A 123,686-nucleotide genomic window follows, 5' to 3' on the forward strand; every position below is an offset into this window, starting at 1 on the left:
GAAATGTGTATGTATTGGTATTGTTTCCAAAAAACACACTGCCCCATTCTTCAGCTACTCATCAAGCAGTAGGTATCTTCTTTAGAATTGAATGGTGGTTTTTTCCATTAAAAGAGGAATTCAGCTGACAATATTCATGACATTAATACTTTGACAGCCAAAATTAGCATGTTGATGGCTGCCATATTTCTCCTCATGGGGTAAGAAAGGCACTTCTAGATCTCTTACAATAGGGAAATATATTCCATCTGAAAAAACATAGTGTTATCATGGGAACTTGCCCCCCAGATGATACCCTAATGGGCCCCTTGTCTGAAGAACTAAAATTGACATATCCTTATTTATGTACTGCCATAAGGATATGTTAGCTCAAGGCTTCAGGTTTCACTGACCTAGGTCACTGGCCAGACCATATGTTCACTGACCTGATCTAGGTCACCGGGCAGATCATATTTTAAAAGGAAGCATCTGGGACTAAGACTGATGTGTCTTCACTTCTGGTGCCTGATTCTCAAGACGACCACCTACCTCTAGCCCTCTATATAAACCAGACCTCTGCAATGCTCGGGGTCTTCTGCTTCTTGTGGAGGCCCAAGCTATAGCTTGAATAAAGTACCTCTTGTGTATTGCATTACCATGTGTCTCCTCCTTGGAATCTGAACCAGAACCAGACAGAACACATCCATATGGGACTTCTTTACATAATGCCAACAGTGAAAGAAGAGGACCAAAAAATATAGACAAACATAAGCAGAAAGCACCTCTCTTTGTAACTGTAGTTAAAAACCACATAGAGAGTGGGTGTCCCCAAAGGATTCTAGTTAAATTTAATACTATTATCCAGGGTGACAGAATGAAAAGGTGAGAACTTTGTTCTATTCTCTCCCTCTACAGTGTAAAAGTACTCATTGTCACCTATGGAGTCTTTTTGTTCTAGTTTTGAAGATGTCTTTAATATGAATTTTGTGAATTCTCCTTGCCTTGGTCCTTTGACACCATATTGAATAACAATTCTAGTTCCTGGGCTGCCATTTGCAGAATAGTGCCATTGAGACATCAGAGTTTAGAAATGGCAAAAAGACTCTGTCCCAGAGATCATAGGGTTCAGTAATCTCTCTTTTTGTTAAAATCTTACCTTCTATCTTAGAATCAAGGTAGAAGAGTGGTAAGGGCTAGGCAATGGGGGTTAAGTGACTTACCCAGGGTCACACAGCAAGGAAGTGTTTAAGGCCACATTTGAATCTAAGATCTCTTGTCTCTAGGCTTGATTCTCAAACCACTGAGTCACCTTGCTGCCCCCTGGCAATATCTTTTTGAACTTAGCTTTGGAGAGTTGTGGCATACACTCTCCTGAACTCCATTCCTGCATCATCTACTGCCTGCTGAACATCTCCTTCTGGATGTCCCAAAGGCATCTCAAAGACATAATGGTAAAAGCTAAATTCATTTGCTCTTCCACTTTGTTCTGGGACAAGTCTGATTTGGCTGATTTGGCGGTTCAGGTTTGGGATTGGATGAAATAAGATACTTGAAAGAATATGTCATTTAACAAAAGGAAGTTTATTTAACAAAGCTTGGGAAAGACTCAGAAAAAAATATAGCATTGGTTTAGGTGAAAGAAACGCTATTCTCTCTCTCTCTCTCTCTCTCTCTCTCTCTCTCTCTCTCTCTCTCTCTCTCTCTCTCTCTCTCTCTCTCTCTCTTCCTCTCTCCCCCTCTCTCTCTCTCCCTCTCCCCCTCTTTCTCTCTCCCTTTCTCTCTCTCTCTCCCTCCCCCCTCCCCCCCTCTCTCCCTCCACACACACACACACACACACACACACACACACAAACACACATACCTAGTCAGGTGATTTCTATGGAAACAAAAAATCCATCAAGCCTGAGAACTCCCAGCTTCTTTTGCAGTGGACTTATCTACCCATGTCAATGGTTCCAACCATAAACCAATTAAATCTTGAGGAGAGTTTCATTGCTCTTCAGGAAAAAAAAAACTAGTCTATCCTAGTTTTAGTAAATGTTTCTCCTATCACACCCCTATATTCCCTTCTAAAACTTCCTCCAAATTTCCTTATTCCTATTGATGGTATTTCTATACTTCCTGCTTCTCAGGGTGGGAGTCCAATAGCCACTCTTTTCACTCTCCCTCCAACTTCATACCTAAACAATTGCTGGGTCTTGTCCATTCTACTTATCTGTCCCCTCTCTTCACTCACATAGTTACCATGTGTGGTAGGATCAATTGCAACCAGGTTTCTCTGCCCTCTACCCTTCTCCCACCCCCCCACCCCCACATACAAAAACTGGTCACCATGTAGATTGGGCTAATTCTTTCCCTACAATGGAAAGAAGTTTTCCCAAGCCTTGATTGACCCAAGCAAATAAGGGTCAAGCTATGCCACTGCTGGGTCAGCTTCCTGGTGGCCTCAGGCCATGTCAACATAAGGGCATAAAAGGCCCACCCATTTGGAGTAGAGACCCTACAGAGTTGGTCACCATCCCTAGGCTGTGCAAAGCCTCATCCCTTGCTCTTCTTGTCTTTCCATAGAAAGACGAGTAGTAACCAACCTGAGTGCTCTATCCTTGTTAATCCTTTCTATGCTATGGCAAAGTAAATCTCTTTTGTTAACTGTTGAATAGCTCTTGAGAATCGTGTTTCATTCCAATATTGGACCTAAATCTATAATAAACCTTTTTTCGAGTGCCTACTATGTGCTGCGGATACAAAGAAATACAAGACAAACCAGGCTGCCTATTCCCTATAAAACCAGATAGCCAATTAGAGGAAAAAAAGTAGATGTTCATGGAAAAGGGGGTAGGTAGTATAATCTACCAAGTGATCATTTCACGCTTCATTTTTTTAAATTGATAGTTTTAGTTTTTTTGTTTTAATAAATTTCCACATGAGTTTTCTGAAGTTATATGATCCAAATTGTCTCCCTCCTTTCTCCCCCCCTCCTTCCTGGAGCTGACAAGCAATTCATTCCAGGTTATACATGTATTATCATGCAAAACATGCTTCCATATTATTCATTTTTGTAAGTGGATAATCTTGTAAAACCAAAATCCTAAAACATAAACCCAAATAAATAAGTGATAAATTCTATGATTCCATCTGTCATGCTTCATTCTACTATAGCAGTAAATTGCCAAGATAACAAATGTGGGAATATTCTGTTATCCCTGAGTCACTCAGCAATCTGGTGGCCTTTTTGCATTACTGAGATTTTTTGAAATGTTATGAGATGAACGTGGGCCCAAAAAGTCACCATTTAACAGGTCTATTTCTTTAAGGAGAGTCTACATGAATATAACATCAAACTGTGATAGTTATGGGTGATTGGATTATCCACTCAGAGACCACTTTTTACATGAAAACGTTCCTGATTTTCCACCTCCCTCCCAAATTTCTTTGTACTTAACTCTTGCGAATTCATTTTCTTTATAATCATTGAGTATACCTATGTAAATGAATACACACATACATACGTGGCTAAGGTTCTCTCAGAAAGTTCATTCTACAGTGGGATCCAGGATTTTGCATTTTTCACTTTCCTCCAAAACCATATGCCAAGTTTTGCCTACGTTTTGATCTGTGCGAGGAGACTCGGCAGGGACAAAATCACAGATTGAAATCTTTTTTACAATGTTGTGTTTCAGAGAGTGAGAAAAATGGAACTAACACATATTTCTCACTCTTGACCAGAGCAAAATGGAACATGGGGAAAAAAATGAATAAAGAGAAAAAAACCATCTGGAGTATTTATGGCAAAGAATGCTGTCTACCTCCAGAAAAAGAATTTTGGGGTCAGAATGCGGATCAAAGCATATGATTTTCCGCTTTGGTTCATTTATGTTTTTATTTGGGGGGTTTCGTTTTATAGGAACATTCTCTTATAACAATGAACAACATGGAAGTATGTTTTGCATAATAATGTGTGTATAACCTTGATCCAATTGCTTACCATCTCTGAAAGACGAAGGAAGAAAGGGAGAGAGACAATTTGCATCTCATCATAGCTCTTAGCACAATGCCTAGCACTTAGGAGATGCGTAATCAACATACATACATATGTATGTATGTATATGTACACATATAAAGGTAGAAAATACGTTTGATAAAATAACATCTATTTATGTTAAAAATAGTAAGAGAATACGAGTTGAAAGATTTTTTCCCTTAACTTGGTAAAAAGTATTTATTTCAATCTAAGAGCTTTCATTACATGTAATGGAGAAATTTTATATATAACATGTGAAGCACTTAATTTCAGGTTTTAACTGTATTCATGTATTTCAGAGGATATTAACGCAATTTCTGATATCAAATGTGTTGGAATACATGTAAAGCAGAGTTGAAACAGTCCCAACATATTTAAAAATAGAAATATTTTAATCCAAACTATTGGAACTAGACCCAAAAGTAATTGTCACAGGATTTCCACAAAGAGTAGATATAATAATATTTAATAGATGTCAATATTTCTGTTTCCCAAGTTGGAAAATAAGGCATGTAATATATACAAGTAGCTGTCTACATCTATACGTAGGGCTGGCTTGAGTTTAGTGTGGTTAGGCAGACATCTGAACTGGGATCTGATTCACTTTATCTTTAATGGGAGACCATGCCTGTGTAGGAGCAAGAAGAGAGCCATGGTTGAGTGCTCACTATGCCACTCTCTTATCACCAAGAAAGGTATTGAGCTAGAATTCTGTCTCGTACACCTCAAATACTTGTATTCCAGGTGCATAATGCTTTTTGAATAAACAAATAAAAATAATAATTATTCCCTCAACAGCCTTCCATTTGTATCACCTTCAGCAAAGATTTGTTCAACATAGACTTGATTTAGTCTGACTGCTTTTCACATGTTTGTTCATTTTATTGCAACTTCTATTTCTATCAGGGAATATTATGTCATGAACTGAGGGTAGTAGTTCCACGATCCTTACTGGAAAAAATGGGTTTGGGCTTGGGTGTTGTTTTTTTCCAACTTTTTCTCTTTTTGCAATCCTCTTTCTATTTTATCCTGGCATGTCCATGGAGTAAATATGCTCATTTGGATATCAAACCAAGCTTCCTTTAGGTTGACTTTATTATCCACTTCTACTCTTTGCTTCATGAAACAATAATGCTTTTAAATATCCATCATCCTTCTCCATAAAATTTTACAAGCGAGTTTATGTTCTAACTTGGTGCTCCTTTTGGTAGCCATATCTCTCCACTTGCAAGTAAGTCAAATATTTGCTTACCAAGGTACTTTCTAGGCTTTTTTTTTTTTGGGTCTCCTTGTAGCAATTAATTTACAGCTTTAACTCTGAACAAATTATTATAGTTGATGTCAATGTACTTTGTGTTATTAATCTCTCATTTTATTTTCATGAACTTGTTTAAATAATTCAAGGTTAAATCTTAATTATATGTCAAGTATTTTCTACTTATTATTATTTCTTCTTGCATATCATAAAAATTTTGACTTTAGCTCCAGTGAGTTGCTGTTCTAACATAGAGAGCTGACTCAGGAATGTCTGATAAAAATGTAGTAAATTTTATTCCTTGTGATTTTTTGGTGATCACCATATCTAATGATTGCCCTTTTTTTTCTCCTTTTAAGCATTATTTTATTTGGTCATTTTCAAACATTATTCATTGAGGAAAAAAAAGATCATTTTCTTTTCCTCCCCTCCTCCCACCACCCCTCCCATAGCTGATGTGCGATTCCACTGGGTATCACATGTGTTCTTGATTCAAACCCATTTCCATGTTGTTGGTATTTGCATTAGAGTGTTCATTTAGAGTCTCTCCTCAATCATATCCTATATGTCAAGCAGTTGCTTTTCCTGGGTGTTTTTACTCCCACAATTTGTCCTCTGCTTGTGAATAGTGTTTTTTCTCCTAGATCCCTGCAGATTGTTCAGGATCACCGCATTGCCACTAATGGAGAAGTCCATTACATTCGATTGTACCACAGTCTATCGGTCTCTGTACAATGTTCTCCTGGCTCTGCTCCTCTCGCTCTGCATCACTTCCTGGAGGTTGTGCCCATTTTTTAAAAAAAGAAAGTGTTCACATAACAGGAAACTGATACACAATGCAAGTGCTATTCCCTGCCTGAGAGGCTGGGGAGCATTCTTCTAGGAAAATCACGATGGTATGTATTTGGAGAAACTTTGGAGCCTGGATAAACATTTTATAACTGATTCTAGGCTGCTCACCTCATGTTGAATAGCAGCTTCTTTGAAGGACTGCAATTATAGAGTCAGAACTGGAGACAACTCCAGAAAACTGCAGCCAGGGCTGATCTTTGTTCTTCCCTTCTTGGACATCTGCTCTCTTCATTCCTTCACTGGCAGAATCTGGTGAGAGACAACGTTATAAGGGGACTTTGGAACCTCTCTGTCTGATGCTACCGTGTGGAATCCTGAATAAAGGATTCCGTTATTTGTGTGCCTCATTATTTTTTCATCTTTTTAAGTGAAGATTAATCTGAAGGCTCCAATCTTGCAAGTTTTATAAGACCAAGAAAAAGAACCAACCTCCTGAGTGTCTGGAACTCCACAAGTTTCGTGGCACCAATGTTATGTAGAGACTGAGCTAAGTATGAGCTTACTCTCTTCAGAATCCAAGGGGAGTGAGTATATGGTAAATTATGTGGCTGTGAGTCAAGATGAAAGATTACCCAATTGTCAACGCAGAGGATTAGGGGGGATCAGCAATATAAGACCACCAGGAAAGTGTTGGTATTAGAGAAATGGACCTGTAAGGCTTCAGGTATGTAGTAACCCTCACACCAGATGAGCTAAATCAGGTTGAAGTTAACAGAAAGGCCTCAGATCCATCAGTGTGTTAGGGAGATGTCTACCCCAAGCACAGGAAGATTTCCCCAGGTGGAATGGGTGGATGAAAACAATTTGTTCCAATGGCCATGAAGTGGAGCACTTAGAGCTTGATCAGACATTGAAGATGCCAAAGTCACTCACTGAATCTTGGGCCAGAACCCGTCTTCCTGACTTTTGTATTGCCACTTGACCTCCATGACTCTGGAAGAGAGAGTGGGGCTGACTACTTCATACAACTCAGCTTCACTTAAATCCAATTCATTCATAAATCAAGACATCACTCTGTGTACTTAGGACAAAGAATTCTGTCCACCTCCAGGAAAGAACTGTTGGAATTGGAATGCAGAAAAAGCATACAATTTTTCACTTCAGTTTATTTGAGTTTTTATTGAGGAGTTTTAGCTTTATATGAGTATCCTCTTGCAAAAATGACCAATATGGAAATATGTTTTGCATGATAATGTATGTATCATCCACATCAAATTGCTTACCAACTCCAGGAAGGGAGAAGGAAACAAGGAAAGGAGACGATTTGGATCATATAACTTTAGAAACCTTATGTGGAAAACTGTTATTACATGTAACTGGTAAAATAAAATATTTTTACCAAAAAAATATAGAAAAAATCAATTAGAAAACACATCACCTTCTTTTATTATTGATCCTCTTCAAAAACAAAGTGTACATTATATACAAAAGAGTATTTTTAAATTGAAGGATAGAATGGCCCTTCTGTCTCCTTAGATAAACAATTCCACTTGTAGTCTTTGAAAACATTTGCCCTTGTTTGGAAGTAAATGATTAACACTTCAATATTAGTTCTATGATGAGAAAGAACCAGTACTACGTGATTTAATAGTGGCTCCAGTCAAAATGATTGTCAAGATTGAGAATCACCCAAAAATCAATGGAGAGGTTTAGGGTAGATGTAAGTAAGTATAACACATTACAAATGAGAAATTATGTTGTGCAAAGGATGCCATAAAAAAAAAAAAACATATAAACAAAAAAAATGAGTCTTTCACTTAGCAAGAGCAAAGGATAACTAATGGACAGCTTGCTTTCTCAACTAGTTTCTTTGTGCCACAAATATAAATGGGAGAACATGAACAAAAATCATATAACAGATGGGCAGGCGGGCATAGGTCATGATTTACAATACTGGTAGGAATCCCTGGACCAGTGATGGTGAACCTTTTAGAGATGGAGTGCCAGGCCCAGCCCCCCCACCATACCAAGTGCCATGTCTACCCCTCCTCTCAGAGACCAAGTGCCATGCTCCTCCCCTCCCACCAAATGTTAAGTATTGTTATTTTTAAATTTCCTTCATCTTGCTTGGTCTAGCACCCAGGAATGTGCACACCCACACTACACGGGCATGTGCAAGATAAGGACAAATCAGAAATAACTAACTGCCCCCCTGGGCTGTCCTAAGCCAAGCTTGAGTCACCATTGGCACGTGTGAGGAGCAGGAAGTGAGGTAGAGAACAGCCTCTGGAGTTGGCTCACTTCCTGTTGTAAAAATTTTAGTTTCTCTGCTAAAAGTATTATATTTTTATGAGGTTTATTAAAGATTAAGAAATAAAGAAAATACAAATATAGAAAGCACGTGGCTAGGAGGGCCAAAAGGCCCATTCAATTACACTCACTACATCTTGGGAGACACGTGTCCTTGGAAGCAGAAGCAGGAAGAGAGAGACCCTGAAGTCGGAATCCATTTAAAAACCCCTCTCTCCTCATGGCCCAGGTGATGACCTCACCTGGGATTATGGGGAACTCTGGGAGCTACCACGGACTCCTGGGAATTGAAGTCCGGGGTTCAAATCTCCATTTTTACACTGTGGACAGGGGCTAGACTCAGTTTGATTCTGGAGCTCGGGCTGGGTGGAGGCCCACAGACAGCTTTCCTTCAAATTGGTCACGTGAGTGAAAGGATTGACTCCCTTCCTTGCCTTGGCCCTCCAAGGCCTAAAACTCCCTCTGGCTCTGCCAGGAGGTTGAGTTAGCCTCTTCCTTCTCTCCCTCTTCCCTTCTCTTCCTCTTTCTCTCCCTCTAATAATTTCTTACTCCCTTTGTAATTAAATTACCACAAAACTCCATTCTGACTTGAGTGTTTCATTTAGGAATTTCATAAGTGAATTTCTTGGCGACCTTAAATTAATATATATCGGTCTTTAAAAGTGATTTTCATATCACAGTATGCCCCATCCCCCCTCCTTACCCACACAGGGAAGGGAGAAAGTGTTCCCATTGAGCTTCTGGAGGGAGGGATGGGTGAAGTGAGGAATGCCCTCAGCAAGTGTAGAGGGGGGAGGGGAATGGTCCCAGAACTCCCCTCCCCTCCAGCTCTGCTGCCTGTGAGCTGCCCACTTTACCTGCTGTGTGCTCCCATTGGGTTGCTGGACAGAGGGGCAAGTGAAGTGAAAAAAATGTCATCTAGCATGGTGGAGAGAGGGAGGGAAGCAGCTCCTCCCAAGTCCCTCTGCCTTTCTAGTAATGAACTCTGGGGGTGGGGAGGGAGGGCAAGTTAGTACCCACAGAGAGCTGGTACCCATGCCATAGGCTTCACCATCCCTGCTGTAGACCTAAGAGATCACAGGTCCTTTGAACTATTTGAGTGTGTGGATGCTCTACATGTATTCTTTCACTTGGAATAACTTCTTACATTCTTCTTTACTTGCCACTAGTCTTTTTAAGCCGTTAGAATTCTGCTCAAGATTTATAATTTTGAGAAAGGAACTTCCCAGGCTTAAATGGACAAAAATAGTTCAACAATCTAAAAGTTCATCCCATGCCAATGCAAAGCTAGTCTTTGATCTGTCCTGTGACCCGACCCCTACATACCACACCTTTCCATTCCTCTTACCTAGTACAAACTGAGGTCCCAGCTTTCTGAATGAATTGTGGAAGTTCAGAATTGAAAGGTGACATCAGCTTGTAGACTCTTACTGAATTAGGAACACATTCTTCTGCTATTGTGGGTGATGTGAGAATGCGTTTTCAATATTCTGGTGAGCTAATGCTACCATTATTTTACATGCCCTTCTCATTGAAGCTCCTTTCCTCCCTTCCCAGGAAACAGCCCAAATACTTTCCAGCTTAGTGGGTGCCATTGGGGCTGACTTACACATTGGAATTAGACTCACTTCCTCTTTACAAAATCTTTCCCAGGCTGGATTTTTACTTTTAAACAATAGGAAATGACAGGCTCTATTTTCCTTTTCTTTAAAGGATTTGATGCATGGGCTTTAAGCATAGAAAGTATGGCGAACTAATAAGTATTAGCAATAGGAAGTGACATTTTTCCTCCTTTTGTTCTGCGGCGTCCCAGCAGGCAGCACTTACAATCTCAGAGCAGGAAAGCTGAATTTTCACCTAAAGAAAACAATTTCCAAGTGAATTCTTTGTTGGACCAATCTGAATGCAGTGTGATTAGGTCCCAAATACTTCTGAGGCAAACACTAGAAGCCTATTTCAGAGTTTGCTCATAACTGTGATTTATGAATTTGACTTTGGTAAAATGATCACATTTTAAAATGTTCCCAAAGACGCAGACGTAAACATTTCTTTCGAATGATGTCAATTTCAGTTTCTTTAGCTGAGCTGAATTTAATGAAGATATTTCAAAGGCCAAACGAAAAAGAAACCAGCAAGTTGCTTAGTCCTCCTTTGTGCTGAGTAGGAGACGCACAGGATGGGCAGGCGTGGAAATGACAAAATCATCATTATATCACTGAAAGGAACATCCACATAGATGATCTCAGCAATCTGGTGAAGCAGTAGAGTGCTGTAGTCATTCAAAGGCATTAGGAACTTTAAAAATATCCCCCTTTCCCTTAAAGGAAAGTTGTGGTGTTTCTTTGTCAGCTTTCTTGGATTCTTGGGTCCTACATGTGGGTTCTTTTTTAAAAATTTTATTTAATTAGATGATTTAGAATAATTTTCCATGGCTATAAGAATCATGTTCCTTCCCTCCCCTCCCCCCACCGCTCCCATATCTGGCACGAAATTCCACTGGGTTTAACATGTGCCATCAATCAAGACCCATTTCCTCATTATTAATATTTGCACTTGGGTGATCTTTTAGAGTCTCTCCTCAGTCATATCCCCTCAACCCCTGTAGCCAAGCAATTGCTTTTCCTCGGTGTTTTTACTCCCACAGTTTGTCCTCTGCTTGTGAATAGTGTTTTTTTTTTTCTCATAGATCCCTCCAAATAGTTCAGGATCACTGCTTTGCCACTAATGGAGAAGTCCATTACATTCGATTGTACCACAGTGTATCAGTCTCTGTGTACAATGTTCTCCTGGTTCTGCTCCTCTCACTCTGCATCACTTCCTGGAGGTTGTTCCAGTTCACATGGAATTCCTCCAGTTCATTATTCCTTTGAGTATAATAGTATTCCATCACCAACATATACCACAATTTGTTCAGCCATTCCCCAATGGAAGGGCATCCCCTCATTTTCCAATTTTTGGCCACCACAAAGAACGCAGCTATGAATATTCTTGTACAAGTCTTTTTCATTATTATCTCTTTGGGGTACAAACCCAGCAGTGCTATGGCTGGATCTATATGTGGATTCTTATTGCCTTGCCTCCCAGCTAAAATCTTGTCTTCTGTGAGAAGCTGTTCTCTGTCCTCCTTAATTCTAGTGCCTTTCCTCTTATTAACTCCAATGTATCTTTTTTTTTTAAACTTTTATCTTCCATCTTTGAATGGACACTGTGTATCAGTTCCAAAGCAGAATAGCAGTAAGGGTTAGATGATTGGAGTTAAGTGACTTGTTCAGGGTCAAGTAGCTAAGAAGTGTCTGAGGTCATATTTGAGCCCACAACCGCCTGTCTCCAGGCTTGATGTTCTATCCACTGGGCCACCTCGCTGCCCTTTCCAATATATCATACATGTCTATGTGTGTGTGATATAGTTGTCTTCACAATGTCTGTTCCCTTAGCTTGTGAGCTCTTGGAAGATCTTTTGCCTCTCTCTGTAGCCCCAGTGCTTAGCACAGTGCCTCGCACATAGTGAGCATTTAATAAATGTTTATTGGTCAATCTATGCCATGCACTGGATGGATCTCTGGGCTACATAGAGTTCATGTGTGGAAGGATGCCTAGGATGCCAGTTGCTCAACAAAGGGCTAAGTCTTGGCAAATGGTGGGACTTTGAGTTTAAAATTCAGTGGTTGATGTTTAGAATTTCTGACTACAGAGAAGGTGCTTCTTCTTTATATTTGTAATGTGTTGTCATTCAAGCGTCTTGGCTATGGGAGTGAGGAACGTCCAATGTCTGATGCTTTTTCATGGGGCTCTCTGAAAACTGAATCATTTCTCCTTCATGCAAGGACTCCCTGAGGTAAATGATCTGTCCAGGGTCTCCTGCCATCATGGGTAAAAAGTGAAAATTGGCCCCTAGTGTTTGGGATGGTAAGGCTAGCTTTCCCTTCTGGGTCTCTTGCCTTGACTCTTACTGAAGGCACTACATTTATTAGGCTCTTAGGTATCTGTCAGAAAAGAATGATTGAAAGGATGCTCCTTAATACTGTGATGGCCACAGAGGGGGAGTTATTTCTGTAGTTGTTCCGTAGACACACTGTGGTTCCTGGGTATCCATGACATAGACAATGCTTATTTTTCTACATGAACTTTGCTCTCATGAAAACAACATATCCAAGAAGTAAAGCCCATGGACGTTTTTGTAAGTCTGATAATGCTACCGTGGATTGACGCCTACATTCATAATTGAAGGAAATACCAATTTTCAGTTAAGGGCTAGTAAAAATAGAGATGCAATGTTTTTTGTCTCCTGCCCCCCCCCCAAGATCATTTACCCTATGAAAACTCTCCTTGGACCCTGGCCCACAATCCCTACATTGGTTTGTTGTTTTTGTTTTTTAGACTTTTTTAATTTAATTAATTAATTTAGAATCTCTTTCCATGGTTACATGATTCATGTTCTTTTCCTCCTCTCCTCCCACCCCCCTCCCATAGCCAACGAGCAACTCCACTGGGTTTTACAGGTGTCATTGATGATCCCTGCATTGTACAAAAAAAAGTGAGAGCTGCTGTACTGCATTAGTCTGATGGATGGATGCCTACTCAATTATAGTTGCAAAATACTGAGTTCTAGAGCAAGAATGGCCAACATACAACATACATGTACATCACTTTTCTCACAAACTTTTGGGTATGTGGAAGATACGATGATGCCCCACCACGGCTGGTTTTTTTCTCTGAGACTTTGACAATTCTTCACTCTGAACTTATAGGTCTCCTGTTGTGATGGGATTGTGCCCCAGTGATCAATGACAAGAAAGGACCATGAAGAAGTTTAAAACTATGCGGCTCCCCTAGCCACTCCTTTGGGTGTTTTCTCTCCCTGACTTTGTGTTGTGCCAGCTCCATCTCATTCAAATATGTCTCATTTTTTTCCTTCTGGGCTTTCTGCCCACCTAAACACATCCATGACAGGATGTTTTAACTCCTTTCCTGGTCAACAAAACCAGAACGTTGTCTCTGCTGCCAAATGAAATTCAAGTATCACAAACTGTGAAGCACTGCAATTCCTAAAGCAATGCTGCCTGAGTTCTCACAATAGAGCCTCAAGAAGCTTCAGGTGCATCATCCAGATGCCTCCACAGGGGTTACTACAGGGGCCCTGAAGGATTCCGATGCTAAGAACTCATTGTGGGCTATAAGAAAATCTTCCATGACTTGTAGTGTTCCAGTAAGTAGGATTTTCTTTGGTGGGTAAGATTAAAACCATTTGGTAAGTACAGTAGCTAGGGGCAATCCTCCAGCCTCCATCTTCTCTCCAGAACCAGGAATCCCACCACTTCAATAAGACGCTACTGAGGGTAGCAGTAGAACTGGTAGGATGGAGGGATGATTAGTGTTGGTGAAGACCAGAGTCTGCCTTGGGACAGTGACAGGTGGGATCAATGTTGCTTGCAGTGGAGAGCAAACTGTGATTTAGAAAGACCTCTTTAATAAAGAGATAATCTGTGGAACTATTTCTGGTTGTGGTAAATAATACTACTTTGGCAGCGACTATAGAGATGCTAGGGGAACCTGAGGATGCCTATTTGTAATGGAGATAGATGAGAGATAATGAGAGATAGAGAGATGCTGCCAGAGGGGTTACTCTGGGGTTGCCTATTGATCACTAGTGATGGTTAATAGAGCAAGATTTTTCCTAATCTCCTCCTCCCTCAATACCACCCTTCACCTCCCAATTTCCACCCATACCCTTCTGCCTCCCTTTCCCCTCCCCTGGTCTTAGTCAGTCACCTTCTAAGTAACCCAGGGGAACTATGAGATTTCCGAGAAATATTCTTTACTCTTCTTTTCTCAAGTAAGGGGGTTTATTGGGAACAACAGGATGGGGATTGAGGTGAGAGGGATAGGGGTGTCCCTAATCTATAAGGAGAATTAGGAGGATTATGGAAAACATCAGTCCTTTCACAACTGTGACCCTGAGACAGTCAGAGAGATGGAGGACAACTGTTAAATCTTCTTTCTTCTTCCAATTACACAAAGTCACCAACAAAAGTTAATTTCTTCTCAGATTGATTTCAGAAGTCCTCCCACCCCCCAAAGGTCCTTCAACCTAGGACAGAAGCTAATAGGGATCAGGTGAATTACTTGTCTTTCTCTTGCTGGAATAACTTATTTTCTATGCTACCCCAAGAATAGTCTTCATTCACCTAAGGTTTTGCGTAGTATGTTACCCTATGGAGCTCCAACAAATCTTGGCTTCACTGTTACAGCATGAATGGTATTTGTCATGTGTTTGAAGTTAGAGAATAGAAGTGAAATTGTGTATCTATCTCTCCTCCTCCAGTTCTCAATATGTTCCTTAATATTCTCCTTCCCATTCAAAATCTGTATCTGTACAAGCCATGTAACTCAACTTCTCTATAAAATCATCTTCATTATCAACCCCTAAGCTTGCATAAATTTCTTCCAATGGTATGCAGCTTGTTCTATGCCCAAAGAATAACTCCTCATCGCTGTCTCGGTAAGATTTTGTTTGCACTGGTGTCAGGTACTCAATCTTCTCACTTGTCTCCCGCACATCCCCTTCTTTGTCTACCCCTTCATAAAGCTTATAAAATTGGTAAGGCATTCGTTCTACAGCATCTTCATCCATTATTATCACGCCTTCTGGTATTCCTTCTGATTCCGTATCAGAATCTGAATCACTGAATCCAATCACTATGTTCTTGGGTTTTTGCTCAACGCCACGTAAACTTTTGTCAGATGTTGGTAACTCTGGCTTTGCAGATAGATCTAAGCCCATGTCACCAGCTTCTGTGTTTCTCAAATCAGTTTCAGTTTGTTTTTCACTACTAAGCTTTTTGATGGTACGGGGTTAGCATCTTCTTGCAGATCTATACTGTTAATAATCATAGATCCTACTCTACCACTAGTCTGAGGCTTAGGTTTATCTTTTTCCCCCTGGACTGCATAGAGGTAGGAATCTTTCCCTCTATCTCATTATTTTCTTCTGGGAATAATTTCGGTACATCTACATATCCCCCTGCATCACCAATAGGATGTGTGCCTCCATTCTGTATGGCTTTGTCTTTGCTACCCTCTGCCAGGTGCACATGTAACTCAGCTCATTCTTTCTGATTTGATTCATTCCCTCCGAAGTTTTCATTCGTGCCTCTTCCACACGTCCAAAGTGTTAGGTCTATTCTTCCATTTCTCCCCTTTCTCTTTTTTGTGAATATTGCAAAGGAGTATCTTGAAAACAGATGAAAGGGTTTTCAAATGGAAATATTAACTGAAAATAGGAGCCCTGGGACTTCACACAGGGTTTATTTAGCAGGCACTGACTCCTATCTCTACTGTGGTGGCACTCTTCCCATGGAAGCTAAGATTGCAGCTGTAGTCAGTCACCTAACATTTATTAAGAATCTACCATATGGGAGCAATTAGGTGACTCAGTGGAAAGAGAGCTAGGCCTTGGAGATGGTAGGTCTTGGGTTCAAATTTGGCTTCAGACACTTTCTAGCTGTGTGATCCTGGGCACGTCACTTAACCCCCCATTGTCTAGCCCTTACTACTCTTCTTCTTTGGATATACTAAGGCAGAAGGAAGGATTCTTTTTTTTTTAAGACCCTATTATTGAGTCTATGGAAGCAGAAGGTAGAGACAACCTCCCAATGTCACCTCCCTGCCTAGGAGAGAGAGAGCCAGGGCACATACACTATATATTTAAAGGTCTCTAGTGAAAAGGAACCCACTACAACCTAAGGCAGCTCAGTCCACTTTTGAGTAGCTCTAATTATAAGGAACATTGCCCTTATGCCAAGATGAAATCTTTTCTCTATAACTTCTAATTGTTGAGATATTTTCTCATTCAGTTCCTGCCTGGCCTGGAATCAGGAAGACTCATCCTCCTGAGTTCAAATCTGGCCAAAGACACTTATTAGTTATGTGACCCGGGACAAGTCTCTGAACCCTGTTTGCCTCAGTTTCCTCATCTGTAAAGTGAGCTGCAAAAAAGAAATGGCAAACCATTCCATAATCTTTACCAAGAAAACTCCAAATGGAGTCATGAAGAGTCAGACATAACTGAAATGACTCAACAATAACTATATGACAGGTATGGTGCTAAGGATTTTTTTATTTTTGCTTTTCCCAGTGGTAAAAGCAAGTAGAGAGTAACTGGGCTTGCTATAGATTTGGGGCTTTTTACTAATTCAAAGTAATTCAAAGCGGGGGTGGTAGTAGTTTTTAGAAATACACAGTTGTGAATATAGTATAACTTCTATCCACACCTCAATGAATAAGGGCAAACAGCATGTGTTCCCACTTAGCCTTTTGTCTCTACCAAATTAATATCTGATTATTTTATCGTTAAAGAATGGCAGGCAGCATCAGGACATACTGATAGAAAAAGCAACACGGTACAGGGTGTAATAAGGAAATTACTTGAATGGTAAATGATAACTAAAGATCAGGTTAATCTTCCTTCTTCCCTCCCTTCCTCTCTTCTTCCCTCCCTTCACCCTTTTTCCCTCCCCTTCCTGTTGATTCTCCTTCTGGTTTCTTTAAACCAACTCAGGGTAAGTTTATGGTGTCTCAAATAAAATACTCTTTCTCTTCTCTAAATTAAATAAGGGATTTATTGGGGAGGAAAGGAAGTATAAGAAATGGAGGGAAAGAGGGTTTGGGGTTTCCCTAATACTAAAATGACTCTTAGGTTGAAGGATGGTGGAACATAGTTCAATTTGGGAAAACGGGCCGATGGGTCTGGAAGTTCAGTCACTGAATCACAACAGAGCAAGTCAGAGAGAGCTGAACGTGTCCTTCTTTCTTCTGTCTTCAAAGCCAAGAGACCCTTCTCCTTTCTGTCTTCAAGGCTAAAGCCAAGAGACTTCAGACTTCCTTTGGTCTCCCGGGCAAAGAGAGCCCGTTTCAGTTTGTTCTGATCCTTTCTCAACCATCTTTTCTGGACATCATTCCAAAGAGAATGTTCTCCTTTTGAGTGGCAGCTCGGCAGTCTCGGCTATTGCATCTCTGTTGCAGGCTTTTCCATTTTTTTATTTCCCCACCATCACAAGGGGCAGATAAAGTGCTGGGCCTGAAGTCAAGAAGACTCTTTCCTGAATCCAAAACTGACTGCAGACACTTACTAGCTGCATGACCCTAAGCAAGTTACTTAACCCTGTTTGCCTCAGTTTCCTCATCTGTAAAATGAGCTGAAGAAGGAAATAGCAAACCACCCCAGAATCTTTGTCAAGTAAACTGCAAATTGAATTCATGACGAGTTGGACCCAATTGAAAAAACTGATGGAAGGAGCAACAGGAAAAGTGCTGGATTGAGTGTTTCAGGATTTTGGTTCAAAACCTGGCTCTTTCCTACTTTGGGGAATCCCTTCCCTTCTCTGGATTTCAGTTTCCTTATCTGTAGAAAGAAGAGGGGAAAGTAGGCTGGATGATTTCTTTTTCTTTTTATTTAAACTCTTACCTTCTATGTTTGAATCAACACTGTATATTGGTTCCAAGGCAGAACAACAGTAAGGCTAGGCAACAAGGGAAGTGACTTGCCCAGGGTCACATAGCTAGAAAGTGTCTGAGGACAGATTTGAACCCAGGATCTCCCATCTTCAAACCTAGTCCTCTATTCAGAGAGTCACCTACCTGCCCCCAACTGGATAATTTCTAAAAGCAGTTCTAGTTCTAAATCTAGGCTTTTATGGTCCTCCAATATCAGATTGGCAGTTGGAAGAGCCTGAGAAGAGGCTGCTTTGTCTCAACAAAGAGCTGGTGGAGCCTTTTCAACTCCTTGAGACTGAGAAGAATTTGCTCTTTCTCGCACTGCTGTGGAAGTTCCAAATATTTCCTTCTAACTGTAGGAGGAACAGAGCCTCCCTCAGGCTCACTAGCTCAAGAATTCTCCTTTCTTTCATTTCCCCCCTGTAATTTGAATCTTCTGCTGCTTGTTCCAGCTGGTCTACTAGTTGGGGCACAGCACAAAGAACTTTAGAAGGAGAGGAACCCACACACCACATGGGTCTAATCCCCTCCTTTTGTACTTGAGCAAACTGACTTAGGGAGGTTCTGAGATGTGTCACAGAACGTTAACGGGGACCAGATAGAATCACAGAAATGGAAAGGACCTGAAATTTACCTACTAAACCCCCAAACTGAAATTTATTCACCCAACCATTATTTGTCAGACTCCGACTATTTGCCAAGGGATTGTTTGGTCATAGATAGTTAATGAAAAAAATTTAAATAGTCCCAATTTTGTATAGAGTGCAGCGGATCTAGAGTCAGAAAGATCTGATTTCACACCTAGCCTCAGATATGATTAACTTTGTGACCCTAGCAAGTCAATTAATTTGTGTCTGCCTCGGTTTCTTCATCTGTAAAATGGGGGTGCCATTTAATAGGTAGGACCACTAACCTTCCAGGGTTGTTCTGATAAAATGAAATATTCCCAAAGTGTTTTGAAAACACTATATAAATGTTGGGGGATAGCAAGGTGGCTCAGGGGATTGAGATCCAGACCTAGAGTTGGGAGATTCTGAGTTCAAATCTTGACACTTAACTCCCATGCCTAGCCCTTCCTTCCTTCCTGCCTTTGAACCAATACACAGTATTGATCCTAACACAGAAGGTAAGGGTTTTTAAAATAATAATCTACTATAAAAATGTTATGCGCTACATTAATGTTATTGTCACTATTTAAATAGCTTTTCTTAAATATTACCTCCTCTACACATGCAGTCATCCTACTATTTCAATCGGGGACTAATACCCAGGTCTCCTGACTTCCAGGGCAGAGTTCTTTCATCTTGCCTAATATGCTCTGACTCATCTCTGGGCCATTGCTTACTCTGACCTTCTGTAATTGAATTACACGTTATTAAATATCATTGCTGCTAGGATTATAGAAAGGACAATGACTTGGCGCTCTGTTAAAAGCAGTACACGAGTTTCAAAACAGAATTAGATGAAAGAGAATGATAAAATCTAATGTTGGCAACGCTTTATCTAAGGTCCTATTTACTCTTGAGGTTCTTCGTTGTCTTTTTAAGGTGTAAGGCTATTTGGAGAGATTCAGTGTGTAAGAAAACACAATTAACGAATATTTCCCCCCTTATCTTTTATTCTGGAATGTGTTTCATGGCACCAGATAATTGGAATCATTCATTTTTGTTATCTTTTTTCCATTTCAATGATATTAGATGATGCAAATCTAATTAGATTTTGCAAATTTTAGATGTTGCAAATTTTCCTTCACAGAAGGTACAGAGGATTCTGAAATCACACCCTTCTCCAACTGGCCATCCTCCCCACCCCATTGCCAAAGGGCGTCCTCCTCGTCCACATTTGGTTTTCAATAATATTGATCCAGATTTCTTGGAGAAGAGGTATCCAAACCACTGTTCATCCAAATTTCCTGAATGATCTGATCTCTACGCTCTATCCTTTCGGCCATCTCAGCAGCTTCCGTGGAGCTGTAGACTGGGTAAGAAGTCCGGAAAAATTCCGTCATTTCATCCGGAAAGTCTGAGTCTGAAGAATCTTCCTCTTCTCCATCCTCACTGTCATTCTCTGTTTTCTCCGCTTCCGGCACTAAGCGTTTCTTGCCCTGGCTTAGTTTCTGGAAGTCTTTGGTGCATGATACTCTGATCACCACAGCAAACAGGGTGACGATTAAGCCAATACAAACACTGGACACAAACAGCAGAGCAGCCCTTTCTGAGTGAGCTGAGGAAATAAACAAACAAACAAAAACAAAACGGGTGAAGATCTTGGTCATTCAGGAAAAAAAATGATGGTGAAGAAACAAGTCTTTAAATCACAAAAATGCATAGCTGTTTGTTTACGTAATCCTAATTTAAATTTCTGACTCTAGAAGTGAGAAAACAGGAGTCCACTCGCTAACTAGTGGAAGTCCTAGCATGTTTATCCAGGTTTCCCAAGTTTTACCACTAGCTCTTACTGTCTAGAGAATGTTATTACAGGAAAATAGGGACGAACCCAAATTATAAGAATTTTGTTGAACATTCAAAGAATGGAGCGGATTTATTGGGCTGTAAGAAATTGGCTATGTAATAGGAAATGACAAAAGGGACAGATTCAAGGACTCCTCGGAGGGCTTCTATAGGCTGATGAAGAGGAAATACTTAGGAGAATGACCAGAAAATACAGTGAAGGAAAATGACTGAAAAACTGAAGGAATATCTCTTCATTTCCAGTACTTGGCCACTGCTCAACCCATTGCACAATTCTATAAATCACTCACTTGAGTCTTAACTCAAAGAGAAAATGGACAATGCTGGGGATGACTACCCAATTCACACCTGAAACAAGTGCTTCTGGAGTCAGCAAGGCCAATATTCTTAAAACACTTTATTCTTATCTTCCTGAATAATTGTCACGATTTCTTCTACTTACCAGTATAGATTGTTTTAGTCCTGGGGTTGTAAGGAGGCATTTTCTATTATGTAAGAATACAGTTATTGGTTCGTGATGTCAAATGAATGAACTGAAATTCATCAGCAACATTATCTCGTTTTCTATCGCTTAGGAGGCTATACAGGAACAACAACAACTCTACAGGAGCAGTAAGTGTAGGAGCCTCCCAGAAGAAGAGGGGATTGTGTAGAATTTTGCCCTGGTAGGTCCTGGGAACCCAAATGTACAGGCAGTGGATGCAAACTAGCATTCAGATCTCTACAGTATAATAAAAGTCAACTCAATTACCTCTATGAGTGGAATCAATTATCTGTACATTTATCTCTACTTATATTTGGCTTTGCAATATGTTATTGTGCCTCTATTTGAGGAACCAGGACACATGACCAACAAGATGAAGGACTGTTTTTTCCAATCCTTATGATCTCATGATCCATTCCAGAATAAGAATTACCAAACAAGCCAACAACAACAACAACAAATACCAAGAATCCTAATGAGGCAACAACCCAAGGAATTAGCAGTAGATATATGATTAAGCTTTAAATAGGAATATGCTAGTGAATGTTTAACAACTAGCTTGGAGGTGGGAGGGGGAGAGATGCACCCAGAACAGGCTTTTGAAGTTTAATATGCATTATTAGCATTTTCTCCAGCACTTTCTTAAGTCTAGACAATCAATAAACAGAACAAATCAAGTCCAGATTTGTAGTGTTTGCTGATTTTCAAGTATAGATACTCATACTGAAATTTTGACAGGAGCAGCTTGGTGGCTTAATAGATAGAGAGCCAAGCCTAGAGATGGGTGGGGGGTTCGGGGGTTGCTTGGTTCAAATCTGGCCTCGAGACACTTCCTACCTGAGTCACCCTGGACAAGTCACTTAAACCCCATTGCCTATCCTCTATTGCTCTTCTGTCTTGGAACTGATACTTGGCATAGATTCTAGGACAGAAGGTAGGGTTTTTTTTTTAAACAATATTTAACAATCAGCTCTTGGAAGCCAGTACAAACCAGCTCCATTACATCCCCGCTATGGAGTTTAAGACAACAACAACATAAGAGAGGGACCATTAAGAGATTTTTTAAAGGGTTTAATTTACATTTTTTCTAAGTTATACATGTATTATCATATAAAACACATTATTGTTCTTTTTTGTAAGTGAATAATCATATCAAAACAAAATCCCAAAACAAAACCCCAAATAAACAAGTGAAAAATCGTATGCTTTCAAAAAGATTTCTTTCTAAAAGAACTGGCAAAAATAGAACTTAAATAGAAGTAATGAAGGGGAAGGTACAAGCCTGAAATGCTATGAACCCTTAACACCCAGCCTGCAGAATTGGTGGCTTTTGTGGGATTCAATTAAAGAATGGGAGGATGTATAAAAGAATGAATAGGAGGAAGAAGACAGAGGAGACTGGATATGCTAATCAAGGCAATGGTAGACAAATGAGGGGAATTTCTATAGTCTCTCAAGAAGAGAAGCCAAGGAAGAATAGCCATGAAGGCAAAAGGAGGATTATAATATAAATCTCAGTTCAAAAGTAGGAAAGGGTCCCTCTGAAGAATGGAGGGGAGAAAAATATTCTACACTGGAAGATGATGACCTTACAAAGGGTAATCGACAGAGACTTGGTGCTGAGAAAGACCATTCCACGGATGAGAGTTGGGGTCTCCATAGACAGTATCCTCTGACACAAGACGAGGGAAGAGAAAATGCCTGAGGGGGGAATCCTGGCAGAGTCTAGACCAAGGGAGGGGAAATGATCATGAACTGCACAGAGATACAGGAAAATCCCTACCATGGAGCAATACTCCTATCACTTTCAAACTCTTCCAGGAATTGCTATTTCTTTAAGAAAGAGGCACAACAACATGGAAGTGGGGTTAGGTAGGATCTACAAAACAATAACAGAAATGACTTAAAAGTGGGAACTTCATTCCATCAATCACACAGAAGCTAACGAAGAAATAAGAAGCATGAAGACCTGAGTCAAAGAGTAAAAAGCTAGAATAAATACAAAGAAAAGAGAATTAATAAAAAGAATGTGGGAAACAAATATTTTTTAAGTAAGAGATGCAGAAAAGCTTTTTAAAAAATTAACAAAACAAGTCGAAGGGGACGAGAAAGGGGGATTTTTTACCTGACTGCTTAACTGAAGTAGATTGAGGAGGGAAAATTAATTTATAAAGTATTCTCTTCCCAGAAGAGAAGGAATAATAACCCTCTCCCCAAACCCTTTCACTTAAGAACGTATATTTGACAATGGATATGTCTAATATCTGAGGAATTAACTTCATACAAAATAGCAGATTTACACTAGAAATAATGATGGAAGAAAAGTGATCTACTATCTTCACCTGAAGCCCAGCAAGCCCCACAATGGTAGGGACAGAAAGCAGGCTCCCTTTCACTGTTTCAAGCAGAAGATGAGTCATCACTGTCCCCCCTCCAAAGGATCAGGGTTAGTACTTGTAGTTAAGTTTCCAAAAGCATCCCTCAGCCTGTGTGCAGAGTAAATAGAAAAGGCCAATTGTCTAAAATAGAAAGCAAGTAATTAAGTTGAATAGGTGTTGTCAGAATATGAATATTAGGTTTTCTGAAGATTATTGTTGTTGTTCAGTCATGTCTGACTCTTTGTGACCCCATTTGGAGTTTTCTTGGCAAACATAGTGGAATGGTTTGCCATTTCCTTCTGCAGCTCTTTTACAGATGAGGAAACTGAGGCAAACAGGGTTAAGGGACTTGTCCAGGGTCACACAGCCTTTGAGCATCTAAGGTAGCTTTGAACTCAGAAAGATGAATCTTCCTGACTTTAGGCCAGACACTCTTTCCACTGGGTCATCTACATGCGTTTGGTGATAAACTGCCATAAATTTAATCTGCCCATAGATAAAACCAAGAGGTTTTTCCTTATTGCTTTTCAATTCATTTTAATCTTCTTCCTTAACCTTATTTCTACTGGCAAGATTCAGGGATTTCTATATAACTGACCTAAAATGACAACCAGGAATAAAAATGTGTTTGCTGCCCAAAAGTCAACTCAAACTCTCTCAAGAACTGTGTTCTTTACTCACTAGGAAAACAATTTGAACATTGATTTAATTAGCCAAAGACCAGAGAAGTCCAGGGAACAATACGATCTCTTTTTGTTTCTTAAGGTTTTTTTCAATTACTGATTGTTTTCTGACATTTCACTATTCAGACTCTCTCCCTCCCTCCTTTCCCTTCCTCCTCCGAGAGGCAGCAAAGGTTATAGCAGTGCTTTCATGCAATACAGATTTCCATATTCCTATGCTATGAGAGAAGACACATACCACATATTCAATAAAAAACACATTAAGGAAATAAAGCGAGAGATGGCACGCTTTGATCTACAATCAGACTCCAACAGTTCCTTCTTTGGCTGTGGATGCCATTTTTTATCATTCGTTCCTTGGGATTATCATGGAACGTTGTTTTGCTGATAATACTTCAGTCCTTCACAGTTGATCACTGTACATTATTTCTTTTACTGAACCATGTTATTCTAATCCTGCTCATTTCACTTAGCATCATTTCATATGTCTCTCCAGGTTTTTCTGAATTCATCTTGTTCATCATTTCTTACGGCACAATGGTATTCTGTTACAACCATGATATCACAACGTGTTTGGTCATTTCAAAATTGATGGACACCCCCTCAGTTTCCGATTCTTTGCCGTTACAAAAAGAGCTTCCAAAAATTTTTTTGTATGACTAGATCCTTTTCCAGTAGTGGTATTGCTGGGTCAAAGGGTGTGCATAGTTTTATGGCCCTCTGGCCATGGTTCCATGTTGCTTTCCAAAATGGCTGTATCAATTCACAGGTCCACCAACAGTGTATTAATGTCCCAGTTTTCCTACATCCCCTCAAATATTTATCATTTTCCTTTTTGGCTATACTAGTCAATCTGATAGGCATAAGTGGTACCTGAGAGTTGTTTTAATTTGCATTTCTCTAATCAATAGTGATTTGGAGCACTTTTTCATATGACTATGGATAGTTTTAACTTCATCTGAGAATTGCCTTTGACCATTTGGAGAATGCTTTATATTCCTTACAAAATTTTGAACTCAGTGCTCTATATATTTGAGAAATGAAGCATTTCTAGAGACTATTGTTAAGAAAATTGCCCCCCCAATTTGTTGTTTCCCTTCTAATCTTGCTTATATTGTTTTTTATGCAAAATCTTTTTAATTTAATGTAATCAAAATTATCCATTTCATTTTTTATGTTCTCTGTGTATTGTTTGGTCATAAATTCTTCCCTCCTCTATAAGTCTGACAGGCAAATATTTCCATGCTCTCCTTTGTTCATGGTGTCACCTTTTATTTCTAGATCAAATATCCATTTTGACTTTATCTTGGCATATCATGTGAGATGTTAGCCTATGCCTTGTTTCTGTCATACAATTTTCCCAGTAACTTTTGTCAAATAGTGAGTTGATCCTCCAATACCTTGGATCTTTTGGTTTCCCAAACACTAGGTTATTATGGCCTTTAACTACAGCACTACCTATCCATTGAGCCACCGCTCTATTTCTTAGCCAGTGCCACATTGTTTTGATGATTATCACTTTATAGTATGGTTTGAGAACTGGTACAGACAGCTAAGCTTCCTTCCTTCATGTTTTGTCATTAATTCCTGTGATATTCTTGACTTTTCGTTCTTTCCGATGAATTTTATTTTTTTTTTCTAATTCTAGCAAATACTTTTTTGGATAGTTAACGTGGTATGGCACTGAATAGGTAAATTAATTTAGGTAGGATTGCCATTTTTATTATATTGGCTTAGCCCATCCACATGCAATTAATATTTTTCCAATTGTCTAGGTCTGACTGTGTGAAAAGTGTTTTGTAATCATGTTCATATAGTTGCTGGTTTTGTTTGGATAAAAAGAACAGTCTTGATTAAAGGTTATCAGATGCAATAGAAGCTTCACATATGGGGCTGGTGGCTCTATTTCCCAGGTTGCTTCACAGGTCTTTGGGCTGGGTCGGGCAACGGCTGTCTTAACCCATCCCATTCCCTTGGTTTATCTTCAGCCCAAGTCTTCAATGTTCATCCTCATTTTTTTCATTTTTTTCCATCTTCTTCCTCCACCATATGAAAGTCAGCTGCATAATTCTCAGTATTCTTCCTAAGAACTAGCCCTGAATTCGACACATTCTTCCAAATTTATGAACTCAGAATATCCAGGCTGTCCAATATGGACACATTTGGTTTCTGGCAGCAATACCTGTAACATCCCTTCTGAGTTATTTTTCCAATGTGTACTCACTTGCAGGTGAGGTCCCCAAAGGGCGGCTGCTATCTTAGATTCTAAAAGTAACCCTGTGGGTGGCTACTCCGACTACTGTACGGAATCAGGGTCCTGCCCATGAACAGTTATCCAACAGAATTAATGAGCTTTTATCAAGAGCAATTACTCAAACAGCGTAATGAGAGCAGCATCACAAACATCTCTCTCCTAAACCTGGGGCACAGCATTTAGGCACACGTGGGGAATAGGCACAGATGTCTGGCTCAGGAAATGACAAAACAGTGATTAGTGACATTCTCTTCACTTGGTAAATGCTTTTGAAAATGAAGCCCATTAATTAAGAGGCAGAAATTCAAATGCCTCACCCTCCCATAGAAAGAACAAGTAACTTTTCAGGGTCACTAAAAATGTAGTGGCCTGACCATTCTAGAGCTTATGCACCCTGATCCTCACTTCTGTACTCAACATAAATGACCTTTTCATGTTGAATTAATCGAGCTTAAACCTTACACAACGCATTAAAATCTCTCTCTCTCTCTCTCTCTCTCTCTCTCTCTCTCTCTCTCTCTCTCCATATATATACATATAGGTTTAATTAGAGCTTGAAAAATAAGTGTGCCTTGCTTATTACCAAGTCTGACTTTTTGCTTTACAAGATTTACAACTTTGGGATTAGTTTTATTTTATAACTGTGGATAGAACACCTGGTGGCCACGTGACTCCATAACAAGATGTAAAGAAAAGGAGGGTTTTTTGTATTTGTATTATCTGCTTGTAAAGTTTCAATGATGCCTTTCCTCCAAGAACAGAGCTATAGCGAGGAATTCTTCAAGTACCAGCACCCACAAACAGTACCCAGGGAGCACTGCACAAGGCAAGCCCTCAGTTGAAGAGCACAGGGCATAGAGCAATGGAATGACTTGCCCCATTCCACTATCTGGTATCTTATTTTAACTAATCATTCTTACAAATTAGGTCTTAATTGCTATTCTTTTTCCTGAAGAACTAAATCTTGACCATTTTCATTTTGTTCTTGTTTTGCCTTTAAGCTTTCTGTAATTAACATCAAAATTTCCAGTAAACTAAAAAAAACAAAACATCCTTGGCCAAAACCTAATGACCTTATCCTTGTCATGGCTCTAACAACGAGTAACTTTGAAATTTTAGAATTAATAACGATAATAAGTGTTTCTACATAAAGATGGTAAGTGTTTCTGTATATTGTAACCTTGAAAATTTATCAGGAAGAGGGAGAATAGCAAGAATTGGAACTATTGAGGGAAGAAACGGAGGGAGAGGATATATAGGAAAAAATAATTATCCTGAATTTCTAATAACAAAATATACCAATATACAAACCCAAATAAGTCTTAGAAGTCCAAGAAGAGTTGCAACATTTTCCCATAACTGATCCATTTCATTAAAACTTTTCTTTTTCCCCTAAAAGCCTTGTTCCTCACTTCTTCTTGTTCGAGCACTTCAGTTTTATCCAATTCTTTGTGACCCCAATTTGGTGTTTTCTTGGCAAAGATGCTGAACTGGTTTGCCATTTCTTCTCTAGCATATTTTACAAATGAGGAAACTGTGGCAAACAGAGTTAAGTAACTTGCCTGGATTTGCACAGCTAGTAAGTGTCTGAGACCAGATTTGAATTCAGGAAAATGAATCTTTCTGATTCAAGGCCAGGAACCCTATCCACAATGCTATCTAGCTGCCTTGCTGATCACAATCACAGCTCTGTTTGCCTTAAATAGCAATGTCGAAATCTAGCCAATACATTAATGAGAAATAATAGCATCCAAAAATTGAGTTCAGGGCATCATTAGCTCTCAAATTAACTATATTTTATACACACATACAACTGCCAAATTGGTGGGAACACTTTATATATTTAAAAATCTTGCCTTAAAGGCAACACGTATATTAAATGAATGAATCAGAGATCAGACTAACCCATTTATAAAGATGGCACAAATTTGCCATGTTTCATTTTTTTAAAGTAAAAATTACCTCTCTACTCATGTCAGAAGGGCAAAGGATTGCCAGACACAGTCACTGAATTACGTGTTTTTTGCTTAATTGTTGCTCTTTGTTACAAGAGAGTATTCAGATGGAGAAGAGGAGAGTTTTCTTCCCAGAAATAACTATGATGTAAAAGCAAAAAATATTAATAAAATGAAATACATTTTTAAAAATTAAGAAAGAGAACCAGGCATTATGGAAACTTCTTGGTGTAAATTCTAAAATATTGTCATTTAAAAAGTGTGCAGGGAGGGTGCTGCCATATAATGTTCATTTACTGAAGAAAGTCTGCAGCTATACTCCTCTAAACTGTGAATGTAATTCAGAAAAGGCAAGTCTGAGTGATTCTTGAAGGGAGGCAAAGGAAAGGAAAACCATGGCAGCTACAAGAAATAATGTTGGTGGATCACAGTGAAACGATCCTGGCGTGGCATGATTCTGTCCCTGGACTGAAGAAATAAGGCACGGCGTCTTTGGTTCCCAAATTAACTTTTCAGTTTTACTGTTTTTCCAGTCATGGTGAGGAGGCTGAATAGTTCTAATATCCATCCCCAATGTTGATGCTACTCAGGGTACCACAGTCTTCAAGCTCCTGTTGCTGTTTCAAAGGATGGAGACAATCTTTTGACAGCTGTCCCCAACCCTGGTTATTTCATAATAATATTCTTCTTCTTACTTTCTGTTTTAGAAGGGCTAAGCAAATGGGGTTAAATTAGTTGCCCAGGGTCACACAGCTAGGAAGTATCTGAGGCTAGATTTGAATCCAGGTCCTCCTGGCTCCAGGTCTGGTGCTCTATCCACTGTGTCACCTAGTTGCTCTCATTAGAGTATTCTTCTACAAGTCCTCTGTTAATTTTCTGACTTGCATCTGAATGGTTTTGTGGTTTAGGGTTGTGGGAGGAAGAGTAAAAGTTAAAGGAAACAACTTGTTTTTCTTTAATTATTTAGACTCCAATATAGTCATTTTAAACAGTGTACTTGTAAGCAAAACTTAAATAAACCCATCAGCACATGTAGAAAACCTCATTTCATTGACCTACCTCTAATGTAAGCAAATGTGGCCAAAGAGTTGCTGACAATAACTCCATCTTTCGCCAGAGCTTTTGATTCGCTTGGATCAAAGTTTATATCTGTTTTATGAAGATGTAAGATGAGTTAATCACAATTGATTCACGTGACATTTACCCATAAGTAATGCTGCTAAATCATGATTATCATTATGTAATTCTGAAGCACAAAAACGAAAACAAAGCCTCTAACTGAGCTACGAAACAACAGTATAATCTGTCAGGGTGCCAGCAGACCCTGTGATACGTTAGATGCGAAATTTTCTAGATAAACATGTCAGAAATAGACACAGGGCCTCACTGTTAAATGGAAGTGATGCTTTACATTCTATTCTAGGCAGAAATTATTAACAGAAAAGCATGCATCACATTTGCAACATCTATTGTCATAGGGCTTGACTCATGGGCATTTAATTAACCCACTATCTCTCTGTCTATCGAGATCTATCTACGCCTGTCTTTTTTTGTCTGTATCTATCTACTCTTTATGTCTGTCTGTTTCTCTATCTATATCTACTTATCTACATATGTCTGTCTGTCTGTCTGTCTATAGATCTATCTACGTTGGGAGGGCTGCATAGTTTTCTTTCCCATCCTAAAACAATTAAATTTCCCCAAATGGTCATCCTTAGAGGTTGAGGCAGGAGCAGACCAAAAATAGTCACACAAGCTCTGTCGTTCATGTCTCCTGATCACTGCTAAAGTCCAGCCCTAAAGTTCCTGAAGAATAGTTGTGTTATGTTAGCTTTCTGGCAATAACTAAACAATTTTAAGAAAACTTTAAAACTATTTCTTTCATGACTTTTAAACAGACATTTAATAGGTCTCCTAGGATTATAAATGGCAGAGAAGGTGCTAACCAACACTGGTAGAGGCAGTTCCCTCACTGGGAATTCCCTGGACTAATGAAGTCATTGATCCAGTCCTTATCCATATTGAATGAGGCAGCCGAGATAGACAAGGGAGACAAAAAGGGGGAAATAGGTGGTGTTCCATGTTCTTGTGGAAGAAATAGTCTGGACCACAGGGGCCAGGATCCCTGTCTAAAGTTTTCAGGGAGGGAGAGGGGGGCATATAAGAAGGCTGGTAAGAGTCCTGGGAAGAAGATACTCTTTTCTGATCCCCCTGACGACCTCTCATTTTTCCACGGAGAAGTCAAAGAGCCCACCACTCTCCTCTTCCCTCTGTCCCAGTGGAGAGAGAGATGGTATGCCTTTTCAGGGTTTCCACCCAACTAGGACACTTGAGATGTTGCCCCTGATTTGCACCGTATTAAGGCTGGTGTTAAACACAGGTTAGTTTCATTAGTATTAGGAGATATTCAGAAATGGAAAGATCAGGATCTAATCAGTCAAATGATCCTGTAAACAATGGAAGTTCTGGGAGGACCTAACTGCTTCTGCTGGAACGGTGAGGAGCCGCACTCAGAGAAAAATGAATAGTGCTGGCATCTAGCTGGGATTCACAAGCTGATATTATAGCCTGTATTGGCCAGGGAGCAAAGCAGGGAGAGTTCAAGTGAGCTTCGTCTCTGTGCACACCTACGTCCATTATCTCTGTAATGTGACAGCCTCAAGTTACCAAAAGCTCCATTTTATTATTTTTTTGGATGTTTCATTTAGGAATCTTAGTGATGGAAATTCCAGCCTAGATGAGACATGGAAGCCCGAATCTTTCTTCAACCATGGAAAAAGAAAAGGGAACTAGATGAGATTTCATTAGAAGATGGCTACTACACTGCATAAAGCCATCCGCCATCTTGACTATCTCAAGTAGATTCCTATGGATTGGAGCTAGTTTACCACAAAGCTTATCAGAATTCCACTTGGAGAGCTAATCTCAGGTCTCAGCATCCTGAGTGCACACTGAGCCTATTTTTCATCCTGTTTGTATGTTTCTGTGTACAAAAGAGCTTTTGTGACTAATGCCAACCCTCTCCAACATCCAATCTCATTATCAACAATACTAACCATTACTAGTAAGTAAAACATGCCTTTTCCAAAATGTTCCCTTTCATTCTAACAGGTGTGTGTCTAATTGTGGTCTCACGAGCTGTCTACCTTTCTTTATTTAAAGAGATGTCAGTTAAGGAAAGCCATAAATATTACCAGAGTCACCATCTTTCTGCTTCAAAGAAGGGTTTAGATTAGAGACCATTGGATCAACCGCTGTAAGTATGTTTTTGGGAACTAAAAATAAAAAAAGAGAAATTTTTGAACTGTCAATTGAGAATACTTATAACCTGAGATTTTCTTTGAATTGCAATGTAGACTGGAAATTACTTTTCAAAATAGTATTTGAGTCACTGTATCTACTGGGCACCTGGATTCCATGTGGATATTTGATTATTCGTGGTGCCTGGCACATAGTTGGCACTCAGTAATGTTTACTGAATTCAATTGAAATTGGCTAGTCTGGAAAATCAGATCAAATTATAGTTTGATCTTAAATGCAGAGAGGCAGTCTCAAGACAGCAAATAGCCTTGCAGTTGGGATAGACCTAATCTTACCTCTCGGTGTTCTAAGCAACTCTTCATGACTCAAGTTACAGAGGAAAGGCTGATCTACATTGGGGGAGGAAATGTCCACACCAAGACTTCCCCACACTGATGAAATCACAAAGAGAGAGAGAGAAAGGAAAAGAAAAAGAAGAAAACGTCTCACAGATAACTTCTCGGAATGTAGGCTTCCTAACGCACAGAGACAGTTCGCTAGTTTAGGAGTATTATTGCTAAAATCATCACTAGTCCACAATGCCAAGATTTTGCTCTTCCTTCCCACACCTCTTCTGGTCCAATCTGATCTTTATCACATAATTATTCACATAATACTTCTGCTTTCAAATAAACGTGAAGGTTTTCTGGAAATTACATGACAGAGTTTCTCGGGGTATCACTGTCTTTTTCATGCAGCCAAAATCTATAAAAATAATCAAGAGACAGAGGCTGGAGACAATAAGAATATACCTGATCTCTAGCCTTCCACATGAAAGCTAAAAGGTGAAGGTGATTAAAGAACATGTCCAAGCCAAAACTGATACGTAAAAAGTTTTTCAGCTATTCTGTAAGAGAAAAGACCCCCAAATATCAGGCTGAGGTTCAACTTTTAGCATCTTCTATAGGCCCACTATTGAGTCCATTTTACAGCTCTCTTTAAAAAGTTTTAATGCAGCTAGGGAAATAGCTCTAGCTAAGCCTCTTGGTGAGGGTGAAAGAGGAGAGCATAAAAGCTGGCTTGAAACGTAACATCAAAAAAACTCCTAAGATCTTGCCAACTGGTCCCACCATTTCCTAGCAAATAGAAGAGGAAGTGTCAGATTTTATATTCTTGGGTTTAAAGATCAATGCAGAAGAAGATTACAGCCATGAAATTAAGAGACATTTGCCTCTTGGAAGGGAAGCTATGGCAAATCTGATTAGTATGAGATGTCATCTTACTCACAAAAGTCTTGATGGTCAAATCTATGCTTTTTCCCACAGGAATATAATTCCGGTAGTGAATGTTGGACAGTAAAGAAAGCTGAGTGTTTCATAATTGAGGTTTTGGAATTGTGGTTCAAGAGAAGATTTTTCAGAGTTCCTTGGAAAGCCGGGAGATCAAATCAAGTGATACTTAAAGAAAATCAGACTATTCCCTGGAAGATTAAATCCTCAAGCTGAAACTTAAATCCTTTGGCCACATAATGAGAAGACAGAACTCTTTGGAAAGTGTCTGATGTTAGGAAAGACTGAAGGCAAAAGAAGAAGGGCCAATGGCGAAGGATAGGATGAATAGATAGTGTCATGGAAGCAACAAGCATGCCCTTGGAAAGACGTCAAGAGATAGTGGAGGATAGAAGAAGCTGGAATGCTATGGCCCATGGGGTAATGGGAAGTAAACAAAACTTGAACAACTAAATAATGAAAGTGGTCCAGAAATCTTCAGTGGGGTTCATGGAGCCCAGGCTTCAAGTGTGACAGATTATACTTTGACTCTAAGTGTTTTGATTTTTCTTTGTTGAAAACCCATGTTTGTTTTTTCACCTTCCCCTTAATGGTATGGAGGAGCAGTGAGGAAGAAGCATTTATTAAAAGCCTACTGTGCTAACGACTTTACTAATATTATAGCATTTGTTCCTTTCATCAACCCTAAGAAGTAGATGCTTTTATTATTTTCATTTTGCAGTTAAGAAAACTGAGGTAGGCAGATTTTCTTTTAAGTCACTTGCCCAATCTCTGTGAATTTGGAATCTCTGGGGCTGGATTTAAAGTTAGACCTTCTTGACTGGAGAACCAGGGCTCTATCCTCCGCCACGAGCTGCCTTAGGAGTGGAGGAAGGGAAATTCAACTAAAACTCTCTGGAAATAAAGGCCCCTTTGAACCCCAGTGTTTTCATACACAAACTGCTCTTAGTATTGTTCCTTAGTAAACATCTCTCCTAGGAGAGTCCAACCAGCTGAGGCTGCCTTTCTTGCATCAAAGAAGTGGCCCTTAGCTCAAATGACAAAACTATCATGGATCACTGCACAGGAGAAAATTGTTGTGATGCTACCCGACGCTCTCTAAATTAAACAGCTACAGGCTCACCTCAGTTCTACAGAAATAATGGGGGCTTCCTCATTTTTTGGCACAGGCTCAAATTTTCTTCCTGCCAAGAAGTGACATGTACTCACACGTATTACATATATATATACATGTACATATGTATGTTATGTAGATTCTATGTGTGGATATATGCACATATGTCCAAAGGTACTTTCCCCCTTTGAGGCATCTTTTAAGATCCACTTTTTGAAATATATACATGAAGTGGATTTTAAAAGGTGCCTCAAAGGGAGGGGGGCGTCCCTTAATTCTCAATGGATACTCGCAAACTTGAAAAGATGAGAAAGAAGAAATCAGATTTTTCAGAGATGAAGCCCAAAGTGGTGGAAATACTAAGACAACCTTTTGAAGGGAGAACGTACACAAAGAATATAGTCTATGTAAATATGAAACTGGTAATGCATTAAAAAATGATTCTACTCATTCCCTAAGTGCAAGGAGCCAAGTTTTGGGGCAAACAACTTAGAGTCATTCAAAAAGAGATGCCAACATTATTTTAAAGAGATTTGACAGTAATTCAAAAGAAAAGGGTTTTTTTCCTACTGTAACAAAATAGCAAACTCATTAGGGGAACTCGGGAGATATTCTGACTTTGTCAGCTTTGCTTAGATGACTTTTATTTTTACTTTTTTTTAAACCCTTACCTTCCGTTTTGGAATTAATACTGTGTATTGTTGGTCTCAAGGTAGAAGAATGGTAAGGACTAGGCAAATGGGGATTAAGTGACTTGCCCAGGGTCACACAGCTAAGAAGTGTCTGAGTCCAGATTTGAACCCAGGACCTCCTGTTTCTAGAGCTGGCTCTCAATCCACTGAGTCACCCAGCTGCTCCCTGACTTTTAAAAGGACAGAAAAATACCAAAAGTCATTCACATTCAAGTAGGGACTCATTTAGTCCATTGTAGCTTGATCTGGGGCCCATAAAGTAATCATGTGAGATGATTTTTAATTTTCCTACTTGTACAAAAATATTTCTAGTTGTTCTTTTTGCCAGGGCAAAGAATGGAAAACTAAAGAGATGTCACTCAGTTGGGGAATGGCTGAACAAACTGTGCTGTCTGAAGGTGATGGATTACTCTTGTGCTATAAGGAATGATGAACTGGAGTATTTCAGAAAGAGCTGGAAGAACCTCCATGAACTGATGCAGAGTGAAAGAAGCAGAACCAGGAGAACATTGTATACAGTGACTTCAATACTGAGGAAGGAACAACTGTGATGGCTTTAGCAATTATTGGCATTACAATGATCCAGGACAATTCTGGGGGACTTTTCAGAAATTCTATCCACCTCCAGAGAAAGAACTGCTGGAGTAGAATGCAGAGGAAAGCATATGATTTTTCAATTGTTTATTTGGATTTATGTTTGGAGGTTTTGCTTTTATAAGTTTGCTCATTCACAAAAGTGAACACTATGGAAATGTGTGTTGCATGATAATACATGTATAACCTAGATCAAATCAACTGCCAGTTTTGATGGGACCAGGGAAGGGAGAGAAAGAGAAAAGTTTGATCATATAACTTAGGAAAACATGTGGAAATTTATTATATGTAATCAGTAATAAATTAATTAATTAAATTAAAATGAATCGTTTCCTCCAAATTATGAAGAACCCACCTGGCTATTTTCAAGCAGGGAAACTTTACTACAATCCATGTGTCAAGGCCTGGGTTTACAAAAACCCTTTGGAAACATATCTCTACTAATTTACAAATGCTTCTAATCCCTTATTTTTTTTTGTAATTAGGAACAAAGTGAGTCTCTGTTTTAGAATGGAAGTACAAAGGGACTGGTCATGCCTTTGGGAGACAGACGGTATCTTCTGACCCTAAATGGAGAGGGAAAAATCTACCCAAAACTAAAGACTAGATACTATGTATAAAGAATAGCAGTCAAGATAGATAGAAATTTAAGGTATATAAAATCCATGGCCTTAGAGAGTTTTATTGTATTTGTATTGTAAACAAATGCAGAAGGTATTGGTAACAAGCAAAATAAGCTGGATATGCTGATTAAGGGGGCAAACGTGCCTGCATCACTATCACCGAGATTTGGTGGCAAGAGACATGCACTTGAAACCTCCCCCTGGAACTGAACTATTACCAGCAAAGCAAGTTCCCAAGATTACCCCCAGGGACTCGTGCTAAAGAATGCTATCCACAGCCAAAGAAGGAACTGTTGGAATCTGATTGCAGATCAAAGCACATCATCTTTCACTTTATTTCCTTCATGAGTTTTTTATTATGTGTGTGATGTGATGGAAATATATATATTGCCTGAAAGCACTAATATAACCTATATATACCACCTTGGGGAGTGGAGGAGGTGGGAGAAAGGGAGGGAGACAATTGATAAATGGGCAAGGGTCATGAATAGGCAATTTTCAGATAAAGAAATCAAAATTATCAATAAACTCATGAAAAAGTGCTCTAAATCTCTAATAATCAGAGAAATGCTAATCAAAACAACTCTGAGGTCTCACCTCACACTTAGCAGATTGGCTAACATGACAGCAAAGGAAAGTAATGAATGCTGGAGGGGATGTGGCAAAGTTGGGATATTAATGCATTGCTGGTGGAGTTGTTGAATTGATCCAACCATTCTGGAGGGCAATTTGGAACTATGCCCAAAGGGTGCTAAAAGACTGTCTGCCCTTTGATCCAGCCATAGCACTGCTGAGTTTGTACCCCAAAGAGATCATAAGGAAAAAGACTTGTACAAGAATATTCATAGCTGCGCTCTTTGTGGTGGCAAAAAATTGGAAAATGAGGGGATGCCCTTCAATTGGGGAATGGCTGAACAAATTGTGGTATATGTTGGTGATGGAATACTATTGTTCTCAGAGGAATAATAAAGTGGAGGAGTTCCATGGAGACTGGAACAACCTCCAGGAATTGATGCAGAGCGAGAGGAGCAGAACCAGGAGAACGTTGTACACAGAGACTGATACACTGTGGTACAATCGAATGTAATGGACTTCTCCATTAGTGGCAATGCAGTGATCCAGGACAGTTCTGAGGGATCTACAAGAAAGAACATTCTCCACATCCAGAGGAAGAACTGTGGGAGTAGAAACACTGAAGAAAAACAACTGCTTGATCACATGTGTCAATGGGGATATGATTGGGGATGTAGACTCTAAACAATCATCCTAATGCAAATATCAATAATATGGAAATAGACCTTGATCAATGACACATGTAAAACCCAGTGGAATTGCTCGTTGGATATGGGAGGGGGTTGGGAGGAGGAGAGGGAAAGAATATTATTCATGTAACTACAGGAAAATATTCTAAATTAATTAAATAAATAAACTTAAACAAAAGAAAGGGATGGAGAGAAACTGAATCTCAAAATTTCAGGAAATACTTGAGAAAAAAATTTTCTACATGAAATTGAAAAAATTTTAAGTTAAAAAAAGAAATATTACTTTGGAAAGGTAATGGGAATAGGTTAAATGCACGAAGGCCAATTTGGGGTGAATCTTGACTAAAACAATATTGGGAAAGAGATGTAGCCCTAATGAACTTTATGTTCCCATGAGAGTTTTTGCCGTTGGACCAATACATTTAGTAAAAGGTCTTTTGTTTATTTCTTTTTAGCTCTCTGCCTCATTGTCTCAATCTCTTTTAAATCGACCTTGTATTTTGAGCCATCAGGCACTTGGTCTAAAACAATATAAAATAAATACATATTGAAATTGGCCAGAGGTGTGAGTCGGGATGGAGAGGTGAATACTGATGTGGAAATAATGGAACTGTGTAGGGATGTGACTTCTCCATCACATAAACTGTAATAGAAGAAAGGAAAGCCAATAGAATTCAAAAGGGATCCAAGAAAAGATGAGTGGGATCCCACCAACTAAAAATCTCCCAGGAAAGCCAGCTCTGGATGTATGGGAAACTCTCAGATATAAAATCCTTAAGACACAGAATGTAAGCATTCTGACAAGAAGGTAAAGGAAAGTCGTCCTAGAGGAACCAACGTAGATGCATAGCAATTCATTCAACAACTTTGATTTTAAAAAGATTACGAGAGTAGCAGGCAAAAAATGAGAAATTTATATGAGGAGGAATTTATACATCTTTGCAGCCCCTTTAGGAATAATGTTTGCAGTGCTTCAATTCAGAATACGCCAAGCATGGTGAAAAAAAATGCCAGAGATAACAAAATAGAGGGCTTTGGAGATGTATTGGAGAAGAAAAAAAGAGATCTAGTTGTGTAAGCCAATAGTATGTGATGAGGAAGAGAAGAGGTGCCCATCTCTTATCTTCCATTTTACCTTTTACCTTCCAAAAAAGGGCTCATGGAGAAATGACAACCATGAGAAATAGACAGTATCTTTTTTTAGTTCTCTTTATAAGTCCCCTCTATGAGCGATGGTTCCCATGTCCTCATCCTTGGGTTATGAAAGAACTGATAGATGTAACTATTGAATATTTATCATTAGTATTTAAGAGACTGTGGAGAATGGATGGTAGTTCCGTAGGATCAGAGAAGGGCAATTTTGCCCTTATTTTCAAAAGAGAGAGAAGAATGGAGCTAATAACACATAGGTCAAGGAGTCTGATGTAAATCCTGACAAGATTCTAGAATCTGTCATTATATAATTAGTAACATCTCCTAGAAAAGGAAATGGCAATCAGAAAGGACCCATAGGGATTGATAAAAAATGAATCATGGCAGACTGATATTTCTTTTTATGAGGAGCAGCTTATTAAACTGGGAGATAAGGGAGATGCTATACATAAGAGTTTACCTAGAATTTGTTGTTATTGTGTTCCGTTGTTTCAGTTGTATCTGATGCTTCATGACCCCATTTGGAATTTTCCTGAAAAAGATACTGGAGTGGTTTGCCATTTCCTTCTCCAGCTCATTTTACAGATGAAGAAACTGAGGCCAATGAGGTTAAAAGACTTGTCTAGGGTCACAGAACTAGTCAGTGTTTGAGGTCAGATTTAAAGATGTCTTCCTAACTCCAGGCCCAGCACTCTATCCACTGCACTACCTGGCTGCTGATTCATTTGGAACTGATAAAGAAAAATGAGCTAAATAAAAATGTAATTGGGAGCTGGGCTGTCAAGAGGAATGGAACTGGTTGAATGTCTACACCCAAAACTGATCGCTGATGATTACTCAACATCAACTCCAATTATCTGTACTTGATTCCATGCTGTTTGTCCATTTTATTAGTGTCTTGGATAAAGGAACAAAGGGCATGGCTACCGAAGGCATAAATCTGGGGATGGCTCATAAGTTGAGTTTCAGAGTCATAATGCAAAGTTGGGTTGAATTTAGTAAGATGACATTAATAGGATTAAAAGTAAAGTCTTACACTGGTTTTTAAATCTTTTTTAAGTCTTTACTTTCTGTCCTAGAATTGGTGCTAAGTATCAGTTCCAAGGTAGAAGAATGGTAAGGGTTAGGTAACTGGGATTAAGTGACTTGCCCAAGGTCCTATACATGGGAAGTGTCTGAGGCCACATTTGAACCCAGGACCCCCTGCCTCCAGGTCTGGTGCTCTCCTCTGAGTCACCTAGCTGCCCCTTACACAGGTTTTTAACAAATAGACTTCAAAAATTTAGGATGAATGGCTACAGAACAGTTCATCTGAAAGTGATCCAGAGATTTAGTGCACCGTAAGTTCTACATGTGTTAAAAGTATAATATAGTAGCCAAAAAGGCTAATGGCACCTCAGTCTGCATACAGTGAGGCAGGTGTCCGGGAACAGGGAGGTTAATAGTCCCACCATACTCTGTCCTGGTCAGAGCCCATCTGTGCTACTGTGCTCAGTTCTGGATGAGACATTTTAGAAAGGACACTGGTACTGAGAGAGCATCCAGAGGAGAGGGAACATCACTCAAGAAAAGCTAATCTTTCTTCTTGACCTTCCTACAGCGCTGGACACTATAGACCACCTTCTGGATATTTTTCCCTCTCTGGGCTTTTCTAATTCTGACATTTCTTGATTCTTCTCCTATATGATCACCTCTTAGCCTCTTTTTTGTTAGATTTTCATCCATGTCACACTCACTAACTGTGGGTGCCCCCTGCCAAAGCTCTATCCTGGGTCCTCTTCTCTCTTCTCTCTAGTATCTCACCTGGTAACCTTAAGGGCTTCCCTGGGCTTTGTTTTTAATCTCTATATGTGTGTGACTCACAAATCTATTTATCCAGCCCCGATCTCTCCCCTGGGCTATAGTCCAGTAAAAAGGGTTGCCAAGTGGACATTTTGATTTGGATGTCCTTTAGACATCTCAAACCCAACATGCACGAAAGAGAACTCCTTATTTCTCCCTGCCAGGTCCCCCCCCCCCCTTTTCCAAATTTCCCTAGTACTGGTGAAGGTACTACCATTTTTCTAGTCACTCCCATTCATAATTTTGGCATCATTCTCCACTCCTCATATGAAAACAGTTGCTTAATCTTGTCATTTCATTCTGTAGAACATCTCTCACCTCCAGTCTCTTTTCTCTACTCACATGGCCATCACCCTAATATATATTCTTGTCTTTCAACTAGACTATTAAAGTAGGCTTCTAATTGCTTTCTCTGCCTCATCTTTCTCCATGCCAAACCACCTTACACTCAGCTGTCAAAGTGATTTTCCTAAAATATAAGTCCAACCATGTCACACCTATTCAGTAAACTCCATGTGTTCTCTATTGCCTTCATGATCAAATATAAAGTTCTCTCTTAGGTATTTAAGGCTCTTCTTAACCTGGAACCTTCTTACCTTTCCAATCTTCTTATTTTTTTTATTCATTTTCACCTACACTGGACAGCTACGTGGTAGAATGGATAGAAGGCCAGTCCTGGAGTCAGAAAAGCTCAACTTCCTGAGTTCAAATCTGGCCTCAGACACTTACTAGGTTTGTGATCCTGGGCAAGTCAGTTAATCCTGCTTGCCTCCATTTCCTCCTCTAAAATGAGCTGGAGAAGGAAATGGCAAACCACTCCAATATCTTTGCCAAGAAAATCCCAGATAGGGTCATGATGAGCTGCACATAACTGGACAACAGCAATATAATAAATATCTTCAATTATTTAAAGGGCTGTCATTTGAAGAAGGGATTGAACCTATTCAGTCTAGTCACACAAGTGACGAAATTGAGAGAAAGTGGATTTAAGTTTGATATAAGGAAAAACTTCCTATGCAAAAGTTGGCTGCTTCAGGAGAGAGGGAATTACCTTGCAATAGAGACTGGCAAGTGAAGACTGGATGAGCGCTCATTAAATGTTGGGGAAAAGATTTTTGTTCAGATTTAGTGGAATTAGATGATCTCTGTGGTATTGTCCAAGTCTGAGATCCTTTGACTTTCATTCTATGATATAGTGTAATATTTATTGGCTTCTAGAAAAGCACTAGAGTTGTATCTACTGATTATAATTCATTTGAGTTCAGAAGATGGAAAGACGTAGGAATTTCCTTTTTCATAGCTCCAGCAAGTACACATTTGTACTGTATAATTGAAAATTTGTTACCCTAAAAAAGAACTACATTTCCCAGGAGCCCACTGACTTCCTGTATTATTTACTTCCTGTAGACAGAGGATATTAGCGAGTGGGTGATCCTCTTGGGGCTCTTTCTTGGACTTACAATCAGCATGGTGGCAGTGGTAAGCTAAGTGCAGGGATTTTAAATGGGCTAATCAGCCATGGGCCTGTGGTCTTTATTTTGTATCCTCTTTATTATTTGATTTCTAATGATCATTAATAAATCCCTTAAAATATAAATTCTTATTATTGAGACTAATTTTAATTTTTATAGTACACTGTGGATATGAATGGGAAAGGAATTAGATTGATACAAATGCATGTATAATTCTTTCTGTATCATATTTAGAATTAAAATTACACTAATATCAACATTAGTCAGAGAGCTATGGATAAAATTGTATTTTCAAAGGATCACAGTATCACAGATTTAGAGGTAGAAGAGGATCACAGAGTTTATCTAATCTAATCTGACTCCATCATTTTACAGATGAGGCATTTGAAGCCCCAAGCGATTAAGTAGCTTGCCCATTAGTGGTTATACAAGTAGCAGTTAAAGTGGAAGAATGGGAATTCAAGTCTAGGTCCCCTAACTCCCAAATTACAGTGTTCTTTCCACTGTGCCATCTTGCCTAACTCCGCCCCTATCCCCCTTAACTTTAGCCCCTTTACTGAACCACTAAAATCCTACTCATGGAGGTAGGTGACTCTGGATTCAACTAAGGCTGGCTGAGTGCAAGCTTTTGCAGGACCTACGTTTTATGCAAGCTGGAAAAGTTTTGAATTCATGCCCAGTGAACCACTTATGACCAGCCCAATTTTGGAAAAACTCATCTCTAGACTAGCGATCAAAGGATTATTTATTTTAGCCATAGCAAATCATAAAAACTATTTATTGCCTATTACTTCTAAATCTTAAAAAGCAGTACTAAAATGTTTTGAGAGACAAAGATGAAGACCAATTAATCAGCAAACTTCTCTTACTTATTATTCTTAGAAAGATCCAATATCAGTAAGACTTGCCTGATTAATATTAACTAGCTAAAATTGTGAATATTGAGAATTTAAATGAATTGATAGCATCTATACATTGTCTATTGCTAGTGCAAATGAGCACAAGTTCTCAGACATGCCTGAAAGAGATGACCCTGGACAAAAGGCTGAGGGAAGTTATGAATAATAACAAAATTTCTTTCTGCTCAAAGATAAATAATGAATGGGGTATTTGCCCCCCAAGTACTCGGTAAGAATAAGAAAAAGAGGGATTCGGATCTTTTAGCAGTCAGATATGGAATATTCTCCTTGTTTATTGAAAATGAATTCGAGGGTTCCCCAAATCAGCCCAGCATGTTAGTTACTGGCTGTTTTGGGCAATACCTGCAGCACGCCTTGCAAAAATGGTTAAGTGGGGGACGACAGCTAGATGGCTCAATGGATTGGGAGCCAGGCCTAGAGATGAGAGATCCTGGGTTCAAATCTGCCCTCAAATACTTTCTAGCTGTGTGACTCTGAGCAAGTCATTTAACACCAGAACACAGAATTGATCCTAAGACAGAAAGGTAAGAGTTTTTTTGGGGGGGGACAAAAGGTTAAATGGAAAAAGTACATGTTGCCTCCCCTTCCCACCTACCTCCACACACGGGGCTAGAATCTAAGGGTATGCAGGGCAAGCCAGTTGGCATGGTTTAGAAGATATCAAAAAAGGGGCAGCAATAATAAAACTAATTAAACTCTTAAGTTTAATTGTTTTGCACAAAGGTCTGCTTTGAAAAATGATTACTGAATTACTCTAAAGTCTTTTTTTTATCAACATGAACTCTTGTTTCTGTTGGGTGAAATTCAAAAATGTCAAAACATTAAAGCTAGCTGAAAAATGCTTAAAAGCCGCAAATCTTTTTTGAATGCATCAGGTTACACAGTTAAGGGACATTTGGCAGAAACAAAAACGTTTTTAAAAGTCACCTACTTAGAAGATCTGCCTCTTTTAATCTATCTTCTTTTGGAAAAACATGAAAATGTCCCTCCTCCCTCTGGAACAGCTCACACTGGAGCATTCTCCAGGCTGATCCAGATTCTGCAGCAGGGGGAAGGGGAAGAACACCCTGAGACAAGTTGCTTATCTTTAAGACAAATTAAAGTAGGATACTGGAGGAAAAAAAAAACAAACCCTGTTCCTCACTGACCAACATCAAGAAGGGTCTGATGAATACATATGCTCATCTGAAAACTAAATACTGGATAGATTTCTGGCTTAGCACGCATACTAGAGTAAATTAATAGCTGCTAAATTGAGCTGGAGCTCCTGGAACTTGTGTAGAAAATGGTGAAATTAGTGGTTGCTAGGTGAAAAAGTGGCTTGAGAGTCAGGCCCAGAGATGGGAGGCCCTGGGTTCAAATCTGACTTCAGACATTTCCTAGTTGCCTGATCCTAGGCAACTCACTTAACCCTCATTGCCTAGTCCTTCCGAGCTCTTCTGCTTGGAACCAATATAAAGTAATGATTCTAAGACTGAAAGGGTTTAAAAAATAAAAAGAAAGAAAGGAAAGGGTAAGGCTATAATCTAATCCAAGCATATGAGATTAGGCCAATAAGAAAAAAATCCCCTACCTTTTCTGGATCTAATCCTACTGAAATCAACTCATACAGGGCCATAAGTATGATTGTTGAAGTAGCAAGAAAAGAAATGCTTGTGGAAAAGAAGTTTGCTGTGATTGCGATGAGGTCTCTAGGAGCAGAATAAATCAGAGTGGCCAGATATTACGTGCTATAGGCTCTCCCCAAAGTTTTAGTGCAGTTTTAAAGTTTAATAGCTTAATTAATATGAAATATAATGTACAATGTTAATAATATTAATATAGCCAGTGATACTATGTGATACTAACATTTTTAATATACATGGTATCCCAAAAGTCTTAGTACAGTTTAAACTTTTAATAGCATAGATTACAGGGTGTCCCCCAAAAACTTCATGTTAATTGCTTTAAAAGTTTAAGCTTTAATCACTTGAAACCACACTAAATTTTTTGGGATACCTTCTATCTTATAAATGCTACAGGTTCCCATTTAAGGACATTTGGGAAAAGGTGGGGAAGGTATAACATGGGAAGTTAAGGTACAAATGTTTGTTTGTTTTTAAACATCTACCTTCTGTCTTGATTCAAAAGCAGAAGAGTAACAAAGGCTAGACAATTAAGTGACTTACCCAGGGTCACACACTTAAGAAGTGTCTGAGGCCAGATTTAAACTCAAGTCCCCCTGACTCCAAGCCTGGCACTCTATCCATTGTGCTACCCAGCTGCGCCTATGAATGACTTATTAATGAAACAATTTGGGGTTTGCCCATTCCGAAACTTTTTAAAAGAATACAAATCGAGAAGCAATGTTGTAGCTAAAAGACATTACTTCTCCCCCCCACCTACATTTATTTTCCCCCACGTTATTCTTTTTTTAGACTATTTGTCCATGGTTACATGATTCATGTTCTCTCCCTCCCCTCTTCGGTCCCCTGTCCTGAAGCTGATAAGCAATTAATTCCACTGGTTTATCATATATGGAAGACATGACTTCTTAAGTGATTGTACTGAATTAACCAGAATCTGGAAAGACTCAACACTATGTTATCTTATTTCAAGGGCACTTCAAAAAAAAAAAGAAGAATCAAAACACGAGCTACTTCCCAATATCTTCATTATTTAGGGCATATATCTGGATAGTATATCTACAGATACATGGTCCGACTAATTACTAGCAAGAGAAAGAACTAATCCCTTAGAGGACACACGACCTAGATTGTGGGCTTAAATGATTGCCAAAGTTTTGCTAAACTCTGAGGACAAGGCAGTACATTTTGAAGGCTTCTAAGTCCTTAGACTTAAATCATCACACTTGGTTATGTTAATTTTACCTACATTTGCTTGTTCCTGCCCATCTGATTGCTAAAAAAACAAAACCAAAAAAAAAAAGCCTCTTTGAAAACAAATTTTGACTGAAGAGGAGACTTGCTTCTCTGATATAAATAGGGGACAAAGAAAGAAAAAATGCCTTTCTGGGATTTGTGGAAAGACAGGACAGAGAAGAATGGCTTGTCGCATGTGGACTTCAGAAGAATGTGACTGTTACATTTTTCTACATGATTTCACCCTACAAGAGGGGTAAGGGAGATAAGAAAAGAGTCCAAGAATTTACTCTTACCACAGGCATAGCCCACAGTGAGGTATTTTTTCACTCCTGGCAGACAAGGACTTCCAAAATGGTGATTGTTGACAATGATTTTGCATCTCTGCTTTCCATAGCATCTCCTGGATAACACATCTAAGGCTGAATAAGATAAGCAATCTGCAAGAAAAGAAGCAGTTACACAAGTTTTAGGACTATTTTTTTAGCTTTTTGCAAGTATGATTCTCACAGCCACCCAAGTCACTTATTTCTGTTTGCCTTAGTTTCCTCATCTCTAAAATGAGCTGGAGAAGGAAATGGCAAACCACTCCAGTATCTGTACTAAGAAAATCCTAAATAGGGCAATGAAGAGTCAGATAAAATGGAAAGGATTGAAGAACAATAACTCAGGAGAGAAAGTTAGGAGCTAGGCAATATCTCTTTCCTGTTCTTTAAATCAGTTCCAACACAGAACTAATCTAATACTTATCTTATTAGTAACTTAGACTATGCAATGCTTTGCAGTTTATAAATGACTTTCACATGTATTATCTTATGTGACCCTCACAACAACCCTCTGATAGAACAAATACTACAATCCAGATTTTACATATTCAAAAATTGAGGCTCAAAGGGAATAAATAATTCCCAAAAGTAATATGGATGATAAATATAGAAACCAAACTCATGTGTTCTGCCTCAAAGTTTTTGTTTTGTTTTGTTTTAATTATACCAAATTAATAAAAGAAAGAATGAGAAGAGGACTTAAGTGCCCAGGAGATGGGAAGTTGGGAATACAAAGACACAATCTCAGAATCAGAGAAAGGACAGTGAGAGACAAGTGAGAAAATGGAGAAAGAACACATAATATATTTATAGAGTGGAAAGTCAAAATGTTAACAGCAAAGAAGATATGTCTACCTTTTCTTTAAAAAAGGTTTTAAAGACTTGTACAAAAATATTTATAGTTGCGCTCTTTGTGGTGGTAAAAAATTGGAAAATGAGGGGATACCCTTCAATTGAGGAATGGCTGAACAAATTGTGGTACATGTTGGTGATGGAATATTATTATTCCCAAAGAAATAATGAACTGGAGGAATTCCACGTGAACTGGAACAACCTCCAGGAACTGATGCAGAGTGAGAGGAGCAGAACCAGGAGAACATTGTACACAGAGACTGATACATTGTGGCACAAACGGATGTAACTGACTTCTCTACTAGCAGCAATGCAATGATCCAGGACAATTCTATTCACATCCAGAGGAAGAACTGTGGGAGTAGAAACACTGAAGAAAACAACTGCTTGAATACATGGGTGGAGGGGACATGGTCGGGGATGTAGACTCTAAATGATCATCCTAGTGCAAAATCAACAACATGGAAATAGGTTCTGATCAAAGACACATGTAAAACCCAGTGGAATTGTGCATCAGCTATGGGAGGGGATTGGGAGGAGGGGAGGGAAAGAACATGAATCGTGTAACCATGGAAAAATAAATATTCTAAATTAATTAAATAAAAATTTTCAATTAAAAAAAGAAAAAAGGTTTTAAAGATTAAGCAGAGCAAAGAGATGAGGAATTTTGGATACACATTATGAGTATGAAATCAAGGTATGAGATAGTCATTGGGGCTTCAGTTATGTAATAAGGGCTTTTCCATTTTCTTATTTCCACACCATGACAGTTATTCAGATATCTCAGTCAATCAATCAATATTTATTAAGCATCTACTATGTGGAGGTACTGTGCTAAGCAGTGGGAATACAAGAAAAGTAAAAGACACCTTAAAGTTCTCTCTGACAAAAGTGGAACAATAATTTTTGGATTTGATTTAATGACATTTTCATTGTTCTAAAGGTGGAAGAAACAACAAAGGGAAAATCTATTCTGGATCTAATTCTCATTAGCAGGACAGAACTAGTTTTAAGACTAGCTATGAGAAAAGGTAAGAAAAATGGGAGTTCCTGGAGAAGAGTTGAAAAGCCAAAGGTGGAAAATAGCCAGTGAAGACTTTGGGGAGACTCAAGGGAAGAGGAGTGGTTCTTCTTTTTTTGTGGCTTGGCAAGGGCTAGCTCCAAGCTGTGTCTAAAAAGTGAGAACTTAATGAGTTGGAACTGAAAGGAAGCATGTATTTCCTGCAGGGGAAGTCAGTAGCTCATGAAGAAAAGCTAAAGTGCCAAATGTTCAATTTAATGTTGAAGATTGGTAGAGTGGAAAACATGAAAAAAAGAGAACAAGACCAGAGATGCCTGACAAAAAATAAGATTACAATGGAAATCAGAGCTCACTGTGAAAAGGAATTATTGGCCTGGATAACCTGGACTGGACTAGCTAAAACAAAGAGGTCTAAAGCAAACTAATATGGCAGAATGAATGAATGAATGAATGAATGAATGAATGAATGAATGAATGAATGAAGAGCTGTTCCAGAGTAAAAAGGGGCCTGGGAATTAGGGAAGGAGGGAGGCAGCAGGCTAGAAGTGCACACTTCCTAGAAACAATGTGGTTTGCAAAGTCCTTTCACACATACTCTTTTATTTAAGTCTCCCAATAACCTTGGGGAGGTTATTTTTTTAGGCAATCTATAAAAATGCCTAGTGAGGATTGCTGTTTGTCCTTTGTTTTTGAAGAGGACCAATGACATCACAATGGCATCTTGACTGGTTCATGAACTGGATTTAAGTGATGCAGAGTGGCACCAAGTCATCAGTCTCACTCTCTCTTCCAGAGTCACTGAAATCCAGTCTGAAGACAAAATTCAGGACAACTGGCAATGCAGTGGATGACCTACCTTGGCATCTTCGATGTCTAACCAAGCTCTAAGCATTCTATACATAGCCCCTGTTTCAGCCACCTTGATGGCTGCTAGAACAAGCTGTTCTCGGTAGAAACCCCCCTGACTCACCAATGGGGGTCGGTTATCCTCAGCCTCATTTATCCCATATGCTGAGATGGTTTTACCAGGAGTTGTCCAGTTTGTATGCTACAGCTTCTTGGAGCCACCGCTGAGAGATCTGGGTGACAGGTAGACACCAAAGGTGGATGAGCAGCCCTGAAAAGGGCTTTAGTGAGTGCTCGCACCAGAGAGGCTAGTCTTCCCTGAATATCCCATACACCCAGCCTAGTGAGGGGTATATAGGATCAAAAGATTATTGCTTTAGAGCAGGAGAGCGGGGAAGGGAGCAAGTATTTATTCAATGCCTGTTCTATCCAAGGCTCTGTGCTAAGACTGATTGTGTGATCCTGTGAGGTAGGTAATAGATGATATCTAGCCTCTTGATGAGGAAATTGAGGCAGAGAAGAAAGAAATTAAATGACTTGGCCATTGTCACCAAGGTAGAAGAAGTAGAACCAGGATCTAAATGTGGATACCTTGACTCCAAATCCAAGGCACTGAAGCAAATGCTTTCTCTAAATATGCACAAGAAGCTTCTCGTTAACTGACCTTGATGAACTGGAATCCATTCAATTCACGTCCGTTTTGACTGGTTGGACTGATCATGATCTCGTGTGTGTGTGTGTGTGTGTGTGTGTGTGTGTGTGTGTGTGTGTGATATAATTATATAATATAATTATCAGGAGCAGAGGCATGGGTAATCCCAAAAGAAAGAAAATAGAAGTCATCGATATTTGACTCTAGATTATATTTATAAACTTATAACAACAACTGACAGCAACAGAGAGCATTACATATAGTATCTCATTTTATACTCAAGATAACCCTGTGAGATAAGGACAACCAGTATTGTTACCACGACTTTACAGATAAAGAAAAGGGAGTTCAGAGAACTTTGGACTTTCCTACAAACATACATACACACATACATAGGGCTGGTTGAGCATTAAGAGGTACAATCTTTTTTAAACCCTTACATTCCATCTTAGAATCACTACTAACTATTGCTTCCAAGGCAGAAAAGCAGTAAAGGCTAGGCAATTGGGATTAAGTGAGTTGCCCAGGGTCCCAGAGCTAAGAAGTATCTGAGGCCACATTTGAACTCAGGACCTCTCATCTCCAGGTCTGGTTCTCTATCACTGAGCCATCCAGCTGCCTCAAGAGGTACAATTTGAACCTAAGTATCTCTTGACTGCAAATCTAGAGCTTTTATCATTTTTTTAATTCTTAAATACTTAAAAATACTTAAATTATTTAAAAATATATAAAAATATTAAAATATAAAAAATACTTAAATTAAAAAATTATAAAAATACTTAAATTATTAAAAATTATTAAAATTTTATTTTAAAAAAGCCACATGATTAAATCCTGATTTAGAAGTCCCCAGAAAACTGCTCTGTTTTCCCATCTTTTGTCTCCACTAAATTCAAGTTGGGAAGCCACAGTGGGAAGAACTCAGGGAGTGAGGGGGCAGGAGGCTCTACTCCAGCCCATTAATAAGCTACACAACTCTGGCCAAGTCACTTAGCCTCTCTGAAGCAGAGATGTCAATGAAGCAAGAAGAGTCAATGCAACATGTCTAAACTTGAAAGAATGATTTGCTGGAGATAAAACTCGGTGGGTAACTTGTCCACAGACAAATAACAGAACTGCCAGTAGAGATAGATTACCAGCTATCCTACTGGGGAAAAAGGATGTTTTTTTACAAAGTTGCTTTTAGGATCTTATGGTTAGTGTTTAAAAGAATACACCCAAAGGATTTGACTTTTAAAATCCCTTCTTATAAAGGTTTCCTTCCTTCCTTCCTTCCTTCCTTCCTTCCTTCCTTCCTTCCTTCCTTCCTTCCTTCCTTCCTTCCTTCCTTCCTTCCTCTTCCTTCGTTCCCCTTCCTTCCTTCCTTCCTTCCTTCCTTCCTTCCTTCCTTCCTTCCTTCCTTCCTTCCTTCCTTCCTTCCTTCCTTCCTTCCTTCCTTCCTTCCTTCTTTTTTCTTTCTTTAATTTTGACTTCTCACTAAATGTAATAAATTCAACCCCCAAAGAATAAATTGTTATTAACTAAACCTTTAAAACTGTTGAAAGGAAGAAGCATGCAACTGAGCCACTGTCATTTTGTGTCCCTTATCTTTGGAGGCACAATGGATAGAGCAAGACTGGGAGTCAGGAAGATCCGAGTTCAAAGGATGCTTCAGATATTTACTAGCTATGTGATCTTCAGTGAATTATTTAAGTCATTTCAGTTCCCTTATCTGTAAAAATTGAGATAGTAATAGCTCCCATCCAGAGTTATTGTGAGGACCAGCTTTTTGTGATTTTTTTCAGTTAATAGAATTTATCCACAAGTGTTTCAACTCCTTCCCACCCTCCTCACATCACACAAGGTATCATCTGGGAGACAGACATGTTCATACAAATTAAATCTTTCATGTTTTTATCTTCAGTTCACTCAATACAGGTACCATTTACCATTTATTCTTCCAATATTAATTCTATAGCTGTGTATGGTGTTTTCTGGTTTCTACTCATTTCATTGTTCAGTACTGCATGTAATCCTTTCCAAGGTTTTTTTTTAATTAGCCTGTTCATCATTTCTTATGGCACAGCAGCATTCCTTCACAATCACATTCCATCATTTTCACAAATCTCAAAGCACTATATCAATTCTTGCTATTACTCTTTTTACCCATACTTCTTTAATTTTTTTTAAATGTATTTGTTTGTTATATTAAATATTCAGGTAATTCCCACTCTCCTTGTTCTCTTCCCATTAGAGAAGCCATCATATGTGACAAAAAGATTTACATATATATATAATTATGTCTTATTTATTTCTATTTATCAGTTCTTTTTCTGGAGGTATACATACACAAGTTATTCTTCCAACAACATTACTGTTACTGTCTGTAATGTTCTCTTAGTTCGGCTTGTTTCAGTCTTCATAACTCCATGTAGGTCTTTCCATGTTTCCATGTCTTTCTTAAGAAATACATATAAATTTAGTATGTCTCCAAGATTAATTTTTATTTATTCATTTTAATTATGTTTATTAAATAATATTTATTTATTAAATTTTATTTATTAAATTATTAGATCAGTTCACATTTCTACCAACAGTATATTATTGTTCCCATTTTTCCACATCCTCTTCCAACATTTGTCATTTTGCCCTTTTACAATTTAACCAATTTGATAGGTGTGAGATGATATCTCAGAGTTGTTTTGATTTATATTTCTAATTAATAATAATTTAGAGGGGGCAGCTGGGTGATTCAGTAGATTGAGAGCCAGGCCTAGAGATGGGAGGTCCTGGGTTCAAATCTGGCCTCAGATACTTCCCAGCTATGTGACCCTGGGCAAGTCACTTGACCCCCATTGTCTAGCCCTTAGCACTCTTCTGCCTTGGAACCAATACACAATATTGATTCCAAGATGGAAGGTAGGGGTTTTAAAAATAATAATAATAATTTTGAGCGTCTTTTCATATGATCGTATATAGATTTGATTTGTTCATCTAAAATCTTTATGTTCATATCTCTTGACTATTTTAATGGTTCATATTCTCATATACTTGCCAAAATTCTCTATATATTTTAGATATGAGGCCTCTATTTGAGAAACTGTCTATAAATTTTTCACCCCAATTTACTCCTTTCTTTCTAATCTTGGGTACATTTGTTTCCCGTGTACAAATCCTTTTTAATTTAATGAATTAAAATTATCAATTTTACATCTCATAAAGCTTTCATTCTCTTGTTTATTCATAAATTCTTCTATCCATAAATCTGACCAACTCCATGAATAATTATGATTGGTGAAGGGTATTTCATGATCATGATGATGATAATTATTGGGAAAACAGCCTACGGATATTAACAGGTGTTTACAAAGCAAATGAAGACATTCTGTTTTGGGGCCATGCCTTCTGCATATTAGAGACAAGTATAGCCCTAAAGGTTGTATAACTAAAATATACAACAAGCAAAAAGTAGAGCCACCACAAGAAAATCCAAAAGAGGAAAAAATAAAAGTGGTTCAGATCTGTTCAGAACCAGAGGACAGAGAAGTTAGAATCCATTAATTACCTCCTAAAAGAAATCTCAAAAAAGAAAAGTCCTAGGAATGCCATAGCCAAAATCTAAAACACAACTAGGCATTGTGTGCATGTGTGAGAGCACACATTTGACAGTTTACTCCACTGTCAAAGGAGAAGGCTATATTAGGTGGCCCGAGAACTTCTTTTCCACTATAAATCTTTGACTTGTAATCCTGTCTCTTTTTGAAGCTCAAAGGAACTAATATCTTGCCACTTACCGTAAACATGTATATCAAGACATTTCAGGAAATAAAAGAATTTATCCTAGTTATAAATATTTAGTGGTTCCCTATTGCCTCCAGAATAAAATACAAAATCCTTAGTTTGACATTAAAAAACTCCCAATATGGCTCCTGCCTCTCTTTCTAATCTTAGTTCCAATTATTCCTCTTAATGTACCCTTTGAGGGTTTACTTTCTCCTTTTTTTTTTTGTTGTTCAAATGGAGATATGGGAATTTGTGTTGTTGGTGAGTTTTCTTTTTTCCTTGATAATGTTCAGTTGTTTTTCTGTCATGTCCAACTCTTGATAACCCCATTTTGAATTTCTTTGGCAGAGATCCTAGAGCGGTTTGCCATTTCCTTCTCCAACTCATTTTACAGATGAGGAAACTGAGACAAATAGGTTTAAATGACTTGCCCAGGATCACATAGATAGAAAGTCTCTAAGGACAAAATGTGAACTAAAAAAGATGAGTTTTCCTCATTCGATGCGTGGCACTCTCTCCACTGTGCCACCTAGCTGCCCCTTAATCTACTCTTCTATCCAACTAGCCCACCATGTGTTCGCTCTATGGCACTTTCCATCAGATATCTCCGTTTTCGCACATGTGGTTCTCCATGTCTCAACTGTATTTTCTCTTCACTTTCATCTTAAATAATACCAAAATCCCTTCAAAACACAGGGAAAATGCCACTTCCCATATGGAACTATTCCTGATCCCTCCAGGCTCTGTGCGTGTGTGAGTATGTATCTTCTGAAATGATTTTTAACATATTTTGTATTTACTTTTCTGCTGATGAATTCCCTCTAGTAGAATAAGAGCTCTTTAAAGCAGTTGAGTCTTTGTATCCCTAGAACCTGATACAATACCATGCAGTAGGAGAGCTTAATAAATATGCATTGAAGCTGTAAAAGAGGAGATTTGAACCCCAGACTTCAATCCCCAGAAGCCCTTGGTACTTCCCAGAATTCCCTATAATCTCACCTGAGATCCCCACCTGGGCGAGATCAAAATTTGTATTTAAACTGGCTGTAACGCCTACTTCTTCCTCTTCCTGTTCTCAGAGATTGCAAGGATGTAGCGAGTAAACTAAGCACGAGTTCTGGTGGTTTATTATTTTGTATCCTTGATTTCTAATAATCTTTAATAAACCTCTAAAATATAATACTTTTTAGGAGGGAAACTAATTTAAATGTTACAAAGCACAGCACATTCTCATAGAGAATACTACAGGTCTGGGGTGCACTCGCTCCCTCCTATGCCTACTGACTTGTTTCTCTCTCCTTTTTTTAATTGTTTTCTACTCCTGGGCTGATATTTGTGCAATTTCTTCTTGGCAAACTTTCAAGTTGTTGGATGATGTGTTTCATACACGTGATAACAAGATATTTCAACCACTTCATTATCATTATTTCTGGCTACTGGCTATTAATTCCGAGACTGAAGTTAGCAGAGCTTTACAAGCTCTGTTTATGGAGATAATTGGGCCAGGCCCTCCTCATTGGGGAGCTCTTGGGAGCAGAAACCACTGGCTCCTTGATCTCGCAAAGAAAATTCCAGCCTGCCCACACTTGGCCTTGAGATGAGCCTTTGATGATCCCTGTTTGGTTTTCTCCCTCTTTTCTTACAGGAAATAGCCGATTGCCTGGAGCTTCCTAGAAAATAGCCCTGCTGAAGAAAGTGAGGCACAGCCTACCTGCCTGTTGAGTTTGCCAAATACTCTACATATATTCATGCGCCCTGGACTGCTCGTTTTTGCCATCTCCATGCTAGAACCCCGACTAAGTCAGCATTGTCCGAGGCAAGTTCTTTGGTCCCATCTTCAATGGATTCGCTGCGACTCAATGCAAAAAGGCAGCCCTTCAGCCATCTTGTGATGAGGTGTCTGAGCCTGCACAGCGCCAGAATGTTTTTAGAAGGCCTTTTCTACAGCACAAGGAAGCCAGAGAAAAGGCTTGGAGGTAGAGAGCCTCACCAGTGATCCGCAAGCTGTTTTCCATAGCACTAGATTAGTGCTTCATCTTGTACTTCCACACTTTAAAAAACTAATTTAAAGAATGGATTTGTCTCTCTGTATATCTATAGCAATTCAAATGTATTTTTTAAGGTTCTTTTTTTTCAAATGCTTGATCATATGGTTGATGGGGATATAATTGGGGATGTAGACGCTAAATGATCGCCCCAGTGCAAATATCAATAATATGAAATAGGTCTTGAACAATAATACAAGTAAAACCCAGTGGGATTGCACATTGGCTATGGGAGGGGGGTGAGAGAAGGGGAGGGAAAGAACGGAATCATGTAACCATGGAAGAATGGTCTGAATTAATTAAATAAAATTTTCCAAATGAAAATTCTTTTTAAAAAAAATTACTGTTTTCTCTTACTTTTAGGGGGAAAACAGTTTTTGCCAAATAAAGCAGCAGTACCATAATGACTTGTTTCAAAGATGCTACCTTGGGGCAGGTAGATGGCACAGTACATAGAGTGCTAGGCCCAGAGATGGGAGGTCCTGGGTTTAAATCTGATCTCAGACAGTTTCTAGCTGTGTGACCCTGGGCAAGTCACATAACCTCAATTTGTCTAGCCCTTACTTTTCTTCTGTCTTGGAATCAATACTTAATATTGATAGAATTTTTTTTAAATAAATTTTTTTTTAAAACCTTCTGTCTTGGAATCAATATTGATTCCAAGACAGAAGGTTTAAAAAAAAAAATTCTATCTTAATTTTTGGTATGAGGTTTATCCTACTGCCTATGAAATGTTTTGGAAAAATGTCAAACATCCCCTTTCTTTATTCTACAGGCTTGAAAAGTCAAACTTTGTTATTTTCATATCAAAGTATGCTAGTAAGAGTATCACACTCTCTTCTGTTAACATCTTGCTCAGAACCAAAGTACATCCATTTTTTGTCAAAATGTTGGTGGTCCTCTTTGTGGTGGCAAAAAATTGAAGGTCCATAGATTGTGAGGAGTGACTACGTGAATGTAAAAGAAAATGCTACTATGCTGTAAAAAACAATGCTATATCAGACAGAGTGGTACGAAGCTGTCATCCCTGGAACTAGGGGGTTTCAGACTAGTGCATTACTTGAGCTCAAATTTTGAGGGTTTTTTAACATTTAATTTTTGTTTTATTTTCTTCTCAAGTGCATGTAAACAAAAAAAAATTTCAACTTTCATTTAAACATTTTTTGAGTTCTAAATCCTCTTCCCCTTCCTTGAGAAAGCAAGTACTTTGATCTGGTTTATACACGTGTAGTCATACAAAAACATGCCTTTGTATTATCATGTTGCAGAAGAAGACAAAGACCCAAACAAACCAAAAACTAAGAATAATAAAAGTTTCTTTTTTTTTTTTTTTTTTAACCCTTACCTTCCGTCTTGGAGTCAATACTGTGTATTGGCTCCAAGGCAGAAGAGTGGTAAGGGTAGGCAATGGGGGTCAAGTGACTTGCCCAGGGTCACACAGCTGGGAAGTGTCTGAGGCCAGATTTGAACCTAGGACCTCCCGTCTCTAGGGCTAGCTCTCAATTCACTGAGCTACCCAGCTGCCCCCAAAAGTTTCTTTTTTAAAGGGTACTTAAAAAATTTTTTTGGTGGTTGCTTTCCTTTGTCCTCAAAGAGGACCAAAATGGCGTCATTATGTTGGACTCACTGTACATTGTGGCTGATTAGACTAATAAGAGTTCAGAAGACTCTATCGCAGGTAGAGCACAAATTGCCCGTAGGAACATTTGGTTTGGAAATGTCTTGAAGTCTGCCTCTCACATTCCTTTTGACTTACTGCAATTCTGCTTGGCTCGTGGAGCCCACCAGTGCCTTCTCTGACATAGGCATGCTGGGCCAGCATCCCCCAAGCCCCACAGCGGATAACAAAGTTCTTCAGAGAGACCTTTAGAGTCGTCGTCTTTGTGTCACTAAAGTCTCTTTGCATCCCTTCTGCCGACTTCCATGGGAGTGCCTGTCTTGTGTGAGTTCTTTGTAAAGTAGCCTTATACTCGGCAAAAAGGAGTATAAATGACAACAACAAATTATAGAGCAAGTTTCCCATGACAACAAAATCACAGGTTCTGCTAAAAATATATATATACAGCTATTTTGCGATTGGGCAAACTACAGGATTGTCGGTATGCGTAAGGACAAATGGGGAAGTGGTAGAGGTGGAATTGTAACTGTTTCCCCAGAAAAATCATGGTTAGGATTTAGTTTGAGATCACGACAGGCAATTCCAACCAAGGATTACTCTGAATAAAGCATCTTTCTACCTTAACTGATTTTTCTGAAGCAAGACAATGGCATTCTCCTGGTTTCTGGTGCTAATTAATTAAACAGTCTCCATCTTACTTAACAGAAACTGTCATGAGGGTTTTTTTTCCTTCTCCTCTCGATGTTCATGACCTTCTCACAGCATCCAAAAATAGGATGCCTAGAAGAAAGAATGGAGCACAGAGACACGAATGCCTCACTTGCAGAGGAGAAAACTGGGGCTTTGTGGGGTTAAGTGACTTTCCCCAAGTAACACAACTCAGAAGCAGGGCTGGAGCTAGAGCCCCTATGTCATCTCCAAGTTCAGTCCTCTTTTTATTCTCCCTTGATGTCTCCTATTGTGCTTGACAACATCTATTGCCCCAAAGAAATAACTAATATTAATAGAATACTTTCCAAAGAGGATCCCTTTTTTAAAAACCCAACAATGATTATTATAGCTGTAGAGGTTTAGTTTGGGGAAGAAGAGGGATCCTTAGAGGTAAATGTAGAAAGAAACAGGATAGAGTGGAAAAGTTGGAGTTAGGGAGTTTGAAACCCATATATGCTAGTTCTGTGGCTATGGACAAGCCAATGAGCCTCAGTTTCCTCATCTATAAAATGAATATCAGAATGTGTGTGTGAATAAAAATGGATATAAGAATATTTATCTAATACAGGGTTGCCGTGAGGTTCAGGGATAAAATGAACTTTATGGTAAAGCACTTTGTAAACTTAAAGTCACAAATGCCAGCTACTACTTTCTGGCCAAAAGCTGACCCTTTAAAATGATATAACACTGAAAATATCCAACACTTTTTCGCTGACTCTCATTAATGATTTGTACCAAGTCAACTGACCGTGAAGTCAAAGAAGAAATGTTTTCCAATTTTTCCCATAAATTGCTCATATGGTTTTATTGCTTTTAGCTTGTGTCTTCTTGGGTCCTTAACAAACAAGTCTCTCTTTCTAGAGTTTTTAAGACTGGACCAATCCAAGATGTTCCTGTACCCAGTGGCAGTCATGTCATGGTGAAGGAAGAATGAGCATGTTTCAGTTAGATATCCAGAATGATGGCTTCATTTGACAAATGCCTCATTCGATGCCAATGCTTGCTTCTTCTGTTTGATTTTTGTATTTTGGTAGCACTGATTTTTTAAAAAGACCTTTATTTCAAAGACAAGCATTGCAAGTTTAAAGAAAAAAAAAAACTTTATTTCAGGGGGCAGCTGGTGGTTCAGTGGACTGAGAGTCAGATCCAGAGATAGGAGGTCCTGGGTTCAAATCTGGCCTCAAACACTTCCTCATTGTGTGACCCTGGGCAAGTCACTTAACCTCCACTGCCTAGCCCTTACCACTCTTCTGCACTAGAACCAATACCCACTATTGATTCCAAGACAGAAAGTAAGGGTTTAAAAAAACAAAAACAATAACAAAAAAACCCTTTACTTTCTGTCCTGGTAAAATGGGATTAAATGACTTGCTCAGGTCATATAGGTAGAAAGTATCCAACTCCAGATCTGAACCAAGACCTCCCATCTCCAAACCTGCACTTTTAACCTAAGAGAATGCCTTTACAGACTGCGAAACAATTTCCAGGAAATTAAACTGTTCCATCTCTTTTCTGCTGATTTTTTCCATTATCCCAAGTACTTCTTATAAATTGAACATAGAATTAATCTCCAGAGACTATGTTTTATATACATTTTTTCTTGGGGGACCAAGGGTTTAATTGATTTTAACTCAGGTCGTAATCCATTTTGACAAAGTGTAACTAACACTCACCGAACTGAGGAAGGGAATCTGCTTCAAAAGAGCAGATGTCCTTCTCGGCTGCTGTTCTGCCATAGGTTGCTGAATAAATGTTGAGAAACTTTGCCTCATGGCAGTGAAGCTTCAGTTCCTGGTTTTCACAGACAGTTTTGGTTTTGAACTCATCTGAAACCAAAACAAGATGAGAAAGGTACCATTAGAAAGTGAATTCATAATTATATATATATATATATAAAATTAGAAATTATTTTCAGCTCTCTGCACAATTCTCAGTCCTGCCACCCAAACAGTGAATGAAAGACGTGATGATTCTTAGCATCTATTATTCCCTTTTCTGCCAATTATTGCTAGAGGTGATGGAATAGGAAGATCCCTCAATGGATCTGTGATCTGACTAGTACAAGTACTCCTTCCACTGGGGAAGATCATAATTTATTTATCCCTAGCTTTTCATTCTATCCAATTTTTATTCATATCCTTTCATAAATCCTTCAAAAGAGATCTACCCAACCAGTCAAAAACGCAAAGATATTTTATTTTCCCAATGATATGTAATAACAGTTTTCCACATACATTTTCCAAAATGGCAAGATCCAAATTGTCTTCCTCCCTTCCTTTCCCCCTCCTTCTTAGAGATGATAGGCAATTTGATCTGGGATATATATATATGTATTATCATGCAAAACATGTCCATATTGTTCATTATTATAAGTAAATACTCATATAAGACTAAGATCCCCAAATAAAAACACAAATAAACTAGAGTGAAAAATAGTATGTTTTGGTGTGCATCTGCCTCTGGCAGTTCTTTCTGTAGAGGGGAGCATTCTTGGTCATAAGTCCTTCAGAACTGTCCTAAGAATGGCTAAGTCTTTCACAGTTGATCACCGTACTGTAATACTGCTGTTACTTTGTACCGTGTTTTCCTGGTTCTGCTTATTTTCCTCTGCATTAGTTCATGTGGATGTTTCTGGTCAAAATGCATTTATTACATGCCCACTCTAAGCCCAGAACTATTTTCCTGATGTTTATATACATACATGCATAAATACCCCTACATTTTATTTTTAGAATTAATTTTAGTCCTAAATTCTCGCTCTCCTTCCAGACTCCCCTCCACCCATTGAGAAGGCAAGCAATACAATTACGCACGTGAAATCATGCAGAACCTGTTTCCATATTAGCTGTGTTGCCAAAACCCAAACAAAACGTGACTTGCTTTTTAGTTTGTATTTTTCCGATACTCAGGATAGTCTTTTGTAGGTAGTTAAGCGTTTCTTGCACGTTTTTTCATTCATTCTCTCAGCAAGGTTTTTTCCAATGTGTATATAAAGGGAGAGCTGATTTCCCTCCAGCTCAGTTAATATAATTAGAGAGGAACCGATATTAACATATTATTATTTTTTAACTCTTACCTTCTGGGTTAGAATCAATAGAATATCTTGTATTGGTTCCAAGGCAGAAAAGCAGTAAGAGAGGCAATGAGGGTTCAGAGATTTGCCCAGGATCACAGAGCAAGAACGGTTTGAGGCCGTATCGAGGACTTTCCATCTCCAGCCCCTGTATGCCTATATGTTGCTGTATCATGAACAAATGATGAACCCTGGGAGGTGCCTTTACAAAGTCTATGAGCCTATTGAAGATCCTTTAATGGCAGCTCATTTACCCGCTGGAGGCTGTCTTGGAGGAGGCTGCTACGAGAGGGCAATGGGGCAGGAAGGGGCATTTCTCTCCCCATTGCCTCTGACAGAGGACCTTCTTGCCAAGAGCAGTCACTCTGTCTGGCACTTAGAGCATCCCAAGAGGAGAGTTTGAGACACAGCTGAGGGAATGGAGACAAAATTTGTCTATTCCAGACAGACAAAATTTATTTTATTGTATTTATTTATTTTTTAATTTTATCGAATCAATTTAGAAAATGATGCCTTGGTGACCAGAATCCCATTATTTCCTCCCTCCGCTGCCCCCACCTTCCCATAGCTGACACGCTGGTATCAGGTCAGACACAAATTTATAGAGAGACCCTTTAAGCTTGTGTCCCTTCTGTCAGAAAAGAAGGCTAGTTACAGACTCAAGAACAAGCCAGCCCCGATGACGGACAATTGGACGCTTTGTAAGTTTCCACAGATGAAAAAGAGCTTCCAAGTCCGGCAATGCCAGCAGAGTGACAGCCTTGAGAGCCACAGGCTCTCCTCCTGTACTCCGAGTGTGAACCCACTTTCCCTAAGGATGTTGTGTCTATTGGGAGAGTTGACCCATGTTTATGGGGTAAAAATTATACAGCTATTGCCGTCTTGTAAATAGTTTTCTTAAAAAGGAATTATGCCTGGGGGCAGCTGAGTAGCTCAGTGGATCTCTGGAGAGCCAGGTGGGTTCCAATCTGTCCTTAGACACTTCCTAGCTATGTGACCCTGGGCAAGTCACTTGGACCCCCATGGCCTAGCCCTGACCACTCTTCTGCCTTGGAGCCAATACACAGTATTGATTCTAAGACAGAAGGTAAGGGGTTAAAAAAAAAAAGAAAATCCCATGGACAGCAACATCCATGAGGAACAAAGCAGTCCAAAGAGTCAGACAGGAGAGAAGAGCAACTTCTCTGAGGAGGTCTTCCAAGCTCCAGTCATTGCAGACTAGATATCCTAACAGACCCCAAACAGAACTCATTATGAAGGAGACTTTGATCAGTGAGCCAATCAACAAACATTGATTAAGCCCTAACTATGTGCCAGGCCATGGGCAAACAAATACAAGTAAAAAACCAGTCCTGCCCTTAAGAAGTTTACTTTCTAATAGGGAAAGCTATCTCATGAATGAAAACTGAAATGGGGCAATTAGATGGCTCAATGGAAAGGGTACCAGATTTGGAGAATTCATCCTCCTGAGCTCAAGTCTAGCCTCAGACAATTACTAGTTGTGTGATCCCTGGGTGAGTCACTTAACTCAATTGCAATAAATAAATAAGATTTTTAAAGCATTGTTGAGTGATGAGAAAGGTATTTTTCAGAGGAAGATGGTAGCAGAAGTCTAAATCGAGCCTAAGGAGGAATCGGACATGATGGCCCTTGGTGCCTTCTAAAATGGGAGCTCAGGAAGAAGCTATCCAATCAAGGAGAGAGGACACAGAGGAGTGATAAATTCTAGGGCTGGAGTGAGGCTTCAAGATGAAGATCCAGTCATGGTAGGGCAAGTCCAGAGTGCAGTGTGGACCATTCATCAGAGTTCACAACCTCCTTATCATCTTCAATTCCTTTTCCTCATCCATCTATCTATTCAGTTGCCAGATCTTGTCATTTAAATTTTCATACTCTCTCTCACACACATTTTCTCCTCTTTTTTCCACCTAAATTTGGGCACTCAACACCTCTGGCTTGGACCATTGCAATAGCCTCCTTTTTGGTCTTCCCGGCTTTTTTCCACATCCTCCACACAGCTACCAAAGTGATTTTCCAAAAGCACAAGTTTGACCATTTCATTCGTCTCAATCATCTGTAAGATCAAATAGAAATTGCTCTCTTCGGTATGGAGAACCCCTTTCAAACCAACTCTATCATCTATTTCCAGTCTAAACAGGGATCTTCATACTCAATTATTTCCAACCGTAACAGCTACTCAGCACATTGAAGAGGTGCTTCAACTATACTGCAGCTTAGCGGAGGAGACAAGCATTGATGGGGTCATCCTGAAGCCCGAAAGTCTAAGCCATGACCCAGCCGGTCAGACCATTTCTATTTTGAGCTGCTGCTTAGACGGCACAGACTGAGGGCAAAGTGAAATGTGGTCAGTTGTCTCATTTGCCTCCACTGAGTCTTTCCAACTTTCTGGGAGAGTCTAATAAGAGTGATGGGCTACTGGCTTATGCTTTAAGTATCTATCAGTCAGTCAACAGTCATTCATTAAGCATGTACTAAGGTAAAATGGGAGTGTATAAAAGCTGTCTTGAAGCTTAACAGCCAAAAAACTAAGATCTCGGCAACTGATCCCATCACTTCTGGATAAACAGAGGGAGAATAAATGGAAGCAATATCAGATTTGATGTTATTGGGTTCAAAGATCACTGCGGACAGCAACTACAGCCATGAAATTAAAAGACGTTTGTTCCTTAGAAGGAAAACTATGACAAATCTGGACAGCATACTAAAACGCAGAGATAGAACTCACTGACAAAGTGATACCGTTTCAGGGATGGTTTTTCTAGTCCTTGGGAGAGTTAGACTATACAGGAAAGCTGAGAACCCCAGAATCGACATTTTTTCATTGTGGGGATGGGAAAGACTTCTGAGAGTTCCTTGGACAGCAAGGAGATCACATCAGTCAATACTTAAAGAAATTCATTCAGACTAATCATTGGAAGGCAAAGCTTAACATTTTGGCCACATAATGGAAAGATGGGACTCACCGGAAAAGATTCTAATGTTGGGAAAGATTGAAGGCAAAAGGACGGCAAGGGCTGAGATGGCTAGAAAGTATCATGGAAACAATGAACATGAACCTGATCAGACATGGGGAGATAGTGGAGGCTAGAAGGGCCAGGAGTGCTATGGTCCCAAAGGTCATGAAGAATCAGATGTGACTGAACAACAACAAAAAATGTTCCTGCACTGTGCAAAACATTGACAATATATAGAAAGGCAAAAGCACTGTCCCTGCCCTTAAGGACCCTACAGGTCCTTTGTGTTTTAATTATGTCTTTATTGATGGAGGTAATAAATAGCTGTCCCATACTTAATATCCATTATGTGTACATTATGTAATATCCAGGTACATTGAACAATTTTTATGGAAGGTATTTAATTCCTTTTGGCATACCCTAGGCATGAGTCATACCTAAGTTTTATTTAAAAGAATTTCCCCAGGACTCTGGGGTAGGGGCATAATGAGCCACATGAGTATGAGGAAAAATCTGAACGCTCCCTCCTTAGGGTCAGAATTCCTAAGGATCGATCAGAATCTCTGAGCTGGGACCTGGTGCTTTATAAAAATCTGAAGAATTAAAAACAAGTTAGTGTTTTCAAAAGGCAATAGTGAAAAGAACAGAGGGCACAAGTAGGCACACCAAAAAATAATTCATTCTTTCAAATATGAAGGCATAGAAAAAAAATTGAAGTGCCTTTCCAAGTCAAAGTTGGTCAAAAAATAAATTAAACAACAATAAAATCCATTCCTAATTTGACAAGGAAATCCTTTATTTGCTTTTAATCCCAATTTCTAGAATCAATAAGCTTTTGAAGTTGTTTAAAATTTTTATTTATTTATTTATTATTTATTTATTTATTATATATATATATTATATATATATATAATATATATATAAATATATACTATTTATTAATTCTTTTAATAGGTAATATTTTTATTTTAATAGGTAATAAATGGGTAAAAATACCTATTAATTAATTATCAATTAATTACTTGGATCCTTTGGTCCTCCAAGAAAAGACCAAAGGGAATGGACTCACTTTACATAGTGGAAATAAATAAGCTTCAACATATTACCAACTACTTGAATGCTAGAAGTCAACTAAAGGAAAACATCTAGGAGATAAATGTTTGGCAGAGTGGGTGGGCTGCTCATGTAGTAAGAGGGAAAGTTAACATTTAGGCAGCGGACATCTTGAGCTGACCCTTATGAATCTTTAAGAGGTAGAGAAGAAGGTCTTTACTAAGAAATGCTGAACTAAGAAGCTAAGCAGGCAGTGCAGCTTATCCCAGTGGAAGGAGTCCCCATGTGGATGACATCATGAATCAATTGAGGTACATTAAAAATGACCTCTGCTTATTAAAAGTAACAAGTAAGTTACCTTTGATAAGAACGAAGCAAACACAAAATAACAAAATCATATAATATTCTATTATCTCAAGAACTTAAAGGAAGAGAGGAAAAAGAAGCATTAGATACATGATCTCTCATGTCCAAACTGAGGCAACAAAATGGGACCAAATGGAGACAGAGTTGAGATGAGGCACTCTGGTACCCTGGACTATGCTCCGTTGTGTCATTCTCCCCACAGAAGATTTGGCATGCAATGCTTACAACTTGACCTCACAAAAATTATATCTATATGTCAGAGATCAGAACTTCCAGGCACTTAACTTATATATATATATATATATATATATATATATATATATATTTATATTTATGCAATGTTATAGTTCTCAAACGTTCCTCATAACACCCCTCTGTGTACTGCGCCGTAGGCATCTACACACCTTGCCCATCCCTAGTCCTGACTTTGGATGTTTATAAAGTTTTACAATTATATAGAATATTTTGAAAAATCGCATAAATTGGGAATTACAGAGCTTTCAGCAGGAGTCTGAATAAAACAAACAAATCATACACCCCTCAAAAAATGCCCATCAGAAAAGTTACTTACTAGGTTTGCATTTAAAGGAGACCAGGAGATATTTAGTCGTTCCTGGACAAAGGTCAGGTCCAAAAACACGACTATTGACAAGAAGTTGGCAGGCTCTCTGGTTCTGGCACTCATCCAAAACTTTCTAAAATAATAAGTAAAAAGGATAGCCTTGAAAATATATAAATCTGTAACAGCTAAAATCCAAGCTGCAATTGTATTCCAAGTAGGAAAGGAAACATTTTGCTTCAGAACACATTGTAAACCAATTGTTGGCTTTCCGTGGTGATTGTGGGTAAGGGTTGGCTCCTTGTCTCAAGCTGCTTAAGTAAAGGGAAAACAAAAACACCTAGTCAGATTTGGCAAGCACAGGTCAGAAAAACACCCCCATCGGGTTTTATTTATTGTACCATTGCTCATAACACTAAAAAGGGGCAATGGCTAACCAAGTAGCAGAGAACATGGAAGAGATGAGCTAGAAGCAGTGGTATGCTGATAAATGTTTAACAATCTGCTGGCTCTGTGGACAGAGCAGCAGGACTGGAGTCAGGAGGATCTGGGTTCAAACTTGACCTCAGATACTTCCTAGCAATGTGACCTTGGACAAGTCACTTAACCCAAATTGCCCTTACTATAATTCTAGGACAGAAGGTAAGGGTTTAAAAACAAAATAATCATTTCTGTGTTTAAAAAAATGTATGTACAACACACTTTTAAGTTTCATCTGCTCTCCATCACTTTCTTAAGTCTAGACAATTACAAAATAATAAAGCAGGTTCTTTTGAATAGTGTTTGCCAGTTTTGAGGGTGTAAATACTCTCACTGAAAATTTAACGACTTGCTTTCAAAGTGGAATGAACCTCTGGCTAGAAGGAACTTTAATACTCATCTCATCCACCTCTTATCATCTGATAGATAATGGAAACTCTGCTGTAGAGACTCTGGTTAAGTGATCTGGTCAATGTCACACAGTTTATCCCTTCATAATGGGATGAAATGATAGAATAGTTTAGAGCAGGGGTCCCCAAGCGACGGCCTGCGGGCCACATGCAGCCCCCAGAGGCCAGGTATCCGGCCCCCCGCACTTCTGGAAGGGGCCCCTCTTTCATTGGTGGTCAGTGAGAGGAGCTGTATGTGTGTTTTAAATGTTGTATTTGTTCCTGTTTTGTTTTTTTTTTTAACTTTAAAATAAGATATGAGCAGTGACATAGGGATTTGTTCCTAGTTTTTTTATAGTCCGGCCCTCCAACGGTCTGAGGGACAGTGAATGGGCCCCCTGTGAAAAAAGTTTGAGGACCCCTGCATTGGTAGCACTTTGAAAATCCTTGCTGCCTTCTAATGCCATTAACCAAGACCGTCAAGTTGTGTGTAATATTGACTTTTTCCTCCAAAACTTAAAAGTGAAAAGACTTTGAGAGACATTTCTTTTATGGTATAATTTTCACATTTCCAGTGGAATATTCTAAATCTTTCCCCAAAATTTGGTTTAAGAAGCTTTCCTCCATGTCCCCCTCTGTCTTTCTCTGTCTGTCTGTTTCTGTCTCTCTGTCTCTGTCTCTCTCTCTGTCTCTGTCTGTCTGTCTCTCTGTCTGTCTGTCTCTGTCTGTCTCTCTCTCTCTCTCTGTCTCTGTCTGTCTGTCTCTCTGTCTGTCTGTCTCCCTGTCTCTGTCTCTGTCTGTCTCTGTCTCTCTCTCTCTCTCTCTCTGTCTCTGTCTGTCTGTCTGTCTCCCTGTCTCTGTCTGTCTCTGTCTCTGTCTCTCTCCCTCTTACAATCAGCTTGAGTGTTTCTTAATGAATCTATTTTGTAAATGCACTCCGCGGGCTATTTGTCCCAGATAAGGTCCTATTACAGTGGATCAGGCCTCCCAGCATCTTGGTACTCCAATGCCGAGACTCAAAATGTAACAAATCTGGTCTGTAATAAGCACATTCCCCTTGGGCTTGATTCCAGTAAAAGAACGATATTATAAAGTGATTCTCCAAGAAGCCTGTCCATGCCTTCTAGTATCCTCTGGCTGAATGTCAGACTGGAATTAGCAAATATTCTCGTCTTTCTTTCTCCAACTTCCTTTTCTCATAATCTGCACTCTGTGGGACGTCCATATAAAAACTAACATTTTACATACCAGCTATAAAACAAGCTCTGCAGCTAAGTGAAGCGCCTGACTCAGGGATCCTCAGAAAATTTCCTAAGATTGCCTTTTTTTTCAGATGTTATCTGTAATTTCCCATGGCCGGAGGGCCACTGTCCAATTATCTAGTGCTCAGATACTGCTGGAGGAGACACAAAATGGGCTTTCAGAAGAGACTGTATTGAAGTGCATGGCAGACTCTTCTGGGCTGGCAAATACTTGGAGTAGGGATTTCCTATCGACATTCACTCCTAGACTTGAATGACTGAATATTTCTGTGGGACATGAGCTTGGACATGACATTCAGCCTGATGTCAAGCTACCGAAGTGAATTAAAAGACACCAAATGGCCATTTATTTGTCTCTAAAACAAAAAGACTGAATTTTGAGATGCTGACAGCAAACACGCCCTGAGAATATTCTAATGACCATTTTTTATTACTCCGATCCATGGAAGGTTTCCAAAGACCACACTCTGAAAGGAGTGCAGCTGCCAGCTTTGGGGGGTTTCCCATACACGTTTTGATTGGGCTGAAGAGGGCAGTAGACTGCCTAGATGCCAGGGATCAAGTGGAACAGGCAAGAGTGATAGAGGCAAACCCCAAATCCCGCTGCCTTCCAAGTAGCTAGTAAAGGGGAAAGGAGGCTACGGGGAATGTAGTTAAGAATTCCTGTGGGCTGTGTATTGACTTCATTTTAAAAATGTAACGTTATCTATGTTTTATTGTATTTTTGCTTTATTAACTATTTCCCAATGACATTTTAATCTGCTTATGGTGACATCCAGAAGTGGTCCTTTGGCTGCGTTTGGTTAGTGATATTTGACACCACTAAAACCCAAGAGCAAAGTCTAGAAGTTAGATGAGTAAATTCATCTCAAACAAATTAATTCTGGCTATTCAATGCAAGCCCCAAAGAAGAGTGGGAAAAAGGTACAGATTTCTGTCAGATGTGATACTTTGTTTTTAACCCTTACCTTCTGTCTTAGAGTCAATACTAAGTAGTAGTTCTAAGGCAGGAGAGTAGTAAGAGCTGGGCAATGGGGGTTAGGTGACTTGCCCAGGGTCACACAGCTGGGAAGTGTCTGGGGCCAGATCTCTCTCAGCCCTGGTTCGTCCTGCCTCCAAGCCTGGTTCTCAATCCACTGAGCTGCTTAGCTTCCCCAGTTGAAATACTTCAGAGGGACACTACTAAGTCTGAAGGGAAACTTTACAGTATGAAAGAAGGAAGGAAAAGAAGGAGGGAGGGAGGGAGGAAAGGAGCCAAAGAGGAAGGGAGGAAAGAAGTGAGGAAGGATAGAAGGAAGAAACAAAGGGATACAGGGAGAGAGAGAGGAAGTATTTATTAAGCACTTACTACTATGTGCCAGGCTCTTCACTGAGCACTTTAGCCGTATAACTTTATTTGATCCTCACAACAACCCAAGAAGATAGATGCTATTATTACCTTAATTTTATGATTGAGGAAACTGAGGCAGCCTAGGTCACACAGCTAGTAAGATCAAATGTCAATCAAAACTTTTCGATCAGGACAGAACTTTATTCATTGCATGAGATATAGTGGGAAAAAGCACTGAACTTTGAGTCAGGAGCTCCCCATCACTGAATCCTGACTCTGATTCTCCCCTACAATCTAGCCATGGGCAAGTCATATAACCTCTCTGAACCCATTTCCTCCTCTACAAAATGGGAACAATAACAGCACTGACTTCCCAGGATTGTTGTAAGGATCAAATGAATTAATATATATAAAGTGCTTTGCAAAACTTAAAACACTATCTAAATATTCATTATTTTCATTGTTGTTGTTATCAATCATATCTCTCCCTCTCTTCTCCCCCTAACTAACTTGGGTTCATTTTTACCCAAGATTCTTATGGCTAATAAAATCAATGTGTTTTTCTATTTATTCTTTAGTACAATTCCACCATACTACACTAATTTCAACAAAATTAAAAGAATACTTAGGGGCACTCAGGTAAAATGTAGTGAATAGAGTGCCAGATCTGGAGTTGGGAGGACCTGGGTTCAAATCTGTTTTTAGCCACTTCCTAGCTGTGTGACCCTGGGCAAGTCATTTAACCTCTATCACCTATCCTTTACCTGTCTGTCTTAGAATGGACATAAAATCAAAGGAAAAGTTGTTTGTTTGTTTTTTTAAGAATACTTCAGGAATATTTTTTGTCCAAAGTCAAGTGACTTTTAGAGGCAATGTAGTATACTCTAAAGAGCAGTGGGCTTGGAATTAAATGACCTCGGTTCAAACACTAACTTTACCCCCTCACTCCCTGTGTGATTGTGGACAAATTCAGTTTACTTCTCCAGGTCTTCTGTTTTTGCCTAACCAAATAGATTTGTTGTTTATCCAGAAGTATCCATAGCCTTCCTTTCCCATCAGCTCATGGACTACAAAATGGAAACTCATTCCAGTTGTACCTCTACAAAAAGTATATGTAAATTAAACTGAATTTGTGATATTTGAATTCTATTTAAACTCATCTTGGGAAGCTTCTGGCAGAAAGAATCCTCCTATGAACCTCTTTGTAAAGCAAATGATCCTCCCATAAGCTGCCATTTATCATTTGGGTAAATCAGGTTTGTTTTCAAGTGCAGCACATGTGAATTTTGCATCAGGTACGTAGACAGAGAAATGCATCGTGCGTACATCTTTGTGTGCATGTATTTGCAAATGATCCTAGCATTTTAAAAAGCTCTGAAATGCAATACCTGCAAAGCCGTGGGTGCCACGCAGGTTAAATGGTCTTTCATCATGGTTGCAGGCTGCTGTGAATTACACCTTTGGTAATCTTGACCATAAAAGGCTGACTGGACACTTATTGTCGAATGTCGAGGGCACTGAAGACTCAAACGGTTACCGTCACAAGCGTACACGGTGTGGTTTTGCAGAAGTTTGGTTAGGTAACCTAGAAAACAGTCAGCAATTACAATTATCCCAGGAATTCACTTTCTTCAGAAATGAGGAAAACAAGAGGCACAGTGGAGACTCAAGCAGCCTTAACTTGGAGTACATAAACGTGCTTGTTTTTTAAATAATATGTTGATAACCATATTTCAGTATAATTGAAGGCAGCTAAGTGGCATATTAGGTGGGAAGCAGGATAAATTATGGTCAAATTCGGTCGTAGACACTTACAGCTATGTGACCTTGGGCAAGTCACTTAACCTGTTTGCCTCATCTGTAAAATGTGGATTAAAGTATGTATTATTAAATGTATCATTATAATACCTACTTCCCAGGGTTGTTGTGAGGATCAAATGAAAGCATATTTGTAGAACACTTAGCACAATGTCTGACATGTAAGTGCTATATAAAAGTTAGCTGTTATTATTATAATTGGCTTCCTTTGTTTCCTATTTTACTTTTTGCTACTGAGAAGGGGTCCACAGGCTTCACCAGAATGCCAAAGGGGTTCATGACACACAAAACAGTTTAAAATCCCTAGTTATGGAGCAGTGAACTTGAAGTCCAAGGAGGGCTTGAGTTCGAATTCCACCTCAGATCATTTCTGGCTTGTGACTTTTAATTTCTCTGAAGCCCAGTTTCCTCATCTATAAAATGGGGATAGCAGCACCTACTACACAGGACTACTGTTGAGGCTCAATTCGGTGAAATAAACCTTAAAACTTGACATAAATGCGCTCTCTTATTAAGATTTTCAATAGCCAGAAGCTTATTTTTCATGAACAGCAGCAGATTCCCCGTGGCTCATGATTTCAGGACGTCCAGGGCTATCCCTGAAATGAAGCGTGACCGTGATGGGAAAGTTCGAATAAAGGCATTTCCCAGAGTCTGGGGTCCTATGTCACCGGAAGGCTATAAATCCTCAGACAATGTATAGAGCCGGAGGCTCTAATGCCTTGTAATACTTGGAGAAAACTTCTCAAGAGTGGGGATTAAGTCAAGAGTTATCATGAAGGTTCCAAAGTACCTAGTGTTACAGGAAGAAACACCCCCACAAACTCAACAATTTCTGTGTAAATGCCACTTAGGCACGTAGCTGCCTGCCCAGTGAGTCAGACTCAAATTCTCTTATCTCCGTCCATTGGCTAGTGCCATGCATTCTTGTACGGACAGGATATGTGTTTGTTACAGAGCAATTCCTGTGACAGCTTTGCCCCTAAAAAGCCATGAAAAACCAGGAAAGCCTCCCGTAATGAAGACCTCTGGGGACCAAGGTCTCTGAAGAAGAGATGGCGGGGAAGTAGAAGTATGGGGATGGTAGGAAAAGTCAGAACTTCCCCATATTTGCTCCACTTTTAAGGGTACAGAAAGTACTAGGTATCTGGTATTAGAGACTGGATGATCATCATTCAGGAGCTACTGCATTGTATGATGGGAGATCTTTTCCCACCCTCTGAGGATCAGTGAAAAGAGGGGGGTTTGGAATACTTCTCATGAGGACAAAAAGTTCATCCAAGCTGAGTGAGTCCCTTTCCTCCCTTTTACACCTAATGAGGTCAAGAGGGTGAGGTAGCTGGGAAGAAAGCCAGGGACTTTCTGATGAAGTATGTGGGAGATAGGTTTGGCAACCATTGGCTTCGAAAAGGGAGGTAAAATCTCTCTTAAAGTAAAAGGGCAAGAGTCCTCTCTTGGTGGAGCTAGGTTGTTGGGGTTTTCCCCCCCAAACATCAAGATTTCCGCACAAAATGATCTATGCTTGAGTTTCCTCAATTGTCCTAAAATCCTTTCTATTACCATATCCAGTAGCAAAATGCCTCTGAGTGCAAACCTGATTCAAACCTCCAAATGACTGGGAGAACTCAGAGTGTGTCATGAGATGAGTTACGTTAGACACTCGAGTTTATATTTGGTCCCCAATCTCAGGAAGGCCAAGCTCTCTTTTCTGACACCCTCTCCTTTTGGGAGATTGGGATAATGGCAAACCTAAGCACGTCTGAATTATAATCAAAGCCAGAAACGAATATCATAAAAGGTTCAGACTAGCTAACCAGGGCAGCAGCATCTTCCTCAGGCTGTATAAGTGTCCAGAAGCAGGTAATCAACACAAAAATGAGCCTCAAGATAAGACTCGGATTCCATTCCTTCATTTATGTATGTACAAAAAAGAACAGTCCTGGACAAAATGTCCAGGCTGATCTTCAGGAATTTTCCACCTTCTCTTTCCCTATCTCCTACACCCTTTCCAAACTGCCCCACCCTTTAGAAGGAATTCAGTGCCTTTAGGCTATCGTGGGGCACTTAAGGATAGAATGGCCCAGTGGATAGAGATTAGAACTAGAATCAGTACAAATCCCACTTCAGACACTCACTAGAGGTATGATCCTGAGCAAGTCATTTAACCTCTGTCTTAAGTTTCTTCCACTGTAAAATGGGGATAATAGCAGCATTAACTCTCAGGAATGTGGTGATAAAATGAGATAATATTTGTAAAGCACTTAGCGCAGTGTTCAGTCTACTATCAACCCCTTATCCAAGAAAACTATTCTAGTTTCATCATCAGCCCTATTCCTACCTACCCTGTCCTGTTCACACCCTGTCATGGCTTTGCTGTTATTGATGAACTGGATGATGATTATTAATGATGAAGTGATTCTTACTGGAATGGTCATGACTTAATGTGCCATTCACAGCCAGGAAACAAATTTGCATTTGGATGAGAATCTTCAGGGAGATACAACGCCTTCACCTCAAAAACATATTTCAAGCTAGATTTTTGCACATGGTACAGCAGTGTGGAATAGGGAGGAGGAAGGGATCAGTCCTATTATACAGGGTATTCTGCAACTACTTTTATGCAGAACATCAGCACCCACACCCAGTAGAATACAGATGGATGGTTCTACAACTGATACCCCTCTATCTTTTCTGAGGACACGTGAAGATCTCTGCCCACAAATAGGCATCGTGGACACCGTTCCTAACTAATTTAATATAGATAATATTGGAAAGCAGAGGAGCATGGTGGAAAGACCTCTGGATTGGAGTAAAGACAACATGGAGTAAAGCCCAAATTTCAACTTGACAACTTATAATTGGCAAGAGAGTGGGGCACATTGGGAAAAGTGTTGAATTTATAGAGTCAGAGGGCCTGGATTTTAATTCTGGCTTGAGAAAGTCATTTAACCTCTCTAGGTCTCAGTTCTTGATCTGTATGTTAGGTTGCATTTGAATACCTCTTATCTTGTCCCACTCCCAACTCACTACTTTTATAAGTCAAAGTATGTATGAGATGATGTAATGATAATGATTAATATCCAATAATCACTTCTCTCTGATTGAGTTGGCAGAGGAAATGCAATTGGCTGGAATGAAAATTAGTTCTATCCCCGGCAGCTTTAAATAGTTAAGCCTAAAGGAAGTTTAGGGGAAGACAGACTGAGAACTGCCAGTCGAGGAATCTTCTGAAGCAGGAAGAGGTGAAGAGGGGACTTCTCTCTGCCTTCCTCAGCTGCCATGGCATCTTGCTGTAGGACTACTTATCCAGAAAGAGAGAGTTCATGATTAAGATCAAGAGTTTGCCATTTGGGGGAAATCTGGGCAGAAGTCAGCAATCCCTAGAAGCACACACTTCATCAAGACACAGATCCAGTGAGGCTAACACTCAAAGCCAGAACCAATTTCAAAGAGAATGAATGATCTCTGAAAGAAGCGTTAGAGAGTCAGCTACAGACTCAAGAAAGAAAGCTAACCCTGGCATTCCAGTCAAGCTGCAAAGACGAAAAGATCTTGGAAGCCCAGTTGAGCAATCTGTCTGATAGAAAAGCTGAATTCAGAGTAGAGCTTCATGAAGAGTCTCCATGGAAAGAAAGGCCATGTGAAATGCCGTGAGCCCAGGGTTGCTGTGGCCACATTTTCCAAATATGTGTGCTTTAGTATCATTGTGCTCTAAATCCACAACCACTCTTCTTCCAGATGCATGTGAATTTGCGAGAAAGTGTTTCATAGTTAGGAAACGTTATTGGTCTTTCTATGCCATCTTGGTAAATGCCTTTGCCAAGAGCTAGCGAAATCAAAGCCATATAGCGTTAGATGAAAAAATGTTCTAAATCACTACTGATTAGGGAAAGGCAAACCAAAACAACACCGAGAAACCATCTCATACCCATCAGATTGGTTAAAGTAACAAAAGGGCAAAACGACAGATGTCCGATGGAATGTGGAAACACGAATACACTGTTGATGGAACTGTGAACTGATCTGACCATTTTGGAGAGCAATTTGGAATTACACTCAGAGAACTTTATGTATACGCTTAGACACGGCAATATTACCGCTGGGGCTGTTTCTCAAAAAGTTCAGGGAAAAAGGAAAAGAACCTCTATGTTCTCAAGTATTTATATAGCAGCAATCTTTATAGTAGCAAAGAACTAGAAATCGAGGGGGTGTCCATCAGTTGGGAAGTGGACAAACAAACTGTGCTCTACAATTGTAATAGAATACTACTGTGCCATAAGAAACAATGAGCAAATTAATTTTTTTTAACTTGGAAAAAACTACATGAGATCATGAAGAATGAAACAAGTAGAACCAAGAGAACATGTTTTACAGCTACAGATTTAACATTTGAACTTTGTGAATGTTCACCTCCAGAGAATGAACTGAAAAATGGGAACCTATTTGTGTATGTACATATATATATATATTTTTTATTTTTTTGCCAGATGATGCCTTCTATGGTGTGGGGAGGGGAGGTAACCTAAGGAACCTGAATTAGAGCTAGTTGTCTCTAATGGCTTTTTCCCTCCAAAAATCCTTTATTATATATATTTTCCCCAATTGCTTGCAGACGTCTCTACTGAATATTTTTTAAAACATTATTTTATTTGGTCATTTCTCTACTGAATATTAATAAGAAGCATACGGATGGAGGAACGTGAACTATAATGTTAGGAGTGGTGCCCCTTGACCCCAAGAACCCAAGATACAACCTGAATGGACAAATTCTCCAAAGCAGCTGCTACTTGTAAATTGCGGGTGCTGAACTAAATGGCCTCTAACATCACTCAACTTCTTTAGACCTTAGTTTTCTCATTTGTAAAACAAAAAAAATTTGACTAGATGATCTTTTAAAGGCTTCTGCAGCCCTAGTATGGAGGTGTAACTGGCCTCTAACCAACTGATTCAACCCCTACACATTCTCCCCAGACGTATGAATAAAAACACCCTTTTGTGGTTGATTATTATGTTGCTGACCAAACAAGTAGAAAGGTCTCTTGGGATTTGGAAGATATTAAACTTATCTGTTGACAAATGTAGAACTCATATAGGGCAAAGTTTCAAGGACTCGCTCAAAGATTTTTTTCATGAAACAGTCTTTGATCTTCCCTGTTGGAAGTCAAAGATCTCCCCCTTCTCTAAGCCTCCACAGAACTTTATATCCACTTCTCTAATAACACTTTTATATTCCCGCTGGTATTATAGAGATATCCATATAACTCATCTCTCCTCTTAGAGAAGAAAAAACCCGGGCCCTAGTGCAGTAGGAAAATCCTCCATGAGTAGGTGGGCCAATAACTTGTTAGAACAAACATTAGAATCAGTGTCATAATAAAGGAAAAAATAAAAATAACAGATGGCTTGCTATTGAGGAAAATCCCACATAAGCTATTTAATAAAGTTAATAATGTTTAAAAATGTGAAATGAATAAGACATAGACACAGACCATCATAATTTATTAACAAAGTCTAAACAATAGAAACCATTAAACTATAGAGGGAAACAAGCTTAAAGTAAATCTGGCAAGAGACAAGAAACAGTCAAACATCAGTCAAATGAGCCCATTGAGCATATCCTTGATGAAAGTTTCAGAAGGGGAACAGGAAGACTCTTATAAATATTATTCATACAAGACCACATCATAGCAGTCACATAGTTGATTGAAAGGTAAAGAAAAGAAATGGCTGTTTGTACATTGTGTCCCTTCCTCTTAGACTGTTCACAACTTGAGAGCAGGGAATGTTATCTGCTTTGCTTTGTATCTCTAGAACACAGCACGGTGCCTGCCATATTGTAAGTACTTAAAAAAAGCTCACTGCTTAATTGACTATGCCATGATTTATCTCAAACGATGAGGTATATCTTTGTGGATACGCTTTTTTAAAAATTGTATTAAGCTCCAATCAGAGTAGCCTGCTGGGTCAGATTCTACATATAGTGAGTTAAAGTAGATACAGATGAGTCCTTGCCCTCTAGAGCCTTTTATAATCCAAGTGTTTTTATTTTTAGCAATCTTGAAATTGTCTAAAGTTCTAGGGTTGAAGAGGGGTGTGAATGTAGCTTGAGAATATTGCTTAAGAGAGAAAAAAGGAGTGTAGAGAACTCCACAAAGGCCACAGGATCCTATGTTGTTGAGAAACAGCATAAATACACCTGCAGAACAAGCCTTAGTTGAAGAAATCCTGAAATGAGAAGTACCCATAAAAAACAGGGGGGTGCTCGCCAAAGACAAACATCAGTCTGTTTTGCAGTCTTTCAGGGACCTGACCCTAGGTCTAGGAGCAAATTATTTTTCTTTTATCCTGTAAAAAACAAAAAAGACAAAGTTCATCTTCATGACAGGGAGTCAGCCTTAATCCCAGGATCAGTGAGGTGGTTCAGGTTGAAGGTACTTGGAATCAGAAATATTTTCCTTTGAAAGTAACACAGTATTATTTTCCAAAGAAAATAATGTGCTCATTTGGATGAGTTCCCTGACATCTTACATGCTACTTTTTGATCCTACAAATTCCTGAAATCCAGTATCCAAGCACTCTTTCGTAACAAATGTTCTATTCTTTCAGACTTAAAAAACAGTTCTGGTTTTGTTAAAGTCATAAAAACTCAAAAAATAATACCAATTGTAAAAACCTTGAAAAAGACAAACCATTATTTTATCCAATCTGCCAAGTAGTATTTAAGTGCCACTGAAATGTGTTATTAAAATAGCTTCATCATTATATGTAATGCTTGGTGGAAGGTTAACAAAACAACTGCCAGTAAATTACATATAATAAACAGGTAAAATAGTCCAGGAAATTGAATGGTTAGCCTTGATAAGCAAAATGTTGAAACTCTGCTCTACACAGTATTTTACTGAGACTGAGGCCCAAGTTAGTTTTTAATATACTAGATTGTCTCTCCTGGATTTGGTTTCTAGGTCAGTTGTCTTTTCAATGAGATCTTTCATGTTTCCTTCTATTTTTTCATTCTTTTGATTTTGCTTTATTAATTCTTGCTGTCTTGTGAGATCATTAGATTCTACTCTCCCAATTCTAGTCTTTAAAGACTGTTTTTCAGCTATGATCTTTTGATTTTTCTTTTTGATTTAGTCTATCCTTCTTTTCATGGCTTCCACCAAGTCAATTCTAGTCTCTAATTTGCTTATTACTTCATTTGATTTCTGAACATCATTTTCTATATGGGCAATTTTGTCTTTTAAGCCGTTATTTTCTTTTTGTATTACTTTCATTTCTTTTTCCCACTTTTCTTCCCATTTTTCTTCTATCTATCTTACTTGGTTCTTGAACTCCTTTTTTAGTTAATCCAGAACTTGTGACCAATTTCCTTTTGTTTTGGAAAGTTTGCTTCTGTTTGCCTGTTTGTCACTCTCTGCTGCTGCTTCTGTATTTTGCTCTTTTTCTTTCTTTTTCTCCATAGAAATTCTCCCGGGTCAAGAGCTTTTTTTTTTTTTTTGCTATTGCTTATTCCTTCTGCTGTTAGTAGATTGGGATTCCTGCATGCTGGTGGTCATTGCTTTCTTAGCTTCTGTCTCACAGGGCTTTGCCTTGGTACTATCTTCCCTTCCCTGTAAGAAGCCTGAATGAAGGCAGGTAGCTCTGTGACTTTCTTTGTGTAGTGTGGGCTTTAAAGTTTTGCCCTGAGACTATCTTCCCAGCCCATGCTGCCTTGGTTGTGGCCAGCTGCTCTGCTGCCCAAGGTCCAGGCTCCACAGCCCAGGTTTCAGGGTTTCAGAAGTTTCACTGCCAAGTCCTGGCACTGCCCTCAGGGGTAAGTCTGTAGTGCTTTCAGCTACCACCACCCCTGCCCTTGCTCTGAGTCAGGTCCATAGATGGTGTTGGGGAAGGATGATCAGCTTGTACTTTGATTAGTGTAGTTTCTCCCCCTTATAGCATGAGAATCCCCACTCATTGCCTACCTTTCATGCTGTGTTTAGTGGGAAAACCCCTTTACTCAGCCAGTTTTGATTTCTGTCCTTTTGAGATGCTTTGTAATGACTGGTTGGAAGGAGATTCAGAAGGCTCCTGCTTGGTAATGCATCCATCTTGGCTCTGCCCCACCCCACCCCCCACCTTTAATATACTAGAAGAAACTTGCATGGCACACAAATGTCATTTTCAAGTACAGAAATCACCTGCTAAAAACCCAGAATTCTAATTTTGGGTCCTCCAACTATGGATTACAGTGTTCCATATCTGATAGTTTATTCCCCTATCCTCTTTCTTATCTGGCATCCCCTTTCCCTAACTCTCTTCCTAGATATATCTACTCTCTTCTATCCATCAAATTACATCAGTTCCTGCCTCTATAATCATCACCATTTTAACTGTACTTTTCTTTTATTTTGAATTCTTTTCTTATTCAGAGAAGAAAAAAGAAGGCCTGAACATTAAAACAAGAACTTCCACTATACCGTATTCAGCGTGGGTTTTTTAAATGAATATTTCAAGGGCAGCTAGGCATCTCAGTGGATAGAGGTCTCAAGATGGATAGTCCTGGGTTCAAATTTGACCTCAGACACTTACTTCCTACCTGTGTGAGCCTAGGCAAGTCACTTAACCCCAAATGCCTAGATCTTACCACTCTTCTGCCTTGGAACCAATACACAGTATTAATGCTAAGACAGAAGGTAAGGGTTTTTTTTTAAGTATATTTCATGTTTATCATGGTTCTAATACAACATGTTAATGTCCCCTTCTGAATTTCCTTCTGGTTCCTTTCTTTGTTGTTGTTGCTTTTTAAATGATGCATTAATACTCTTTTCTTTCTTCGGTGGGGGGACCATTATCACTAAACATCTTCCTTTTCACCCCAAAAAAGCCTTTTATGTATATATGGGTGCTTATCTAGAGAGAGAAAGAGAGGGAGAAAGAAATAGTTGGAGAAGAAAGGGAGAAGAAGGGAGGGAGGGAGGGAGAAGCAAAACAAATCCACACATTGGCAATGTCAGAAAATGTCGGTCTCATTGTGCACCTCTAATCCATTATCTCTTCGCTAAGTGAAGAAACACGAGCTTCATCATTGGTCTTCTAGACCTTATTGATCATTGCATTAATTACAGTTATTAAATCTTTTACAGTTGTTTTCCATTGTAATATCAGTCCAACAATAAGCACTTATTATCTGCTTACTATGTCCCAGCACTGTGCTAGGCTGACAAAACTTTAATATCTCTTTCATTCTAGTTCACATTCCAACATAGGAGTCAGTTTGCATTTTAAAGACAAGAGCCTCAGTCTTTGTATTTAGCTACATACTATAATTGGCAACCTTTTTACCAGCCTTTTCTTCCCCTAAGTAACAGACCCATAGCTGATCGTTACTTAATGAAGTGAGGAATGAATCTGTGCCTTTAGTTTTGCACTCATGGCTCTCTTGCATACTCTGTCTCTTTTCACAAACATTGTTTCTTGATTTTAGGACCCGTTCGCTGTTTTGTGTCTAGGCCCCCTGTGTTAATTTGGGGCTTTAAGAGAGCTTTCTGGAAGACCCAGGATGAAGTAGCTATTTTACTGAGGATTAGAGAGCTGGAACGAGAGCTTCAGAACAAGTGGTGCGGGCAGACAGAAACCTGCTTATCAAAGGCAGCTGTCAGACAAAAGTGCAAGGAGTTTTCCTGGCTCTGGTTGTATTCTGCAGCTCAGCAGCTCAGCACACAGTCACCTTTCAAATGGCTCAAAAGGCCCCCATTTATGCCTCATTTCAGAATGTTCACTGATTCTGAAAATCCAAGTCTTCTCTCACCAAAAGGAGTGAGAACGAGAAAGCTGTGTATCAACCCATTGTCCTCTGAGTGGACAGCATTCTCACATCACCCACTTTAAAATTAAATTTGAAATGGAGTTTGCACAAGCAGAGTATTTTCTTCACTGCCAACATCCACACAATGGACCTTTTTCAACCAAGTTCTTGAAATGCTTCGACATTCGAGGGTAGTGTGACTCACAATCCTCTGCAAAGAATGCACACCCATCCTACCATGATCCTGCACTTGAAATCCTTTGGAAACAATACAATATTTTCTCTGTGTTTGGCCAGAGGGGGGAATATTTTAATTATACCTGTCAACTTACTGAAAGAAGCAGGAAGCCAAAAGAAAAGGTTCAAGTATTAGTGACTACGTACACAGTCTCTTGCATCCTGAGCAATGGCTGGGCACAAATCTAAGTCGGGCTGGAGGAAGACACGCAAGATGTCTCGATCAGTAGAATGGCTTGATATTCCTTTTGATTAAATGAGAATTGTGAAGGTTCCAATTCCCGAGACTGCCTTAACTTTGCTGTTGTTTTGTAGTTGTGTCCAACTCTTTGTGACCCCATTTGGGGTTTTCTTAGCAAAGATACTGCAGTGGTTTGCCATTTACTTCTCCAATCTATTTTACAGATAAGGAAACTGAGGCAAACAGGGTGAAGTGATTTGCTTAAATGACAGCTGGGAAGTGTTTGATGTCACATTTGAACTCAGGTCATCCTGACTCTAGGCTCAGTGCTCTGTTACTGAGCAGTCTTCCATGTGCCAAAATGTATGTATGTGTTGGCAGAGGGTGAAGAAAGTGAGGGAGAGGAAGAAAAGCAAGCATGTTTGTTTTAAAATCAATGACCAGAGCTAAATTGCACTGTGTTCCCCTCTTCTCCTCCCACCCAGACCACAGACATAAGTACACATTTGTAGGTATTAAAAACTAGGGGTTGGGCAGCTGGGTGGCTCAGTGGATTGAGAGCCAGGACCAGAGATGAGAGGTCCTGGGTTTAAATCCGACTTCAGACACTTCCTAGCTGTATGACCCTAGATAAGTCACTTAATTCCCACTGCCCAGCCTTTACTGCTCTTCTGCCTCCAGACTAATATACAGTGTTCATTCTAAGACAGAAGGTAAGGGTTTAAAGAAAACAAACAAACCCTAACAGGGTCAGGTAGATAACACAGTGGAGAGAGTCCCAGCCCTGGAGTTGAGAGGGCCTGGGCTGAGTCTGGCTGCAGATCCTTCCTCCTCTGTGATTCAGGCAACTCACTTAACCCTTGCTGCTCTTTTGTCTTAAGAACCGATCAGAAAGTAAGAGTTTTTAAAAAGAAGAAAAACCAAGATTTTTGGTTAAGACGATATGGAAAGGAAAACTAAAGCAAGTTTTGGACTTTCTGCCACTGAGTTGGAGCAAACAGCAGTTGGAAGGTTAGAGTGAAATGGATGGACAGCAAAAGGTGGGGGGAAGGGCAACTTAGAGTGACAGTTGCTCTCAGGACTCTTTTCCTGGCCCTTGGACTGTCTTGGGATAGCAGTGTTTCTATTCCTCAATTTCCCCATCTGCTTAAGAGGACTATCATTTCAGGGAACATAGAGGGAGCCATTCAACCATAAACGGTCCTTATCGGACCCCTGCTGGGCAACCTTGGTTGGGGGAGGCTTGTCCCTCAGGGGGAGTCCATGCTTACCTGCTCTGCAATATCTTCAACACCAATCCATACAGAAGGCATCCCCTCAGGCTATCATAGGTGGTCCATTTTTCAGAAACCCCAATTTTCAAAGATAGCCTCTCGGCAGGGACATCTCTCTCCTTTTACCTCACCAGCAGCCATATTCCCTCTCTCTTTTCAACTCCTCCATTTCCCTGTCACAAATCTTCCTTTATCCTCTGTTCTTCAATCCTCCCTACAATCCCTTTAATTATTATGGTTTTTCTTAAATCCTTTTTGTTCGATGACCCAATCACATGAATTCAGGTAGAGCACACAGTTGGCAACAATCCAGGAATAGAGGAACTTCTATCCTGAGACAGGGAGAGAGCTCTCCTTCCAGTCGGAGGGCCAGGAAAGAGAGACCTGGAGAGCAATTGTCACTCTAACTTGCCCTTCCCCCCACCAACTGTTATTGCTGCCCATCCATTTCACTCTAACCTTCCAACTGCTGTTTGCTGCAACTCAGTGGCAGAAAGTCCAAAACTTGCTTCAGTTTTCCTTTCTACAATGATGATAAAAATGATCATAGAAAAGTCTAATTCTCACACAGAAACTCCAACCTCAAAAGAATCCTAGAAAGACCAATTATAAAGAAATCTAAAAAAGAAACAGAATTAACAGAATTAAGCCCCTCCATCCAGTCTATAATGGCACAAAAATACAGACAGAAGACAGTGTTGGCAGGTACAGGGACCATGAAAGCCAAAATGAGCTCAGACAAACATGGAAGTGGCAAGAGAGGTGGGGAAAGGAGCTCACACCAGGGAAACCAGCCCAGTCTCCAGTAACCAGACCTGATATTGAAGGCAGGAATGGCTACATGGATCCAGTGCTCTGGGCACCTGAAGCTAGATACTGGCCCTGGCCTGTCAGAACAGAAGCAGGGGACAGAATCAGATCCAAAAGATCACTGCATAGGACCCAGCCATGCACTGCATTAGGCACAAGGAGTCCATCTCTCATCATTAGAAAAGGACAACTCAGAGTAGGGAGGTCAGCATCAAGAAGGCTGTGCTGGAGAGCTAGAACTAGGATGATCTCCAAACATTCCAAGGCAAGGAAAGGACAAACTCTTAAATAGGAAAAAGAGACCAGTCAAGGTCTAAGCCCACCAGGAATCATTAAGAGGCTAAGGCAAAAGCCAGGGACTGAGGCAGGTGGTGGAACTTAAGACTAGCTACTTCATCTATATTGAAGGCAGTTCTACTTAGAGGCCAGGATCAAACAAGCCCATCTCAATTCATCTAATAGTGAGGAAGGAGACTGGTCTAAATTCAAAACCCCAATCTAAGGGCTGAAGTTGAAAATATAAATTAAAAATGTTAAAATATCAAGCATTATGAAGAAATACTTCTGTAGAAGTAAATCATAAAGTAACCTCATAGCCTAGACTACAAACGCCTCCTTTCCTTTTTCAGAGAAAAACAAAAAAGAAAAAAAATGACCATAAGGACTATTAGACTGGTTATAGAAATGAAGCAGGATATAAAAATGAAATCATTTGGAAGAAAAAAATGGAAAGAAAAATAAATAGCTTAGAACAAAGACCTGATCTCTTAAATAATGGAACTTCCTAAAAAACAGAATAAGGCAAACTAGAACTCAGTGACACAATGAGACAATAAGGAATATTCAGAGTAAAAACTGAAGAAATTTTTTGAAATATGAAGTATCTAATATCAAAACAAACTGACTTTGAAAATAACTTGAGACTGTCTCATCTTTCTGGAGAACAAATTGAAATGATGCTTTTCAAAATCCTTCTGACCCAGAGGTGCCCCTACTAGCCATCTGCCTCCAAAGAGACGTGCTAGAGGAAATGGACCGAGATGTAGGAAAAGGTCTACAGTAGCACTTTGTAAGTGAGCTATTCAGGAGTCCAGGAGTCTCGGAATTGAATTTATATCAGATTTTTCAGCCAGCCCAGCTCTGATGTCCAGGGTATACAGAAGCACCCAGGCCAAGATAACGAAGATCAGGTCTTAATAACACAATGCTACATTTGGAGAGAAACTTGGTGGGACCACTATGAAGTAGAAACTGCATTCAGTCTAAGCTCACTTTCCCCAAAGACTGAGAAAATGATGATGATGATGATGATGATGATGATGATGATGATAATGGAGAGTGTATCCCCAAAGTTGGGGGGAGGTAAGGGGAGAATGTTTGCACCTTTGTTCTGGCTATATCTTTGAAGTAAAAAAAACATATTGATGTTCATTGAAATTGAGATGTTGATCACTCACAGGTGACTAATAGTTGGGGGGGGACTCAATTTGTAGAGCCTTGAGTTTGTGGGCTTAGAAAAAGATACCCCAACTGGGTCAGAGGTAACTCTAGAATCCTAAGAAGGGCAGTGAACCCGGAGTATACTTATTACATAAGCAAGATTTGAGGGGGGACTAGGCTAAAAAGAGGGAAGGAGAAGCAAGTGATAGAAATGGAAAAAAAGAAAAGAAATCGTGTAAATGCAACTTTTTAAAACAACTGATGAATAATATGGAAATAGGTCTTGATCAATGATACATGTAAAATCCAGTGGAATTGCACGTTGGCTATGGGGGTAGGGGGAGGAGGAGAGGGAAAGATTATAAATCATGTAACCATAGAAAAATATTCTTTTTCTTAAAACCCTTACCTTCTGTCTTGAAATCAATACTGTGTGTTGATTCCAAGGCAGAAGAGTGGTAAGGGCTGGGCAATGGGGGTCAAGTGACTTGCCAAAGGTCACACAGCTAGGAAGTGTCTGAGGCCAAATTTGAACCCAGGACCTCCCATCTCTCAAACCTGGTTCTCAATCCTCATGAAAGAATATTCTAAATTAATTAATTAAATTTTTTTCAATGAAAAAACTAATGAGAACAGAAAGAAGTTCAGAGGATGACACAGATAAGCAGGGAACCTTTGGAACTAATGTGTGGAATTTATTATATACTAATTAGCTATAAATGATAAGAGATTTATGGTTTCACATATAAGCCTCTTTTTCTTTTTTTGTATTTGGAAATATTCTTAAAATCCTAAGAGGAAAGAATAAAAATGGCTCTGATTTTCTGGAAGTTCAAAAATTCTTAAATTATCTTTCCTTGACTTGGGGGCAGCTAGATGGCACAGTGGCTAGAACACTGGACCTGCAGTCAAGAAGGTCCAAGTTCAAATCCAGCCTCAGACTCTTGCTAGCTATGTGACCCTGGACAAGTCATTTAACCCTCCTTGTCTCAGTTTTCTCATCTGTAAAATGAGCTGGAGAAGGAAATGGCAAACCAGTCCAGGATCTTTGCCAAGAGAACCCCAAATGGCGTCATGTAAGTGGAACACCACTGAAATGACTGAACAACAAATCAGTGGCGAAGGGAGGGGAGCCTTGGGAGCACTGACTGCAAAGCTGAACTATGGAAGGCTATGGATGCCCAGGTGCTTTCCAGACCCTTTGAACTTACAAGGCTGTAGGTTCTACTCCTTCACCTGCCATAAGGGAGGGGAAGAGTCCCCAAGTTTCTTCAATAGTGCTAAGGCAAAGAGGGACTATCTGAAGCTGACAGGGCTTTTGGAATGCCTCCATAGCACATGTCTTCTTCACCCTACAGTTAGCTGACTAGAATCAGTTATGGAATATCCACACTTGCCCCACATTCTTCCCGAGGCACCATGTCATCACAACACTTCCAGAAGCAGATAAAGCAGGCTTTTTAGTGCCTCCACATGGAGTTTGGGGATAGAAGTGACACCATTAGAGGCCCTTTGTGCATGCACTAGTCCCCCATTACTCAGTACCCTAACATTTCTACTACTTCCGGAAAGGATAGTTCAAAAGCCTACCCTATGGTTCTCCTATGGTCCAAAGCATCACTTCAAAGCTATCACTTCCGGGTATCTTTGGGCTCTCTCATGATAAGTCCCCTAGGAACAGGATGGGGTCTCTTTTGTACTTGTATCTCCAATGCTTGGCATAATGTGATTGAAGTGCAAAACAGGGGTGGGAGTACTTCGGGCAGAGTGGCCACATCAAACAGGGCAGAGGCCAGGAAAGCTTTATTGCTAATGACAAAGAGAGGAGGAGAATGGAGGTTGAGGAAAACAGCAGAGGCGCTATTTGCCCCTCACTTTATTGGCAGGATGCAGTTGGGAGTTGTGCACTCTGATCTATGGCCCAGAACTCCACGGGCTCAAACTTAGATAGTTTTGGACAAAAAGCTGATGTGGAACTAATATGAGACCGCTCTGTCATCAGTGAGTCGGGCAGTGGGGTAGCGTGAGCCATAGGGATGAGAGGATTCTCTGAACTGCTGAAAAGGGAATGACAAATGAAGGAGCAGAGAGGCAGCAAACAGACTGTGTCACACTATAAAAGTGGCTTGGGGAAAAGGAGAACCAGTCTCTGAGTCCACGGCTAAGTCTTAACCTACATGTATCCTAGGAGCTGGGGCCAAACTATTCAAACTGGATTTCACCAGCTCACAATAATAAGTTCTTAATAAATGCTTTTCCTTTCTTTTATTCAGAGTAGGTACTTAATAAATATTTACTAGGGGGCAGCTGGGTAGCTCAATGGATTGAGATTGAGGCCTAGAGATGGGAGGTCCTTGGTTCAAATCTTGCCTCAGGCACTTCCCAGCTGTGTGACCCTGGGCAAGTCACTTGATTCCCATTGTCTATCCCTTACCACTCTTCTGCTTTGGAACCAATATACAGTATTGATTCCAAGACAAAAGATAAGGGTTTTAATAAACAAATAAATAAATAAAAACAAATAAACAAATAAATAAATGTTTACTAGATTGATTTAAATTGGGTTTAAAAACTAATGAACTATATTATTAGAATCGCTTCAGACCAGACTTTTCTTCAATAAAAATAGTCATCTTTGATGAGGGACTCAACATGTTAATTGGATATTGAATGACCCAGATTATTTCTTTTGAAATGCACAGGAAGTCAAATAATGAGAACACTTGATGATGATGATGATGATAACTAACATATAGCATTTTGCACACATTATCTTATTTAAGTTCCATGATAATCCTATGAGATAGGTACAAGAGACACATTATGGAAGGAAGGAAGGAAGGAAGGAAGGAAGGAAGGAAGGAAGGAAGGAAGGAAGGAAGGAAGGAAGGAAGGAAGGAAGGAAGGAAGGATAAAAAAGAAGGAAGAAGGAAGAGATGTAGAATGAGACATTTTTGTTCTGTCATTTCTGTCATGTCTGACTCTATGACCTCATATGGGTTTTTCTTGGCAAAGATACTAGAGTGGTTTGTCATTTCCTTCTCTGAAATAAACAAGGTCAAGTGTCTTGTCCAAGGTTACACAGCTAGTAAGAGTCTGAGACTAGATTAGAACCCAGGTCTTCTTGAGTCTAAGCCCAGTGTCCTATCCACTGTGATACATTTTTTGACATGCCCAGTGAGAAAATTTGTTTTGCTCAAATAGAGTTTCCATATTTAGTAGAAGAGTTCTGTATTTTAATACAAAAATATACTAGTGAAAATATGAAATTTAAGACTTAAAAATTTAATAAGTAAAAATCAATTTTAAAAAATTGTTTTCATGTTCATTTATCCTTATAGTCAATGTGTTAATGATAAAGATGATCTAATAGCAGGCATAATCTTCGTTTGATTTGCATAAAACACATTTTCCTCAAATGAAACAAATTGGCTTCTCTCTGTCTCTGTCTCTGTCTCTGTCTCTGTCTCTGTCTCTGTCTCTGTCTCTGTCTCTCCCCACACACACTCCCTCTCTCTTCCTGGAAAGGAGAATGGGTTCTGATGAAACATTCTTGATGCTCATTAACATAAGACCACAATTCTGATGTAGAAGGAATCTCTCTTGTTCCTGTTCATAATGTTAGAGCCTGAGAATTTTGGAAGTAGGGGCTTCTGAAATGAGTGAAAGATCTTCCCAGTCAAGAGGGAAAAAAGGGAAAACTTGGCAGAGAAGGCCACTTCCCTCCCTCCTCTGAATGGTATCCTACAGCTGTCACAAATATGGATAGCATGGAACCTTTCAGACAAAAAGGGTTATTTTACTCAGATTATTCACCTCACATTGCAGGGGAAAGGAACTCATTTGTACTCATTAAAGGAATGCTGAAAGATTTGAAATGGGATTACATTCTATTATACTCATTGGAATTAAAGACTTATCTTGGAGATCATTCTTATATTTCTGCCCCCTGCTTCCCCAGCCCCCAAATTGGAATATTTGTAGTCAGGGCACATTTTAAGCAGGCACTTCATCAAACCGTTTGCAAATAAACATTTCAGAACTATAGGATTCCGTTTTGAACTTTAATTTTGTCTTGTATTTGATGTGTGGGAAACCCACGTGTCAGACAGTAAGTACCAACATAGATGGGCTTATTCTTCAGCAGAAATTAAAATTCAGAGAAGAGGGGAAGGAATGAACAACAAGGCACGTATACGTGTTGCACCTGAAATGCTATAGGAATATATAGCAACTGCCCCGAATGGCTAGAGGAATGCTCACGGCAGCACTATTAAACGTATTTATGATGGTTTATACAGGTCATTAGTCCAGCAGGCCAAACGTGGGTCAGATGAGCTAGGAATCAGAGACTCTTCGAGTTGGAAAGGACCTCAGAAGACTTCTAGTCTAACCTATGCTTAACCAAGAAAGCTTTCTACAACATACTAACAAGTTGTTTATTGCTTGAAGACTGTCAGTGCTAGGGAATCCACTAACACCTGAGGCAATCCGGTCAACTCTGGGATAACGGTAATGGTCAAGAAGTTCTGCCAGCCTAAATCTGCCTCTTTGAGCCTTGAAGTCATTGCTCTAAGTGCTGTCCTTTGAGTCTTGAAAAAAATCAAGGTAATAAAAGGGAGAAATTGATATGAGCTTTCTAGGGAATTTAGTGATCCCTGAATGCATTAGTCTTCATAGGTACATCTATTATTTAACCCCTTATCTGCATTTTAAAAAAACTCTTACTATCCATCCATCTTAGAATCAACACTGTGTAGTGATTCCAAAGCAGAAGAGCTGCCAGTTTCTAAACCTGGTTCTCAAACTACTGAGCCCCCCAAACCCCATCTACATTTGAGTAACCCTATTTTTATTATCCCTGGTTCTAGCATGAGATAAATGAGACAAGTCTCCAAATAGATGGCTTGATCCTACAATGTTTCCTTACTCTTTTGGCCTTGGGAAAGTCATTTCAAATATGGCAACAGTAGAGCCTGACAGTAACATTTTAGAATTTTAGAACTTAAAGAAACCTATAAATCACTTATTCTTATTTACAGATGTTGAGGAACTTGAGGTTCAGAAAAATTAAATAAATTGCTTAAGCTGGTTACATAGTAAAGGCAGGACTGGAACTGAGATGCTCTGATTAAAAGTCTACTCCTCTTTTCACTATGTCCTACCTCATCTGAGTCTCTAAACTCTTCGGCTATATGCCTTCTTGAGACTTGATGGGAATACAACCTAGGAGGCCACTTTAGTTACACTCAATGGACCTGGTCCATTCTTCATCTTGGGAGCCAAACAAGAGGGACCTCGGCATATAAGTAGTTCAGATTATTTACACATTCCCATTTTCCCTGTGGACTTACGTCAATGACTTCAGCTCTAGCACCTTTTCCTCTGGTGATCCATCTCTTGAGAGCTGAGGTTACAGCAGTTTCAACCATCTTAGGCATCTGATAAGATCTCCCATAGGACCAACACTGAACTAAATTGTTCAGTAAAAAAAATCTTTCTTTGGTCAGTTCCTTATTCCCCAACCACTCTACATTTCAACCTTCTGTATTGGCGACCCAGATATTTACTTACTACTTACAGCTTTGGGACTGTCACTGTACTTCGACTTTTCCACTTAAATCTTCATGCACAGGTGTCTTTGTGCAGAAAAACGCACAAAGACAATCGTCATCCTCGGTTCGAGAGACAACCAACTTACAGCTTTGATATCTTCACTAATGTGAGCCTTGACAAGACTGATTACTCAGATAATGCTCTTCATGTTTTAATTTTAACTGTATTTACTAAAAAATTAAATCACCTGTCCAGTCCACCCTTTCATTCCTCATTTCATCAGGATACAATTTTTTCCCTTGGTTATTTGTTCAAATGTTTAACAAACATTTTTAAAGCAAGTATTATACTAGGGTTAGGAACTTTATTTTTTATTTTTAATCCATTACATATTATAACAAATTTCCACACAAGTTTTCCTAAGTTATGTGATTGAACTTATCTCCCTCCCTTTCTTTCCCCCTCCTAGTACTGACAAATGATCCAATCTAGGCTATACATGTATCATGCAAAACATATTTCCATACTGTTCACTTTTGTGAGTAATATTATAAAACCAAAACGTCTAAACATAAACCCAAATAAAGAATTGAAATATCACGTATTTTCAGCTGCATTCTGACTCCAACAGTTCTTTCTCTGGAGGTTGATACCATTCTTTGTCATAAGTCCCTCAGAATTGTCTTGGATTATTGTATTACTGAGAGTAGCTAGATCTACCAGGGTCAATCACTCCACAACAATGTTGGTTGTTTGTTTTTTTTTGGTTCTGCTTATTTCACTGCATCAGTCCATGCACGTTTTTCCAGGTCTTTCTGAAATCATCCTGGTCATCATTCCTTACAGCACAATAGTATTCTGTCACCATCATATACCACAATTTGTTCAGCCATTCTCCAATTGATGGACATCTCTTTGATTTCCAATTCTTTGCCACCACAAAAAGAGCAGCTATAAATATTTTTGTATAAGTAGGTCCTTTCCCACTTTTTAAAAATCTCTCTGGGATATAGACATAGTAGTGTCATTGCTGGGTGAAAGGGTATGCACTGTTTTATAGCCCTTTGGTCATAATTCCAAATTGTAGGGTCAGGAATGTTAAAGCAAAAATAAAGGTTTTTTGTACTTCAAAGTTCAGGTATTCTAATGAAATGTGAATACAAATATATTTAGTACAAGGTAAGTAAGAGTTTCAGAGAAGATATTCCCAGAATATATAAAGGAGAAAATACCTATCTAGGGAAAATTAGAATGTATAGAGGTATTGGGGAAAATTACTCAAAAGACCTGGTAACTAAATTTAACCTTGAAAGAAGAAAAAGATTCTGAAGGAAGGGATGGCAGACCTGATGATGGCTTATACTGATGTATGGAGTCAGGAGATAGTAGCAGGTTCTAAAAACAATTAGTAGTTTGGAATTATGCCCCCAAAGTCACTTGACTATCTATACCAGGAGTCCCCAAACTTTTTACACAGGGGGCCAGTTCACTGTTCCTCAGACCGTTGGAGGGCCAGACTATAAAAGAAAAAACTATGAACAAATCTGTATATTCTGTCTGGGATAGTGGAAGCTGCAGCGCTGGCTGGGATGGGTCAGTCACACCTTGCACAGGTCCATCACTGCCACCACTATACCAGGCAGCAATATACACAGTGCGGAATCCCCTCCCCCAGATCGCCACTGACCTATTCCACTGTGCAGCCACATAATCCTTTGCGTGGTGCCTCGTTCTCATTCAGTTACTCTAGGAACAATGCACCATGCAAAGGATTATGTCATTGGAAGTAGTACTGTACATGAGAGATGCTGCGCTTTGGGGCGCTGCCAATTACAGTACTCCAAGAACACAGGATGTGGATGCATCCTGTACTCCTCTCATTGAGCACCAATGAAAGAGGTGCCCCTTCTGGAAGTGCAGTGGGGGCCGGATAAATGGCTTCAGGGGGCCACATGTGGCCCACGGGCCATAGTTTGGGGACCCCTGATCTATAACCTTTGACCCAGAAAAACCACTATTTGGCTTATGCTCCAAAGAGATTAAAGAAAAAGAAAAAAAAAGAGTCAGATGGGAAAAATATTTGTAGCAGCCCTTTTTGTAGTGGCAAAGAATTGGAACATGAAGAGTATCTCGGAATTAGAAAGTTGCTAGCTAACATAATGGAATTCTATTGGGCCAGAAGAAATTACAAAAAGGTATGATTTCATAGAAACCTAAGAAGACTTGTATGAACCGATGAAGAGTGAAGTGAGCAGAACCAGTAGTACAATTTGTACAATAAAAACAACATTGTAAAGACAAACAATTTTGAAAGATGTAAGAACCCTTGCAGGTTCTGGAGGATTGTTGATGAGTCATACTACCAACCTTGTGAAAGAAGTGATAGATACTGAATGAGATACTGGACATGGCCAGTGTGGAGACTTATTTGCTCAAATATACATTTTTGTTTCCCGGGATGTTTTTTTTTTTTAATAAAGGTTGAGTGGGAGAGAGAAAGAAAATAAATATTTGCTAAATGTCTTTAAATTTCAAAATACTCTTTCAAAAAGCAGTAGTTCAATTTAGCTGGAAAGGAGAGTACATGAAAGAGAGTCATGAGAATTATGGCTGAAAAGAAAGACTAAAGCTAGAAAATTTTGTACTATTTCTGGAAGCAACAGAAAACAACACATTCAAAAACTACAACATGAACATGAGAATGAGGTTTCTGGAAGATTATTTTGGAAGTTGTGTAAAGAAAACTGGTGCTACCATCAACAGAAATAGTCAGAACATACTGTAAACCTCAAAATTTCTTAGACTTATAAATGTTGGAAATTTCACCATTGGGAAATTTCATACTTGAAAAATTTCCTATTGATAGTGGGTCTTGACTATTGGAATGTGAATCCCATTGGCATGGGAGGTTCCTTCTCCTTCCCTTCTTAAGATTACTTTAGGACAGAAACCCTTTGCTGAACAATGGAAAGGACTTTGACCTATGCTTAAGCATAGAACAGGAATTTCTTTGAGTCATGATTGATTTTAGAATTGATACAATGGAGATACTTGGAATCAATCTCCACCCTACTCAGTCCTAACAGGATTGAGGAAGGGCTGCAGCCTAGATCAAAATTTAATTATTCCAATCTCTACCCTACTCAGGTTAACAGGATTTAGAAAGGGCTGTAGCAAAGGAGCAAAGATTTAATTATTTGAAAATATGACCTTCAACAGACATGTGCAAAGCCTCTGGGCGGTCCTGGGTTAAGCTAGAGCCTCCATTGGCACAGGGAAATTGATGGACAGTGATTGGTAGATGTGAGAACTGAGGGGAGGCAACTTGGATGGTTTCCTTAAAGATCAGGGGGGTCTGAAGACTCGAGGTGGTTGAGGAGTTGGTCGGAGTGGTGGCAGTGTACTCTGAGAAGCTTGCTCTGAAGGAAGCTGAAGGTGGGGGCCTCTGAGACTGTTTCCCATTTTGGTCACGTGAGTAATAGGGACTGATCTCTTTTCTTTGCCTCAGCTATCTAAGGCTTGGGCCTTTTGGCCCAGCCTAAACAGAAGGGGTATTTAAGCCCTATTCCCTTCTCTCCCTTTTTCTCTCTCTCTATCTCTAATTCCTTTCTTCCTCCTATTGTAATTAAACTCCATAAAAGATTGACTGCAAACTTGAGTTTTCATTAAGGAATTACATAGCTGAATTCCTTGGAGACCTTAAATTAATATATATTAGTCTTTTAAAGTGATTTCCTTGTCACAATACCGAAGACTGACAAAAAAAATGGACTTGTCCCACGAATGGCCATGGGGCTTTCTGTCTACCTACTGACGGAGCTGGGCAAATTGAAAAGAGACAGAATTAAAAATTGGTGAAACTGATCCTGGCTGAAAAGTAGAGTTCAGAGAAGTAAAGTGGGGAAAGGTCTTTCTCTTATTCTCGTATTTATCTTATTCATTCAAGGCCTTTGCTAGAGAAGCAAAAAATGATGACATGCACTTATATGCAGTAAAAGGGGGGCATTCAAAGATTTGATTTCCTGAATCCCAACCTCTGACATCAAGAGAGGTTCTTTAAGAGATAGAGACAGAGACAGAGAGACATGGAGCTGAAAAGCCTCACTATTGAGACTTGGGGATTGAGGAGGCTTTCCACTGATTCTTGAGTTAGGATTCTGGTTCTGTGTGCTTAGTCAGAGTACAGTCTGTAACCAGTACCATGGAAATTATAACTGAATGTCAGAGCTAAATCCAGCAAAGCAATTAGCTAGTCACAATGCCTCACCCAATGAGGGGTAATTCTGGGACATGGTGTGATGGGGCTTATGTTGTCAGAGGTGTGAGTTGTCCATACACACATATTCTTCTTCCTCGTATTTGATCTCTGTACTTGCTCACTCTCCTTTGGTGGCTGGAAGAATGTGTCCTAAATTTATGAGTTAGGGATGTTCTATTGTATATCTTCTTGCTATATTATTCCAGGAACTGACTTGGCTCTGAACTAATTGTTTCCTTTGGCTTACAACTGAAAGATAAACACATCCTTGGGGGCTTAAGAGGGGGGAGTAAAGACTCAAAAGGTATTCTTGAGCTGGAATACTCATGCTTCCAGAAAAACTTAACTAAAAAGTGAATGGGAGAAGGGAAGTTGTTTGTCAATAAATATTTATTAAGCTCTTAATATGTGCAGGACACTGAGCTAAGCATTGCAGCTACTAAAAGAAGCAGAAGACAGACCTTGCCCTCAAGGAGCTTACTATTTAATGGAGGCAACTACAGGCAGACATATATGTACAAATTGTCTATAAATAGGATAAATAGGAAATAAGTAAGAGAAGGAAGGTATTAGAAGTAAGAAGGGTTAGGAAGAGTTTCTGGTAGAAAATGGGATTTTAGTTGGGACTTAAAGGAAGTCAAGGAAGTCAGTGGTGGGAGATGAGAAGGAAGAACATTCTCCAGATGGTGGAAAGCCAGAGAAAATGTCCAAGGCCAATGTCTTGTTCATGCAAATGGAAACTAGTGTCACTGGATCAGAGAGTACATGGTGGAAAGTTAAAAAAAGGCAGGAAAAGTAGAAGGGAGCTAGGTTACTAAAGGCTTTGCATGACAAATGGAGGATTTTGTATTTGATCTTAGAGGCAATAGGGAAACATTGGGGTTTTCTGAGTAGGGGAGAGACATGGCGGGAACTTCACTTTAGAAAAATCACCTTGGTGGCTGCATTCAGAATGGAATGGAGTGGGGAGAGATTTGAGGCTGGCAGAACCACTTGCAGGCTGTTGCAATTTTAGGGGGGAAGGTGATGAAGACTTGAACCAGAGTGGTCTAGTAGCTAAAAAGGATGCTGCAGTGTGGTTCACTGGGGACTGTCATCCAGGAAAGTTTGTATTATTTCAACAGAAAAGATCTTTGGAAATTATACTGTCCTTATCTTAGGGGGAAAGTCTGGCTTGCTTGAGCTCAATTTTCAGATTAGGAATGTGTTTAAAAGGGAAGATGGAAATGGACAGAGTCCAAGTACATTTGAGTAAAGGATTAAAGAACAGAAGTACTAATTTTGGATGAAATTCTTTTCGATTCCCTGGGATACATTTTTAATATAGTGATGAAAGTTTCCTAATGAACTCTGGCAGCACCTCTATACCATATTTAGAGCAGAAAAGTGAGCGTGGGGTTTCACACTGTGTTTCAGAACAGGCTCAGGGATGGTTAGTGTAAGTAGCCAGTATGTGAGCCTATGTCGAGAAAGGGAGGGAATGAAAAACCAGCTGGGTGGGGAGGCAGAAGGGGGAAAGGCAGGGAGCTAGAACATCCAAAGCAGAAATAACGGCAAAAGTATGCCAACTAAGAGTCGGCGTACTTCAAGTACGAATTGCTATGAAGAGAAAAAACTTCCCCTGCATTGTACAAAGATGGTTACGACCTCTTGACATTCTGCTGCTGCCTTTTTATGTGGTTCTTCCACCCATGGAAAAAAAAAGATAAAGGAGTGCATGGAGTTCCTTCTGACTTCCTCCCTCTTTCTGACAGTGTTGTTCTTTTTTTACTGTAGGCCTTACTTAGCAAAACAAATGGGTAAGTACATCACCAAAGACCCAAGTCTTCCACGCAGTTATGATTGCCGGGCTCACTGGAGGGAGGGCTGCAAGGGTTCTTTATAGCATACAGCTTTGTTACTGCACAAACTCAGCCAAGCTTATAAAAAGTAAACTGGAGCTTTGAGGTTCAAGCAGGGTCAGGATCCAATCAAAGCCCTCCCCCCAAACCCTCCTCTTAAGATGTGGGTGATCTTCCTGCTGTCCCAGCTCTGTGGCATCCAAAGTTACGTCCCGTATAGGCATTAGAATATACGAGGACAAGAAAATCCTCGTCAGGAGGATTACTCTGACTCCTTGAAGGTGTCCAAGGATTTCCCCCTTCGCTATATTTACTGGATTTATTATATTTACATAGTCTGCTTTGAGATGTAAATCTATTTTCATGGTTTAGATAGTCTGCTTTTTTCTCCCTCCTCCTAAGAGTCACTAAAAACTTTTCCCCTTATCTGCAGATCTCCAGATCACCCCCCAATGGATTGAGAAAGAAATGTGAACAGCCTCAGGAAATCACCACCCAGCACAGGCTGCTAAAGGACTGTCCAAACCAGCATAGAGTCCACACCAAAGGCTGAGATATGATGGAAAGGGAAAATCATGTGATTCAGGGGAATGAGTCACAGTTCAAGTTCCTTTGCATGATACAGAAGCACGGGTACCATTTTCAGGACCTAAAGCTACAAGGATGAAATGAGGCCCGGGGCCAGCAACACTAAATTAACCACCTGCCCCTCCACCGTCCGCCCACCGAGGGGGAAGACCCTAATGCAGGCCAGAGGGCCCTTAAGAGATGCTAGACAGAATGAGGCGTCCATCACTGGTAGCTTCCCAGGATAACTAATTATTCTTTTTAAATGTTATGATACCTTCTGTCTTAGAATTCTTATTAAGATAGAAAGTATGAGTTTTTTAAAAGGCTGGGTGACAATGGATAGAGCACCAGGTCTGTAGTGGGGAGGACCTGAGTTCAAATCTGACCTCAGACACAGGTCACTTCAGTTCATTTGCCTCGCTGTCTTAGAGTTCTTACAAAGACAAAAAGTAAGTTGTGGTTTTTTTTGTGTTATATTTTATATTTTTTTTTTATATTTTGTTTTTACCTCTTGAAGACTTCATGACAACAGATTGGCACCAGTGGTCTTGGCCACCTAAATTCCCCACCTGTGTGCCTCATGGCAGCTGTACTTTAAGTTCATGCTTACTCTTTCTACTGTACCTCAGGATGCCTTTTAGGCAGATGCTTATGTTTTGAGCTAATTATGCCTATGGCTAGACACTGGCTGACTTTATTATTCAAGGTAAACTCACCGGTGGGGGCTTATGAACTCTATTTTAAAGAATGTTGACCACCCTTAAACCCCAAATAGATATAGGCACTCTACTATCAATCAATACACATAAAAAACACAACCAAAACCCTTACCTCATCTTCCATCTTAGGATCAATATTTTAGATTGGTTCCAAGGCTAGGCAATGGAGGTTAAGTGACTTGCCCAAGATCACACACCTAGGAAATGTCTGAGGCCAAGACATTCCTCTCCAGACCTGCTTTCTCCATCCACATAGCTGCCTCCAATATATATATTTTAAGTAGCTATTATGTGCTAAGCTCTAGAGAGACAAAGGCAAGCAAGAGGCAGTCCCTGCTCTCAAGGAGTTCACAGTCTAATGGGGAGACAACAGGAAAACAACTACTTGTAAACCTGTGAGCATCAGTCAGAGGGGAAGTGGATCCCTGTCCAGCCCGCCCCTTTGGGATGATGTCCCTCTGGGTCTTTATCTGTCTAGTGAGTGTGTCTCTGCTTCCTACTTCAAACTGCTTGACTCTCCAAACCATCAACACTGAGTAGAGTGTTTCCTAGAGGATAAATAGCTCTGCTGAAACAGATAAAATGAATAAAAGCCAAAAATCTGCCTCCCTTCCAGCCTTCTGGTAGAAGCACTGGAGTCACACTCCACAAAGCTGTTCCCCACCTTCAACTTTCAAACTGTCCCCAGGTCTGTTCTGGTTTTTAATAGGCCTGCAAGGAAATAACCAATCTCTTCCCAATTGATGGCCAATCTCTCCTTTCCAATTCAATCAGAGAACTTTTCCCACACGTTGTAAAGGGAAAAACAAAGCATGCAGTGCTCTTACACTTTGTTGGCATGTGTTATATACCCCCTACTTTCTACATTACCTCAACTAGCCTGGAGAGAGGGGAAAACAAATTTACTCCCTGCCAACATACTTCTTTGGGGTCAAACTTTAACTAACTCTTCTTGCCAAATACTTTCCAGAGTGCTGAAGCAATGAATGTACTATAAAAATCTAAATGTAACAAGCTTTAAAATTGCACAGTCTTTTAAAATCATTATTTCAAATTCTTTACCGTCTAAATTTTGGCTTTTAAAAAATTTTTTATAAAAGCTCCAGTCATAGCATTCTAGTTATGACTCTGACAGAATATATTCTCCATTTCTTAAATTTTCAGTTCTCTTCAATAGAGGTTTTTCATTGATGAATTTGATGATTGTTACCTATGAAAAGTATATAGGTGGGGGCAGCTGGGTAGCTCAGTGGATTAAGAGCCAGTCCTAGAGACGGGAGATCCTAGGTTCAAATCTGGCCTCAGCCACTTCCTAGCTGTGTGACCCTGGGCAAGTCACTTCACCCCCATTGCCTAGCCCTTACCACTCTTCTGCCTTGGAGCCAATACACAGTATTGACTCCAAGACGGAAGGTAAGGGTTTAAAAAAAAAGTATATAGGTACTCTACAAATATAATTTTTATATTCCATAACTTGATGATGTGAAAAAGACATCAAGAAAGCAATCAACAGTAATCTGTGAGAACAGCCCAAGGTTGGAGACTCAGTTTACCTAAAACATATGTTCAGTTTCAATGATGTCCACATAGGGAGTTTATTAGTTATGCTACCTGTTTGTTTGTTTGTTTGTTTTTTAATTAAGTTCTTAGCACGGATCAAATAAGCAAGAGATGCAGAACTTTTTCTTGCAGCTGAGTTTTTTCAAGTCAGTAATTATGGAAAGAGTACAGTATGTTTTCCCAAGACATTTAGGGAAGCTTTCTTGTCTTTCTGTTTGATTTGGAGGGCCAGAGTTTCCTTGCCAAATAGGCATATCTTGGCTTGCTTTGCCAGGGTTACTGCCACGTGGGAACATTAAGTTGGTATTAAATATTCAAAGCAAAGAACCACTGCCCCAAGTTCTCTCATTTAACAATGACATATTCTCTATAAGTAAATAAGATACCCAAGTCTTGACTTTCAGCACACAAGAAATGTTTTTCAGAAAGTCCTTTGAAATGCAGTCTATCTCACTGCAACCAGACCCGGCTGCAGGGCATCAAGCAGCCATGCCTCCTGCTGAAAGACTCCCAGTAGAGGCGATAGCTTTATCGGACGGAGCCTCAATAGAGCAGCTAAGCTGGACCTTCAGGCCAGACTCAAAAATAAGCTAAATGGTCACATGCTGTTCCTCTCTGCAAACACAATATTAATAGCATGCTGTTTCTACAACCAACCTTTGGAATGCTTTTGTTTTGAAAAAAACCAAACCTGCTGGACCTCCACATCAAGAAACGCTGGGACATCTCTACAGTGGAGAGGACCACAATTCCCCCTATCTACTAAACTCCCTAATCACTCGCCTTAAAGGAGGGGAGAGGCACAGAAAAAGATGAAGGCTCTTGGCTACGAAGTTATAAATGATTTCCATCACTTTTTCCCTTCTTTCCCGTTGTCTCTCCCGCCCCTACATACAATAGATCAAATCAAGGATCTCGGGTTTGATGGATAATGCCCGTCCCCCATCCGCACTCTTTTTTACTTTCCCGGTAACTGTTACTGTGAACTTCCTAAAATGGGTGTCTCTCGGTCTGTCTGTCTCTCTGTCTGTCCCTCCCCCCCCCCCCCCGCCCGCCCCATTTCCTTTCCTTCCAGTCCAGTCTCCAGTTGAAACTATTTGTCCTCTATGGCAAGTGAGTAAGTGCAGGTACTTGGTGGAAGAACAAGAGGTCTCCCCACAAACCCAGGCTTTGCCAACAAAGGCACACTTTCTGGACCAGAAAATGTGTATAGAAGTGCGTAACAGCAAGGCACCAAATTTCCTCCAGTACTGCCCAGCTCAGGAATGGGGCAGCACACATACCTGGAGGCTTCCACGGGTCCAGTAATCTGGAAAGTCTTTGTTTTTGCCACCCCTTTCTCAGAGAATTCTACCCCAGGCTAAGGGCTAAGAACAGCCTCGAACACCTTTAATCCAACCACCCCGAAACCCATCCGGCCATGTACCCATTTTGGCGGCGGCCACCACCGCAGCTGCCACTACTGCTGTCTCTCCTGGCCCACCTGTGGCTCTCGGAGAGGAGGCAGGTGAACGGAGAACGACGGAGAGCGCCTCTTACCGGAGAAGTCAGTGAGGGCTGCGATCTCTTTGGTGCACACCAAGAAGGTACAATAGAAGAGGCGAAATAGTAGCACAGGATCTACCTGTCTCCGGAGGCTGGGATGCTGCTGGGGCGACGTGAGCTGCCACCGATCCCGCTGAAACATGGTGCGGAGCGAGCAGAGAATGGGGAGCCGGGCGCTGGGAGGGAGGGCGCGCCCGGGCGGGGGGTAGGTGGGTGGAGGACAGAGTCACATGGCGGAGATGGGTCAGATGCCAGCTGCTCTCCTCCCACCACCCTCCCAGCTCCCCACCGGGGGCTAGGGAACCTCTCTTCTCACTTCAGACCCGGGCTAGGATCTCCTCAAGGGACAGGGGAAAGGAGACCAGGGCGGAGCGAAGATCCAAGGGGCGGATCCACGTAGTTTCCCCAAGAGGAAATCGCAGCAATTTACTGCTGCGATAGAGGAAACTAGGGGCGTAGGGGGTATGGGAAGGTAGTAAAGAAGAGGAATTTGGAGAGGGAAGGGAAAGAGGAGAGAGGGAGAGTAAAGAAAATGGAAAAACTCTTTCTGTACGACCGAAGAGGGACCAGCCTTTCCCCAAGCTGCCGGGAGAGGAAATCTCCTAGCAGGCTGCCCCAGCCCTGTGTGGGCTGGGCAACTTGAGCGCCTACGGTGCCCTGGGTCCCCCAGTCCGAGTGTCTCCGCCCCTAGAACTCTCCACTTAGTCTCCCCCCTTCCCACTAGAGGCATCAGAACACTGGTCTTACACTTGCCTTCCTTCCCTTCTCCAGATAAATGCGCCCCCTCTTTTCCAAGGGCACAGGGGAGCCGTGACGCACTTATCTGCAAGTCCGCAGGGCCAATCTAGAGGAATAAACTAAAGATTGGAGATTCAGGCGCATGCTCGCCTCTCTTGGGGTGATGGGGATGGAGGACAGGTTTCGGTTCACAGGTTGTGACCGGTCCCAGAACTAAGCGCAAGGACTGGACGCACGGTTCGAGGGATATGCCGTTATTAGCTCTGAAGCAGTAGATACTCTGTTTTATGTTTCCTCCGAGCACAGGCTTAGGCAACAATGCTAAAGAAGCTTTAAAGGAACTTTCCTTTTAAATGTCAAATACTTTGCGCACTTGCACTAACACACACACACACACACACACACAATCTGTCTCTATAATGCATTAGCCTCAGCCTCAGTAAATTTAACCTATCGAAAGGGCGGTGTGATACTGCCATGTAATTTATGGATGGAAGTGTGGCTCCGACTCTCATCCGGCCATCGAAACCCCAACCATTTAGGGGAGATCCTCTCCAGCCGGGACTTATGGATAGGCCGCTGAGAGGGGAGTTTAGACACATTGTGTTCTCCAGAAGGAAGGTTGCCAACTCTGTAAGGTGCTCAAAGGAGCAGTTCCAGGGCTGTTGCTGCCGCCGCTCCACCCAGATCACAATGGTGAGAACGTGGCTAAAATGAAAAGGGAAGGAGATTGGGATTTAGAGTCCAAGCCCAGGAGGGAGGAGTGTGTGCCCAAGGAGATGAGAGTTTGTCGTGGAGTCACCGATTCAAGTAACTGGCGAGAGAGAGGAAAGAGTGGTGGGGAGGAGAGAGAGGGGGAGGAGGGGAATCACTTTTAAAACCCATTGAAGCCTTATTTTCCAGACCAGTAGTCCCCTGTTGTGCTCTCTGTTTATGCTGGTGTGCAGCCCAGAAGAGGTGGATGGATTCAGTTATACAAATCATATTGTTGTTAGTGGTTATTTTTTGTTGAAATTCTGTTTCCCATCCTTTTGATTAGATCCTCCCCCTCTTACTCAACACACCAATTGAGGAGCTACAGGCTGGCTAAATAAAAAGACGACACTAATTATCTCACTCAATAGTTTAAAAATATCTTTTAAGAATTTTAGAAACTTTTCAAATGAGCAAAAATCCCTGGTGCTTCCTCTCTCCTCATCCCTTTATCCTACTTATTCTTTATGAAGTGGCTGACTTGAGTTGGGGATTCAAACTAATAACCACCATCACTGGTCCTTTCCTTCTCTGGGTTTGTTTCCCCATCTTTAAAACAGTTGCTTTATCTCAGGTGATTCTGGCTCTAAATCTTATGAAACTATGATCACTACATCTTCACTAATCTTAAAAACCCTCAATTTATGGATGTAACCCTTGTCTCAGAAATTCTCATAGAATAGGAAGAAACTACAGAACTCTTTTCACTTTTCTAGGTTGTTGTCCTCATAAAGATAAGTTGGGAAATTTAGAACTTGACACCACATAGATGTTGCCTCCAACTTCCCTTGAAAACATAGTTCATAAAGCTTAAAGAATGAATATATTTATTTATCTATAGGTCATTTAGGGCTTAAGCAGAGTTTATGGGAAATAATGACAATAACCCATGTAAGGGGTAAAAATTGTAGTCAGACTGAATATTTAAGAGTATGGTTGCCAGGAATTTAATTACTAAATTCCAATGAATTACTCAAGTCAGAATGGCTTTTATGGTAGTTTATTTACAAATAGAGAGAAAATAAGGAAAATGAGAGAGAGAGAGAGAGAGAGAGAGAGAGAGAGAGAGAGAGAGAGAGAGAGAGAGAGAGAGAGCTGCTTTAGTCTAGTCTGAACCAGGCAGGGATTCAGAGGCCCCAGCAAATTGGGGGGGGGGGAAGAGTGGGAGGGAGGCGGAGAGAGGATTAATTTAACAAGGCTTCCAGCCAGGAGACCTTCTCCAAAACAAGGGGCCTCTCCAGAGGCTAGTGCCTCCAGAAAAGCCAAGGAAAAAGAGTCAGCCCTGTTCACTCACCATGAGTCAGTCCCAAGTCTGAGGTCTCAAGCTCCTCCAAGGCCAAGTTCAAAGGTGAAGACCCTTCACAGTAAGTGACCACCACATTTATTTTTTTTTTAATTCTAAGATGGTTCTTATTTATTTATTTATTGAGTCAATTTAGAACATTATTCCTTGGTTACAAGAATCATATTATTTCCCTACCTCCCCTGCCCCAACCCTTCCCATAACTGACTGGAAATTTTACTGGGTATTACATGTGTCCTTGATCAAAACCTATTTCCATGTTGTTGGTGCGACCACCAAATTTAAAGGCAGTTCTTTGCGTCACTTCCTGTGCTTGTGGTCCACCTTTTCACATGTACCAATGGCGGCTTAAACTTGGCTTCGGACTGCCCAGGGGGCAGTAAGTTGTTTCTGATTTGTCACTCAGTAGCACATGTGGGTCATAGACCTTCCCCCCATACATACACACAAACTTAAGTTGGGTATATACATTCCTGGTGGCTAAAAATCTAAAGAATAAATAGTGTGGATTTAATCCCATCTTTACACCAATGAACAACATAGTCACTTATAGTCATGTCCTAGAGAGATTCCCAGCTGGAGTTGCTTCTATTGTGACTCCTCCATACGTGTCTGCCACTGAGATTCTTGTGGTCATTTTCACTGGAGTTTCCCCCCAAAAGGCCTTTAGTAATCTGCTCAAAGTAATTAATCAATTGTACCTGAAGTTGATAACTTCCAATGGATGACAGTCAGTGAAGGAGCATTTAGTTCTAGCATGTGCTGTGACCCTATTGTGATAAAACCTCCACAAATGAGTTAACCAGAGTGAAGGTAACTAAAATGTCTCAAACTACTAGATGAATTAGGGGGGAAAGTCTATACCCACCACGTGAAGAGTTCCCTAAGTGGAATGGGCAGATAGAACAATTTGTTCCAAAGCCTTAATTAAGGCAGCTGAAACAGATGCTATGGAGCCCTTAGAACTTAGTCAAATATCAAAAGACACTGAAGTCATCCACTGAATATACTGGGCCATCTCCAGTGGTCCTGACTTTTTTCTTGCCACTGGATTTCAGTGACTGCAAGAATGAAGCTGATCACTTTGTACAAGTCTGCTTTACTTAAATTCAATTCATGTGTAAGAAACTGTCACCTGTGATATCACAGGACCTTTTAAAAAATGAAGGATGAGCAACCTACACCTATACACTTACAACATGTCAGGCATTGTTCGAGGCACCAGAGATATAAAGAAAGGCAAAAATACCACGGTCCTTGCTCTTAAAGAACTCACAATATAAAGGGTAAGAAAGCATGCAAACAATTTTGTATATACAATATATCTTAGTGCCTTCTCTCTGAAACTGCTCCCACTGGCAATTTCAGAGGGAAAGTACTATGATTAAGGAGGACTGAGGCAGGCTTCTTACAAAAAGTGAGATGTTAGCTAAGATTTAAAGGAAGGTAGGGAACTGTGAAAGGGAATTTTTATACACTTTGTCTTCTTCAAGTTAATTAATCAAGAACTTAAAGTATCCCTACTTAACACTTAGTAAGTCACTAAAACAAAGAACGTTTAAGCCTAGAAGGCCACAAAGCACTGCTGCTGCCTCACCCCCACCCCCTTCCAGAAGTGCTAAGCAAACTGTGAAGTGGGAGAGAGACAGGAAGTGACATGGAGAACTTCTTACAAAAAGCCAGCCCAAGGACTACTGAGGATGCATTTTAGGAGGAATTTGCCTGAAGAGGAGGCTTTTTCTGTAATTCATTCTGTGAGGCACTTTCCAAAGATACATTCAGCATTGGTGAGTTGAGCTGAAGAAAGTTTACACTAATGAGATCCTTGTTGAAGAGGCTACTCAAATTTCATGTGGAAATTGGAACTTTATTGGGGAATGAGCTGAATTTCTTTGGATAGGAGCTCTATGGTGGTAGAGAGGAGATATTTTCTATTTCCCTCATACATTTCCCTCCTTTTACTATATTTATATTAAATTAAATTATTAAGAGCTACTAACAACATTTTGACTTAAGAAGTTAATTTTATATATGGCGACCACAACAATTCTTTTTTTTTAACCCTTATTATTTTGTCAAACCAAATTTTTAACTATTCCATTTGGCCAACCAGTTTTAATTACTACAGAATTCAGGAGGTAGAGATGAGGAAGAGCAAGTTCTAGTCAGAAAGAACAGCCAATGAAAACCTCCAAACAAAAGTTTATTAAGAGGGGTAGAGTCAAGGTGATGGACTAGAGGTAATCCAGTTAACCTCTTTCCACATTCCCCTGCAAACAATTTAAAAACAACACCTTAAATCAAATTATGGAGCAGTAGAATCAACAAAAGATCTGGCTTAAGAAAACTCAGGATACCTAAGTGTCAAAGTGGGCAGCTAGGTGGTGCAGTGAATAGAACTTTGGGCTTAGAATTGGAAAGAGTCATCTTTCTGAGTTCAAATCTGGCTTCAGACATTTACTAACTGTGTGATCCTGGCCAAGTCACTTAATCCTGTTTGCTTCAGTTCTTCATCTGTAAAATGAGCTGGAGAAGGAAATGGCAAACCACTTTAATATCTTGGTGAAGAAAATCCCAAATGGGGTCATCTCATGACAGAAAATTATTGGACAATAACAAACAACAAGGAAAAGTTAGGAGGTTGGCAGGAGAAGTTTGTGACACAGGATGGAAGCCATACACATGGCTAGAGCTTTAGCTTTGGAAACTCTCAGACCAGGGACATTCTAGAGTGCAATTCCAAGGTAGAGAGGAGAACTGGGGGTTGGTCACAAGGGACAAGAGGCCCTAGTTATGTGCAGCTACAAAAAACCAAGGATCTTTCTTGGGTAAAGTCCAGAATGCAGACCAAGAGAGCAGTGACCATGCCTCTCCCAGGATAACACCAATTTGGAAGCATTAAAAACTTGCAGACTACTATAAGTCATTCTGAAAACAACAGCAGGGAAAAGCCTGATATGCCTCCCAACCTCCAGGTAAGGAGATCCCAATTTTAGCATAAAGTTCAAAGACAAAAAATTGCCTGAGAAATAAGCAGACAACAAAATAACAAATTGGCCATAAAAAAGCTACTATGGTGTTAGGGAAGTCCAATATGAAAGCAGCTACAACAAAGCCTCAAAGAAAAAAAACTGCTAATTGGACTCAAATCCAACAATAGTTCCTGGAAGAGTTAAAAAAAAACCAGATAAGTGGTAGAGAAAAAATTGGGAAAAGAAATAAGAATGATGTAAGAAAATTGTGAAAGGAGAATTAACAGCTTGGTAAAAGAGGCACAAAAATACTGAAGAAAATAACAACTTAAAAAGAGAATTGACCTAATGGTAAAAGAGGCATAACAGTTCAGTGAAGGAAAGAAATACTTTAATAAAATAAAATTAAAAAAAAAAACAGAATTGGCCATATTGAAAGGTACAAAATCTCACTGAAGAAAACAATTCCTTAAAAATTAGAATTGGGCAACTGGAAGCTAATAATTTTATGAGACATCTAGAAGCAATAAAACAAAGTTTAAAAGAAGAAAATATGAAATAGTTCTTTGGCAAAACAACTGATGTGAAGAATTAATTGAGGAGAAATAATTTATGAATTATTGGATTACTTGAAAGTCATGATAAAAAAAAGACTAAACATCTTTCCAGAAATTATTAATGAAAACTGACCTGATATTCTAGTACCAGAAGATAAAAAAGAAATATAAAGAACCCACCAATCACCTACTGAAAAAGATCCAAAAATGAAGATCACAAAAGATTTAGAGCCTTCCTTGTTAAAGGACTGGAGGGCTTAGAATATGATATTCTGGAAGGCAAAGGAACTGGAATTACAACCAAAAATAATGTACTGTTAAGTTTAAAATTTAGGCCAAACTGTGGCAGGTAAAAATTAGTTTCTCTGTAAAGGAGTATTATATTTTATAAGGTTTATTAAGGATTAAGAATTTAAGAAAATACAAGTAAGAAAAGCACATGCCTAGGTGGGCCCATTCAATTTCACTTACATCATAAGAGACATGTCTGCTGGGAAGTGGAAGTAGGAAGAGGCCCAGCTGTAGGTGGAGACTCTTTAAATAATAATTTGTTCTCAGCCCAGGTGAGAATTCAGGTTAGGTTACAAAGCATCTCAGGAACTAGAGCAGGGACTTCTGGGGATTGAAGTCCTAGATTCAAATCTCCATTTTTACATTTCTCCGTATGAAAAAAAAAACATTTTTTTCCCAAAAGGATCATAAAAACATAATCAACTTAAGGATTACAATAATTGGAGGATAAGAGGGAAAGAAAAAAATCAATAATTGCTGGATGCATTGACAAAAGGCCAGTTAGGGGGCAGTTCCCTTTGGCATGAAAGTATAGTTACAAATAAATGTTCAATCAACCACACCCAAAGTTCATTCTTGATCTTCTTGTGAATCTTGTGGTCTGGAGGCTTCTTCATGGTGTCTTCTCCAACAATTCAGTTTGTGGATTCAGAGAGGTAGCACATTTCTTTACCTAAAATTTTTCTTAAAAGGAATTTAAACTTTTCAATTTAAAATAGAATATTTTTTTTACATTTCCCCGTCTTGGGGGTGATTGAAAAAATGCAGGATCACTTAGGGCTGCATGGCTGAGTTATGAGGTATATGAATCAATTGGTAAGAGAAATTAAAAAGACATCAGAAAAATCCAAATAAAAAAAATACTGGATGAAAATATAGACTATCAAAGTCTTATGTGTAAAAATTCTAAGTAAAGGAAAAATAAATCTATAACAGGTCCTTGAATCAGGGCCCAATTAAAATGATCTAAGCAATGATGCATTTACCCAGTCAGTAGCCAGGACTAAAGAAAGTTACCACCCTATGAAAGACAGAAAAGGGACCAGATTATAGGAGCCAGGGAGGAGCTAAGGTTTGGGATACTTGTCAGTAAGTATTTTCAGAGTGAGTGTGGACATAAGGAAAGCCTATGTCGTAACAAATGTTAAACATAGTAACCTTGAGTCTTCACACTAGGTTCAAGACCTTTGCATTGGCTTGGAAGTGTATCAATCCATCCTGGATTGGCTTATCTTTGGCCCTATGAAATGGCTCTTTTGTGTATATATTGTCTTGGAATCAGACAGAATTATTAAGCAAAGTCCCATAATTTTTTAAAATAATTAGTGGCATCATTTTTATAGTCTCAAGCTTTTTGGGGGCATGCATTAGCATTATAGCAAATGTATTTTAAACTTATATTACTGCAAAATCAAAAAGTTAAAGAAAATCTTAATGCTGGTGATATGTGCTCCAAATATAAAAAGGAGAGAAAAAAATTTAAAAAACCTGAAATAGTATATTGCACATGCAAGAAAAATATAATAAAAGATTTTTAAAAATTTCAAAAATGTAGCTTATAATCATTGATACACTGTGTCAGCTAAGAAAATATAGAATGCAAGGCTTTTTCACCAAAAATGAGATCCATTTCCTCTTTATAGCTGGCCATGATCCACTGTGAGGATGAGTAAATGAATGTTACAGGGGTTTTTTTTTAATAAAGAACAGTATTACAAATATGTAGGTGTAAATATCCCCAAAATTTTCAATGGCCCAATTAATTACAATAGCAAACACACCTATCATATTTCACATAAGTTGCTGTATGACAATTTAAAAGCCTATGAATTGATGGATATTTGTCACAATTTTTATAATCATAGCAAACTTTCAATCTTGGTGAATATATTTTTAAACAAAATAAAACTAATTTTGGGTTTAGAACATCATCAATAAATCTAGATATCATTCTGGTGGAAGTAAAGTAGTGATCTGAAGAGTATAAATGAGGGGTGCTCCTTTTTTGGAGGCTTTTTAGGGATACAAATCCCCTGAGATTAACTGCCCAACTTCTAGTCACATTTTTAGAAATGTGGGAAGGTTGGGGGTTATAATTGTATTTCACTTCAGCTACTAGAATGGGCCTTACACCTCATATTAGGGGCAGGCAAAAATGGTCAGAGATTGTTAAAAAAAATTCTAGAAATCATGTCTAAAAAACACTTAAAAGCAATTGAGATATTTAGCACATTAAATCCTCCAAAGGTTGTTATACAATTGTAACCAGTTCTGATGAAGTCCATCTATCCTCTATGTGACAATTTCCAAAGTCAAAATTAGAAAGGCTGTTTTTTTTTTTTTAATATGGGCTTACTCAATGTTTGTTGGTTCAGTATGGTTATAGGGGGAAAGCAACAGAATATAACAGTAGTTAAAACTCAGTACATTAAAATGATTCAGTGGATCAGAATAGTATTGAATGCAGTAATATATGAATGTAAAATCACAAAGTTAAATCTTAAACAAAGCAAATAGTAAAATGCAATAGAATACAGAGATTTTTATAAAACATTGGAGTCTGAAATGCCTTAAAAATATAACCTCCACTCTCTTTAAAGTCCCTTGTGTTTTTATCCATTTATTGTCAGAAGGCAGGAGAATGGTTAGACAATGGGGTTTAAGCAACCCGCTCAGGGCCACACCGCCAACAAGTATCTGAGGCCAGATTCCAACCCAGGACCTCCCATCTCTAGGCCTGGCTCTCAATTCATTGAGCCAATGAGTTTCCTCCCCATAGTAAGAGTGGATTTTAGGAATTTCAAAGTCAGCTAAAAAGTTGCAGGAAGCTGAATTTTTTTCTTGGCACGCAGGTGAAATAAATGAAATTACCAGAACAGTTAAAAGATATCCTTTTAAATAGCCCATTGCTTGTAAGTTTCTGTTTGGAAAAGTCTCTTTCTTCTTCTCTCCCTTTCTTTCTCCCCTCCTATGATACTCTTCCCCCAGTCCACGTGGAGGCTAATCTTAGCCTAAGGGAAAATTGTCACCCCGTCTTTACCAGCCGGTAGAAATGAGTCCTGGGCAGTTAGTCCTGATTGCAGGCAGCAGGGCAGGCAGCCGGGGCTGGGATTAGGGAGCTTGCTGGGGCGCAGAAGCAGGTAGGCAGGGACGGGTCAGGCTGGGCCGGGAGAGCAGGCACCAGGTGAGAACGGAGTGCAGCTGGGCCGGTGGGAAAGGTAGGCAGGAACCGAGACCAGGTGAATGAGAAAGAGACCACCGGGGTGGGCAGGGCCAGGACAGGAACGCAGGCAAGCACAAGATAAGTCAAGAGGCTTGCTAAAAGGCTTATAGAAACGCGGCTTAGAAATCATTATCTAGGCTATCCTTTTTTTAAAAAAATTGAGAGTCTTTTATCCCTTCGTGGTCGCCAACTGTTAAGATTAAAATTTAGGCCAAACTGTGGCAGGTAAAAATTAGTTTCTCTGTCAAGGAGTATTATATTTTATGAGGATTTATTAAGGATTAAGAATTTAAGAAAATACAAGTAAGAAAAGCATGTGCCTAGGTGGGCTGAGAGGCCCATTCAATTTCACTTACATCATGAGAGATGGGTCTGCTGGGAAGCGGAAGTAGGAAGAGGCCCAGCTGTAGGTGGAGACTCTTTAAATAATAATTTGTTCTCAGCCCAGGTCAGAATTCAGGTGAGGTTACAAAGCATCTCGAGAACTAGAGCAAGGACTTCTGGGGATTGAAGTCCTAGGTTCAAATCTCCATTTTTACAGTACCCAGACAAACTAAGCATAAACTTTCACAGGGAAAAAACTGATGTTTAATGAAATAGAGGACTTTAATCAGGAAAAAATCAGAGCTGAATAAAAAAATATAACTTTCAAATACAAGAGTCAAGAGAAACACAAAAAGGTGAACATGAAAGAGTAATGTAGGAGTTATATTAATGTTCAATATTTCAAGTATTGTTTTTATAAATTTTATTATCTAATAAATAGAACCACATGACTAAGTTTTTCTACTTGCTCACAAAAGCCTATTCTACCAAAGCCTTGAGATGGAACTCCACACAATTTATATTCTGTCTATGTCAGCTCATAATGACAGGAAATGAGTGGGGTTCTGGAAATTTTTTGCTGGGGATTGTAGTTTTGCTGGGAATCGTAGTTTTTAGAGTTAACAGATTCTAATTATACAATCCTCCCTGAGGCCCTTTGGAAAGCTAGTCTCCCCAATGGATCTTGTAAGCATAACAAACTTATAAGTTACAATAATTTGGGGATAAAAGGGAAAAAGAACAAAACCAATGATTGCTAGGCACATTGACAAAAAGCCAATTAGGGGGGAAGTCCCCTTTTGCATAAGAGTATACATACAAAATAAGTGCTTTCAACTCCCCACAGTTCAAATTAACTACATCCCAAAGTTCATTCTGGATCTTTTGTGCAGTGTGAGGTATCTGCAGGCCTCTTCATGGTGCCTTCTCCAAGGTGGGGAAAAAAGGCCCCTACCCCCTTATACTTGAATGGATTTTAGTGATAGTGATAGGTTTAAGGTAATCAGTATTGTGATTCTAATGTGATTAGTATAAATTCCATTATAATCTTAATACAATCAGTAAAATTCATAATTTTTACAAGGATTTCTAACTAAAGCATAAAAACTGCTTCTAATGGGATATCTAACCCCACCCTAAGTTTGTACTTCCCTTCATCATAAGATGCTGACTATCCCAATATCATGTCCCAATGTGGCACAAACATCATGCACCCTTTCCTGTTTGGAAATAGTCATCTCTTCTCCCAGATCAGATGAGAGAGAGGTAACGGTCATTTGACTTGACTTAGTCATTAGTCAAAAGACCAATATGGGCTTTCTGAAATGAACTAAACAATCAGCTTTGTAATTGGGTAACTGTTTATAAAATAAGGTCTATATGATGTTATGTCTTGTGATCTTGTACGGAAGTATTCATTTTGCTATAAAAACCAGGTCTCCGCCTCTGGGCGTTGTCTCTTGCGGGGTCCAACAATGTAATACATGCAATAGAATGCTTTTATTGGAAGACTTGGCCGTCTTTCAATAAAATCTAAGTTTCTACCTTGACTTGGAGAAACTTGGGTTTTTTTACTTTATTTACCTAAATTATCTATATGGAGTTATAGGTTTCTATTTCACAACACCAAGCAGAAAACATACCCAAACTTCCAAGGCAAGCTGTGAGCAAGCACTCAGCTGTTGGCAATGTAAAGTAAAGAGGGATTTATACTTTCCAAGCCTCCAGAGAACGGCTCCAATCAATAGCAGCAACAGCAGCAGCAGCAAGAGGAGGAGGAGCAGGAGCAGCAAAAGCAATGAACAAGCAGCTGGGACCACTCAGGGAGTTAGCAGCCGGAGGCAGGATTGGCAACAACTGGTGGCAGAAGCAACATCAGGACTACTCCAAAGAGAGTTCCACATAGGGGGAAGGGAGAACAAAAGGCCTTGGCAAGAAAAATTTTGTTTCTTTTCAAACTAATCTACTCAGAGAGAATTAAGGATTCTGAACCCCACTTCTGGTCACCATAAACGTAGGATTTAAATTAATATAAATAATTCAAGTAGTAGTAGTAGTCTCTCGGTAACCAAGGATGACGATTGTCTTTGTGCGTTTTTGTGCACAAAGACATTTGTGCATGAAGATTTAAGTGGGAAAGTCGATGCACAGAGACAGTCCCACTCTCTCGGCGTTGGAAGCCTGGGTCCAGTGGCACGAAAAGTCATTACACCTGGAGACTTCCTCAGCTGCATTGGATGGCCGTGTTGTCTTTTGTGCTCCAACATGCCCTAAGCACTCCACAGTGCTTTGCTGCGTCGCCATCTCAGCCGTTGAACCTTCTTATTGGTTTCTTCCGCCTGTTCCGCCGAAGCAGTCTTCACATGCTGGGTGAGCAAAGCCCTGGTTCACCAGGGGTCGACGTCGACCTGATGGCTACCCTCACAAGGTTTAGCTGGCCTGTTGAAGCCGTTGCCCGGGGTGTGGCCGCTGCCGCATGCTAGCAGCTACTGGGAGCCACAAGTGAGAGCTGGGTGTCAGGTGAGGGTCAGAGGCTGGAGAGCTGCCCTAAGAGGGCACGACAAGCCCTTCATACCAGAGATACTACCCCTCCCTGAGCACACCATACACCCCAAATAATTCAATAAATAATAATAAATAAATAATTCAAGTATTGTTTTTATAAAGTTTATATATCTAACAAAATAGAACCACCTGACTACGTTTTTCTACTTGTTCAAAAAAAACCCACTCCACCAAAGCCTTGACAGGAAGGAAAGAGCATGAGAGATGGAACTCCACACAATTTATATCTTGCATGTAACTATAGGAAGTGAGTGGGGTTCTGGGAATCTTAGTTTTGCTGGGGATTGTAGTTTTTAGGGTAACAGATTCTAGTTACACAGTAACAATAAGAATCTTGACAAAGCTAAACTGTTTACATTCCTTTATGAGAAGATGTTACATGTAATTCTTAAGAACTTTATCATTATTAGGGCAATTAAAAGGAATAGGTATGACTTGATTATGTTGCAATAATCTCCAAAAAAATGAAGGGCTGAGAAAAAAGAATGCCTTGACAAATGAAGAGGGAGGTAAAATGGAGAAAATTTTCTCACATAACAGGCATACAAGAAAGAAATTTTATAGTGGAGGGGAAAATGGGGGGAAATGCAAGGCAATGCTGGAACCTCATTTTTGTCAGAATTGGTTCAAACCTCCAGGAAGTGATGCAGAGTAAAAGGAGCAGAACCAGGAGAACCTTATACACAGAGACAGATACACTGTGGCACAATAGAATGTAATAGACTTCTCTACTAGCAACAATTAAATTAATCCAGGACAATTCTGAGGGACTTATGATAAAGAACTCTATCCACATCCAGAGAAAGGACTGTGGGAGTATAAACAGAGAAGAGAAACAACTGTCTGATCACATGAGTCGATGGGGATATGATTGAGGATGTAGACTACCCTAGTGCAAATATCAGTAATATGGAAATAGGTCTTGATCAGTGACATGTAAAACCCACTGGATTGAGTGTTGGCTATGGGAAGGGCGCTGTGAGGAGGGAGGAGAAGGAACATTAATCATGTAACGATGGAAAATTTTTCTTAACTAACCAATTAAATAAATACTGTATAATCTTTCCTATTTCAGGAAAATTAAAGAGAATTGTCCTTAACCCCTCCCACAGAGAACATATCCTATTTACTTAATGCTTGGGAAGTATTTTGAAACTAATAGTCTAAAACTATACAATGGATAAGCTACATTTTACAGTGCAAAAGAAAATTAAGATCAAATTAAGATGTTCTCTTAAAGTAAAAATAAAATTCTCTTATAATTTGTTTGATGAAGCAATTAAAAAAACAGAATGGTACAGGGTGCGGGGGGAAGATAGTTATATTAAGGTGCCTCCAGTAAAAGTCAGAGATGTTGTAGAGGAGATTCTTATTCCAATATAGGTTGGTCTACTCTGAAATTTTATGAAAATCAATCACTTAGTACCATGGGACTGGTCTCTGTCCCATGCCCTAACTTCCAGGTAGGGGCAGGGATCGAGCCTGTGGTTTCCCAGGAGAGAAAACTCCCTTTACTAAATACAGGTCTGCAGACTATCTAGAGCTTAGATTTAGAGAGTTGCCTGAAACAGTGGTATCAGTCAGATAGAAGCAGATCACCACAGGTCACAAATTAGCATTATCTATCTTGTATTGTGGGGCAGCTAGATGACATAGTTCAATAGAATGCTGGGCCTGGAGTCAGTAATTTCATCTTCATGAGTTCAAATCTGGCCTCAGACACTTACTAACTGTGTGACCCTGGGTAAGTCACTTAACTCTTGTTGCCTCAGTGTTTCCATCTGAAAAAAAAAATGAGCAGGAGAAGGAAATGGCAAACCACTCCAGCATCTTTGCCAAAAAAACCACCACCACCAACAAAACCAAATGGGGTCACCAAGAGTAAGACATGACCAAACAACAATAATGTGTTTTATTTTAGTTTATTAAATATTTCAAATTACATTTTTTATCTGGTTTGGTTAGTCCTTAAGAGTGTTGTGGGCCTCATGAAGAATGGGGGTGCTTGGCACCTCTGGCCTAGAGCACTGACAGGCTAAATGACTTAATGATTGAATTGTGGTTACAGTCATGTGTGTTAGAGATACATAGCATAATGCCTCTCAGGTAGAATTATATTTAAAACACATCTGGGTATTGCCTTTTCTTTTAAAAAAGTATTTGGACTATTAAATTACACTTCTTTTTTCTTTAACCCTTACCTTCTGTCTTATAATCTACAGTAATTAGTGCCAAGGCAGAAGAACAGGGCTAGGCTAATGGGGTTAAGTGGCTTTCCCAGTGTAACACAGGAAGTATCTAAGGTCAAATTTGAACCCAGGACCTCCTATCTCTTGGCCTGGCTCTTTATCCGCTGAGCCACCTAGCTGCCCCTAAATTATATTTCTTACAACTTAATATGAGGAAAATTTTTCCTGAGACAATAAAATTCTTCCTCCTTAAATTTGAGTCATAAAAATTTTTTAAACAAATGTTAGAAATTGTTTGTACATGCCACTGAGAAAAAACATTATTTCAAAATTTTGTGCCTTGTGTTCTTGTTCAATTCTCAGGAGAGAACTGAGGCTCATTTTCTAGCTAGTCTTTCATGCACATAAAGACATTTATTCAATGACTCCTCGATCTGTTTTTCCTCATGATAAATAACATTAATCCCATTAATTTTTCTCATAGGACCTACTTATTAGCTTTTTCATTATCATAGTTGCTTACCTCTGAACCATTGTTGGGCTCAATTTCTGAAATATATTGATCAATATATCATATGGGTCAACAATGAGCCAACAGTATCTACTCCCTCTATAGTCTTCCTATCAAGACTGCTTAGTGGTACCTCTGTTGTCCAGAACAGTGTCACTGCCCAAAGTTCAATAGTAAATAACAGTCTTAATTGTAGGCCTTACAGCAACTAGCTTTTGTTGCATTGCCAAATGATCATCCAATACTGAATTTAGCCCATGGGTCTCAACCTTGTAGAAGCATGCCCATAGTTAGGAAGATGCCTTACTTTGTGATTTCTAAATAGGTCTCCTTTCCCAAATTTGAACTTTAGCTCTGCCCCACTAGCTATGTGACCTTGGGCACATAATTTAACTAAAATGGACTTCAGTTTCATCATCTGTAAAATTAAGCATTTTAATTAGGTGGCCTCTTATTTTCCAATTCTGAATCTATAACCCAGTAATCTGTTTCCTCCTGTAAAAGTTAAGTTTTTTGAGGGCAACAACTCTCTTGCTTTTGTATTTGTATCCCTAACAACTAGCATAGTGTCTCACATAGATGCCTGGCACTTAACAAATGCTTATTTATTGATTCTGTGCGGGAGGCCATCATACCCTGACTGGCTGACAAGGTCACAGTCTGAGGAAATAGAAATGGAGGTCCCCACTTATCCCCCCCCCCCCGTGACTTCTCTCCCCAACTTCTCCCACTAATGGACTTGCTATGATTATTATTCTATCCCCAATACAGGAGAAATAATATGACAGCAATTACTTATAGGATCAAAAAATATATACCTCACTTTAATCCCCCTAGATTAGTACCCCAATAAGATTGCAATTACAGAATCAAAGCCCAAAGATCATTGCACATAACCCCTCCTTTCTCAAGCACAAGATATGCTTCAAGGCTTTACAATAAACACTGGCCAAATGCTTGAGCACCATAATAAATCTTTCCCTACAGTTATCACACTCCAATGAATTTGTTGATGAACAGAAGCCAAGCAGCATTGCTAGGCACTTCAAAGAAACACAAGAAACACAGAACTTGTAAATTGAGGAAAACCCCCAAACTGGTCTGCTTTAAGTCCTCACACCTACATACGAAGATGTTTTGTTGTTCATCTCCCAAGCAATTATATTATGATAGATAGTGAAAGCTGACCAAAAGCACAATGATTCTCTCAGCAGGTCAAGGGGTGCTAACCTACAATTGGCTTTATTCATGTTAATCATATCTATCACAGAGTGTTGTAGAAACGCAGTAAATGATCACAGAATTCTTTGTTGTAGTAACATCACAAGAATGTTGTTTAGGTGATTTGATAATATCCAATCAAAATGTAGAATGTCACATAGGTAGAGAATTGATTGTGTTTATGTATCTGAAAACCTATATAATAAATGAGCCACAGTATCATGGCAGACCACTGTGTGTGATGCCTGCATATGTGGGTTGAATGCATGGTGTTTCTCATCTCATCTATAGGATGGTCAGAGAAACCTTGGATCCTCAGAGAGGCCGCTGGTCGGACCTCACTAATTCTGTTTCTTGAGTTTGAAAAAAAAAAGCATCTGATGCTCTCATTTTCTATATAAGGAAAGGAAGACATAATTGTAGGTCTGGGTTCAAAGGATTGATTAAATAAGACTCTCCTCATTGGTGGTGATTAATTTACTCAGTATCCCTGCTGACATGAGGCGCAGAATTAAAGGAGAGATTTGCTGGCTGCCTGCTTCTAGAGGGAACTCACAAAGTGAAAAAGCTGCCATATAGAAGAGATTGCTGTCTGTGTGTTGGCTTTTTCCTAGAGTTTTCCTCTCCCAATCCTCTCCCTCTTTTCTCTTTCCTAGCTGGAAGCCAAAAGACTAGGATCTCTCCTCCTTCAATTCCACCCCTATTGAAAGATCAATCTCCACTAATGAGAAATCTTATGCAAATGAACCTTTGAGCCAAGATTTAAATACCATATCAACACATTCTGCAATATTTGAGCTAGTTTAAGGATCTGTGATTAAATCATAATGGTACCACCAATGACAGAAATTGTAGCTCCTCTATAACTCAGAAGACTGTCTTCAAGAATTGTTAGGACTATAAGATTCACCATGCCAAGACCTATCCAGTGACAAATTTCTTCTGGGTTAAATAATAATCCATCACCAGGCCCATGCTCAGTGCTTTTTCAGACCAGTAGAACTTGTTAGAGAGAGTTCTCTGCTGTTATAGACTTCAAAGTCCAGGATCCCATTTTCATGGATCAAATATTGGAGTAGAATTTAAATGAAAGCTATGCATGTGTCATAGGGGAATGACAATAAGCCCAGTCTATATGAACACACAGCATACACTGCTGGTGCAACTCCTATGCACACTTCATTAAATGTACAGCTCTTGCTTTTGTTCTGCATACCGTGTGAGGCAAAGGACCTTTTCATATGGCTGCTGAGTCAGCTTGAGAAAACTTTAAAACAAAAAAACATTTATTAACTTTGCATTTACTATTCTACCTAGTTTCAACACTGTAGAACAAGATGTCCTCCCAGGATGAACTCACCACTTCTAACCTTACCACCATGCTGCTAACTCAAGCCTTGATAGACCATCTCCCTCAGCCTTCTGTTTCCCCTGAATGGAGAGGCAGCTGGAGGCTGGAATACCAAACTCCTCCCAATGTCTTGGGCAGAAACTGGACTCAGATCATTCTACTTTGTATCTGTTGGCCTGTCTGGTCTCAACTCCATGGAACAAGATACCCTCTAGAATCTGTTCCCCTCTTCCTCCTTTGTCATATTGTCTCCTTTATATTAAAAACTCTTTGAGGGCAAAAACGGTCTTTCTATCAATCGTATCCCCTAGCACATAGTAGTAGCTTAATAAATGTTTACAGCTTTGGAATAAATTATTCTGTCCCTCTTTCTTGCCTGACTGGTTCAAGTGAGGGAAACAAGCTCCAAGCTTCTGAGTGTTAATCTCACTATCTGAATATGGATCTCTCTGTTCTTTGCCTCTTTACAATTGTTCTTTCCTGCCCTTAGATAAATGAATATCCAATCAGGCAGTGACTTTATGAGCTTTAACTAGAGAGCAGAGAGAACCACCAGAGGTCTGGGTTCATATCAGTGGACAGCAGGCAGCCAAGGGAAAGCAACAGCCCTGGCTATCCGATGCTTTGTAGAAAATTGCTTTAAGTTTGAGCCCAGCCTCCCTAGAGGCCACAGTGTCATAGAGAAGAGTGTGGGGGTAGAATATTTGTACTTCTTTTCTCACTTCATCTTTTTGGCAAATATTCCTCTGTAAAAGCTATTGATATTGTTTAAATGATACTTGGGGTACTCTATATGGATGATATAAGAAATACTAACTGTGATTGGCAGGTGATATTGGAATGGGGACTTGAGCTGATGGCATTAAGAAGATACCCAAAGTCCTTTAGGATAACCTTAGATCCTGTAAAAATGGAGATTTGAACCCTGGACTTCAATTCCCAGAAGTCTTTGGTAGATCCCAAAATTCCCTATAATATCACCTGAACTCCCACCTGGGCTGAGAACAAAAATTGTATTTAAACTGACCCTCCGCCTACTTCGGGTCTCTCCGCTTCCTTCCGCTTCTAGGCTCAAGTGGCTCTCTACCTAGCAGGCAAGATGTAGAGTAAGTGGTTGTGAATGGGCTCTGTGCCTAGGCATGTGCTTTCTTATTTTGTATTTTCTTTATTTCTTAATCTTTAATATACCTCATAAAAATATAATATTTTTATTATAAATTTCTTTTATAATAAAATATAAATAAAATATTATATAAAAATATAATACTTTTAGCAGAGAAACTAATTTTAATTGTTATAATCCATGGCAGGGAGATGTGGTCTTGCTCAGGGATCTAACTCACCAGAAAATTTGGAAAAGGATCCTAGTTTCTTTTCTTTTCAAACTGTTATCTTCTGCCTTAGTATCAAGTCTAAAACAGAAGAGTGGTAAGGGCTAGACAAATGGGGTTAAGTGACTTGCCCTAAGTCACATAACCAGGAAGTGTCAGAGGCCAGATGTGAACCCAGGTGCCCCAGATTCCAGGCCTGGGGCATTATCCACTGAGCCATCTAGCTCTCCCAGGATCCTATAGATAATACTCATTTGAATCATAAATGTCCTTGTCATCATTCTTCCTAGATAGATATTTATCCCAGACAAGTTCAAGGTCCTATGTGTCCTCCAGTGGTCTCTAGCTCTACCACTTCATCTGTCAAACTAAAGCCTAGGTCTGGCGGTATTTCTAAAAGACATATCTCAAGCCCAATGTTTGCCATAGCCACTGCAATCAGGTTGAAGTTATTAGCTGCAGACAAAGAGTAAGGAGATTGCAGCAGCTCTAGGGAGATATAAACCATTTGTTAGCCTAAAAAAATAAAACCTTTCAGCTCCAGAGAGTGGGACATAATGTTCCACAGAGCAAAAAAGGCTTATTTTTAGCAAGTAACAAATGGTGGTTTGTTTACAAAGTAGGCACTGCCCAGCCACATTGATAGCAGACAACCTACTCCTATGAGAATGGCAGAAAACGAGCTGCCTTAGTGTTAGCTGGTCAGAACTGGAGTCCAAAAACACGGAATTTGAGGAAGGGATGCTGAACAATCACACAAACAGAAGTGCCCCTCTTTACGTGCAGAGCAGTAAAGGAATTCCTAGAACAACTGCCATTAAGTGCTTCCTGGAGGCCTTTAAAAAACAAGTCTGTTCAACCCTAGGGCTAGCTGAAATTTCATGGCAAGGATCAGTGCTGTGGAATGTGACCTTGCACTGCTAATGGAGGGCAGCAGGTAAGAGAAGGGGATTTTCTGTCAACTATGGCATCAAGCAGCAGAGCTCCTTGTCCAGTGGGAGACACTGAATCCAGCAGTTTGGGAGAGTCCAGAGAACAGTGGGGACACATCTAATAGGAATTAGAGACACATTCATAGCAAGGCACAACATTCCAGGGAGGAAGCAGCAACAGAGTAGACCTCTGGAAGCAGAGAAGAGAATTATCTATGATGTCAAGAGGTGGGGGAAAGCAAGTTGCCAAGAAGAGCAAAGCCAGGGAATGACCCACTCCCCAGAGACACTGCACTCAGGGGTAGAGCAGAATTCCAAGAGAAAAGAAAGGACATTGGGGTGCTGCAGTAAGAGAAGCATAAATTGTGGGTAGCCGCCCATGTTCCCTGCAGGTGACTCCAATGCCATTACATTCTAAGTCTGTGCAGAATCTTCACCCGGGAAGTGTACATATCTACTAAAAATATGCCCCTGTTTGGTGAGGAGGAGGAGGAGGATGACTATTTTGTGGCTATTCCTATTACCATACCATTTTAGTAAAATGTCTTTGTATCCTGGCATTGAACATCCTGGAGGACTTTTAAAATAAGTGCACTGCCAGGAGGGATGAACAAAAAGACAGAATCAAGGTTGATGGGAGGGATATCAATAATTTCACATATGCAAATGATAGCCCACTGATGGCAGAAAGTGAAGAAAAATTAAGAAGCCTCTTGATGAAGGTGAAAGAGGACAGTATAAAAGCTGATTTGAAATTTAGCGTCAACAAACTGATCATGGAAACTGGTGCCATTGCTTCCTGGCAAACAGAGGGAGAAGAAATGGAAGCTGGGTCAGATTTCAGATTCTTGGGCTCCAATATCACTGCAGAGGGTGACTAGAGCCATGAGATTAAAAGATGCTGGCATATAGGGATAGCATGCTAAAATCGGATAATTGCTGATAAAGGTCTGTATAATCAAAGCTATGGTAGGTAGTTCTTGGAGGGAGAGTTGGACTATAAGGAAAGTTGACCTCCCCAGGACTGAGGCTTCAAAAGAAAAAAATTCAAAATTATGGTGCTGGCTTCTGGCTGTTGAGAGTTCTTTGGATAGCAAGAAGATCAAATCTGCCAATACTTAAAAGAAATTAATTCTTCACTGGAAGGTCAAATAATCAAGCTAAAGCTTAAATACTTTAGTCACATAATGAGAAGCCAGGACCCATTGGAAAAGACTTTGATGCTGGGAAATATTGAGGACAAAAGGAAAAGTCAATGGTGGAGGATGAGATGACTCGATACCCATGGAAACAATGAACCTGAGCTTGGACAGACTTCAGGAGATAGTGGAGGACAGAGGGACCCAGATGGGTTATGTATGGTCCATGAGATCACAGAGTTAGACATGCCTGAATGACTAAACAACCACAAAAGATGTTCAGGATGGATGGGAGGTCCTGGGTTTGAATCTGACCTCAGACACTTCCCAGCTGTGTGACCCTGGGCAAGTCACTTAACCTCTATTGCCTAGCCCTTATTGTTCTTCTGCCTTGGAACCAATGCATAGTACTGATTCTAAAATGTAAAGTAAGAGCTAAAAAAATGTTCATGAGTTATATAGTTTTAGAATTAAGGATTCATAGCTTACCAGTTCCACAAATTGTTTTTGTTCTTCACACTTTTGCTATTTAGAATTTATACAATATCACTCCTATAAAGTAAGTAGTGCAGTTATTATTATCCCTATTTTACAGAAAAGGAAAATAAATGTCAGAAAAGTTAAGCCTCTTGCTCGGAGACATACAGGTTAATGTCAGAGCCAGGAGACTTTCTACTTCACTGTACTGTTTCTCTCTTGCTTTGTATCTTTTTCCTGTGCCCCCTGTTAAAATCCTCCCCATACTCTAAAGTGTTATCCTCTGTGTAGCCTTCTCCAGTCTCATCCGCTAACAAAACCCTTTTGTTCCCTTTGGCTTTTTTTGGTGGTGTCTCTCTTACAGGCATATTTATCACGTGTTATTGTGTATTATGGTTATTTGTGCACGTCTCATTGCCCTTTTACAGTGTTCTCCAGAATTTTGAGGTTATGTATTCTTGTTGATAAAAATAAGTGAGCATGTATGGGTATACATTAATTTGTTTTTAAATCATGTTTATGTATATCATTCTAAATTCAATTTAATTTGGATAGTTTTAATGGATGTTATTGCGAAAAAAAGCTGTATCAGAAAAATTCATAACTTCATATTGAAAAAATTAACCAATGGCTACATATATTTACTAAGTCAAGAGAGTCATTTTTCAATCCCACCTACCAATTACCCCAAGGAAGTTTTTGTTGGAAGTTGGCTAGGAATATCTTCTCTGACACTGGCCAATTATGCTGAAAAACGAATCATTGGGTTTTAACATTGTTGACAAATGGGATAAAAATCTATGGAAACTTAGAAATTGGTTAGAAAATTTGGTTTCACAGGAGGTCCTGGGTTTAAATGTGACTTCTGACTCTTCCTACCTGTGTGACCCTAGGCAAGTCACTTAACCCCACTGCCTTGCCCTTCCTGCTCTTCTGCCTCAGAACAGTATTGATTCTAAGGCAGAAGATAAAGATTTAAGAAAAAGACAATTGTTTCCAGAATTTTTACATATGTGCATATGAGAGTTTTTATAGGTGACATATGTTTTATTTGGCAATAACATTATATAATGCCAATACTTCCAAATATCTATTTTCCCCAAAAGTTCTTTTGATAGCATGAATGTCTATCAAAAGGCAGTTCCTGAGAGAATTTAGACTCAAAAAAATGTTTAATGTTAAATATTGATATAATATATAAGTGGAAAAAATAAAATAGAAAACGTTTCAATTAAAAAAGCAGTTACTTTCTCACTGAGTACTAAAATATCCCTCTTTTAAAATTTCTAATATGGATCTAGGCAACTAACTGATAACACCAAAAATCATCTCCTAGTAGATAAGTGGTCCAAAAAAATGATCAAACAGTTTTCAACAGAATTACAGAATTGTTATGGGGGATGTGGGAATAGAGGGAAATGGTTTGAGATTTTGGTTACATTAAAAAAAACCTACCAAATTTAAAAAAGAATGTCAAACTGTTAACAAATATGTGAAAGATTGCTCCAAATCACTACGAATTAGAGAAATGCAATTCAAAACAACTCTGTTTTCAGTTAACATGCAGCAACTTAGCAAAGATAAGAGAGGATGTGAACAGTAAATGTAAGGGTCCTAGAAAGATACAGGTACTGCTGGGGGATCTGTGAATTGTAGAATCATTTTAGAAAGAAATTTGGATTCAGGCTAAGACAACAATTTATATATACACATCCTTTGATTTAGAGCTTCAGCTGCCAAGTACTTACTCCACTGATGTCA

At 39.6% G+C, this 123,686-nt stretch overlaps 1 protein-coding gene across 4 annotated transcripts; it reads right to left on the reverse strand.

The window, feature by feature from the left end:
* Positions 1 to 19,449: 19,449 nt before the first annotated feature.
* Positions 19,450 to 100,836, reverse strand: EVA1C (eva-1 homolog C). Of its 4 annotated transcripts, XM_001377517.3 has the most exons (8): positions 100,043 to 100,836; positions 69,844 to 70,040; positions 65,007 to 65,130; positions 58,642 to 58,794; positions 45,432 to 45,575; positions 31,269 to 31,349; positions 29,134 to 29,223; positions 19,450 to 20,072 (listed from the first exon to the last, which is right to left on the reverse strand). In XM_001377517.3, the coding sequence occupies exons 1-8, from the start codon at positions 100,188 to 100,190 to the stop codon at positions 19,699 to 19,701; spliced, it is 1,311 nt and encodes a 436-aa protein (XP_001377554.1). In that variant the 5' UTR covers positions 100,191 to 100,836; the 3' UTR covers positions 19,450 to 19,698. The 4 variants fall into 4 exon arrangements, with proteins under 4 accessions (XP_001377554.1, XP_007493351.1, XP_016288655.1 ...); XM_007493289.3 differs by lacking the exon at positions 31,269 to 31,349; XM_016433169.2 differs by lacking the exons at positions 65,007 to 65,130; positions 69,844 to 70,040 and having other exon boundaries at positions 100,043 to 100,834.
* Between the last annotated feature and the right edge of the window lie 22,850 nt (positions 100,837 to 123,686).

Source organism: Monodelphis domestica, chromosome 4 (genome assembly GCF_027887165.1).
Source record: "Monodelphis domestica isolate mMonDom1 chromosome 4, mMonDom1.pri, whole genome shotgun sequence".
NCBI lineage: Eukaryota > Metazoa > Chordata > Mammalia > Didelphimorphia > Didelphidae > Monodelphis > Monodelphis domestica.

Bases quoted from the DNA above. Each gene is read 5' to 3' on its own strand.
- EVA1C (XM_001377517.3), bottom strand. From the start codon at position 100,190: ATGTTTCAGCGGGATCGGTGGCAGCTCACGTCGCCCCAGCAGCATCCC. The intron at 31,350-45,431 runs GTAAGAGTAAAT...TTTTATTTTTAG, and splicing joins CACTGTGGGCTATGCCTGTG to TTCCCAAAAACATACTTACA. The intron at 29,224-31,268 runs GTAATATTTATG...TTCATAAAACAG, and splicing joins GCAGAAAGATGGTGACTCTG to ATATAAACTTTGATCCAAGC.